The 144,179-nt window shown below is 37.8% G+C and overlaps 4 protein-coding genes across 5 annotated transcripts in view; 2 read left to right on the top strand and 2 right to left on the bottom strand.

The window, feature by feature from the left end:
* The window catches only part of LOC121327506 (uncharacterized protein C13orf42), a 3,433-nt gene extending 2,607 nt beyond the window's left edge, over window positions 1-826 (bottom strand). The window contains exons 1-2 of the mRNA XM_041271576.1: window positions 286-826; window positions 1-48 (exon numbers count right to left, since the gene is read on the bottom strand). The exon at window positions 1-48 is cut by the window's left edge and continues 97 nt beyond it. Coding sequence (XP_041127510.1) covers window positions 1-48; window positions 286-717 — 480 coding nt within the window. The 5' untranslated portion in view covers window positions 718-826. The remainder of the gene's footprint in view (window positions 49-285) is intronic.
* An 11,366-nt stretch (window positions 827-12,192) lies between these two features.
* On the top strand, window positions 12,193-14,696 carry LOC121328119 (TLR adapter interacting with SLC15A4 on the lysosome-like). The gene is made up of 2 exons (XM_041272618.1): window positions 12,193-12,262; window positions 13,301-14,696. The coding sequence occupies exon 2, from the start codon at window positions 13,303-13,305 to the stop codon at window positions 14,209-14,211; it is 909 nt and encodes a 302-aa protein (XP_041128552.1). The 5' UTR covers window positions 12,193-12,262; window positions 13,301-13,302; the 3' UTR covers window positions 14,212-14,696.
* A 26,660-nt stretch (window positions 14,697-41,356) lies between these two features.
* On the top strand, window positions 41,357-47,232 carry LOC121327738 (nuclear receptor subfamily 0 group B member 1-like). The gene is made up of 2 exons (XM_041271921.1): window positions 41,357-41,980; window positions 45,031-47,232. Exons 1-2 carry the CDS (start codon window positions 41,443-41,445, stop codon window positions 45,270-45,272), a joined length of 780 nt encoding a protein of 259 aa, XP_041127855.1. The 5' UTR covers window positions 41,357-41,442; the 3' UTR covers window positions 45,273-47,232.
* A 38,673-nt stretch (window positions 47,233-85,905) lies between these two features.
* On the bottom strand, window positions 85,906-125,069 carry LOC121327680 (interleukin-1 receptor accessory protein-like 1). Of its 2 annotated transcripts, XM_041271824.1 has the most exons (6): window positions 124,942-125,069; window positions 115,334-115,479; window positions 108,971-109,114; window positions 93,188-93,358; window positions 91,874-91,918; window positions 85,906-87,669 (listed from the first exon to the last, which is right to left on the bottom strand). In XM_041271824.1, the coding sequence occupies exons 1-6, from the start codon at window positions 125,001-125,003 to the stop codon at window positions 86,945-86,947; spliced, it is 1,293 nt and encodes a 430-aa protein (XP_041127758.1). In that variant the 5' UTR covers window positions 125,004-125,069; the 3' UTR covers window positions 85,906-86,944. The 2 variants fall into 2 exon arrangements, with proteins under 2 accessions (XP_041127758.1, XP_041127759.1); XM_041271825.1 differs by lacking the exon at window positions 91,874-91,918.
* Window positions 125,070-144,179: the final 19,110 nt, after the last annotated feature.

Raw genomic sequence — 144,179 nt, 5'->3', positions numbered from 1 at the left:
GTTCACTTCGTCTGGAACTGGTGGAGCATTTGCTTTAGTTTTTGCTGCCTGCACATTAAAATACAATAACACAGAAATGAACACTGCAAAGCCAATTCTAAACAAGAACATTCAGTAACATTGAGGTTGGAGTTGATTCTACTACATACAGTACATTAGAATTGCACCCTGTTCTGCTTTTCACTGGGTAAAGGTCAGTAAATGTACTCAAGTCATTAGATTTAGACAAGGACTATATCATGGTTATATTGCTGCAGCAAATGCTCTAAATTTACAAGGACTTACCTTCTCGTGCTGATTTGGAGGCGGGGGAGGTGGCGGTTTCCCTTTGGGTTTGGATGCCTTAGCAGAGTCTGTGGGAAGGTCTGCCTTTTTCCCTGCTGTTTTCAGATTATTGACGCTGTTAACGTATTGTCTTCTCAGTGCCATCAGATCCTCCAGGTACTGTAGGCAGTCCTGAGTCCTGGAATACAGCCATATTCTATCCTCTTGCCTGTAGAAATAAACTGCCGTCGACTGGATACTGATAGAGCTTTTGCTTCTTTTTAAGGAAGACTCGATGTTTTTTTGCCGCGTTTCTCCGACAATGAGCATTGAAGTACTGCGGACTAGTTTCACAGCACAGGCTTTATTCTTATCATTGCCCCCATGGGCCTGCCCATCCCCATTTTTCTGTGAATGATTTGGTCGGAACACGGCATTGATCTTTTTTAACATTCCTCAAGGTCTGTAGATACTAGTACTGTACTGTCATTTGCACAGACTAGCAATACATATCTAACTAAATTGGATGGATTTGCCGACAAGCACTTTCAGAAAGCAAGAAAGCTACATTTTAAAGTTTGAAGGACTTTGTAAAGCAAACTTGAATCGTAACCATTTCTAGAATATTAGTCTATTATTGCAAAAATAATAATATACTTTTAGTAGTTTGTTAATGCATCCACTGCCGTCTTCCTGACTTTTCCTTAGTCTCCATTCTTCCAGTTCTGTCCATGGTTCTGAAACAATACCAGCTTCCCAGCACACAATATTAACTGCACCTTTAAATAAATAATGGCTTGTTAATCACAATAGACACATATATTCAGTTATGTGCAGCATCCCTTTTCTGTCATTGTGGATTTGGATCATTTCAGCATTTCATTCTGTCTTATTTTCTTCTTGATGAAGCTGTATTTCCTACCCAGGTTAAGGTACCGCTGTGAAAGCTGGTATGTTTTGTTCTACTATGGTAACAGAACCCGAAATCCTATCTGGATAATACATCACTGACATTGTAGAACTAGGCTCAAGTGTCCTCTTCCCCCCACCCCTCTGTAGGCAGGTATGATGGATTTGAATTGCCGTGTATAAGTTTAAACTCTACAGGCTTTGTGCTAAAACTATCAGGGTAGTCATTTTACACAAACAAATGAGAACATGCATGTCACTACTTTATTGATCTAGTTCTGACCTAATGCTGGTACAATGAAGTACCTTTATGTATGAACAAAGACAAAGACAAGAAACACAATACTTTAAGCTAATGTGTCAAATACAATCTAAAAAAGGTTATACTTATATTTAAAAAAAAAATGTATTTCATAAATATAAAAATTTACAATGCTAAAGATTTACAATTGCACTACACATGTCCCACTGTAGATGTATCCTGGTTTACAACTGTTTTCTATTTACTCTTTTCTTTATTAAGATTCCCCATGTTTTGTCATACTTCCACAATGCTTTACAGCACTTGTGAACATATTCAGATATTCAGTTAGATATTCAGTATGGAGAACTGCAGCATATTTCAAAAACACCTATTTGTCCAGCTGAGTGGGTTCTAATATGCCACCATCGTTCATCTTATGGAAGGTTTATGAGAAATGATTAGGATAGGAAATCACTGTTTAAATGACCAGTTCAAGTTCGATATTTAAATATATATATATATATATATATCTATATATATAATATATTATATCTATATATTATATATATATCATGTTTATGTGATCGATATATAGTACTGGTTTCAAACTGACCACTAGTACAAATGAAAACACAATGGTAGTGTTGAAAGAACATGCTTTGTTGTCCTATTTCCCGTTGAACATTTAACAGAAGAACATCTAGTACTATACTAGTTCTTTGCTGGAATAATTTGAACTCCTCAGTTTGAAGACATGCTTCTGTTGTTACATCTTTATAGCTGTACAGGAGTATGACATGAATTGCTTAGGACCCATTTACAGCCCTTTTGTGCAGGAAGATGCCTGGTTTGGAAATAAAGAAGGTTTCACTGAGATAGTTGACGAAGTGTAGTCTATTCTCTACCACTGTCATTTGTGAAGCGTTACCTTTATTGCCTCAATGGAAACAAGCAGTGTGCTACTGTTCCTCCATACTGAACACATTTATTTATTTACTTAAAATCTTTACATTTGGCTAGTGTCTACTGAGATGTAAAAGCTTGTTTGCAATGATGCTCTGGGAGGAAGCAGAGCATTTAACCTGCAGTGCACGCGTATATTACACCAGTTACAGTATTAGACATTCACATTGCACTTTGTGATTTTGAATAAAAAACTTTAACAAATTATAGATTTGGAGTATAAAGTATTTAACCCACATATAGATTGGCTGGTCAGATGAAGCAGCTTGCACAATTCTAATTCTTGTACAGGTCAGATGGGTATAATGGGTATAATGCACAGATATTCGGGGGCTTTGAATAACCCTCCTACACACACACTTTGAAATTAAAGTTCAGTTCAACTGTGATGCAGCCAAGAGCTTTAAAAAATGTTGCAACCAAACCTGTACTATACCTGTTTCCATGTACAACTCAAGCATTTAAACACTGGGCATATGGGAGTCTTAAAATGCTGAAATTGAGACTACATTTTCATTGCAAAGGTAGCTTGCTTCTGCCAGGCTGTGGTTAGGCCAAGGATCTCCTATCCATTTTGATGAAAGCACAGTTAAACAGAGGATGGACAAAACTGGGCCCACTGTGCTCTGAATAGTCACTGTTACATGTTCTGCATATTTGTTGTTTCTAAGTATTTGTTTCAGTCAGTTTAGTTGCTGTTGTATTTGACAGGTACATATACAGTATCTTGCAAGTTTAGTTACAGTTACACTTTCTGTGAGCACATAACTTTGTTTTTTGGAAACCCTAATACAAGGATTGTTCAACAGCAAGAGCATGGGCATCAGTGGAACCCAGAAATGTCTTTGCCCATATAAGTCCCGATGTGCGACTTTGGGTGGGCATTCCTTTAGTTGCCTGGCTCCAAAATTATGGAATGACCTTCCTGTTAATATCAGCGGAACTGACAGCTTAAATAAATTTAAAGGACTCTTATGGATGTAGCCCCTGTTCCCTGAAAGAGAAGACGACCAACAACAGCACTTTTGAGATATGCCTGTCACAGGTCAGGTATTTTCTGAGCATTTTATGTCAAAGCTGCCGATAGGGTCCTCCGTGGAGTGATGTCCTCGGTCCCCCCTACCGAGGGATTAAGTAGTCACTCAGCAGAGACTATGTTTTCTTTTGCATCGAACCCACGAATGTGAGTAACGTGACCTCGCAAGGTTTGTTGGTCGGCTTCTCTTTCAGGGAACCGGGGTTACATCCGTAACCTATCGTTCCCTTTCAATTCAAAGACGACCAGCAACAATGCTTTTGGGAAAGTATGTCAAAGCCGTCGTGAGGGAGCGTGAGTGAAAAGCAGATGAAGAACATCTCGCTACTACCAAACTAATCTTGGTGGTGTGAGAGTACAACCCCAAGGACCCTTGTGCCTAATGAAGGCATAGATGGATCTACCACATTGAGTCGGTAGAACCTGGTGAATGTATGCAGAGTAGCCCAGCTACCCGCAGTACAGGTTTCAGTCAATAAGGCACCTCTAAAAAGAGCCCATTACATAGCCATCCCTCTAGTCGAATGCACGGCCACTCTCCTAGGTGGGGGTAGGCCGGCAGCAGTATATGCAGTCGCAACTGTGTCCACAATCCATTGTGATAGCCGTTGTTTCAAGAGGGCTTGACCCAGGGTCCTTTCACCATGACAGACGAAGAGCTGGTCAGACTGACGCATCGCTCTCGTCCTATCCACATAGCTTCTCAATGAATGCACCGGGCAGAGAAAATTTAATTTCCGATCCTCCTCTGAAGCATCTATTGGTTCAAGTGGAAAGCCGTAACCACCTTAGAGAGGAAAGCAGGGTTTGTGCGCAATGATACCCTGTTTCCATCATTCCAAATATGCATACCGGCCCTGTGCACTGACAGAGCCTGTAGCTCACTAACCTGCTTAGAGGAGGTGATGGTTAACAGAAAGGCTATCTTCATAGAGAGATATTTAAACTCTATGGAATGTATAGGCTGAACGGGACCTTAGTGAGAGCCTCCAATACCACATCCAGACTCCTCTCGGGGAGGGTGTCCTTTCTAGGAGGACGTAACCACCAAGCACCTTTTAGAAGATGGTTTGCCAGAATATGAGCGCCTGGGGAAACATGAAAAGCAGACATAGCTGTCAGGTACACTTTCAGCCTAGAAGGGGACATGCCCTCCTCTAACAGGTCTTGCAGAAACTAAATGATAGTTGCTATAGGGCAATAAATGGGGTCATGACCTCTGGTCCTACACCAGTTTTGAAAATATCTCCACTTGTAGGCAGACAGTGCCCTCGTGGAGGAGGCCACCAAAGGCGGTGAAGCACCAAGGCATTGAGGCTCTGGAGCATCGATTGGTGTCGAAGCACTGATGCGCCAAGGCTCTGCAGCACGAAGCACCGAATGCGCCCTGCGCACCGATGCGCCAAGGCTCTAAGCACCGAGGCTGTTGAAACACAGATGCACCAGCGTGCACTTGCGCAGTGTTTGCTCAGTCCTCAGAAGCCGAGTTTCTGATTCAGGGAAGTGGCAAGCTGACTTCCAGCAATTATTGGTGTGGAATTAGCAGAAAAATTCGAAGTGAGAGCCCTTTTTTAAAAGCAAACAAATCACACAACTGGAGAGATTAGTGTATATCCACTTTACCTACCTGATTGTGAGAAGCAAAAGAGAACGTTATCTCCGCGGAGTGACTAGTTAATACCTCGGCAGGTGGGCACGAGGACGTCACTCCACGGATGGGTTTATCGGCAGCTTTGACATAAAATGTTCAGTAATTACCTGACCTGTGGCAGGCATATCCCAAAAGTATTGTTGTTGGCTGTCTTCGAATTGAAAGGGAACCCATCTATTTAGAAGTGGTATTGTAGGTTGTGGCTGCATAGGATGAACTTGGTGTTTGCTGTTGCCATGATGTCATACTGCTGTCTGAGTGAAAGAATTTTAATTATCCAAATGCAAATTGTATCACTTTTATATTTATTTACCTAGGATATATTGTATTGCTATTCTAAATGATATGTTTTTGTATCTTTGTATTTTATTTATTGTATCTACTTTAAAAAGTTGTTTCATATCTACGAATGTTTTTCTTATGTATGTTGTGTAAAGCTCAGTGAGACGCCTTTGTTGGTGTGAAGGGCATTATATAAATAAAGTCTGATTTGATTGATGACATGTTTTTAAACACAACAATTCTCTTGGTTCAGCTTTTTGAGGTAACAAAATCGGGTTTCTATGCTTCAGTTTGTTACACTGAAAGGCACCTTTAAAGAAGTATCACTTCCACTAAGTGGCTTTGTGACTTTGGAGTTTGTTCTGTGTTCTCTGTAAATACTTCTTCTCCTTTATTGTACTTTTGCATTTTTATTTTCCCAGTTAATGTATTGTATTACCTTGTGGCAAAGTGGTTGGTAAGGGGAACAGGTGTAGCGGTGATGCGATGCAGGAGTGATGAACAGACAACAGTGATTCAGTGAACAAGTGTTTATTTGTGCTGTTTCCAGGTCTGGCAACCGTCAAATAATAAATCCCCGGCAGTACACAATAATGTGTAAAGCGCGGGGATGGTGAACACAGTACAGTCTCACACACAAACAAAGGCATGGTCACCAGTCCTGGGTGATATTCAAACATGCAGGTGCTCTGTGCAGTGGTGCTCCGGATAGTGCTTTACGTGGTGACAGCTCCGGAGGTGTGCGTTAACTGTCTAGTGGTGCGAAAAAGACAGACAATTATAAACAAACAAAGACAACACACAACACGTAATACACTCTGAGAGCTCCTCTCTCAGTCCTTCTCTCCTCACGTTACCCAAACGAAGGAAAAGATCAGCGTTATCCTGGCCCCTATATGTAATCCTGCATGATATCTAGGTAAACGGTTGCAGCTGTCTTATTACTTGCAGCTGCCTCTCGTTTACCTTTCAAATCAATACGGTCTTACAACAGAGTCTCGCTTCTTTCCAGGCTGACCCACTTCCCTGACCCGGAAACGAACTGTCAGGCCAGCCCTTCCAGATACTTCTCCTCTCGTTCTTTAGCGCCCTCACATGTCGGGAGGAAGATTCATCACCAGAACTCATGTTTCCGTCACATATCCCACCGCTCAGAGTGGAGCCGAAGGAACACTCGGCTAAATCTACCTTCCCCATTACTCCCCCCTCCCGGGAAAAATAATCCGCATTTTGGTGGTCTTTCCCCGCACGGTGTACCATGTGGTACATGAAGGGCTGCAATGCCAGATACCACTGAGTTATCCGGGCATTGCTGTCCTTCATTGTGCTTAACCACTTGAGTGGGGCGTGGTCTGTGACCAGATCAAATGAGTGTCCCAGCAGGTAGTATCGTAAAGAGTGAGTAGCCCATTTAATGGCCAAACACTCTTTTTCGACTACGGAGTAGTTACGTTCCCGAGGTAACATTTTTTTACTGAGGTATAATATCGGGTGTTCTACTCCAGCTACTTTTTGGGACAAGACTGCACCCAAACCTACATCCGATGCGTCGGTGTGGAGGATGAATCTCTTGGTGAAATCTGGAGTAATAAGAGTGGGGGCCTGGCAAAGTGTACGCTTAATAGTATCAAATGCCCCCTGACACTCAGCTGACCATTTAATTAAATTTGGAGCACTCTTTTTTGTGAGGTCGACTAACGGGTTAACCACTGTGGCATACTCGGGGATGAAGCGGCGGTAATAACCGGCTAAGCCCAGTAGTGACCTCACCTGTGTCTTGGTTTTGGGGATCGCTGCATCAACCAAAGCCTGGATTTTGGTGACTACAGGTCTCACCCTTCCATTCCCCATTAAAAATCCCAAATATTGAGTCTCTGTTTTGGCAAACGCACATTTCCTCAAGTTAGCTGTCAGCCGGGCTGCAGTTAGAGACTGAAGAACGGCTGCAACCCTAGCCAAATGCTCTCGCCAGGTGGAGCTGTATATCACCACATCATCAATATACGCTGCTGCATATTCATGATGTGGGTGTAAAACCTGATCCATCAGTCTCTGAAAGGCAGCGGGCGCACCATGTAGCCCAAACGGCATGGTTTTAAAGTGGAACAGCCCTTCTGGTGTTGAAAATGCGGTTTTCTCTCTGGAGCTGCGGGTTAAAGGGATTTGCCAATATCCTTTCGTCAGGTCCAGAGTGGAAATAAACCTCGCTTTTCCCAGTCTGTCTAAAAGTTCGTCGACCCGAGGCATGGGATATGCATCGAACTTAGCAATAGCGTTCACCTTTCTGAAATCCACGCAGAAGCGGTTGGTGCCGTCTTTCTTAGCCACTATGACAATCGGACTGCACCACTCGCTCCTGAAAGGTTCAATCACCCCAAGCTCGAGCATATCCCGTACCTCTTTGCGAACGCCACTTCGTCGACTTTCCGGGATCCAGTACGGTCTCTCTCGCACTGTGGCACCTGGTGGAGAGATATTGTCCTGCCGGGCACATCAGAAAAAACATCGCTGAACTCCTCAACAAGTTTCCGTAGCTCTCTTTGCTGATCCGGAGCCAATTGTTCCCCCATTGCAATCGCTCTGGCGCTCAGGGTCTCTGGACAGGGACCTAAATCATCCTCCATATTGCCTGGGGCGATAAATAAGACCTCCCTTGCCTGCCAGGGCTTTAACAAATTAACATGGTAAATTTCACGTTCATTCAGGCGATCGGGCTGTCTAATTTTATAATTTACTTTCCCTATAGCCCGAATCACCTCATACGGCCCCTGCCATTTAGCACACAGTTTTGATTCAGATGAGGGAAGTAGCAGCATTACCTTGTCCCCTGGTCGAAAGGTTTGAATCCGTGCATTTTTGTGGTAATGCTGCTGTTGTCGGTGCTGAGCCGATCTGAAGTTGTCTTGAGCCAAATGACCGACCAAATCCAGGCGATCTCGTAGTAGGAGTACATACTTCAGTACATTTTTAGACGAGCCTTTGTGCTCCTCCCACCCCTCTCTCAGCAGGTCGAGAATGCCGCAAGGCTGCCGGCTGTACAGGAGCTCAAAGGGGGAGAACCCCGTTGAACTCTGTGGCACTTTTCTTACCGCAAAAAGTAGGTAGGGAAGAAGCGATGCCCAATGTTTCTGCTCCTGTGTTACAAATCGCCTCAGCATCGACTTTAAAGTCTGATTAAAGCGTTCAACCAAACAGTCCGATTGTGGATGATAAACGGACGTCCTGATGGGACGTATTTTCAATATTTTGTACACCTGCTGTAATGTATTGGACAAAAAATTGGTTCCGTGATCAGCCAAAATCTCCTTGGGGATCCCTACTCTAGCCATAATCTGTGCTAACTCGGTGGCTATTGCAGCTGCACTAGTGGACCTCAATGGAACTGCCTCCGGGTATCGCGTTGTGTAATCCACCACTACTAATATATGCGTGTACCCGGAGTCAGAAGGTAGCAAAGGGCCCATTATGTCCATTGCAATGCGCTCAAAAGGAGTGGAAATAATGGGCAGTGGGACCAAAGGGGCGGGGCGCACTCGACCCGGCGCTACTCGCTGGCAGTCTGGGCATGTGGCTACATATCTCGACACATCAGTATGAAGACCGAGCCAATAGAATCGAGCCAATATCCGTTCCCTCGTCTTCTCAGCTCCGAGGTGCCCCGCAAAACAGATATCATGCGCCAGCCTCATGACCTCGGTCCGACAAGACGGGGGAACCAATAATTGTGTTACAGGCTGTCCTGTGCCCGCGGCTAGGTTTACCCTATACAGTAATCGCCCCCTGATACTGAAATGTGGATATACTAGCGCCCCAGCGCCATCAACATCCTTACCATCAGTGGACCGGATCTGCCCCCAAGCGTGCACTAGTGACGGGTCTTTATGTTGGCCCCACACTATGTCCGCGCTTGAGTACCACAGGTCCGGTACATCGAGAGGGGCTGGACTAGCCTCTGCCCTAGTCGGTCCAGTAACCTCGCTCTCTCGGTCACACTGCGTTCCCACTCCCTTTGACTGGCGTTTGTTACCATTACAGCACTCTCCCACCAGACCGCAGCCGTGTCTCAAAGACGCTCCCTCCGATCCGTCCGTCTCCTTATTTGTTCTTCTAGGACGGAAAAGAGGGAAAAACATTTCAGCATGAAAAGGGAACACATCATCAATTCGTTCTCTTTTTTTTTTTTCTGCCACGTTTACGTGTGTAGCTGAGACTGCCATTATTTGCATTAATTGTTTAAAGTTTGGCCAGTCTCGGCCCAGAATAACTGGGTGTGGCAACCTTTCCGCCACCCCGACTACGAGGTGAAGTTTTATCGGTCCTACTGATAAGTATACTTTTAATGTGGGGTATGTCGCCATGTCTCCTTGGACACAGGAGATGGCCACCTGACCTTGTGGCCGCCACGACACACCGCCCAAGAGAGCTGTCCTAATCAAGATTTGCTCACACCCTGTGTCCACTAACGCGTAGGTTTTCACATTTCCCAAAACAACGTCAATCAGACAGGGCCCCTCCCAACCATTTTCCCCGTGCTTACCCGTTTCAAATGCCCAATTGCACGCTGCCACGTCACACTCCATGACAACGGGGCAGGACCTGGCACGGTGTCACGGTGGGTTGCATCTGAAACAGAGAGGGGGGACAGAGTGCGCATAGGTTACATATCTGTCCCGCTGCTGGTAGGGCAACGGGGCAGGGGCAACACCTCTACCCCAGCTGGGGGCAAACCTCGGTCTCCATGGGGGGGAGGCAAGGGGGCCCAATGGGGTCAGCGGTCTGGGAGGTCTGGGTGCCGGGAACGAGGGTGGTGGTGGTGTTGGAGGAGAGGGAGGGAGAGGTTGGTGACTGTGAAGGGCAGGGTCTGACAATATCCCGATCTGGGCCGACATCAGGGAGTCCTCAAAGTTTTCTGCCAGTTCGACCGCCTCCTCCAGGCTGTCGGGGTTGTGGCGCCGGATCTACGCCTGCGTTTCGGCGCCGACCACATGGCAGAATTGTTCTACCACAATGGCTTCCCCCATCTGCTGGGCGGTCTTTTTGTTGGGGGTCAGCCAATGGACCATGTGGTCGCACAACCGCTCTGCGACCACCCTGGGGCATGTCCCGGGGCTCTCCGGAATTCCCGGAACCGCGTCCGATGAGTCTCCGCTGTAATGTTGAGGCGGCGGAGAATAGCCTGCTTGACCAGGTCATAATCGGTGGCGTACTGGTTGCTCAGGGCTTGGTAAGCTGCCTGAGCCTCCTCAATCATGCAGGGTCCCACCTGGCTCACCCAGAACTCCCAGTACACAACAATGTGGCCAGTCGCTCAAACGCCACCAAAAATGCCTCCGGGTCATCCTCCGCTGTCATTTTCATTGCCCTAGCCTTCGGGGACGACATCGGTGATGTTACGGTAGGGGTTGTGCCTGAGCCTCCCCAATCAGGCAGGGTCCCACCTGGCTCGCCCAGAACGCCCAGTGCACAACAATGTGGCCAGTCACTCAAACACCACCAAGAATGCCTCCGGGTCATCCTCCGCTGTCATTTTCATCGCCCTAGCCTTCGGGGGCGACATCGGTGATGTTACGGTAGGGGTTGTTACTGCCTCCATGGCCAGCCCTACCCGTTCAATGAGCGTCGTGTAGCGCTCCTCCCTCCTTCTCTCTTCTGCATCCCGTCTACTCTCCAGCTCCTGCAGCAGCTCCGCCAGTGCGTTGCGATCCATAATCCCGGATCTGACACCACGTGTGGCAAAGTGGTTGGTAAGGGGAACAGGTGTAGCGGTGATGCGATGCAGGAGTGATGAACAGACAACAGTGATTCAGTGAACAAGTGTTTATTTGTGCTGTTTCCAGGTCTGGCGATCGTCAAATAATAAATCCCCGGCAGTACACAACAATGTGTAAAACGCGGGGATGGTGAACACAGTACAGTCTCACACACAAACAAAGGCACGGTCACCAGTTCTGGGTGATATTCAAACGTGCAGGTGCTCTGTGCAGTGATGCTCCGGATAGTGCTTTACATTTTTCCGTCACATACCTGCAATAGGATATGAGGGACATTCTTAAAAGCCAATTAGTGACTTCAACAAAAGCCTAAGGAGATCATCGTCGTATATACACATACACAACACATTTGCTGTTATACTGTGCAAATACTATACCTACTTTCTAAAGGAGCTGTATCTGCTGGCAGTCACTTGCTGAATTTGGTGCCCCAGTGGATCGCATTTTGAAGCATCCAGGAAACATCATTCTTCTTGAGCATTCCTGTGGTATGTGATGAATCTCTGATTCCTCTTCCACTGATGTTGTGGGACATCCAATCTTTCAAGTACAAGCAACTCCTGTGAAACCTCTGCATTAGACAGCAAAGTTTTGATAGTCCACCTGTGTGCTACCATTTTCATAGAAGTGTTCCACTGGACAACACACTGTTTCTGATGGGTTTTTTAAACAGCTTCTCTTGTACTTACTGTACCCCGCAAGTGCTACATTCACATAATCAACACATTTGCTGCTGTGCCTTGGAAGCACTCTACCTGCTTTTTAACCAACCTGCGTATTATGAAGATTGGGGTACCGCTGTTCCATAAGGAAAGACTATAAAAGCAAATCAGTAAGGACATCTGTACTTTTAAAACAAGATTTGAATTAGGGAATACAAGCACTTGACAACAGGCACCACAGAATTTTAACTTAATGGTTCTGGCTCTTGGCCTCTCTGCTAGAGACTCTCCGTGCTGCTTGGAAACTCAAAGAGGAAATACAATGTTGTGGTTTTGAACTTTCCAACCCGTTTTTTGACAGTTTGACCATTGGAATCTATTAACGTCATCTTTCACTTCCTATTTTAACAAACCTGTTAAAAGACCTGAAACTTCTCTGCTGAGCACAGTTATCACTGCAAAACAGTTATTAAGTTTAAGGTAAGAAATTTATTTTGACATTTTGCTGAATTGACATGTTGAAAAAGCTAATTACACCACTGCTGTGCAAATTAAAGCAGTGACTTCATTATTAACACTAGTACAGTATGTAATGGTTTTCCAGTAATAACTGTGAATAATGAGAAAGTAATGGTTAAGATTGGTTATTGGGTAATTTTTGCCATGCTTTATCCATGTATACTGTGCATTTACCATAGTTTTTCCATTGTTTGCCATGCTTTTTAAAATGCTATACTGTACCCCTCTGATTTAAAATGCCTACTTGTGCTTTAACATGCTTTTAATATGCTCAAATACACTTAACTATGCTTTTACCATAGTACACTTCTATAAGGGACTTGTGTAAAAATAGAGCAATTGCTCACTATTTACACAATAGTGTTTTATATGGACATGACCTTATATCACAATATTGTACAATGCCTGTTTTTAATGCAATTGTTATAATGTAGTATTGCCTTCAAACAAAATACAAATGAAAATACTGGGTAACCTCTCAAAAACTGACATGCTGTACTGCCCAAAATCTTGAAAACATTTGAACTCCTTAACTTAAAAAAAGTACCTTGAATATAAACTGAAACTGTTGCTATTTATTTTCCTCTTCATGACATGTCTTGCAGAACCTGGGTGCTAATGCACAAAAATAATAGATTTTATATGAAGACTTACTCATTATGAAAAATGTTTTACCTCTGAATGATTCATATATGTAGAAAAGGTCTAAGTATGTTTGCTTAAATGGAAGTGTTGTAAAATGTGCACCAATTAGTTCCACATCAAAGATCAGGTTAATTAAGTTTCACCCACCTCTTCAACCTGATACAGGAATACTCAATGTCATTCAATACAGAAGAAACAATTATTTGTATTTCATACTGAGTGTGATATAAGTGTAATGAACAGAGCAAATAAGAAACAGTCTTCCTTTGCTAAGTTTACCCCATGAATATGACTCAAAATTACATTTACCAGTTTACCTGCAGAATTCTAAAATCTTATTTTTTCATGTCACAGGGATGCTATGTGAGTGTGTTCTTTGGGCTATCCCTTACAGGGATAACTTTGAAAAAGATGGCCTGCAGTTTCCAAAGAGTCCAGTACCAGATGAGGAAGACATCAGACGGGAGATGACGTCTGTCTGTAACTTTACAGCTGGGGAGTTTCAAAGCAAGACCCTTCTTGAAAGATGCAGAAGCGTAGGCCACTTTATTCAGTCTGTACGGTCCAGGGACAAGCGACAATCCAGGACAAGTGCTTCCACAGATGCCAATGAGGCCAAACAATGCACTAGGCAGATCACCCCAGTTGTTGATATACCTGGCATTGCAGGGGGCACTAGCAAAGAGACATACCTGGTTCCTTCTTCGTGCCAGAGCATTTGCAAAGACTATAATGATCTACACATCGCAGGGGATCAGGTGATGCCTATTAGCTCGGCCACCACTGACTTGACTATTGACAGTGGCTTTGTGTATGCAGAGGGTCCCTTCCTGCAGTCTTGTCAGATCCCTCCAGATATGGAGACCCCCAGACCTTCCCTTGAGTACACACAGAGGCCTCCACGGGGAGACTCCTCCTGCTGGCGGGTGGGCAGCATCAAGGACAAGAGCATCCTCCAGCACTGCCGCCCGCTTTCCAACTCCATGCTGAACAACTACCTGGAGCAGAAGATCATGGAGCTCTACAAGCAGTACATGGTGGACAGCATGCTCAACAGCAACTCCCCAGCCAAGATCATGGCCTCGGAGCTCATCCTCACCAATGTGGACCAGATCACCCAGCAGATCTCACGGGAGCAGAACATGGAAACCACCAAAGCCAAAGACATGGTCATCAGTTGCTTGCTCAAGGTGGCCAGCGGGATGCAATCGAGTGAACTCAGCACCCCTCTGTTACAGATTTCCAGTGACCACAGCATGAAGTGAAATGGGATTTGTGTGCACACTACATCCAGATCATTAATGTGCTTAGAGGTCAAGTGGACTTAAAGGCATCTCAATAACAATCCATCAAACCACTCCATTTTTTTTTTTTTAAAACCCAAAATGATTGCAAAATTATATTAAAGATATGTAACATAAGTAACAATATTAATTTAGGTTTTTGTTGTAGTAATCACCATATATTCATTTAAAAATAAAAACAAAACAAGTAATCTGTCAAGATACTGTACTCCATATCTAAAGATAAAAAGCACACCAAAACCATCACCGAATTCTTCTGTACTCGCAACACTCTCTGTTTACATTTTTTGACAGGTTCTCATGTACCAAATACTGCATATTTGTTTGAAACAGGAATTGTGGTAGTACATTAGGGCACATACTGAATAGTAAGTGAACATTAAGTACATAGAATTACTTGGTAATAATAAATAACTATCAGCATTCTTATCTTATTATACAGTGTTAACGTGCCCTATTTACAAAACATTATTTAAAAAAATGTTACACAAACATACTTAAAAAAAATAAAAATTTATTAAAAAATAATTTGAGCAAATATATATATATATATATAACTATACTATCTATATATATAGATATATAATATATATATATATATATATTATATCTTCAAACCAATACGGTCCCAGTTTTCAAATTATATTCTTAAAGAATGAACATTGACTTCTGAAGTGTGGCTACAGGCTGTCAATGTAACATATCATAGTGAGCCTGCAACGTTAAAAAAATTAAATTATTACCCCCTTACATCTTGGTGGAATTATAAGGTCAGTAATATGTGTATTACATATATATATATATATATATATATATATTATATATTTATATATACTATATATATATTATATATATATGTAAAACCATGTCTAGCTTTATTTTCACACATGTCATGAAAGCATGTTGAATAACTAAATAAACATCAATTATATATTAATCACTAGGAAAGATCATCTGTATTACTATTGTATTAACATGTATCTGTAAGAGCTATATACAAGCTCTTTGCATATAACTATATGCAATATTGGTAATAACAAAAGTAGTATCTGGTTGACCTAAAACCTCTAAACCACCTGCCTTCAGAACCTAGGTATAGTAATAACAGTATGTTTGCCGCCTCCTATAATGTGTGATATTTATATTAATAAGCATCCCAGAGGTTAAACTCACATGGCTTTATAATGATTAATGTAACAGTAATTAAAATTACCACAGTAATTGTATTAATAGGTTAGTAACACCTTGAGGCAGTAATAGCCACAATCAGCTGTTAAAAGGGAGAATTTTATGAGTTATCCCTCTGTCTCAATCATATAATTACTCCATGATCTATTGCCTGGGGAGTTTCTCTATCAAGGCTCCAAATTCAGCAGTCATCGGTTATTAATTCTAAACCTTAAGTGCTGAGTTTCTGAGATAACCCATAAGACAAATGAACAGTACCATAGATCATAGAGAAACCAGCAAGTACCAATGCAGCATCCCGTCCCTATTCTCACTTCCTCAAATTGCTTTCAGCTACTTTTTATAGAGAACCGGAATGTACCAGAGAAGTTACAGGTCTGTTGGGTTTGCGGTTACATTTCAGAGGCAGTTAATAAGTTAACTTACCTTCTGGACTTATATTTAACAGATGTTGCATCTATTTTAAGAAAAAGGAAGTAGAATGTAATCATGGTTTTCTGTTGTATCTGCAATGTACAGTAAAAACGTTATAAATGTGTCTGTCTTGCTGGTCCTCTCGGGTGCTTTTGTTCAGCTCTTGTGTGTTAGACAGTAAACAAATAAAGTACACTTTTTAATGTATTGAGCAAATCGACAACACACAGACAGGCAGTTTCTTCCTTAGGTCACTTGATCAGTGACCGGCCTGCCAATATATGTAAAACCTTGGTTATTGTCTAGTTTAATGTGCCTCTATTGACAATGATGCCTCTGCTTCTACAATCCTTAAGAATATGTTCTGTAGTCATAAAGTCCAGCTGCTCTGGCAGACAAGGTTCATAATAATGTTTTTTATACAGCAAATACAAATGTACACATTTCTTTGATTTATTCGTTTTTGTAAATTCATAGAAAGGAGAGAATAAACCTGACCCACAGTAATTTGAAACCTCCAACTGCACATATATTTTCTGTGAATAAGACTGCTTAATTATTTTACCCCCCATTTCCATGGTTTTTCCTCACACGGGAGCATCAGATCCAGTGAAGCGACCGGCGACTTCAAACAGACAGGATGCAAACTTGCCCTCCTCTGATTGTATGACTCCCTCGACATACCGTGCAGTCACGCCTTTACCAGGGGAGCCTTGGGGACATCATTTTGATATATGATTGACGGAGTGCATATGTTAAATTGATATGCAGTGAATCAGAATTCTAATAGAAAGATAGGTAGAAAGGCAACGCTTGTAGATGGGGTTCTGTAGATAATACACTCATTGAAGCTATGGTCATTCTCTTTTATTTTCTTTATTGAAGACAATTGTTTGAAAGTAGATACCCCAATATCCTTCCTAAACTAATATATGATCTGTATAATGTGGGCAGGTAATAGTCTCAATTGCAATCTTTCTGGTCATTCACGCTATTACTATTTTAGACAACCTTGGGGAGTTGTCATTTATTTTACGCATTTGGGTGTCATGTCCACTGATACATTTTACAGATTCAGGTGACCTTGGGTGGGAGGGGGGTTCGTTTATTTTTATGAGTATAGATTGGCTTGGCTGATGCTCATTAGAGCTCTAGTGCACAATATATAATGCTTTGTGTTCACTGTAGCCTTGGGAGTCTCTGAATTGATATTAATGAATCCACTCCATAAGACAGTGGTCAGATATGACAATAATTGTTCACTTGGTTTTTTTCAGTGCTAAAATTGCTGGCCACACTTTATATTAACTTTATATTAACTATAAAATAAAAATAGTTAGTTAGTTTATACTTTAAAATAAAAATGAAATAAATAGTACGATGAGTGAATCCTCCAGCTGGAGGTAAGTTTAGAGCAATAAGAATCTGAAGTTCTTAGAGCAGTAAGAATCTGAAGTTTGAACCTGTAATATTAGAGCAGTAAGACTCTGAAGTTCTTAGAGCAGTAAGAATCTGAAATTTAAACCTGTAATATTAGAGCAGTAAGAATATGAAGTATAAACCTGTAATATTAGAACAGTAAGAATCTGAAGTTTAAACCTGTAATATTAGAGCAGTAAGAATCTGTACAATGTATTTGACTGGGGTTCTTCACTGAAACATCATGTGTTGCAATGCTTTTTACTATAGTGAAAGACAGCGATGAACTTGTTTATTTTTTACTTTTAGGAAGACTTTACTTACATGTTACCAATTAAGAAAATATACATTTTCATTTTTTTTTTTAAATTTAAAAATACAGTACTAATATGAATTACATACAACATTTGTTTGTTTGCATATAAACGTTTAACATCTTTTGTTAAATAGACTCACAATTAAAACAATGTATGTGATATTTTTGGTATAGACTAAAGCATCCTAAATTTGTATGTGAATTTAAAAAAAAAAAAAAAAAAAAAAAAAAAAAAAGTTTGTTTTACGAAGCATCAGTAACTGTAGATTTTTTGTTCCTGTGGTATCAATTTCAGCAACATACAGCTGAACGGTTAAGCTAAGAGACTGTACTAGGACTGCAAAAATGAGCACAGCTCTAACAACATGTTACGGTACATGCATAACAATTCCTCTTCAGTTTTCCTAGTAGCCTAACATTACATTTAGATGGAGGCAGTTTTCATTATGTGCATTTAAATATGTTATAAACTGATAGTTTTGTAATTTTATATTGAAGTTCAGAAAGATAATTCATGTTGCTGAATGGATTCTGTTAATGGTAAAGTCATATTTTATGTAAGGACTGGAAATCACAGATGTTCTTAAAATATTTCCATTGCATGAGAGTAGATGTAAGATAAGCACCAACTAAGACGTAGCTTTACAGTAAACTAATGTGATCCATCTGCATGTCCATCCATGTGCATTTCTTTCCATCTGTTGATGTAGATATCCTTCTGCCTGGTGTTGATGGCTGAAGTGTAATGCTGGCTCCAGGGATCAGCTTATTTTGCCTCCCCAGTGCATCAGCACACACAACGGCTGCGATGCTGGCTCCAGGGATCAACCACAGTGTGGTCTCCCCAGCGCATCAACATGACAACTATCTGGATTGAGCTAAGTAGGGTACATCTCTGGGGTCTTCAAGTGGACACCTTCTGTCCTCGGTGTTTCATCAACTAGCTCACGATAGAGTCTATGTAATTATATTTAAAAGCAGCAAGGCTTCTCTCTACCTTTCTAAAATGAGTAGACAGAGTATTATCTACTTAAAAATTCTGTTTTCGGGAACGACCTAAAGCTATAGATTTAAATCTGATTTCTAAGAGGCAGTGGACAATGACAGTAGACAAAGGCATATAAGCAATAGACATATGGTAAAATAATATAATATAAAGGACTTAATAAATAAATAGAGCACAGTAGTACATACATGCATTTCAAATGCAATAATAAACATTGATGGATAAAAAAGAAGCATTCCTTATAAGCATATCAGACATGTATATCCTTTGACAGGAAATTAAATGATTCAAAGTAGGGGATATACTGTAGATATATAAACACATATTAAAAAAAAAATGTTCGAAGAATACAAAAGCTGAAGTTATAATATATAATACCTAAAATGTTTGGTTATCACACACAAATGCTCCTCTAAAAACATTTTTCTGATAATAAAAAAATCCCATACCATTTAGTTGCAAGGACACCATATTCACTGCTGAGATTTGCAGTCGTTATGACCTTGAACAAGACAGTAGTTTGTAATTATATTAGTAAAAGACACAGTATTCTGCAAAGTGAATCTGTGCTGTACAGTCTCTCTCTCTGTGATTGACAATGAGAGTTATAACGCACACACTTTCTCATTCAATGAAACCCTCAAGGTCCCTCTGCAGCCAATTGATTGACCTTGCATCAAAAAGCTTACAGATGTAAACCTTGAAACTCGGATCAACGAGAGTCAGTAAAAGAGGGTACATAATATACAGAATTTTTTTCAAGAAAAACTGTCTGCATTTTCAAGAGGCAAAAATAAATGACTAAAATTTTATTGCTAGTATTTGAAACCCTTTTTTCTCAGCAATGCTTTTTGTACAGCAACAATTCAAAGACAACAGTATGTGGAGCTCTGAAAATGAACAGTAGATCTAGCCATTGGAGGAGCTAATTTTACATACTGGTTCAAAACAGTCCAAGCAAAAATTCCCCCAGTGCTTATACCATCTGTTAGATTTGGCCTGGTAAATAAAGATAACTAAACTGTGATTGAACTGGGTCAGAGAGCGTGACATTTATTTATTTTTAACTATGTTAAAATAGTGTTTTCTTTTCAATAAACTATATTATATATATATTATATATATATTATATATATATATATACAGTTACAGGTGCGCTCTGGGAAAAAAAAAATTAAGAGACCACTGCAAAATTATCAGTTTCTTTGGTTTTACTATTTATAGGTATGTGTTTGGGTAAAATGAACATTTTTGTTTTATTTTATAAACTACTGACAACATTTCTCCAAAATTCCAAATAAAAATATTGTCATTTAGAGCATTTATTTGCAGAAAATGACAACTGGTCAAAATAACAAAAAAGATGCGGTGTTGTCAGACCTCGAACAATGCAAAGAAAATAAGTTCAGATTCATTTTTAAACAACACAATACTAATGTTTTAGAAGAGTTCAGAAATCAATATTTGGTGGAATAACCCTGATTTTCAAACATGGCTTTCATGCATCTTGGCATGCTCTCCACCAGTCTTTCACATTGATGTTGAGTGACTTTATGCCACTCCTGGAGCAAAAATTCAAGCAGCTCGGCTTTGTTTGATGGCTTGTGACCATCCATCTTCCTCTTGATCCCATTCCAGAGGTTTTCAATGGGGTTCAGGTCTGGAGATTGGGCTGGCCATGACAGGGTCTTGATCTGGTGGTCTTCCATCCACACCTTGATTGACCTGGCTGTGTGGCATGGAGAATTGTCCTGCTGGAAAAACCAATCCTCAGAGTTGGGGAACATTGTCAGAGCAGAAGGAAGCAAGTTTTCTTCCAGGACAACCTTGTACTTGACTTGATTCATGCGCCCTTCACAAAGACAAAACTGCCCGATTCCAGCCTTGCTGAAGCACCCCCAGATGAGTCCAATTTTCAGCTTTGCCCAACACCTGGTCATCTAATGTTTAGACGGAGACTTGGAGAGGCCTACAAGCCACAGTGTCTCGCACCCACTGTGAAATATGGTGGAGGATCGGTGATGATCTGGGGGTGCTTCAGCAAGGCTGGAATCGGGCAGCTTTGGCATGAATCAAGCCAAAACACTATTTTAACATAGTTAAAAATAAATAAATGTCACGCTCTCTGACCCAGTTCAATCACAGTTTAGTTACCTTTATTTACTCTGTTTTAGAAGCAGTGTTAGCTCATTCAATCCATCCTCTTTGATCACTTTTTACACTTACATGCAGCACATTTCATGTTGGCATCATAGCAGGATTTCTGAGAACTGCCTGCTGTAGGGGTGTTTTTTTTCCAATGTGTCTTTTTTTGCATATGCTGTATATGATTGCTCGTGGTGATTACTTCAACTTCCTCTGCTGGCACATGTGTGAACGAGGAAGTTTTTCTGAATGGAATGAGTTTTAAACAGAAATTTGGAAGCAAACTTTCCTTTCACTCTGGGTGTTGACATTTTCTTCACACGTGCTGTCAAAAGTGCCATAAATGATACAAAACATGACGCAAAACATGTGCAGATTAGCAAAATGATAATGATTCATCACGCACTCATGACCGTTCCTTAGCCATACCTTAAGTAATTTATCTAACACCATATTTTATGAACAACATATCAGTTTTTTCCCAATTATTCTCTTATAAAAGGCATATTCTGAACAAGCTGCAAGCAGGATACCACACGTTTTGGGACACCAGAAAAAAAGTGCATTATAGCAATCAATTCTAGATGAAACAAAGGCATGCATTAGTCTCTCGGCATCAGATGCAGAAATAATTGGTCTAAGTTTGGCTATATTTCTCAAATGGTAAAAAGATACTTTAGTAAGTTCCCTAATATGAACCCAAATTCTTAATTTCTAGTTTTAGTTTTTATGAGAGACTGCAATGGTCGAGCTCAGCTTTTAGTTGGTTCTGTGAGCACAAAAGCATATCTTTGTTTTATCTGAATTCAATGTTAGAAAATTCTGTGATATCCCATGCTTGATGTATGTAAGGCAAGTAGCTAATAACACCCAGGCAGAAGAAATTCCTGGCTTTAGTGACAAATATAGCTGCGTATCATCAGCATAGCAATGGAAGTTCACTATATGTGCAGATAATGTCACCTAACGATAGTATATATATAATGAAAACAACAACGGACCTAGAATAACTTTGTAAATACAGTATAATCGTAAATCTCGAAAAACTACTCACTTCTAAATCTTTTGTAGTCATTTTTGTATTACTTTAGTATAAATACATGGTAATTTGGATTAATATGTTGTTTTTTTCTGACTTTATGTGAATGAAAAGACACACATTTGCCCATTTTCCCATTGGAAATAGTGATATTTTGAAATATCACTGTCCTGGTCACAAAAGCAAAGTTTGTGGGGAATAATAGCCATTTTCTATACTTTTGAGGCATAAGCACTTAGGAAATAACATTTACTACCCAGGAACAAAACAAACAAAAAAATTGTTACACGGTGTTATCAAAGGATTTTACATTTATCATTTAAAACTCCTATTCCATATAACTTTAGTTACATTCATTAGAGAAGCATATCAATTTCAGTTTCATTCTATATACAAAATTACAAATACAAGCATATAAAATACATCATAATACAATCAAAGGATATTATTCAAAAATAGTTATTAGTTTATGATATTCATTTAAAACACAATAAACACTTACGTAGAGTTATGTAACTCTAATTACAAGTTCTGTAATTAAAAATGATTCTTAAAGCATTTTATCTAACTTATAATGCACACAATAATGGTACAACTGTACAGTCACTGTAGCTTCCCTTGATAAGTTTTATGACACCTTAATAGGCCAGACAATCAGATAGCCTTTTGGAAGATGAACTTCAAAGAGTTAACACAGTTTATGGCCTGTGCCTTGGTCAAATCAACAAGCTTTGAAGTAGATCTGGTTAAGAATGTTCTGGAATTGATGTTAACAACCCAATCACCACAGCATGTCACACAGACAACAGACTGAATTAATTATCTGGGAAATGCTTATTAAAATGAATTTAACCTTGAATTTCCTTGACATGGTGTATTGTTCAAATAATAAATGCATTTTTTAAAGCTGGCAACTCTGGCTTCTAATACGTGGGTCTGATTTAAATGTTGAAAAGAAACGACAGAGCCCTATTGCGTTATATTGAAACCACTGATAGTATATGCAAATGCTTTCTTTCCTTTATTTACACAGTTGCTTTCTGCCCCTATTCAGTGACCTGACACAATAAAAGGAACATTGTGTGTGACATTTTCATCCTCTTCTTATCCGACTGCTCTGGCTCTTTGTAGACATTGATAGAAAGGTAATTATAAGCCTCCATTTCCACCAGCAGTTGAAAGTTAAAGGTATGTTTCTGTAATAATGTGGTATTTCAATGTCTTTTTTCCTGCCTCTCCTTTCCAAATCTACTGGTAAGTTTTTGTTCTGTCAAAATATTTCAGCTGCTCTGTGGTATTGATTAAACTACTGTGCTCAGAAATGGCAATAAATATTGGGAAATACTGAAAAGAAAAACACTCGAGCCAATGATAAGGTTAGGGAGTGCAGCAGCATTGATTAATCTTCAATGCCTTCTACCTGTGCAGTAACATTACAAGTGCAATTATTTCACAACTTAGTCCCCAGTCCATATTACAAAACCACCACATGACTGAACACTATCAGCAGTGCCTGTTGAGAGAGGCCCTGGTGCTATCTTTGGGTTAATCTCTTTCAGAAGTCTGTCACAAATGATGAAGCAAAATCTGCTTGCTATTTAATAATATATGGACAACATGTAAATAACTTATTGACCAATACTGTTATTTCTTTAGGCAGTAATGAGCTGCAAAGATATGACAGAAGAAATGTGTTTTTCAATGGGGTTAGCAAACCAACACTGCTCAAGAATCACAGTTTTTTTATAGTTTTTCTTTTTTAACATACCATTTTCACTTTCGTTCTCAACTGCCTTATCTCCCTCTAGTAGCAACTGATAATCTCAGCTACATTCTTCTGGAACTCTGACATTGTATTTCATACCCTTTGATTCTTCTTTTGCTTACAATATAGAAAACTTCCATGCATTTTTATATTGTATTTTTCAGCAGCAGACAAGTGCACCCTCCATATCAATCTCCAGTTCATGTAAAAAAAAAAAAAAATTCTTCCAGTCACTCAACTGACCTGGTGCTTTCAAAGGCTTATGATACGTACCTTGAATACTTTAAATTATGATGCATTTTAAGATAAAAAAGCAGTAACAGTTTTAATTGGAAGTATATATATATATATATATATATATATATATATATATATATATATATATATATATATATATATATATATATGTGTGTGTGTGTGTGTGTGTGTGTGTGTGTGTGTGTGTGAGGGTAAAAAGCGATTGTGTATTCCAAGGTGGGACTAAATCAGGGTAATTCTAATAATTGGGTGACACTACATGCTTTAAGTTAATGATATAAAGATGATTTTAAAAATTATCACTAGCTGACAGTTGCATCGAATTAAACATTTAATTTGTATTTCTTAAAACTGCAAATGTAGGCTTGTGTGTGTGTGTGTGTGTGTGTGTGTGTGTGTGTGTATATATATATATATATATATATATATATATATATATATATATATATATATACACACACACAGGTAGTGGACAAAAAAATAGTAAACATCAAAGTAAAGTCACTTAATAGGGCGTTGGGCGACCACGTGTGGCCAGTACAACCTGTATGCGCTGTGACATAGTCTACCAGCCAATTCTGCAGGAGGGATGCGGCACCATTCTTCCACGAGAAAGTCAATCAACTCTCGCCTGGTTGATGGAGGTGAAAAGCGCTGTCTCAGGCGTCGTTCCAGAATATCTCAATAATGCTCAATTGGGTTGAGATTTGGTGACTGAGAAGGCCATGACATATGGATAACATCAATGTCATGCTCATCAAACCATTGAGCAACCACACGTGTTCTGTGGATGGGGGCATGATCATCAATTTTTGATTAAACTGACTCCTTGCACCCCAGGTTGAAATTTGCAGTCAGTTGTTCTGCAGCTGCTCGCTTGTTTTGCCTTGCACATCGAATTAATGCACGGATATCACAATCCTGGAGTATGCGCTTTTGCCCGCTGTTGCCCTTTGCTGATGATGTCTTTCCCTCATAGTTTCCATGCCGACATCACCTTAGACACTGTTGTTCGTAAAACATCAGCAAGTTGAGCTGTTTTGGTCACTGAAGCTCCTGACAGACGCGCCCCAACAATCACCCCTCTTTCAAAGTCACTAAGGTATCCTCTTGCAGCCATGCTAGCCATAACTATAGGTGACCAGGCCTGTCCACCATTTTTATATATGTGTGGAAGCCCTTGCTTTCTATATACTTGGTGTCCCTCATTTACCCAGGTGTTTACATTTTTTTGTCCACTACCTATATATATACAGCTCTGGAAAAAATTAAGAGACCACTGCAAAATGATCAGTTTCTCTGGTTTTACTATTTATAGGTATGTGTTTGGGTAAAATGAACATTTTTGTTTTATTCTATAAACTACTGACAACATTTCTCCAAAATTCCAAATAAAAATATTGTCATTTAGAGCATTTATTTGCAGAAAATGACAACTGGTCAAAATAACAAAAAAGATGCAGTTTTGTCAGACCTCGAATAATGCAAAGAAAATAAGTTCAGATTCATTTTTAAACAACACCATACTAATGTTTTAACTTAGGAAGAGTTCAGAAATCAATATTTGGTGGAATAACCCTGATTTTCAATTACAGCTTTCATGCGTCTTGGCATGCTCTCCACCAGTCTTTCACATTGATGTTGAGTGACTTTATGCCACTCCCGGCACAAAAATTCAAGCAGCTCAGCTTTGTTTGATGGCTTGTGACCATCCATCTTCCTCTTGATCACATTCCAGAGGTTTTCAATGGGGTTCAGGTCTGGAGATTGGGCTGGCCATGACAGGGTCTTGGTCTGGTGGTCCTCCATCCACACCTTGATTGACCTGGCTGTGTGGCATGGAGAATTGTCCTGCTGGAAAAACCAATCCTCAGAGTTGGGGAACATTGTCAGAGCAGAAGGAAGCAAGTTTTCTTCCAGGACAACCTTGTACTTGGCTTGATTCATGCCAAAGCTGCCCGATTCCAGCCTTGCTGAAGCACCCCCAGATCATCACCGATCCTCCACCATATTTCACAGTGGGTGCGAGACACTCTGGCTTGTAGGCCTCTCCAGGTCTCCGTCTAACCATTAGACGATGAGGTGTTGGGCAAAGCTGAAAATTGGACTCATCTGGGGGTGCTTCAGCAAGGCTGGAATCGGGCAGATTTGTCTTTGTGAAGGGCGCATGAATCAAGTCAAGTACAAGGTTGTCCTGGAAGAAAACTTGCTTCCTTCTGCTCTGACAATTTTACATACTGGTTCAAGACAGTCCAAGCAAAAATTCCCCCAGTGCTTATACCATCTGTTACCGTTCCTTAGCCATACCTTAAGTAACTCTGAGGAACACAGTCATAGAGAACATTTTTCAATTCCTAAAAACTGGTTTCTTGTAGGAAATTGATGTGCTGACTGCCCCTTACTGACAAGTGCTTTTTGCTGCATATAATTCATTACACCTTAATATTTTTTTCCAGAAAGAAGGCATTTTTTTGTTTCATTTCAAAGAACAGATGTATAGGTTTTAACCCTCACAAGGACACGTTGGAAAATTGACTTTCCTGGTAACCTGGGGTCCAATTGCAATAAAACAACATATAACTAACAAATGGAGTAAATTAATGAATGAAAATGTGTATGTGAACGCTTTATTTTGCTTTTCCTTTATTTTTAGCCATTGTTTGATATAATGTGTTGTTTATGCTATGCAAAATGGATAAGACACCCAATGCACACAGCTGTCTCCTAGCAAGTGAAGGCACCACTATATTCTGAATGCTGTAGTTTATTCTAGGAACATGTCATGGGCACATCAGATATCACTGGAAAGCCCTTTCCATTTTCGAGTTACAGGCACTTGAATACACCTACCAACAGCACTGGAGCATTGAATGGGGGGTGGTAGAATGTACGCATTCAAGCATGCCTGATGTGTCATGCTGACTGTAAATACAATAAAGAGCAGTTTACTTTAGGGTTACAACTGGTAAAGGGAAGCTATATCTAATTTACTACAATATTATACAATTAATATACATACTGATATTTTCTACTTGTATCTGAATATTAAATAGAAAGGAAAAATCTGAATATCTCTGTGGTCTTGTAACAGGATTGACTTGAGGGTGATGTCAGACCAGGAAATTCAGATACAGAGTATTGGGGTATGATGCACTGATGCACATGTTTTATTTCAAATAAAGTGATTTAACACAAAACTAAACACAATACAAAAAAAAAAAAACAGCTGTGATTTAACATCGTATATGGTTTGGCCATTGAAATGAATAACACCTTTTGCCTAATTTTGATTCCATTTTTTCTGCTTTCATTTTAGATATTTTTGGTTTGTTACTGGAATGTGCTTACCAAGGTGCACACAAATCTCTGTTTGCATGATTATATTTATATTTCACACAATCACTTCTGAGTAGCCTATTAATCAACAAAACAATACCACTAGTTTGAAGATTTACTGTAAATTAACTGAAATATTGACAGGGCAGAATAACACACTGTTCCAAGGCTGTTCCAGCATCTGTTCTTCTATAGGCTCTGTATGACCTTGCATTTGTACTCCTGTTTAATAACCTTGATGTTTTTCTTTTAATCTGTTATAAAAGAAAGCACATAAAAGCATCCTATTCTTTGGAAAACTGAAAGTGCATGAGAAGTTTGATAAACATTTGTTTATGACACACGTTTAACAAATCTTTTTTTTTTTTTTTCACAGTCCCTATAAAGCCTTTTCTTTTGTGTTTCTTACCCAATAAATCTGACAAGGTTATTTGATTATGTGTCACTGTCTCATAAGAGCTTTGCCGTGTTCATGTTGCAAACAGTGCTCATGGGAAATTTTGTTGGAGCTGCAGTAAAAGGTCATGGGACTGTCAAGGCTTCTGCTATCCTTAGTCAACACTCCTCAGACTCCTTATCAAAACTGTGCCTTGCTGTGAGAGGCACCATTCAGTTATAGCTCCAGAATCTCAGACATTAGGAGTGGTTCGGCTGGGATTCCATATGCTGGGTATGATATATATTTGCAAATCCAAAGTCAAAGCAAACATTCACTTATTATTGTTCAAGGCAGACAAGGGACAAGCCAATTCATTTAATGTTTTATGAGCTTCCTGGCAGCATAGCTAACTGAATTATGCAAAGGAACTGTATCAGGAAGAAAAAGGGTACTATCAAGGTTTAATCTTCTTTTGCTTTCAGCGAACAAAACCAAAAACAATTTGTTAATGATTTTTGACAACAATAAATACCTGTAATTAGCCTAGGTTTTAAAAGTTACCATAAAAAAATACTATATGGTGAATATTAAGGTTGCCTTCAGATAAAATATATATATTTTTTATATTTAGTGATATTTGGAATTTGCTCACATAACTTTTCAATTAAATGTCACATTATCCTTCAAATAATTTAGGTTTCATTTGAAGTACGGATGCAGTTGACAATAAAGTTTGGTACCAAGTCATTGAGGCCCTATTTGCCAGACATCTGTTTGTTTCAAATTCCAGAATATGATCACTGCATAGGCAATGGCAAAGGTATAACTAACTATTTATTTAATAAACTACCTTGTGCTTTATCACTCTTAGCTTTACAAGCTTAATGTTATTATTATTTGATATTAATTTTGTATCTGAGGTGCTCTAAAAACAAGAAATAAGTTATGTTCTCAAGTATAACACATATTTAACAAAATCTGCATACTAATTATGCATACTGGTTTATACTCGATTTTTGGGACACTCCTACTTTGCAAATTCAATACAAAAAAATCCATACAAATCTTAGTAGGCCATTCTTTAGCATAAGTTGTTGAGAGCATCATAATCTGTGGATTTTAGAAGATGTTTGTTGCACTTGCATGTTTACTTAAATCCTGTCTGTCTGTCCGACCACATATACACATGTCAGTCTATTTTTTTATATGTAAATACAGTATGGTGGATGTAAGTCTTGATGTAAGTTTACTGCTAATTCAAAATTTGGAAACAGATGGAAGCTTAAATATACATTTTTATATCTTTAAGGACCCAATGTTGGTATAATGCCATAAAAATTGTTTAAATAATTCAAAATCTATCTTTCATGGGGGCAGCTTAATAAAATAAGTGTTTTGACATTCTATAACTGTTTTTACATTCTATAATAACCCTATAACAACCAAACAAATAAAGAAAGCTAAGCAACGTTATCTAAAACAACACTCCCCATCTCCTCTCTCCACCCTGGCACCCTTCCACAGGCTACATCCCGAAACTGAACTGATTTCCTGAATATGACTCCCAAGGATGTTGAAATGATTTGGCTCAGGCTATTTGTTTATTAGGCCTGTGTCAGGATGGCTCAATGGTGACGTCCCCAGACTAGGAAGCTGACACAGAGGCACACAGGCAGGTACTTGAGAGTTAAAGCGCTGGGGTGCATTTTTATTCAAAGTCAAAATAAAAGACTAAACAAAACAGATCTCATAACACAAACAACATTGACACTCAAACAAGCACTGTGTTTCCTGCACGCGTAGCAACTGTTTTACTTTCTGTTTCGTTTTCCCCCTGTCTCTCTCTCGCTTGCTTCCATTCCACCTTCCGGAACACCCACCCTGACCAGCATGAGCTGCAGGTTTTTATACATGTGACCATCTCCGGATTAGCAATAAATGAATCAATCTGGAGATGGCCACACCCTACATGCGTTTAGAGGGATGGGGCTATAACCCCATCCACACTGCCAAACAATAACAAACAAAGCATTGTGTTTTAAATACAGGACTTTGCCCTGCCCCAGTAATGCAGGGCTCTTCTCTGCCCAATTCAGTATGTGACTAAAAACAATTGAAATCATTGCTTTGATGGTATTGTGGTAAATGATACACAAACAATAGCCTTTTTTTTTTTATTTTTAGAATGCACTGGGGTCTAATGCCTTTCTGATAAATCTGTATGTATGTTTTTTTTTTTTTTTTTTTTTTTTTTTTTTTTTTTTTTTTTTTACTCAGAACCCTATCTAATGGCCTTTGAAGACTTTATTTAAAGGATGTGATGCAATAAATATAAAACATGGAAGCAGCAATAGTCAATGACTCTACTGACTCTTACTTTGTTTATTTTTTTTACTCTGTGTGCACTACACACGTTTTTACCCTTGGCAACATGTTGAACTAATAGAACATAGATTCTAAGTAAGTACAAATTAATGGCAAAAGTATGTGTGCGGTTACAGTGTAATAACACACACAATGTCAGAACATCCACCTGAGGGAGAGGATTAAACTGTGACTACCTCAACCAAAGGCAACAAGTCTACAACATAGCTAAGGGAATCATAACACTGTACAAAACCACACAGTTTCTCAGATTTAAAAGAATTGTAATATACTCTTAAGCCACTTATTTCTGAGCTCTAATATATTGTTTGCAGCAGTACTTCAATTCACCTGTGTGTAAACATTCAGTTTCCAGAGCCAATAGAAGAAGTTCTTTGTCATAGGAGTGGTTCTGATTTTTGGGCTACCAGGATTCAGGTTAGTGAGTTTCAAATCTGGACATAGATATCCACTTTGATTTATTTCAGAATGAGTTCTGAAAAATTACGAAATGGAACAATGACTCATAGTACCTTAACATTTTATAATTCTATGGCAGTGGTGAAACTCTTAACAGGTTCAATAAACTAATTTAGGACCTGCTTGGTGTAAAAATAAATCATTTTTTGGGGTCTTAGTGTCTTTGCTTATATTGCAAGCTGTAAACAGTACACTGTACTGCACATAGGCAATGCCAGCAATCACTGTCTTCAGACTATAACTTTGAGGCACCAAATTCTGGTTCCCTTGTTTCTTGCTTATTGCCAGTTTTAAAATCACTACTATGATCCAGTATTAGCACTAAACTTTCGTTGAATTAATTTAATCTTCATTTATTCAACTTGTTTTTCATAATCCATTTAGGATGCCATGGAGATGACCAAGATATGCAGTTGTTATTTATACCACAAAAGAACAACAAAAACAAAACAAATCTGTGATCTGAGTAATACACTGCTTAAAGAATGTGACGGTATGATGTATGTTTACAAGCAGGCTGAAAAACGCATGGTTAACCACTGTTAAACTTTATTTTGTTTTGATGCCATCCTCTGTGTATAACAAGGGCAAAGTGCTTAAGTTATGATTTAATGATCCTGTTGTAAAATATAGTTATAAAAATAATGGCCTTACTTGATGCAGTACATGTATTAAATATGAAATCGAAATTATATTATTATTATTATTATTATTATTATTATTATTATTATTATTGTTATTATTATTATATATGTGTAATATGTGACCTTCATATGTTTATTAGCGTCTACGGGCCCTTTGCAAAAAGTATCCTGATAATGTTATTTTTCTCTTCCTATCGATTCAACCAAAGTCCTCACAGAATAAAAAGAAAAGCACAGAGCATACAGGATGCATTTATCTACTGGGGTCTATTATTCACTGTCCTCAAGCACACCTGTTTTATTTATTAACCTTAAAGTATATGGCTACACATTGCTTGTGTGCTTGTCTGTGTGGCAGGATGCCCAGCTTATTATAATGGAGGTACATGCTTGGCACTGACTCATAATCCTTTCCCACATTTTAACACCATGTCCACAGTTATGGCTGCTTGTCATCACGCTGTCCACAGGGTACACTTGCCATGAGAACTAACTAACTCTAATTCTCAGTAAGGGGTGGGCAGAGTTGGGTTTCACATTAAAGCCAAAACCTGGGGCTGGATTTATTGATTTTGTTAAGCTTTTGAACCATGTGCAAAGTTCTAAAGGTATGAAAACTTAGAACGGTAACTCCAAGATTGAGGCACAGTTCTGAGGGATTCAATGGAATATTTAGTGTAGAATGAGTAGATAGTTTTGGCCTGATCTTGACTGAAGCCGTCTTCAACCGACATTGATTAAGGCCAGGTGATGAAAGTCTGAAGATGATTTTGTTAAAAAGAAGGGGGGACTTTTTGGAAAGGTGTTCTCAGACTTCATGAGATTGATTAGCCAACAGGATTTAACAAAAGGTGCCCAGCCTCACCTCTAGAATTACCTCCAAACTTTTATCTGCATCCAATAAACCTAGTTTAGCATTTTTAAAATTTCATTTTGGAAAAAGAAAATGAAGCTAACTTAGCTCCTGATCCAAAACTCTAGTATATACTAGTAAAATCCTCCAGTATAAATCCTTTAGTATATATTAGTAGTATCAGCACACATTGGCAATATGGAAGGGCCTCTATTGTAAATAAAAAAAGGAAAGTTTTGAAAAACATTCTACAATAACACTGTACCATGGAATTGTGCTATAATTCATATCTTTAACTAATTGAACATTTCCCTAGTCTCCCTGAAGCCACAGGTGATTTTTTTTCACATTTAATTTGTAATTCTCATAAAGTAAGTAAAAAAAAAACATGATCTTAACTCTCTATGTTTAAATGTTTAAATGTTTCATTTAAACACCCTCTCAGGACAAGATATTGAAGGTGAAACATTTCCTTGGCTTATATTCACCCTAACGGGAAGGACATTGGGTGAGAATTTGCCTGACAGGGTGAAGACTAGTCTCAGACAATTCTCTCCTTGGGCAAGTTTTAGCTGGGTTGATGTCTATGTTGTAACACCAGCTTGTGTATTGCCATAAACCCAGCCACTTGGCAGCCTTTAAAATGCCAACCAGATTCTTTAAGAATCCCATTGGAAAGACTAGACTCACAGCAGCACAATGTTCACAGCAGCACAATGTTCTTTATTTAGTTGTTGTTAATCATGAATGAGAATCTCATCCCAGGCTGCATTTGTGTGCATCATTCAAGGCCACAAGATTTTATTTGTGCAAAACATAAATTTGTGTCTATGGTCATAACAACCTGAATAGCTGTCATGCTTATATGGCACATTTACCATTTCTCAGAAGCATTTGGGATGGTTTGAAAAAGATTCAGCATTTAGCAAAATAAAGAAGGTTTATTACCATAAATATTGGATAGAAAATGCAGGTTTCGTGTGTGTGTGCTTGTTTTCACTTCATCAATTGTATTTATTGAAAATAAATAAAGGAAGGTATATGTTTACTTTCTGCCTTATGGCAGATGCTAACTCTAACCCCAAAACAAGGGGTGTTATTAAACATAAATAAATTAAGTTGCACACAAATTCAATTACACACCAGCTAGATAATGAATACTAATTCTACCCAATGAGTCACTTTTTACAGTATAACTGTTATATTCATATGGTTGTTGAATGACTTTTTTTATTTGCTTACCATTTGTACATAAAGATGTATGTAGACATATAGAGCACATTAGGAGAATAAAAAGGAGGGTATCCCTTTGTTTCTCCCTAAGGTTTAAGCCCACTGCTTGCTGTGAGAATATCTTGTTTAATGTAACAATTTTATATATTTTTATTCTGGCCAAACAATACAAAATAAAAAACCTAAGCTATGCTTTATCAATCACTGCAGTTCTCATTGAATCACCAAAACACTGATGTTAAAATTTGGGGTTAGGTTATCAACTAGAAAAAAACTATGTAAGGCACTTTGTAATTGTAATATTAGTTGCAGATTGAGTGGTGAACAACCATTGTCAGCACTTTGATTCAGGGGACACAGTGACAAGAGAGAGATAAAAAAAAAAAAAAACACAACAGCAGAGTATTATTTCTGCATCTGATCTTCCTCAAAGCCATATCATCTTTCACAAGACGTCCTTGTGCGTTAAGTAACAATTAGTTACAGTATCTATGCTTTCAAAACACAGACTTTCAGCCGTTCTCTTGGAAGAGTCTGATCATCAGTTTTTGTTCCATCAAGATCCCTTCAACTCACACTGATGGTGGAAATTACCTAATAAGCAGATTTAAAAACCTCTGACATTTTAAAATAGCTATTATTCAAAAATGTGATGCATACAGGTGATCTTTGACTTTTGTGAAATAATTGGATTGTAGATTGTAGACTGCAGATGGAACCGACAGCTGCCCCAGTTTGACAATGGAACAAGATCTGATAGAGTTGAAGAATGAATTCAGGATATACATAGGGATTTAGAAAATTCTGAACTTTCCTCCATCAGTCAGGAAGTCCCATAACTGACACTACCTCATGGTATATGAGCGCAGAACATTCAAAGAGCATATATTCAAAACCAAACAGTGGAGAGTTAAATACTGAAAATCTGAAATGTAAGGGTTTAAAAGAGGTTCCTAATCACAGTGAAACATGCCTAGAAGGCAGTAAATTGGTAGCTGACTGTAGAAGTTATAAGCTACCAGATGGCACTGCCCTTTAATCGGGGTATTATTGCTTAGTTTTATCATTGCAGCTTTATCAGGGACGACAGTGATTTAACTAATGCTGAAACAGTGCAGGGACTTTTTGTTTTTAGAAATTTATTTGTTTTGCTTTGTTTTTGCTGAAGCATATTGTGCAGCAGCTCTTATTGAATGATAACACAAGCTGAATTGCTGAACTTCATAATGAAATGCCAACTTGCACAATTAAACTACTTTATTTTGAGTGATGGATCTAAGATTAGTGCTAATCGGGTCATGTGGTTAGGGAGTGAGGTGGTGGTGGTTAGGGAGGAGGTGGTGTGATTGGATAGTGAGGTGGTGGTTGGGGAGTGAGGTGGTGGTGGTTAGGGAGTGAGGTGGTGGTTAGGGAGTGAGGTGGTGGTGGTTAGGGAGGAGGTGGTGGTGTGGTTGGGGAGTGAGGTGGTGGTTGGAGAGTAAGGTGGTGGTGGTTGGGGAGTGAGGTGGTGGTGGTTGGGGGGAGTGAAGTAGTAGTAGTTGGTGAGGAGGTGATCATTTGAAGCATGGCAGGACTGCGTTTGTGATGTAGGTTTATATATCTAATATGTTAATGGGAACTTGCCAGCAAGTGGCTTGTAGTTTGACCAATGAATAAATGTGATGCACTAGGATCTATATTAATGATACTATAGATGTCCTGCCTGAAAACCTCGCAATTAATTTTTTTCTGATCCCATTGCATTTTTCTGTGTAAACACTGGGCAACTCACCCTTTGACATCGCCTCTCTAGCATAAGGATGGGCCCTCTCAGAACAACCTTGTAAAGTGCATTTTAAATTGTTATGTTTTGGGTGCTTTGAGCTGAAATGATCCAGCCTGCTGTCTACATGCTGGTGATTTGTAAAACCTAGTTGCACTCTCCTCACAGTCAGATAGCCGGCCTGCTCTGCCTTGGCAAGTGTCCATGCTGCTTGTTTACGGTGCTGTGAAGAAACCATGGGAAGAGAGTGACCTGGGCTGTCTCTAGCAGTTAATCACCAGGCCTGGAGCTGAAGAGAAGGCTGGTGCAGCACTTTGGAAGGAACCGCACCAACAGAGAGCAATGAATGTGCAGGCTTGATTAGATAGTTAGAAAACCCTTTAGATGGTCTCTGATTACACTGTATATTTCACTGGGAAAAAAAGCCTGAAGATTTATTGTGGGTTATTTATAACACACACACACACATCCTCAAAAGTATTTTTCTATTATTAGCATCATCAACCAGCTTTAAAATGTTAATGTATGACAAGGCCATATGAAAAAAAAAAAAAAAAAAAAAAAAAAAACTCTATACAATGAATGTGTACATAACAATAATCTTCTGTTTTTTTCCATTTAGGTTTTAGGACTACCACCACACACTATAGATGAGGCAGATAGGTATTGTTGCTACCTAAAATCACTAAATCATCAAAATAACTTCAACATTTTAAAAAAATACAGACTTTTCCCACTTTTATGGTGGTTGACTATTTTTGCTTAAATGGCTAATTCAAGTCTCTTCAAGGGGACATGCAAATTATCCAGTACAGCAAGGAGTTGTGACCTCAAGGACATTGAGGAGAAATAATATGACCTACAATACATTGCTGTCTAGTCGTTCATTGCAATTTATGCTGGGTCTTATGTCAACCTTACCCATCAAATGATAATCACCACCCTGACCCAGAGCCACTGTCTCCTGGCAACAAAACTGGATATCACTAGAGTCGGGATGAAACTGTCTGCATTATCTTTATTATACTTCTTTGAATATAACACCTCATTGTTCTAATGACACCCCTATATCAATGCATTTTAATAAACTCAAACCAGCAATGGTAACACAACAGATGACCATGAATATGGATTAACAACATGTATTGGATCACGCTATTGAAATACCATTGGTATATCACAGAGTATCTCTAAAGTCATGATTAATTTCAATTAAAAGTGTTTTTAGTCCCAGCAGTCCCTGTGGTGACTCATCTAGTAAAGACACTGCCATCTGGAGTGAGCAGTGAGTCATCTGATCATGAGCTTGCAAGTTCAAATCCTGTGTGTGCTGTTGGCAATCTTGGCTAATGGCATTGCATCGGCCATTGCACTCCCACAGGCTTGGGAAGGTCTGGCACTCTAAAAGAAATACAATAAAGGTGTTATGTACATTAATTTTTATACAGTACTTGACTATTGCTAGAAAGAAAAACAATCAACAAATTAAAGCAGGATCAATATACAGTACCATATATGATTATTACATTTGATGGTGCTATATGATCTGCCCTTGATGCAATGCTAAGAAAATTTATCAACAAAACAGCCAATTTATTTTCACCTGAATTAACTGGTAAAATCAATTGCTATAAATAGTAATAATTTGCCCTCCTATTTCTTTCACAAAGAGAAACAAAACAACAGACTTGTAGCCTACGCAATTGTTATTTCTGCTTACAGTATGAAGACAAAAGCTAGATTGATTTTTAGGAAGATTGTATTCAGGATCCTGACATGTTTCTAAGATGCTGACCAATAAATAGGAAGATTGAACAATAATGTAGTGTCATGGTGATCATAATTATGTGGTAAAACATAATGAGACCTTATGGAATATTACTACCCCTGCACCAGCATGGCAAAAAGCAATAAAGAGAAACAAGCTGTCCACAATAAAGGAAAATGATAAACTGCACGCCTGTCTGTTGTGAAATACCAAGGCTTTTCCATCGTGTTATTCATTAATGTATCCATCAACTTTACAACTGTTAATTTCACCAGTTAAAGAAACAACCTAATAGTATATGGACAAGGATACATCTCTTTATTGTTTGCCCACTGAGAGAAAGTCAATACCCAAGCACACTTGATGTCAACATTCATTCCAAGTGTTGTATTTAACAATGATACAATGTGGATTTGATTTACACATATCTTTTACTCAAACCTTTTTTGGGAAATTAATAATTAATTGTTACAATAATAGTAACAAACTACATCAGAGTTTTATTTGATGCCTCAAATGTCTGCCTAAGGCATTTGCTACCAGTTTTAGATTTAAATTTAATTTTCCTTTTACAAAAAAATGTGATTGTTTTATTTTGGCGTAAACATCTTGATAGATCTGACCCACATTGTCATTGTGACCTACTTTTGGATGTCTTGGTAGAGCCGATAAAGGCTCTCCTTAGAGCTGACCAACTGGCTAAAACTTGAAACTTGTGACAACCAACAATGCAAACATCACATAAGTTCTATTCACTCAGTTCTAAGCATGAAGATCTACTATAGTCCCATGTGTTCACTTAAAAATCAACGCTGAAATATTATGTTGCATTAGTTGATGCAATGAATTTTTTCACTTACAGACTTGTTCCTGCCTTTCTTCAAGTTAACTAACTAAACTGGTGCCCTCCACAGTACAGGTCTGTATTTGCATTATAATAGTGAAGCAGTTTACTGCTAGCTCTTTCTCAGTCATCTTGAGGCAGAGGAAGTTAATCTGTTCCTCGTGTCTTAAAGAGGTAATAACAGATATCTTCCTTTGGCTGCTCAAGAGTAGCGTGCCTTGGTAGCACTTTACAATTACACATGTGGTAACAGCATTTGTAAAGTTGGTAATTGGGATGTGATGTGCACTTTGATAATGCAAATATCTGCCAGAATTAAAAAATACAAATAAATGAACTATTGTTTGTTAATTATAGCACATTCTGTGTTCAATAATTTTGAAAAAAATGCATTTAATCAATTCATGGTGGCAATTGGACTGTCAATCTTAAAACTAAAGCCATTCCATGCAAGAAGGAGAAGGGACTAGAACTCTAAACACTGTAGAATGCATAATGAAGAAGTTCAAGTTTTTAAGTAGTTGTATTTGACTTGAAAAAGGAGTTTATGTTGACTCAGAAATGTCTTCATCTAGACAATGTGGTGAAGCTATAAAAAGGTCAATAAAATGCTTGGCTATATAGTGAAAAGTGTTGCATTTAAATCAAGGGAAGTAATGTTAAAACTTTACAATGCATAGCAAGGCCTCATCTAGAATATTGTGTTCAGTTCTGGACACTACACTGCAAAAAGGATATTGCTGCTCTAGAAAGACTGCAAAGAAGAGCGACCTGAATTATTCCTGGTTTAAAAGGATGTCATGTGCAGACAGAATAAGAGAATTGAATCTATTCAGTATTTGTTTTAATTTATTTATTTATTTTTTTATAAATGTAGTCACTGACAATTTTTTAGCCCAGTTTTCTCCCCAATTTAGTATGCTCAATTATTATCTGTATCCTCGGCGCACCACTCGAAATCCCCCCCCCCCCTCGTCGACTCGGGAAACAGCGGCTGGAGCGCGCGTCCTCCGAAGTGTGCTCCTGCCAATCCGTCATTTTTCGCACTGCGGCTCCACAGCGATGCCACCAGACCTATAGCGCCAGAGGACAACACAGATCTGGAGGCTCCACCTGCAGAACCACAGGCACCCTATCGGCCACAGGGGTCGCTGATGTGTGGTGAGCCATGGATTCCCCTGCCGACCTAAGCCCTCCCTACCTGGGCACCGCCCCCTAAGATCTCCTAGTCGCAGTGAGCTGTGACATAGCCTGGATTCGAACTTGCGATCTCCAGACTATAGGGCACATCTTGCACTCTGTGCGGAGCGCCTTTACTGGATGCGCTACTCGGCAGCCGAATCTATTCAATCTTGAACAAAGAAGACTACACTGTGATCTGATTCAAGCATAAAAAATTATAAAAATGATGACAATGTCGACCCAGGGGACTTTTTTGACCTGAAAAAAGAAACAAGAACCAGCGGTCACAGAGAACTGTGGGAGTCTGGAACCAAATCCCCAGTAATGTTGTTGAAGCTGACACCCTGGGATCCTTCAGGAAGCTGCTTGATGAGTTTCTAGGATTAATAAGCTACTAACAACCAAACAAGCAAGGTGGGCCGAAAGGCTTCCTCTCGTTTGTAACCTTTCTTATGTTTTTCTTCTTATAACTGTCTGTGGTGATTTAATACACCCCATTGAAAAACTACAGATTACAGAGGAGCCTGAATTGGAATTAAATGACAACATATACTCCACAACACAATTTTAACCTAGTTGTTAAAAAATAAAAGTATTAATCTAAAACAAAACTAAAAAAACACTTCCATTCTAGTGTTGATCCTCATGCTTGGTTTTTACATAGATGACTGCTACAATTATTTTACCTAACAAGAGGTCTTCAACAGGTAAAAAGGATTCCTTTAAGAAGGCAAAACTTTTAAGAAAAAAATTCCACAGAAACCATTGTAAACAGTTCAATCAATATATCTATTATAATGTTTGGAATATGATTGATTTGATCTTTTACAGAAATTTTAGGTCAATGTTTTATTCTAAAATGTTTGGGTATGTTAATACATACAATACTTATTAATACATTTGATCATAGCTACCACAAATGTCACCTTCTAATTGGCTCTTGGCTTCACATTAGAAAACAATTGAGGATAGTTTGTCTGAGAATTGCAGTCGGGTATTGAAAGACTTCCAAGCTTGTCTCTTAAGACACCAGCATATTCTGAATTTGTTGCTAGCGTACTTGCAGACGCAGATTATTATTTTAATGGCTGCTACTGTAAAGATTTACTGCTTTTGGCCTTAGTCAATGACATAGAGCGGTGTGCTGCTGTTATGGGTGTCTGTAATTTACTGGTGAAAGAGTGGAGCAGACTGCTTCAGAGATGCTACTCATTGAAAACTACAGCTCTTTTCTTATATGTCTGACTACAAGCAACTTTCCTTGCTGTAAAACTCAAACACAATGCATTTGCATACTCTGAGATACTACTCATCAATGTGTGTTGGCCCCAAAAATGTCTTATTAATGGACGTTTTATGGCTGGGTTTATTTATGTGTCTTTTCTATGTTTACTGCTGGTACATTTCTGAAATGTTTATTAATTTTATTTTATACTGTTTAAAACAAACTCTATGAATTAACCAGTTATTTCTCCTGTTACCAAAAATTATTGATCTGGAGTTTGGATGTGCTGAGGCATCCTTTAAACTGCTCAAATGAAATTAAAGGACCGATGGGAATCACAGTATGCACTGTTTCTCTATTGCAATAAAATACAGTAATCACTTTTTTTGGTTTCTACAAGCTATGTGAACATTGTATTAAATCTTTTTTTTTTTATCTACTTCAATGTTGTTTTAAAAAACAAGAAATTATTGGATACATGGTTCTTTCTGGAACGTTTTGCACATCTGAATATATTGTATACTCACGCAAACACAACCCTTGCCTGTCTGTTCTATATCATGACAAAGCATAGGGATATTGCTGTTGAGCACACAAACATTTTTTATTTTGAAGGTTGTAAATTGTATGGTTTATCTTCAAGCGTAGCCCTGAGGCAGTTTGTTATAAAACACGGTTGTCTCTATGAATTCAATTTTTTCACCAGGCAATGTTAGCTCTTGACAAATGGAATGAGGTTATTGAGTCATAACTTAATTATTCATTGACTCTGGTTTTCTTTGTTAAGTCATTAATATAATAAAGATATCAAGGTTAAAGTGAGACGTTGGAGAATTTTTTTTAAAAATACAAAATATAATAATATGAAAACCAGAAAAAAGTGAATTATACATTTTTATTGAAATCCTGCATCTTTTTCAGAGGCTAAATGTTTAAATGTGTTATTTGACAAATATAATATTGTGTACAATCCACAATGTTTACCTGCTAATGTTGTTTTGTGCTGTCTCTGCAGGGTTTATTATTATTATTATTTAGCAGCGACATTTGTTAAAGTGTATTGTGAATTTGAATGTTTTTTTTTTTTTTTTTTTTTAATGGTGTACAACCCAAAACGTTTTGCTATCATGATAGGATAATTCCTAAATAACATTTTTGTAATGTAAGTTTTCAGTTACGCCAGGTTTTGTTTAAAATGGTGTGGGTTCCAGCAGTTTTCTACTCATTTTCTGACTGAAAAAAAACTTAACAAGAACAACAAAAACAACTCAGCAATTATAAAGATAATGACTCATTTTCATTTATTAAAATGTATTGTGTAATATATAAGAGCTGTAGTTCTTTTATTGTGTCAAAGTTTCTTTTATTTAGCAGTTCGTTGGCTCCCTCTAGGTGAGTCCTTGCGCAGGACTCGAGGGTGTGTGTCTGAAAATAATAATAATAAAATACTCCTACCCTAGTTCTTATATAGATGGGAGGACCGAAGTATAAATATCTTCTGCTTGTCAGACTCACACAACTAAGAAACACCAGCATCAAAACACTGTCAAAACGGGAGCTTGTAACAAGACGATGGATTGCTATGACGGCTGTCGGTGCAGCAATGACAAAAAACAAAGCAGTATCCTCTACAACATTTTAAAAAACGACAAACCCGCGCAACTACACAGACATCAGGGGACCATCCAGCGAGGTTGTGCCTGTGGATCGATGAAGAAAGTAGCCCTGAGATTCCCGCAGGTTACCTGCAAAACTGCCTCTGCTGTTTTAGTAAAGACGCTGAAGTTTATGAAGAACTTGCCTTGTTTTCAGGAACTACCAGTGCATGATCAGCTGGCTTTAGTCAGAAGTTGCTGGGCACCACTTTTACTGCTTGGTCTGGCACAGGACAGAGTTGACTTTGAGACCACAGAGACCCCAAAGCCCAGTATGTTACAGAGGATTTTAACTAGCGGGCAGGATAAGCCAGGAGACACGCACCGGCAAAATGATGAACAGCTTTCAACAACAGAGATCCAAGGCATTAAAGCCTTTCTAGAAAAGTGTTGGGCACTGGATATAAGTACCAAGGAATATGCTTACCTGAAAGGAGCCGTTCTTTTTAATCCAGGTTGGTGTTTTAGAACATAGATAGCACAACGCACCTGGGAAACACGCCCGTGTGAAGTGCTTTCAAGCTGCAAACAATTATTATTATTATTATTATTATTATTATTATTATTATTATTATTATTATTATTATTATTATTATTTAACAAAATACAATTAAATTGCAAACTTGTCTTTTTGCACCGTTGGTACATTTGTTTACGGTAATGGTGTGTGTGAAAAAAATAAAAAAAAAAAAAAAAAAAACAAACAAACAAACAAACAAAAAAAAAACACAAAAACTTGTAGTCACCACTTACTGTTTAATTATTGTCATAGTTATAATTAGAATTACAATACTATTACTAATACTACTATGATGATTATGACTGACTAATACGACCTAACAGAATAATAATAATGTAATAATAATAATAATAATAATAATAATAATAATAATAATAATAATAATAATTTCCACTTGCTTATCCTGTATTCTATACATGCCACACTTCAGGATAACTGATATGATCAAATTGCAATTACCAAAATAGAATAAATGGAATCAATTATAACATTATGGATCAGCGGGCCCTGTTTCCCTTTGTTCAGTAATAATAGTAAGGATACACATGCTATTATCACTCTTTCTGTAAATACACCAGTTTCATATTTTTAACACATAAGGAAGGGAAGTGGAAAAATTCAGAATAAGATCTCCTGTGGATTAAAATGTAATCTTGTAATAAAAATACATATTTATTCATTTATTTACTATCACATGTGTTTATCATTATATTAAACTTTAGATAAAAATGAAAAAGCTACTTTAACTTATACAAACATACAGTGCAACATAAAATCATTTTAGTGATGTCTGTGTTTCTACTGAACGTTAGTTTACCTATCCTAAACCTGGTTCCCTGAAAGAGAAGATGGCCACCAAACATTGATTACACTATGTAACACAATTTTTGTTCCTGGATAGTAAGTGTTATTTCCTAATTACTTATGCCTCAAAAGTATAGAAAATGGCTATTATTCCCCACAAACTTTGTATATCACTATTTCCAATGGGAAAATGGGCAAATGTGTGTGTTTTCGTTCACATAACGTCAGAAAAAAAACAACATATGAATCCAAATTAACATGTATTTATACTAAAGTAATACAAAGATGACTACAAAAGATTTAGAAATGAGTAGTTTTTCGAGATTTACAATTATACTGTAAATGCAGTATAATCATAAATCTCGAAAAACTACTCACTTCTAAATCTTTTGTAGTTACACAGTGTTATGAGATACAATCCTGCCTATTGGTAGGTGTCACTGACCTCTTTCTATCAAAGCTGCCGATAGGCCCTCTCCCCTCAGTGACTCCCTCTGTCCCACCTCCCGAGGGTACTTAACCGTCACGCTGGGGAGACTCACTCTCTTTTCGCAATGAAACCGTGATGTCGACTGATGCGACCTCGCGGTATGTGGCTATCTTCCCTTTCAGGGAACAAGGTTTGCGGTAGGTAAACTAACATTCCCTTTCAATCCGAATATGACCAGCAAAACATTGTTATGGGAAACGTGTACCAGAGCCGTCACAAGGGAGAAAAGAACGGCAGCATATGAGGGACGCTAAGTCCTGCCTGACCAAGGTCAGCGGTGTGAGCGTGCAACCTCGAGGACCTTAGTGCCCACAGAGGGCAATGAGGGATCTATCACATTCAGGCGATAGAACCTGGAAAAAGTATGCGGGGTAACCCGGGTAGCCGCATCACAAATCTCAGCTATGGAGGCACTTCGAAAGTGGGCCCATGACGTAGCCACACATCTCATGGTATGTGCGGCTACCTGCCCAGGTGGGGGTAAGCCAGCACCATCATGCGCAGTCAAGACTGTGTCTACAATCCAATGCCACAGTCGCTGCTTCAAAAGGGGCTGTCCCAGGGTCCGTGTTCCATGGCAGACAAACAGCTGGTCAGATTGACGCAGCGCTCTCGTCCTATCCACATAACATCTCAATGCCCGTACCGGGCAGAGAAGGTTCAACTTTTTATCCTCCTCTGTAGCACATAGTGGAGAATGAAAGGACTCCAGTTCCACAGACTGATTCATGTGGAAGGCTGTAACCACCTTGGAGAGAAAAGCAGGGCTTGCACGCAGTGACACTCTACTACTATCATCCCAAATACGCATGCAAGAGCTATGCACAGACAGTGCCTGTAGCTCACTAACCCTCTTTGCAGAGGTGAGAGCCAAGAGGAAGGCTGTCTTCATGGACAGGTGCTTCAACTCGATGGAGTATATAGGCTCAAATGGGGCCTGCGTGAGAGCCTCCAGTACAATCTCAAGGCTCCATTCGGGGAGAGTAACCCTCCTAGGAGGGTGTAATCGCCTAGCGCCTCGAAGAAACCGGGTAGCCAGAAAATGCGCGCCCGGGGACACTGAGTCAACGGAGGGCATGACAAGCAGAAATAGCTGCTAGGTAAACCTTCAGTTTGGAAGATGATCTACCAGCCTCAAGCAGATCTTGCAGAAACTGCAAGATGACAGGCATTGGACAGGCCCAGCCCTGTGGCGTAACAGCGCTCTCCGAAGCAAAAATGGGTGAAAACACACAATTCTTAACAATAATACTTACTGTACTAACATGGACAGACAGAGAGAAGCAGCCTGACATGCAGAGCGAGCAGGTGCTGCTAGTTAGAGACAGAATAAAAAGCTACAAATGTAAAACTACTGTTTTCGGGAAAAGTGGTGAAGGCCAGCTTTCAGCATGAAGTGCAGGGGAACTAGTAGAAGAAAAAGGCTCAATGCAACACAGAGAGGTCTTACCGTACCAATCTTGAGAAGCGAAAAGAGAGCGAGTCTCCCCTGCGTGACGGTTAAGTACCCTCAGGAGGCGGGACTGAGGGGAGAGGGCTTATCGGCAGCTTTGATAGAAAGAGCTCAGTTACACCTACCAATAGGCAGGAGTGTATCCCATAACAATGTTTTGGTGGCCATCTTCGAATTGAAAGGGAACCATGTTGACCAAATTGGACTTAAGTTAATGGTGCTAATCTTGTATTTGCAGATGTACCAGGGCTGCGCCGTCTACATTATATCCACTGTCTACAAAGTGAAGCACAGCAAGCACTAAATGAATATGTAAAGATTATTCACAGAGAAGACCATACAAGATCTGCCAAAGTGATGACTGCACTTTCCATGCTGAGACTCATTAATGGTAATGTCATTGCAGAACTGTTCTTTAGACCCATCATTGGTGAAGTCAACATGGATGACCTGTTGCTGGAGGTGTTCTATGCCAAATAATAGTATTATTACTGAACAGTAACGAAGTACACTTAAAAACAACTGCAACCTTAAAACAAACATAGCAATGTTTTGATGAAGTTATACAGAAAAACTGTTTGTGTTGGTAGTACAGTTTGTGCCACAATATAACATAATCAATGCTGTCCTTAATCAATAATTTGTAACAAACGGTGTGTATTTCTTAATCCAAATATTTCTGGATCAGATCTGTTAAGAACTTTAAGTTCAATTTGCACAGAGTTTTTTTGTGAAAAAAAGTTACAGACCAGTGACCGAATTAGCTTTTTTGAAGTAAAATAATTCTGTGTTCATTTTCATAGGTTTTTACATTGAAATGGGGGTATAATAACTGCACATTGCTTAACTTATTTGTTTTTAAACATACATTATTTTTGTATAAGTTATGTAATAGTAAAAAAAGAAAACTATTTTCAATTTTTAGTCCTTTGCAGTGTATTTGTAAAACACCAATCTCTAAATATTTGGTCTGTATGGAAAAACAAATTGATAATTTTAGAAATCATGCAGCCGTCACTATGTAGTCAAGCAGCTCTCATGCCTACATTTAGTTGATATCAATTCAAAGATACTTATTTAATTAAAAAAAAAAAGAACTTTACTGTATATATACATTTTAATTACATTCAATATTAAGCTTCATACAGTACCTGGCAATACTCCCTCCTCGAAGGTAAAGATTGAATTAATTAGATTGAGTGGCTGCATGAAGAGACCATTTTTTATTATTGCTATTAAGAGTTGTTGTTTTTGAAATGTTCAAATCCACAAGTTTCTTTTATTAATGCTTGTGTCCAAAAATCTGGGTTACTCTGGAATCCTGTGTGTAAGTTATATAAGTTACCAGCATCACATTCTGAAGAACAAAGGTTTTATATAACTACTTCAGTATAATACCAAAGGGTTCAAAAACAATCCACACTGTGGCTACCCCAATCATTATTTTGCAAAATTTATGTTTGAATAAGCAAATTTCAAGTTTTAGTTTAATAGCTAACGTACTGTGTTAACTCCTTTGTTCTCATTAAAAACCCTCTTAGCCAATGAAAGTCTACAATTCACAAACATTTCATATCTTAGTGTCAGCTGACACGTTTCGATTCTTCTGTTCATCACCCAAAGTGTGAATCCAATTTTTCTCACCCCCTACCTCACCTAATCACACCCCTTACAATGCCGAACCAGGGCCGACAACAGACCTAGTCCTGTACAATGGGTGAGTTTACCAAAAAATGACTCAGCGATGTATTTTTAGTAATGTTACTACCGTATTCCTGAAGCAGAAATGGGGCTGCCACAGGGTTTGATTTAATCCAGGCCACAGTAAACTGTATTTACCCTATTTTGAATCAAGTGCCAGGGTCTATTTTCTGAAAGGACTGACCTAATTGTAGCAGTAAATAAAATAACACGAGCTGTTACATCATTGTTATGAGTAGTTTTTTTTTACAGTTTTATACAACTGAAATTATGGTAACACTTTATTTCAATAGAACAACATGTAACACCTTCATCAGGCTACATAACATTATATAACTATATGCATAATTCTTCATCACCACTTTGAAACCTGACATAATGTGCATATAAGTATTTATAACATGTTGTCATAAGAAACCAAAAGCACAGTACAGTAATTGAACAGTCACAATATCTGTGACTAATTGGGCTTAGCATTTTTTAGATATTGATTATTAAATAATGAAATTATTTTTGCGGTGTTATAGTAACAAAAGGTTATTCTTCTCGGCATCAATGCTTTCTGACACATATTGCCGACGCTGATTCATAGAGGCATTGCAGTTCCTTTTCCAAATCTGTTTTTTAAACCCTATTCCATTTAACCTGACTTGCTGCAACATTCAACAAGGAAGTCGTTCTGTGTTCATTGTTATATGTTGTTACATTGAAATGGAGGTATATTCACTTCAAAGGAGTCTGCATTTGGTTTTAAAATACATTTTTTTGTACAAGTTAAATAATAATAAAGAAAACTATTCTTGATCTTTAGTCAGTTGTGTTTTTAATGTTTTGATCTCTTTTTTGTTGTTGGTTACACACTATTGCAAACTATAATTTTAACAACGTATTTTGACAAGACCTCTTGTCACTGGCACTGAAAAGCCTTGATTGTCACTTCTGTGTCTTTAATTATTTTACCATTTTCTTCTAGTTCTTCAACACAAGGGTATTACATGTTGATTTAAAAATGTGTATTATATCACCAGTTCTCAATATCATCTTCAATTTGAAACTGATTTATTTATTTTTTTTTAGTTTTTTGTTTTTTACTTTTCTTAACCTACTTTGGCAGGAGGTTACAATAAGCCTGTATAATATGCTGGTAAGACCGCACTTAGAGTACCGTGTCCAGTTATGGTCACCACAGTACCAAAGGGAGAATGTGGTCCTGAAGAGAGTCCAATGAAGAGCAACCAGGTTCATCCCAAGGCTTAAAGGATGCGCTATAAAGAACTTAATATATTTAGCCTATAACAAGGAATAATTAGGGGGGGAGGGGGGGATTACTGAAGTCTTAACTCTTAAAAGAAGATGACGTAGTTAACCCTAACCAGTACTTTATGCGCAGTACAGAAACGAGGACCAGAGTACATCACCATGGCAACCTACAGTAGACTGTGTTATACTTATAATATGGCACATCCCTTAAAAAACATGCCTACGCTGGCCACCTACAGTAGTCCGTCTCACACTTCACATGAATCCCACCTATTATTTTACATTCTGTATATAATCACACAATGAAAACATGAGTGATGCTCCAAGTTTTTTTGCTGACATCAAGACAATAACAATCCTTCAGAAGAGTACAAGAAAGAGCATCATCCATTCACTTTCATGTTGACAAAAAGTTACCAGTGCTGGCAAAGACATCCAATAGCCAAGAATACTATTCATCCTATAGCTAGAGGCATTTTGATTTATGAGGTCAAAACTTCCCATGTAGTTATTTTCAGTCAAGTAGATAAATGTTTTGGCTAAGGCCTTCATCAATTTAATGAGATGTACACCTTTGCATTTATGGAGTGACTGATGGTATGGATAAATAAGCTTATGCTTATTGTGTATATTCCCTTTATTTAAGATATTGTTTACTGTAATTATGTGGCTAGGACCAAGATGACATTACACAAGTTTGCTGGTAAATTGTTAAAGAGAACTAACAACTTGTTCTAGTTATGTAGCGTGTTCTATTTAAACACAATCCCCTTTCCTCCACTTCTGCAATGCAGCAGAGAAGGTCACAGGCTACTCTGAAAGAAGAACACATGGTGCAGGCATGCTCAATTTGCATTGACAATCTGCACAGTGTATACTGGGTATCAGATATCAGTACTGATCCTTTTAAAATGGAAATGCTTACTCATTTAACAGCACTGATCAGAAGGTATTCAATGACAGATCAGTGAACTGCTTTGCAAACTGTTGGTCTTTCTTAAACTGCTAGTGTAATAACGATCATGATATTATTATATTAAGGGCAGGGCATACATGACTTTCTAATATGTTCATTTTATCATGTACCTCCAACTGAAAGAAACAACACAAAGCATGCCTGAATATAGTATAAATCACCTTGAAGTTTATGTAACTGAAGCGGGTACATTTATGGTAGAATATAATAATATTTTTTAATTAAAATAAGGAACTACCATTCTGTACGGACAATCGATGGATAAATAAGGATATTTTAAGGGATAATGAATCATAAAAAAATGTTGTAGAAATTATGAAAATGATGTAAGGTATGTATCAAAAAAAAAAAAAAGAAGTAGAAAGATAAATCAAAGCTATTCCTGAAGAGGGCAGTATTTACTTATAAAAAAAGAACTAGATAACAAATGCATGATGCCTAATACAGTACTGACTGACAGCACCCTTCTTTGAAATAAGGAACAACTACATAAAAATTCCTTTAGCTTTAGGGGTGTATGTTATTTTACTTTAAAATCTATCAACCTCAGTACTGCTGACTTGTGTAACAGACTGTGCTCTTGATGGAAGGTATGAAGGTAATTATGTGAATGGCCCGGAATGACGGTGCAAATGGCAACCCAGCAACCCAAGGCAATTAACATTTTCATCCAGTATCGGAATTACACAGCTGAGCTGACAGAGGCCAGCTGGACTCTTCAGGCCCAAGCAGCCTAAGGCTGGGGAGAATGTGGATGGTAAGTGTCTTGGTGAGTGTACAAAGAAGCACATCGATGTAGAAGTGATTACTCTGGAGTACCCTTCACTGGCACAGTGAGGCCCTCACGAAAAGCTGTAAACACAGTACAGTACAGTGCCACTCCACACTCATGAATGTAATACTCTCCCAATCCTTAAGCATTTTATGAAAACAACAAACCTGTAAAAGAATAGGTTGGAACATTAAGGGATTGTAGGAGGACTGTAAATTTTTTTCTTCTCATGTAGCTATTAAAATCTCTAAATCAAGAAGAGATAATATAGGGAAAGAAATAAATCTCCAGACTTGGTGACAAGGGAAGAAATCTGCAACAATAAAAGGCTCTGTACCGAAAGACTAGAAACTTGTGACAACATTTTAAAAGGTAAATAAGACAGACCCAGGTAATACAGACTCATTATAGTAATGAATATAATGCACATCTCATGTATAATAGATGCAGCCTAAGTTACATGCCTAATACGCCATGCACAGCTCTTGTATACAAGTACAATGTACTCAAATACTACAGTATGAAGTGAGTATATAGTACTAACATTTAAAACTTGGCAGACACATGGCAAATGGTATTTAACAGAGAAAAGTGTAAGGTACTGCACACAGGCAATAACAATGTGCATTATAAGTATCATATGGGAGATACTGATATTGAAGAAGGAATCTATGAAAAAAACTTTTCTAGGACCTTACGTTGACTCAGAAATGTCTTCATCTAGGCAATGTAGGGAAGCTATAAAAAAGGCCAACAAGATGCTCGGATATACTGTATTGTGAGAAATGTTGAATTTAAATCAAGGGAAGTAATGTTAAAGCTTTACAATGCATTAGTAAGACCTCATCAAGAATACTGTGTCCAGTTCTAGTCACCTCGCTACAAAAGGGATATTGCTGCTCTAGAAAGAGTGCAAAGAAGAGTGACTAGAATTATTCTTGGTTTAAAAGGCATATGTGACGGGGAACTTCCGTCTATATGAACATGCTTGGAACTGGCAGGGAGGGGGTTAAATTTCTCCCTGCCAGAAAAACATGTGAGAATGTGGCTGGAGCCCTAATTGAATAATTCTTGATTAATTGGGCTCCAGCCACAGGGGATAAAAGCCAGGGGAGAGGCCCTGGCTGGCAGTGGGAGTAGTGTAGTCCTTTGTTTGAGAGTTTGCTTTTATGTTGGAGAGTTTTTATTTAAAATTAAAGGAAGACCTGGAACTGACTATTTATTTTTGTAAGTTCATTTTGATTATTTATTTTTGAACCTCTTTTTGTTGGCCCTTGTGCCTGTTTATTTGATTATTTTCGTTTAATAAAGAACTTTATTTTTGCCTTTAATCTGTCTCTGAGCCTCAATCCACTTGCCAGCCTGTCACAGCATGTCATATGAAGACAGGCGAAAATAATTATCTATTCAGTCTTGAACATAGAAGACTATGCGACGACCTGATTCAAGCATTCTAAATTCTAAAAAGTATTGACAATGTTGACCCAAGGGACTTTTTTGACCTGAAAAAAGAAACAAGCACCAGGGGTCACAAATGGCATTCAGAACAGAAAATAGGAGGCACTTTTTTACACAGAGAATTGTGAGGGTCTGGAACCAACTCCCCAGTAATGTTGTTGAAGCTGACACCTTGGGATCCTTTAAGAAGCTGCTTGATGAGATTCTGGGATTAATAAGCTACTAACAACCAACAAACAAGATGGGCTGAAAGGCTTCCTCTTGTTTGTAACCTTTCTTATGTTTTTCTTCTTATAACTGTCTGTGGTGATTTAATACATCCCATTGAGAAACTGCAGATTACAGAGGAGTCTGAATTTGAGCTTCTAAGCTACTAACAACCAAACGAGCAAGATGGGCCGAATGGCATCCTCTCGTTTGTAAACGTATGTTCTTATATGTAATGTGTATCCTGTAATGTGCTATCGTAAAGCTTTTCTTAATGGGTGCTGCTCTGAACCAGTTCTTTCAGTATTTCACCTCCTAGATTTTCTAGAGTTAATTTTGGAGGCCATAACTTCAAGGCTAGAGCAGCTTTTTATGGAATTTGTTGCCCGTAGAAATTAGAGTCTCCTCTAGCCTCTTGAAATTTAGGAAGCAACTCAAAACCTGGCTATTTAAAAGAGCAGTTGAATAAGCTAAGAGAGAACTATAGCTGCCTTATGACTGGACAATCATGCGTAACAATGAGATATATTTTAATTTCATGTTTTATTTCTATTATGATGTTTTCTTTTTAATTGTATTATTGGTGTAGAGTTTTTAAAGTCTTAATGTTTTGTACAGTGCTTAGATGCCTGGTGGCGAGTGCCACTGTAAGAAATTCCTAAATAAAATAAATAAACCTGTAAACATACAGAAATTTGACTAAAATTTGTCAAAGTGTAAAAAATGTATTGTAATTTAACATCCATAACAAGTAAAATGCTAACATATGTATCTATTTATTTTATTTAGTATAGTACAGTCAATAACACAGCTTATGGTTTAATTTGGAACAAAAAAGATACAAAAATAATACAACATTATATATATATAAGTCTACACCCCCTTGAAATTTTTTAATATTTTGTTGTGTCAGTGCCTGATGCATTTAAATTTGGATTTTTTTCCACTTATCTACACACCATACTCCACACTGTTAAGGGGAAAAAAAATGTTATTGCGAAAAAAATATGTATATTAAAAGTGCAAAACTGAAAGATCATAATTGGATAAGTCTCCACCACCCTGAATTAATACTTGGTGGAAGCACCAATTACAGCTGTGAGTCTGTTGGGATAGGTCTCTTCCAGCTTTGGCAGTATTTGACCGTTCGTCTTTACAAAACTGTTCAAGCTCTGTCAAGTTCCTTGGGGAGCGTTGATGGACAGCAATCTTCAAGTCATGCCACACATTTTCGATTGGATTGAGGTTGAGGTTCTGACTGGGCCACTCAAGGACATTTACTTTTTTTATTCCTTAGCCACTCCAGTGTATCTTTGGCTATGTGCTTTGGGTCATTGTCATGCTGAAAGGTGAACGTCCGTCCCAGTTTCAGCTTTCTTGAAGAGGGCAGGAGGATTTCCTCAAAGACTTCTCTGTACATTGCTCTGTTAATTTTCCCTTCTATCCTGACAAGTGCCCCAGTCCCTGCCGATGAGAAACATCCCCATACCATGATGCTGCCACCACCATGCTTCACAGTAGGGATGGTGTTTTTTGGGTGATGCGCTGTGTTGGGTTTGCGCCAAACATAACGCTTTGCATTTAGGCCAAAAATTTCCCTTTTAATTTCGTCAGACCAAAAAAAATTTTGCCACCTGGCTACAGAATCTCCTGAGTGTTTTTTTGCATACGTCAAACTAGATTCAAGGTGGGCTTTCTTGAGTAATGGCTTCCTTCTTGCCACCCTACCATACAAGCCAGATTTGTGGAGCGCTTGGGATTGTCACATGCACACTTTGACCAGTTTTGGCCATAAAAGGCCGTAGCTCTTGTAAAGTTGCCACTGGCCTCTTGGTAGCCTTTCTGATCAGTTTCCTTCTTGCTCGGTCATCCAGCTTGGAGAGATGGCCCGATCTAGGCAGGGTCTTGGAATTCGAAATTAAACAGCTCACTGAAGAAAAGAACTGGTGGTAGCTTTAATGTCTGCAACGGCATGTAGCATGGCTCTGTGATGCTGCAGCATGAGGGAGGTATACAGATAATGGAACAGGCTGCAGAAATACAGCAGCAGTCTGTGAAACGACATTAAATTCAATGGGCAGTAATGAACTGCTAAAACCCATAAGAACACTGCAGTGATTAATGTGGTGCAGAGGGGGAACGGAATGGAACAATGGGCAGGCCAAAAACAACCAATAATAAAGCAAGCAGTTCATAATTGCCATCAAACAACAGCAGTTCCAGCTGTTACCTGAATGAAACTGGGAGTTGAACCTGAATATGACATTAAAAAACATTTGAAGACAAATCATCTACTAAGACGATTAACCCAGAACAGGAGCTGTAGTGTTTAAGCGATGGCTACATTTCTCTGAAACAGTGACCTGCGAAACCCTTCTTGGATTTGGATATTTGGAAAGCAGCTGAATAATTAATTAGCAGCCTGGGAACTTGAGCGCCTGAAACATGTGAAAAAAAAATAATAATAATTGTCTTACAAATGGTAGCAGTAGAAAAATCTTGGGAGTGCAGAAGATATAAAAGGAATGTATAAATTAACTGAAGCTGAGTGTGCAGAGAGAAAAACTGCAGTATGAAAAAAAAGGTCCAATTAATCAATCTTTCTCTGTTATGCATAACAAGGCTGAAATGAACTTTTTTTTTTTTTTTTTACCTAGGAGAACAGGTACGAAAGGAATCTTGTTTAAGAAATTCAAGTAGGGAAACAAATGGGAATCATATTAGTAGGTTGTATTTACAGTAGTTGTACCCCATTAAATGGCTGTAATCTACAATGACAACAGTCTGTAAACAACTTCAAGTGTCTGTTGAAGATGACTTTCAAATGCCTTTTGTTACACCCATCATCCAGGGCAAAGCATTATTTAAGATGTTTATTACACACAGGTTTTGATGAAGACAACCGCTGCATTATATGCAATTGAGAAGTTACCAGCTTTCAAAGGTATAAAGCTGTAGGTGAGAACAAGAGTTTGTCACAGAGACGGCCGAAGTGGGCGGCGTCAGAACCAGGAAGAGGAATGAAATACACAGATAGGACAGATGAGTTGAAATGATGATGGCGCTTGCTTGCGCCGGTTTATTGTAAATAAAAGGGTTTAAACAAACAGAAAACAACAGGACACGGCACGCCATGCCAAAATAAAAAGACAAACAAAAACGGACTAGTACTAAACAAAAATACGGTGAGCAGATACTTTATGTTGTTGTTATTATTATTATTATTATACTTATTTCCTCCGTCTCCAATCCCGTTCTCCACTCACCGAACACCCAACCGCACGTATGTGACAACGTGCATCTATATATACTGTTGTGCTGGGATTCAATTACCAATTAATTATTCACTTGAATCCCAGCACGTGAATTAATAAAGTGCAATTCCCCATGCTCACATATTACTACATTTTACTTGCACGTGAAGTGCTGTGCAATCCTCGTGCCTAAAAACACATATACATTTTAAACACTCGTGTTACACAGACCCGTTTATATCCAGTGTACCAATGTCTATACACCAACATTTAAACACACCACACGCAACACATAACAGATAATATACATAGGGGTGGGTACTTTGTCACATATACACCCCCCTGTGCAAAGCACACATGGCCTCAATGGCCACCTCCCCCCTTAAAAGCCCAAAAGTCCCGCCCAAAGTCCTTGGCCAGGACCGGAGGCTTCCAGGGGCCCACAGGTCGTAATGCTGTCAGCAGCAATGCTGACAGTGGGGTGGCATTCTCCTGCCAGGGTAGTCCTGGCAGCGAAAAGGCTGCTTGGGGTGTTGTCTCCTGACCTTCCCCCTTCTTCGGCGCCAGCAGCTCCCCTTGGTGGGGCTTCAACCACAGTTCTTCCTGCAGGGAAGAAACTGCAGAGGGAGCAGGTCTCCGGACCTCCCCCACGATCTCCGGCAGCGAAACTGCTGCTGGGGTTGGTGGTCTCCAGACCTCCTCCCCCACAATCTCCAGCAGCGAAACTGCTGCTGGGGTTGGTGGTCTCCAGACCTCTCCCCCCATCCCCCCTTCTCCGGAAGTGAAACTGCTGCTGGAGTTGGTGGTCTCTAGACCTCCTCCCCCTTCTTCGTGGCCGGCAGCTCCTTCGTGGGGTTCTGGCCACAGTACTTCCGGCTGTGATGCAGAGCGGCAGGCAACCCCGGGCGATGCGGAGCGGCGGGCAACCCCGGGCGATGCAAGGCTGGCATCCTTGGGCGCAGCGAGGCTGGCATCCTTGGGTGAAGTGAGGCTGGCAGTCAGGACAAGCTGGGGTGCTGGTGTTGGCCCTCTTTTCGGCCACTGCGGCCGGGAGGTTCTTCCCCATGCTTCCCTCAGCAGCCTATGCAAGGGCTGCTGAGGACGGCCAGCATCTAGTCCTGGTTCTTCCGGTGCAGGGAGAGGCAGCTCCTGCTCCTCTCCCCCTGATGGAGGTGGAGGCAGAGGAAGCTCCAGCTCCTCTCCTTGTGATGGTGGGGGAAGTGATACCAGCAGGCATTCACCCTCTGCTGGTGGAGGAGGCAGAGGCAGCTCCTGCTGCTCTGCTCCTGCCGATGGAGGAGGAGGTGGTGGAGGCAGAGGCAGCTCCTGCTGCTCTGCTCCTGCTGATGGAGGTGGCGGGGGCGTGTAGTCTCCTGCCGGTGGAGGTGGCGTGCAGTCTCCTGGCGACGGAGGTGAGAGTAGCGGGTAGCCTACCCTTGTTACAGGGGACTGGTGCGGTTCTCCCTCACTTGCAGGGGACTGGTGCGGCTCTTCCTCCTTTGTAGGAGACTGGTGAGGCTCTTGAGACAGCGGTAGGACCTCTCCCTCTGGCGCTGGAGATGGCAGCAATGGCTCCTCTCCCTCTGGAAGCAACACCAGCAGGCATTCTTTCCCTGCTTATGAAGACTTGGGCGGTGGACACTCTTTGGTCCTCTTCCCCTTTCTCTGCCTCCTCCTCATCTTCCTCTCCTGCACAAGTTCCTCCTCTCTGTCTTGGTAGGGGCAGCGGAAGGGACAGTTGGCAAAGAGATGGTCCTGGTTGCAGAGGAGGCACCCCGGCAAGGACTGGTTACATCGCTGGGGATGTCTGGCCCTTAGGCAGCACTCCTCATCCCTGTCCCTCACCTCTTTATTCTCTTTCCATCCCATTTTTTTTGTAGTTGTTGTTGTGTGTGTGTTTTTTTTTTTTTTTTTTTTACACACAACAACACCGCTCTGACGAGAACCGCCGCGTTAAATCCAAGTGCGTAGTCTCGACGTTGGAACGAAGTGGGCGGTGTCAGAACCAGGAAGAGGAATGAAATACACAGACAGGACATATGAGTTGAAATGATGATGGCGCTTGCTTGTGCCGGTTTATTGTAAATAAAAGGGTTTAAACAAACAGAAAACAACAGGACACGGCACGCTATGCCAAAATAAAAAGACAAACAAAAACGGACTAGTACTAAACAAAAATAAGGTGAGCAGATACTTTATGTTATTGTGGTTGTTGTTGTTGTTGTTGTTATTATTATTATTATTTTTATTATTATTATTATTATTATTATTTTTTCCTCCGTCTGCACTCACCGAACACCCAACCGCGCGTATGTGACAACGTGCATCTATATATACTGTTGTGCTGGGATTCAATTACCAATTAATTATTCACTTGAATCCCAGCACGTGAATTAATAAAGTGCAATTCCCCGTGCTCACATATTATTACATTTTACTTGCACGTGAAGTGCTGTGCAATCCTCGTGCCTAAATACAAATATACATTTTAAACACTCGTGTTACACAGACCCGTTTATATCCCGTGTACCAGTGTCTATACACCAACATTTAAACACACCACACGCAACACATAACAGGTAATATACACAGGGGCGGGCACTTTGTCACAGAGTTACAGTGCGATTTACTAGACAGTGGTGCAAGGAGAGCTGATGGGAGAGAATGAGATCATCAAATTAAAGCACAGTACATGGGTACTGATCTGCCTGAGGGACAAGATGTTTGAACTTGATAATCTGTCAGAAAACAGAAAATACAATCCCAGAGAAACAAGGGTATGGATAGAATTACTAAAGAAGCTGAAGGTTGATGCTTCAGAGCTGTAAAACATTACAAGTGGTCTAGCTGTAGCTACAATGCTGAAGGGGTGCCTTGAAAATCACAAGGAAACACAGCTATCAACATATCTAGATGCTGAAAATTTGGGCAGCACAGATGTTTTGTTCAAGGCTTGTCCATGTGTGTGTGTGAGAGAGACAGTGAGGATACAAAGGGAAGCTGGATATATTTATTAATCAGGTCCTTATTTTGGACACAATTTATTCATTGTATAATACTGTATCAACAAATGATTGTGTTTTAAAATGACTTAACCCAATACAATTATTTTAAGATTGACAAGAAAAATTGGGTTTTGGTTTACATTTTTACAATTAACCCCTTGACTGCCACCCACGATATATTTAATTTCCTTTGGGGTCTAAAAGTTAATTGTTTTCTTTTACACCAAATATTACATTGATTCAAGCTTAAAGTGTGTGCAATTGTGAAAGTGACTCACCTGTGTAGACCGTTTCCAATGTAATCAAAACAAGACTGGTCAGCATGTTTTTTATCTACATAGTTTACTTTTTAACATGATTTGAATGGCATGAGGAAAGCTGTTCATTCCAGGCACTCAGGATTCTCCAGACAAGCTCAAAGCCAGGTAAAGGTAGATTCAGAGAAACACGATAACTCAGTCTTGGAGCAACAGAATCTAGAACCACTCAGAATGATGGCCACTGCAGAAAAACAGCTTCATTTTATCAACATATTTCGTCACATTTTCTGCACTGGTGAATACCAAGACTGGTACCACTTGAACATCATACTAGTAGTTGCAGTCACCATAAAATAGCACCAAAAATAAATAAAATAATCTCCTGGCCTTACTTTCAGCAGTGGTATCTATAGAGCAACCTTCAAAGGAGGCCTTTTACCTGAGTGATGTAGACTGCTCATGTAATTTGTTCACAGCAGGAAACTTGGTTTTTGACATTTATGTTCTGCCTGTGCTGTGGGAATGTTAGCAACATGCTGTAATGCACGTCAAACACAACTAAAAACAGCACAAGACTAAAATGCATAAGATGTACCAGATTACAGAATACCCTGTAGTCCTTTCAATTAACACAGTATATATTTATCAGCAAAATGCAGATTGTTTTGTTATTTGTATTAAGACATCATCATCACATACTCTATAGGCAAGGGCCATAGTTAAGACACTGCACAATTTGTGTTCTGCTTTACCATGATAATACAAGTGCTTGTGGAATGGCATTATGGGCCAAATAAGAGCTATGAGCATACCACCATATAACCTGTTCCACCATATATTCTTAGAACGAGCAAACACTGTATCAGCTTTTATATTTGCAATGTCAGATATTTTAGCTGGTGACCAAAAACATTTAATCTTTCACTCGGGATGGTCCAACATAGTGCATCCAGATCGCGTCCTTTCCCACAACACTGGTAGTGTCCCTGGCTTCCACTTTGTAAAACTGGGTTAGGGATATACTTTTTTTTTAAGCAACAAGGAGTTGAAGTATGTACACAAGTTTGCAGCAGACATAATGCTTTTTTCTGTTTCCTTTTCAAGGAAAAACTAATTTAAGATCAGTTTTTTTCTCAACATCAGGTCAGAAAAAAAAGGAAATAATATTTCTATTTTATATAGAGAAAAGTAAATGGGTAGTAACATGAACAGTTAAGGTTTTGTTAATTTGGTATTAAATTGGGGCCCATGGGCCTGTATTCAATTGTGTAGGCTTGTGACAAACTGGGTTTAGCTTGCCATGTGCAGGACCGTCTTCACTTGTCTGTGTAAAGGAACAGTATTCCACAAGAACAGGTGGTTTTTAAACAGGGCCGGCTTATATGCTTATTTTAAACACAAAAAAACCTAACTCATTCAGGAGTGCTAACTACATGTTTCAGTTCTAAACTATTCCAGACAGCTAAGCTGTTTACCGGTCACAAAAACCCCAACATTTATTCAAGAATGTGTCAAACACTTACCCCCCTTATTTTAATTTTTTTTTAATTATTATTATTATTATTATTATTATTATTATTATTATTATTATTATTATTATTATTATTATTATTATTATTCTTATTTCTGACGAAGGTCCTGGGACCATCAGAGATAGAATGTACCACTGGGCTCTCCATTTATAGGATGTGACTGCTCCCAATTATCCCCAATTATTCCATTTAGGAGCAGCCACATTCTCACATGTTTTTGGCAGGGACAGGAATTAAGCTCAACCCTGCCAACCACCACAAAAACACATTAACACAAACACTATTTATTAGCAGAGCTCTTGCTCTGCCACAAGGCTGTATTCATTTTATAGAAGCTCTGTTATCATTAATACAACTCTTCAGCTCCCACAATTTAATAAGTCAAAATTTATGAATAGAAAATGCACAAAAAGGATGACTGTGAAAGTGACAGAAGGAGTGGGGGTCATGCCAAAAAGAGTCACTCCCAGGGGAAGCTCAGAGAGGACAATACAAGACGGAGCCTGCTGCTCTGTGTGCTTTTAGCCAATAGGGTGTGCTCATGTGTTCATTTGGGTATTCAAGTGCTGTTTGATGGTCTAGCTGCCTTAATAGGTGTCAATATTCAAGGAAACATTGTTCTTATCAACATGCTTAGGGAGTGGGAGACAATAATTCCTGGTTTTGTATATCAAGAAATATTCCAGAAAGAGAAAAAAATAGGCATACAAGCATAATTTTCATTTTCTATTTTATTTGTAGTGTAAATTAGACATAAGTATTTATTGACCTAAAACAGGTTTATTTTGACAAATTTACTGTGTTCAAGCTGGGATGAAGATAAAGACACTGGATTACAGAAGGACAGCCAGAGCAAAACAAAGCCAGAGGTGTTTGGCAGCAAAATTTCACACCAGTGGATACTAAATTGTCCTCTTTCTTGTTTGATTTACAAAAGTATTACAATATATCTATATATTCTATTAAAGATGCATGAAACTGAATACGAACTCCTGAACTCAACCAGGGATTTAACCTAAGTTCAAACCATGTGGTTTCCAACGTTCATTACTTTTGAGAAAAATATTCTTTCAGCTCAAATGTCGCTCAAACTACACACAATTTGATGTTGTATTCAAATTTATATTATAAGCTCATAAAAAATGCAACCCCGCACATTTTTTCATAAATGAAAGTGGAGAATTAAGGTTGAGGCTATGGTAGACGGTGCGCCAAACTAAAAATTGACTGAAGTCTATGCGACAAATGAAAGAACTCCAGTTAATTTAGTGTGAAGAGGATACAGATCTTGCTGGAGAAGTATACTGGAGATGCTGAAGAAATTGGGTATGTGGCAGACAATGTAAAAGTTTGTATATTGTTATATAAAAACTATACATTTTTAATAAGGTGTCTGTTTGCATTTTGATAATATTAAAAACAACTCTGCAGAGATAAAAGTGGCATTCACAACTACTGTCCATAATGTCATTACACTTCAATTGACATTAGGAGAGTAACCTGAACATGAAAGAAACAGTGAAAGTCAAATCTACTTTTTCTGTACTGTATTTTTACCCTACAGACTTGAAGGAAATGTAGAGTATAGTAAAGCATCCTTAAAAATAATACAAGCTTCTGTCACATGGTTCTATCCAGTCCCATTACTTGTAAGTTTAGACTATATAATTGTGTTACAGAAAGCAGGGGAAGTACATTAAATGTGCTTCAGTAAATAAATAAATAGAATGGAACTTGCATTTTCATATGAGTCTTCATTACAAAAGTAATACTCCAGGAATATGCTATGTTTGTAAAAATGCAACAAAGTTAATTGCGCAGGACATTCATCTTGTTTTTAACAGTTTCTCTCATATCTATCATTATTAGATAAGAACCTGTATTGACCTTTGTGACAGAAATACAATGATTCTTGGTAGTAAATCTCCCTCCCATCCTGTGAGGGCGCTAAGCAGCAAGAAATAAGTACCTTGGACGGGCTGTTCCGACAATTTGTTCAAGGGAAATCGGCCAGCTAGAAAGGGGGCATTAATGCATCTACCCGGAAAGGAAACAATGTGGAAGTCACGGATTGGAGGGGCAGCTGCACTCGTTTACCAAGGGTCATGTGTGACGTAATAAAAGGGGACGGTGAGACGCAATCTGTTCCTTCGCTATGGTTTATGAATTGAGCCCGGAAGGACCCGTGAGAGAACCTGTGATAAAAAGTATTGCGAGTGTTTGTTTTGTATATAATTGTTGTTGTTTGTTATTATTTGACGGATAACACGTCAAGGGCCAACACAAAACCCAGAACAGCTCTGCACTATTGTCACTTGTAAACCCGCATCACCCACCACAAGCACTGCTGCACGCACCCAGGACTGGTGACCGTGTTGGTATATTGTGGGACGGATATTTATGTTTATTATTTGCATTTCTTAGAATGAAAAAGCAGAGTCCATCTTGGTGCAACGCATTTGTTTGTAGATTTTCTGTAACCATCTGTAACCATATAAAAGATTGTTCTTTTATTTTAGCAGCTACACAACACAACCTCTCTGCATTTAATGTGTAATGCATGCACTTCCGATCACTGACGCATTGCTTCAAAATACATAAAACAATGATACAAAAAAAAAATCCATTATTCATACCATTATTTATGTTAACAAGTACAACCACAAAAATATTATTTATAGATCACATGCACTACACATTGTTGTGTATTGCCAGGGATTATTATTTGGTCACCAGACCTGGATTATAAAAATAAACCATTTCCAACTGGATTATAAACCTTTCTGTTTGTTAATTACGCACTGCATCACTCCTGCACCTGTGCACAATAAATCACTTTGCCCCCTTGTTTGACAAAAGACGTAGTTGACGCTCTAAAACGAGTGCCCATAATGGAGTTTCGTGTGAACAGCCAGTTTACCCACAGCAGGCTGTTGTTTCTTGAGATTTCAAGCAAGAGCTGCTTTACTTATGATATGCTAAACAAGTGAACTCATTTGCCACACAGCCTTAGAACAAACCAATTATTTCTTGATCTGTCTAAGTGTAGGGTCAGAAAGGTCCTTGTGTGTAGACTTAACTGTTCATGAAAAAGAGCTGTGGGATTGCTCATTGTACACTAGGATTGATTTATTTTAATTATGTACTGTTCTGATTATGTCAAGTAATTGTTGTGAATGTGTGTTGTAAATTGTCAGTGCTGGATGATGATCCTGTGCCAGAACTACACTGTAAATGAGATATAAATATGAAGGTTTATTAACACCATAGGCAGAGGAACCAGGGGGGCAACTCTGAGGCCCAGATTTATAAGAACATAAGAACATAAGAAAGTTTACAAACGAGAGGAGGCCATTCGGCCCATCTTGCTCGTTTGGTTGTTAGTAGCTTATTGATCCCAAAATCTCATCAAGCAGCTTCTTGAAGGATCCCAGGGTGTCAGCTTCAACAACATTACTGGGGAGTTGATTCCAGACCCTCACAATTCTCTGTGTAAAAAAGTGTCTCCTATTTTCTGTTCTGAATGCCCCTTTTTCTAAACTCCATTTGTGACCCCTGGTCCTTGTTTCTTTTTTCAGGCTGAAAAAGTCCCTTGGGTCGACACTGTCAATACCTTTTAGAATTTTGAATGCTTGAATTAGGTCGCCACGTAGTCTTCTTTGTTCAAGACTGAACAGATTCAATTATTTTAGCCTGTCTGCATATGACATGTCTTTTAAGCCCGGAATAATTCTGGTCGCTCTTCTTTGCACTCTTTCTAGAGCAGCAATATCTTTTTTATAGCGAGGTGACCAGAACTGCACACAATATTCAAGATGAGGTCTTACTAGTGCATTGTACAGTTTTAACATTACTTCCCTTGATTTAAATTCAACACTTTTCACAATGTATCCGAGCATCTTGTTAGCCTTTTTTATAGCTTCCCCACATTGCCTAGATGAAGACATTTCTGAGTCAACAAAAACTCCTAGGTCTTTTTCATAGATTCCTTCTCCAATTTCAATATCTCCCATATGATATTTATAATGTACATTTTTATTTCCTGCGTGCAGTACCTTACACTTTTCTCTATTAAATGTCATTTCTCTATTAAATGTCATAAAAGCATGGCCCATGTTTTACAACCATAAAACAGGCACTGAGGGTTCTGAATTCTTGGATGGGATTTATAAAACACATGCAATGGCGGTAATTGCGGGCCTCGTATTTGCAAGGTTATTTTAAGAACTCTGAAAAGCAGGCGTTCATTTGCCACAGTCAGACAGTAGGCTATATACAAGTCAAGGTGATGTGTGAGACTTGTCTGCAGTAAGAAAGAGACATTATTTTCAAGGACTGTAACAGGGTGATGAGCCCTGTACATGTATTTGTTTATTTATTTTTAGAACGGGGTCTTCCCCTCCGCCCCTGTGTCTCATTTGTGTTATTTTGTATTTGTGTTTTATGATTTATTTATTGTATTTATATGATTCTGTAGCTGCATTGTTTTGTTATTGTTTTATTAGATGTGATGGCGATGAGCTGTATGTTTTGCAGCATGGATGTGAAGCTACATACCACATTAAAAACCTGTGCAGAAGGTGGCCATTTCCCGATTTAATTAAGTGATTCATTTGTTGCTAATCGGGAGATGGTCACCTCCATATAAACCTGCAGTGGTCTCAGTTCCGCGTGGGTGTTCGGAGGAGGAACGAGAGTGAGACCGAAAGTGAAACTAAACGAAAAGAATAGAATAGGAACAGTGACAGCAATTTGCCCAGGCTGACCTATTCAGTTTTGGGTGTAAAAAAGGTTTTATTTTATTTTTGTTTGAATAAATGGTGCTGCTGCACCTTTTTGCCCTGCAGTACCTTGCTTGTGTTTTGTTCCTGCTCCTGGCCTGACATCACCACTCGGCTACCCTGTCACAAGGACAAAGAAACATTTAATAACATTTTGCAAAGAGCTCAATTTTTAACCTTCTATCAAGTCAGTTTGTAAATTACGATTTCTCCAGTATTGTATTGTTTTGCGAACTCCAATTTTCAATACATGTTTCATAGCTTACATGACAAAACAGAAAGTCAGCAGATAGAGAATATAAAATCCATGTAAAAAATTTTCTTAGAAGCACCTAAAAAGGTCTCCCCACCGTGGCAAAGCAAGGATCTAACGAGAGCCTTTACTTCTTATAGTGTAGGCATGATTATAAGAGTGGTGGAAGAGATTAAGAAAAGGTGGAAGTTTTTCGACCTTGTATACCATACAGATATGTTTTAAAATCATACATAGAGTAAAAAATACAGACAAACATAAGACATAGGAGACTTGTAACTGCATAAGACTTTAAGAAGATACAATGCCTATAGGAAGTATTCACCCCCCCCCCCCAGGATGTTTTTACAGTTTGTTGTGCTACAACCTGAAACCTGCTCAACACTTTCAATGTCTTTGTTAGATAAGTATTCACCCCATTTGCTAAGACACTCCTAAATAAGCTCAGGTGCAACCAATTGCCTTCAGAATTCACACAATAAGTTAAATGGAGTCCATCTGTGCGCATGTCACAAGGATGGCCGGAGTGGGTGGCGTCAGACCAGAAGCAGGAATGAACACAAAGACAGATGATGTGAAATGATGATGACGCTTGCTTGCACCGGTTTATTGTAAATAAAAGGTTTAAACACGAAAACAGAAACAGGACACGGCACTGGTAGCCAAAACAAAACAGACAAACAAAAACGGACTAATACTTAACAAAAACGGTGAGCAGCTAGACACACAAACAAACAAGGTAAGTTTTAAATAAACTAGTATTCGCCTACCCTCTCTCTCCAGTTCTCCACTCACCGAACACCCAACCCCGAGTATGTGACAACATGCATCTATATATACTGTTGTGCTGGGATTCAATTACCAATTAATTATTCACTTGAATCCCAGCACGTGAATTAATAAAGTGCAATTCCCCTTGCTCACATATTACTACATTTTACTTGCACGTGAAGTGCTGTGCAGTCCTCGTGCCTAAATACACATATACATTTTTAAACACTCATGTTACACAGACCTGTTTATATCCCGTGTACCAATGTCTATACACCAACATTTAAACACACCACATGCAACACATAACAGATAATATACACAGGGGCGGGCACTTTGTCACAGTGCAATAAAATTGGTTCACATGATTTCAGCTTTAATACACCTGTCTCTGTAAGGTCCCACAGTTGGGACCTTACAGCAAAGATACTACCATGAAGACAAAGAAGCTTTCAAAACAACTCTGGGCTAAAGTTTTGGGAAGGCACACATCAGGGGAGGGGTATAAAAAGATTTCAAAGGCATTGAATATCCCTTGGAGCACAGTCAAGTCGATCATTAAGAAGTGGAAGGTAAACGGCACCACCAAGAATCTGCTTAGAGCAGGTTGTCCTCCAAAACTGAGCAGTCGGGTAAGAAGGGCATTGGTCAGATGAGCCACCAAGAGGCCAATGACACCTGAAAGACCTACAGCGTTCCATGGTTGAGGTACTTCACAAATCTGGCCTTTATGGAAGAGTGGCAAGAAGGAAGCCATTTCAGAAAAAAGTCCATGTAAAATCACCCTTGAAATTTGCATAAAGGCATGTCAGAGACTCTCAAAAGATGTGGCAAAAGATTCTGTGGTCCGATGAAACAAAAATGTAACTATTTAGCCTAAATGCAAAGCGTTATGTCTGGCGCAAACCCAACACAGCACATCACCCAGATAACACCATCCCTACTGTGAAGCACGGTGGTGGCAGAATCATGCTATGGGGATGCTTTTCATCGTCAGGGACTGGGAAGCTTGTCAGGGTAGAGGGAAAAATGGATGGAGCCAAATACAGCTGAATCCTTCAGGAAAACCTGCTTCAGTCTGCAAAAGACCCAAGACTGGGACGGAGATTCACCATTGAGTATGAGCCCAAGCACACAGACAAAGCGACACTGGAGTGGCCTAAAAACAAGAAAGTTAATGTCCTAGAGTGGCAAGCAAAAGCCTGGACTTCAATCCGATTGAGAATCTGTGACAATACTTGAATATTGATGTCCACCAACGATCCCCCTTCAACTTGACAGAGCTTGAACAATTCTGCCAAGAAGAATGGACGAATATTGCACAATCCAGATGTGCAAACCTGGTAGAGGGTTACCCCAAAAGACTCACATCTGTGATTGCTGCCAAAGGTGGTTCTACCAAGTATTGACTCGGGGGTGAATACTTATCTAACCAAGACATTTCAGTGTTTTTTTTCATTAAATGTTGTTTCACAATAAAAATTATCTTGCCTCTTCAAAATGTTGAGTAGGTTGTGTAAATCAAAGGAAAAAAAAAATCCCATTTAAATGCATCAAGATTTCAGGTTGTAACACAACAAACTGTGAAAACGTCCAAGGGGGGTGAATACTTACTATAGTCACTCTATAAGCCGTAGCTAAACTGAAGACTGTTTGTATGAAGCTGTATGGAATTATTGTTGCTGAACATATTGCTGTACAATTGGAAGGATTATACACCCGTTTGACTGCCATGGATGTAAGTAAATAAAATGTATTGTTTCTGAAGTTTGAAAAATCTATAAGCCTGAAATTATTCTATATGAAGTTGAACTAATACGCAAGTCTCTGTCTTTGTGTGTGTGACAGAGATCGAATGACGCTTGATGTTAAGTCTCCCGCCTGACCTGAGAGGGTGCTAGATAAAGGGAGCAGAGTACCCTGGACTAAAAGGCATGACACTTTATTCCTGTTGGTAGGTGGAAGTTGGCTGGCTAGAAACGGGACTGAGCTACGATACCCGAACTCAATGACCCGAACGGGAAATGGCGTGGCATCCGTGGATTGGAGGAGTTGATGCGCTTGTTAACCAAGGGGTCATGAGCGACGGTATAAAATAGGGGCGCAGCAAAGTAATCTGTTCCTTTGTAAATGGTTAGCATACAACCTAAAAGGAGACCCTGCAGCTATAAAGAAGCGTGAGCGTTTTGCTAGACTGTCTTGTAACACTGTCTGTTTGTGTTGTCTATTTCAAGAATACTAACACGATCCGGAGCTGCAGCCGCAGGCCAGCATCAAACACGGACACCAGCGCTTTACTTTTTCACTTTGTCTTTTCACCACAAGCACTTAATTCACACACCGTAGGAACTGTGTCTGTGTTTTGTGTTTTGTGTGGGTGTTTGCCTTAGGGCTCTGGACGTTGTTATTATTATCAATAAACACCCCTGCACCTGAAAGTAATTGTCTGTGTATCTTGTACCTGCACTGCACTGCACTCACCTGTATCCACTCACCACTTTGCCACAGTGTGCCATTCATTTTCTTTTTGGAATGTAGCCTACACATGCAGGGTTGACCAAAACCCGCTATTTATTGTGAGAGGTGTGTAATTCTGCAGCTCTAATTGCGGTGAGGGGTATTTAAATTGGTTGATTGCGGAGTTGCCTGCTTTACCTATTTAGTCATATAAAATAGGTTGTTATTTTGACGCTGAGTGCGGGCATACTGAACACGCACATTCTGTGGCATTTTGCGGCCAGTTTTTCCCCTTTATAAATTTGGGCCTGAGTCTCTTTAAAGCATGTAAGAGGTATATCTGTATATTAGAAAAGGGATGGGAGGTTTCCTTTCACATGAAAAATACATAAACACAGTATTCTTTTATGTATTTTACCTTTTTCTGCTGATGAAATAAAATCTCCATTCGGTACACACCCTCTGAATGTTGTATATCAACCAGCAGCAATCAGTAAGCACAACAGTAATAAAAATTTGTCATCCTTTTCATGATATACAAATCAAACAACTGGCTCCAGACTCATTACTTTGAATACACTTTATGAACACACGTGAACAAGTTACTGAAAAAACAACGTGATCATTAATTAATAAAAATACTTTTCTTTGTGTTTTTTTTACTTTCGCTAATATATTTTACCACCTAAAGGTAACTTAAATGTACACAAGTACACAAACATTCACTCAACTCCTAATTTAAAAAATAAAAAAAAGTTACAGGTGCTTTTATTCTTTTACGTGTTTTCATTTATTTTTTATGAGGTAGATAAAAACAAACCATGTTCACTTTTTTATGTAGGAGGTACCTGAATTGAAGATCAGTTTTCTGGAAAAGCCCTCTTCTTTCGGTTCTATTGCTTAAATGAAACATTTCACAGATTCACTTAAATGTACCAAAATACTGACGGTGCCTGTCATTAACTAAAATAAACATCTTAGCAATATTAGTCTTGTTCAGTTGGTCAACAAGCCTCAAGAGAAGCTTCTATCAGCTGCAGCACTGGGTATTAGCAAGGTGAGGAACAATTGCAAGAGTGAAGGGATTTCGGGGAACAAAAGATCTGATGATGGGGTAGCCTTAAACACATCAATTAAAGTGGTGGCTTTTGTAACAATGATGAAACAACCCTATTATCTGCGTGAATCAAATCTAGCAGGGTTCTCAGCTGGTTTTCTTTATGACTAAAGTCCAAGACTTTTGCATAAGTGACCTTGATTAGTTGTGGAATAACATTTTCGCCGCTGTTCTGCAGCGGACGTTATCCTCTGAGGCGTGTGAAATCCAACTGCCCTTGGAGCAACCAGCAAAACCCAGTTTCAGTCAGCCTGCAGCAATATCCAAAGCTTCAAAATACTACTGTCTAAAGACTGCTTTTGGTGATTCAAATTGATGAGAATGTGGCTCAATTGTGGCCAAAACATGTAAAAAAACATATAAATGTAGTTCTGGAGTCTTATTAATTAAGGTAATTAATAAAGCCATACAAACAGCATTTCCTTTTCTTATTTCATAATAATAACAATCTGAAATGGCAGAAATGTTAAATAACCAGCATTCTTTTTTTAATGGCAATTTTATATAAACATATAAGTAGAAATCACAGCCTATAGAATTGCTTCAAGTAAGAAAGTCCAGTAAATTTTGTAGACTGACCAGTGCATTTACAATATTTCACAGTCATTAAAGTTGGAATACAAAAGCGAGCCTACACATACAGTTGGTTGCATTGAGCTGCATTTTTTGCAGCTCAAGGTTTTCGTCACGATTTAGGCAGGGCGTTAATTATTTTCAATATTAACTCCCGAATTGTGTTTTGGTGAAAACACTAAAATAGCACTGAGCAAGTGTCGCTCCCAATCGCAAAAAGTTTCCTCTGCCTATGAATAACACTACTTTTAAAAAAGTATTTGTGGCAAAGTGCCTGCCCATGTGTATTTTGTGTTATATGTTGTGTGTTAATGTTGGTGTATAGTCATTGGTACACGGTACATAAACGGGTCTGTGTAACACAAGTGTTTAAAATATATATTTGTATTTAGGCACGAGGATTGCACAGCACTTCACGTGCAAGTAAAATGTAATAATATGCGAGCACGGGGAATTGCATTTTATTAATTCACTTGCAGTTGTACCGCAACTCCAATTGAATGATTGATTAGAAATCGAGTCTTGGTACAGCTGCATGTTTTCACTCACTCGGAGTTGTGTGTTCGTTGAGTGGAGAACGGGATTGGAGACGGAGGCAATAACAATAATTGTAATAATAGTAATAGTTCAAATATCTGCTCACCGTGTTTTGTTTAGTGTTAATCCGTTTTGTTTGCCTCTTTTGTTTTGGCTACCAGTGCCATGTCCTGTGTTTTTGTTTGTCTTACAACCGTTTATTTTCTGACTGTCTGTTCATTTATTAAATGCTGAGTGAGACCATTTGCTCAGCTCCACCAAACTCCACATCTCTGTCGTTTATTTCCTGGTTACTGTTTCTGGTCTGACATCCCCCACTCCAGCCGTCTTTGTAATAGTATTATATACTGCGGCTGGAAAATATATATATTGGTATCCATAAATGGATAAGTGCTCCTCTTCAAATGTAAGCACATCTTCTCACAATGCCAAACCAGTACATTTCTGGCCTTCTCAGCATAAACTAGTTGTCTAACCTTACAAGCTTATCGTGTCCTATTCAAAGAGCTTCAACTCATGGGTTCAAGACTGCTTTGAGTAATTAAATGAAGTTTAATGTAATTCATTTTTATATTACGCAATTTCTTTTATACTTTTTTTTTAATACTTGACATACATGTTAAACTGGATTTTTATATATGTGTCACAGGTAGGATGACAGCGGTAACCAAACAGTTAATTATAACAAAATACTGCCGGATACGGCACCTTGTGTTTTAAAACGGCAAGGATCTTCGTGGCCAAATAGCCCTGCGCAGGTAATCCTTGATCCCCAGGGGTCGGTAAACACACAATGGACAGTTTAAATTAATAAAACAAACTTTATTAATTCTCAAAGGGATAAAAATTATTTGTTTTTTAAAAGCATACACGAGGAATACTCCCACACAATAAAAACACTAAAAATAAACAAAGGAGTTCCCTTCCCGTGGGTAAAAGCACACACAAAAAGTATTCCACACCAATACCCAGAAAAAGAAAAAAAAAACAAGTCCAATTAGAAAAATAAAGTCCACAGTTAACTGCCAAAAAGGCAGCAAAAAAAAAAAAAAAAAAGATGGAGAGCATCGAGTCTCTACGGTCACCATCTCCCAGAATAGATGTCCTCCAGGAGGCGCTGGAACCATCAGGTGATGCATCCGACTCCACCATCAAACCTGGAGGGGAGATCCCAAGAAACCTGGGAAAGGACACAGACTGACTTTCAGGGACAAAGAGTACAGCAAGTAAATCACAATTGCTCTAGTACAGCCCAGCTGTTTTACTTCCCTTTGGACTGTCTTTGACCCCTGCATGTCTCCACCTCTCTTTCGTAGCCTAAACGAGTCTGCGTCGCCGCTGTTCCCCTGGATAAAGTAACCGGTAAGTACTTCTAATGCTGGCTGCTCCAGCAGTGCCTTGAAACAATGCACACGGAACAACTCAATGGAAAGTAAGTATTTGTTTGTAAACTTCTGTAGCTAACTAACCAAAAACAGACTTTCAAAAGAATGAAAAAAAAAAAAACCTACTCCCCTTTGTGATCTTCCCAGATTTTGATCATCACTCCCAAACTGGCCTCACCCGGGGCCCGAGCAGCCTCTGCTTAAGGAATGGATTTACTGCACCGCCAGGCAAGTAACTCAAATGTTCAGCCTTCCAACAATAACTGTTTCACTGCCTCTCTTCCTCTCCTTCCAGGTAGCATCCCCCTCAGGCCGACGCACCTCATTCAAGTGCATAGTGAAAAAAAAATCTATACACAGTGAAGCAATATACAAACAAACAAAAAAAAAAAAAAAAAACACACACACACACACACACAGTGAAACAAAATAAACAAGGTCTGTCACCTGTAACATATGGCAGTACTATACAACAGAGTGTATTGAATCTCCTCCTAGCGGTTGATGAGTTAATAATACTGACATTAGCATACGACCCGTACTTACCTCTTGACTACAGAGCTTGCTCTTTAGTTGAATGGTAAGATTTAGTTTGTGGTTTGTGTCCAGTCCTTGCCTTTCCATTCAATTCAATGAGCTCAGATGTCAATTCATTACAGTGGCACCCTTATGGGAAAGAATCCTGACCTGTAGTTGAAACGGGTCCTTTAATGTCCGTATTTTTTGCCATATTATAAGCTATAGCATGCATGCTGGATGGCGAGACGTATGATTCTGTAAAGGTAGGTTCTGGTTCTTAAACTCTATTGGACCATCCTCGGTTCCAAAGGTTGAACAGGGACTCAGACTGTATACATTATAGTGCACTACAGTGCACTGTGAATAAAGTAATGATCCAAGTGTAACTTAAATTCCTGCCCAGTCATCAGGAAGGCTGGTGAAACCCCAGCAGTTGTGTATTTTGTGGTTCTGTAACAGAGCTTTCCTGAAGGAATGTCCCAAGAGAGATAAGCACGCAATCCATTCTTTAATGTTTGATTAAGCCATTCAACAACAGCATTGCTGTTGAAATCAGCTGGAGAAATCAGCTGAAACAAACAGAGACCCATTATCTGTTGTAATTGCACCTGGCAGCCCAGCGTGCATCCAGAATGCGAATCACAGTTTGCAACAGTTTCCGCAGTTAAACTTCCCACACTACACAAACCTGTGTATGTGGATGAGAGCAGGTGGGTCATGTAGTCCAGAACAAATGAGAAACTATCATCATCTATGGTTGCTGAGGAATAAAATTTTACATTATAATAATAATAATAAACATGTCTACTGGCGCCAGAATTGAAAGTACACCGGCACTAGAATCTAGCACCATAGTGCCAGATTTGCACCCCTGATAAATACTGTAACTATAAGGCTGGTTGAGTGTCACTTGAAAAAATGTCTTCTCTCTCCAGTATGAAGAGCGCTCGACAAGGACATGTATCCACTCAGGACTTAGTATTTCTTTGTACACTCAAGCAGGCCAAAAGTTATTGCTCTGGTCATCTAAAATAAATGCATTTTGGAAAGCTTTTGTATCTGAATATCGAACAACAGTGTTATTCATAAAACAGCAAATTGACCATGTCATTGCCAGTCAATTGACCTCCATATTGAACTCTCTTTCTTGAGCAGCAATTTAGCTTGATGTATAGCATTTCATACCTCAGTCCCCTCAGTTCAGGGAAACCCACAAACATAGAGATGTGATTATCAAAGCTCTCTGCCTGTGGCAGTTTAGAGACATGAGTATTATTATCCTAAAGATGGTATTTGTGAAGATTCAGGTGCTTTTTAAAGGGCGAGGGGCAACCATCTCATATTGTCAAAATGGCATTGCAATAAATCTTACAAATGTTAACTCAGTAACATAATTTAAATACTTATCTATATTCAAATTCTGCCAACATAATAAATCATATCGTATTCTTACAATGCAGATGATAAATCAGCTTTATTATTCACCTTGTCATTAAAATGGTTTGATTCATTGCTTTGTTGACCCTTTAGGCAGAAATCAAAACATTTATTTTTAGAATCAAGCAAATCTTACAAGAATGATACTTCATGACTCACTGGGTGATCCTGAGCAAGTCACTTAACCTCCTTGTGCGCTGCCTCTCGGGTTAGACGTTGTTGTAAGTGACTCTGCAGCTGATGCATAGTTCACACACCCTAGTCTCTGTAAACCGCATTGGATAACTGTGTCTGCTACATAAACAAAATAATAATAATAATAATAATAATAATAATAATAATAATAATAATAATAATAATAAAGAAATGCAACATCTAACTCCTGTGCTTTGGAAGAAGTACTTTTAGGTGAATGGCTTTCATCATTCATAGGATGAGGCTGGGCAGAATCACAGTACCACAAAAGGCTACTGGTTTTCCAACCCCCTTGACAAACACATTTTTGCTCAGGACAACAATGTGACAGTTCATTCTCTCGCTGCTAATAAAAGCCCAGCAGTCACAATGTAATAAAGTGAGCTTTCAAAGCTGTAAAAAGTTTCTCCTTTAATGAAACAAAATCATGTTTTATCCTGATGGAAATGATGATAAATAGACCCACCTCGCAGAATGAGCAAAGGGTTAGGGCAGAGTTAAAAAGCAAATGGAACACTCTGACTCCCTCCGTCATCAATCTGCATAAAAACAAACACACACGAGAGCAGCCTCTAAAGAGAAGCAGCAAGTGAGCCCTCCTCATTCTACTGTGTGATATAGAAGGACTAGGCTCATATAGTCTACCTTCACTGGAAAACTTTATCTGCTGTCACACAACATAAATAGTTGTGTCTCATTTTGGCCAATTAGAAGATGACTTAAAAACACTCAAAGAAAAGAAAAAATCTGTCAGTTGCCCAATTTATATGTTAATGCACAACCGCACATAATGAAATGATGCGATGACTACTACATTATTTATCTATTTAATGTTGCCTGCCCATATCAGCAGGCACTGAAACAACAGGATGCAGCATAGCTTACTGTGGAAGGGAAAGTCATTGAGTTCAGTCCTATTTTAGAGCTGACAAAGCCTGGCTACATGTCATGAATATAATGAGTACTTTGGGACCTGTATGAAGAGCAGGATACCTGCCTTTTCTGAAGAGGAACCCTTGTTGCTAACAGTAAAAGCTTACTTCAAAACTTAGTGGGTTACTGCTGATACAAGATGCATTATTGCAGAGTATCAGGGGAAAAAGAAACATTACTCCCGAGAGCTAGACTGCTGCTTCACATGTAGAGATATTTACACAGCATGAGATGGTGTGCCTCGAACATATAACAGACCCCAATTTACATAGCGAGAGGTAAAATAAATAGAAGTAGTGACATATATTACTTGTTAGTGGTGAGATGCCATGTTAAGCTGTGACCTGCTTACATTATTAATAAGTACTGCTGATTAAAGGCAATTGTCGAGGGGGTTCTCTGCCCACAAATAGTTATGACTATTAGATGGCTTGTAAACCCATTCTCCCAGGCTGGGATGACAGAGGACCCTGATACTTAGGTAAAGAGCACAGTACACAGCAGTGTTATTGTATTATTCTCCAGCTTATCAGCCTTTCAGCAGAGGTTAAAGCTCCCAGTATAGTATAAATATCATCTCTCTCTCACACACACACACACACACACACACATATATATATATATATATATATATATATATATATATATATATATATATATATATATATATATATATATTAGATTTCCTAAACTGCTGCCTGTTGAGAGTCATTAACTTTCTCCGTGGTTACATTTTTCTTGTGTCAGCCTGCTTATTTGATGGATACATGATGACCAAACTTATTCCATGTTGTTGACTAAATTGCGCCCTTGATCGAAAAAGTTTTTTGGATTTTGTTGCTGACACATGACGACATTGTAGCCCGCAGCTGAGCAATGTAACTGCAAGTGAGGGATTCTTTACATATACCCACTGGTCAGCCGAAAGTCACACACCTGGCTGGCATTGAAACACTTGGTAGTACCTGTTCACTATGTCCCAAAAATATCGACACATCATTCTGCATCATTGGGGAACTCATATCTGCATGCTGCACAATTAAGATTTATGAACCATCTATATACACTTACATAAGTATTGAAACACAGGTTGTCAAGGTCAAGAGAAAAATATACAGTTAAGAATCTAAAGCGATATATCAGACCCCTGAACAATGCTAGAAAGCTGGGTTTTGATGGACACCCTGGAGCGATTGATATTTCAGACAGGCAGATGTAATTAAGGGATAACCAGTCAGAATTCTTTATAATGTATGTTAGCTGTATCCCATGTTATTCTGCAGCTAATAACATTCCCCCTAAAAAGTAAATATATGCATGAAAACTAAACTGGCCCACAAATCATATATCAAGTTACTGTAAAGCAAAGAAATTCAGATCGAAAATAAATAGAAATAAATAAATAAAATAAGTCCTGATTAATGGAATGTCTGGAATGTTTACGATCATTAGAGACTGAATTTAGGAACTACTGCAGTGACATTAACAAAATGCACTCAGTTTTGACGTTTGGGGAATTATGGATAGTGATCTTTACCGGGTCCTTTCAAAATGTATAATAATGGAAAGAAATTGCCTGAATGGTTTTAAATGTCATATCAGCAGTGCCCTTGCCTACAGTAGAGGCTGAAAGCACAGAAGATGTTGCATTTTTACAGCACCTTGACCTAGCAACTGGATAAACAGAAATCTCCAAAGATTATCAGGCAAATAATAGGCATAAACGTGTGTGCCCAGCTGAACACTTCCCTGTAATTGCCACCATATGAGGAGTTATCCTAACACATATTGATTTACACTCAACAGTGCCAATAACATTCAACAGATGGCACAGTTTTACAAATTATTGAATTGAATAGAATTAAGATAATTTCCAGGTTTCTGACATCCAACAGTATTGTTATTATTGCTAACCAAGTGGGGTGGATAATTAGTGTTAATGGTTTTTTGCAATTTTTCTCTACCGGTTGCTTGGTTAGAGATCACAGATCTCCACAGTAACTATCAAAGTGTTTGTGATAGTAAAGATGTAGAATGGAAGAAGAAGCAAAAGACTCACCCACAGGGAAAGGGGGATCGAAGTCAAGGATCACAGGGAATTCTTTTACATTATATACAAGCGCTTACTGCGTGTGCACGGTGCAATGAGCGTTACTGTAGTTGATGGTTACATGGGGAGAAGATGGGATTTAGATATTTCATTTTTTTTTTTTATTTAGGTCATTCAAAGTGCCTATGAAATAATTGTATAAATGACTGCTGAGCATTTCCATTCTCTGTGTGGGTCTCTAATGTGCTGTTTTGAAATGTATGTGTATATATAATAAAAAAGAAAACAAATTATATTTGGTATCATACAAGGTCAAATAAACCTGTTTGCACCACAAAATGCCTTTTATTACCTTTTTACCTATGCTTTAAAATGAGTTGTATTTAATTATAAACCAGTACACATTGTATTATATAGTTAAGAGACTCAATCCACCACACCCTCCCACACACACTTTACCCGCTATTGCGAGGAATGGGTCCCTGCTTCTACTTTTTTTGCTTCTAGTGACTGAATGAAAATGCATATTAATTTACCGCAGTAACAATATTATGTATTTGTGAAGAATTTTTCAAAAACTATAGCATACTTTGTAGAAAACTCTGCATGTTTTTGTTTTTGTTTTTTTTCAAAAAAACCAGGCATTCCAACTTGCACAAACTGACATTAATGCAAACATTAAGGGAACTGTAATAGAGATAATTCACAGTTTCTCACTGTTCAGCTGCACAATGACATCTTTATCACAGATGAAAAGAATCTCGTAATAATGCAAAACAAATATTTTTCTTTATCTGTGGCTGTGGCAATAATGCCATACAAAATATCTAAACTAATTTTCAAGGCTGCACTCAGAAACATTTATTTGGTTTATAACAATATCATCCTAAAGTGGTGGCCTCCGGCAAGATAATTGACCTCAGACACAATAACTAAATAATAGAGGTTGCAACTAGTCTTGGTGTATTGTACTGATGAGTAAGAATGGTAATATTATCCTGCAGTCATTTTCGGTAAATTTAACTCACTCTTGTCTGTTCAGTGGGATTAACTTTGATGGAAAGCCATCAACCTTAGACTTCCCACTAGAATTAGATGCATTATTGATTTCTTTCTCCTGGTTTTACAGCTAGATTTTTAAATTATTGTGATGTATGGGTCAACGCAGCAGAGGTTGGATGTAGTCAGCAATTTGATGCAAGGCAGTAAAACCATTCCGACAAAGCAATACATTGTTTATTAGAAGACCTGCATAAAGATTGTAATTTTTAAATTTAGATATAAAGGATTTTTAACTTTTTACAGCTATACACCATATATATGTGTAATAAATATGGACTGGAGAGGAGGCGTATAGTGGGAAACTATGGCCCTCAAGGGAAGAACTATAATTACCAGCAGGGTACTATAACACGCAAAGCTGTTATCCGCCATTTTGCTTTGGTGTGCGAAGAGAGGAAGGACGCTCAGCATGATAATGTAATTGAGGGAGTTTGTTAAAAAGTATTGACCATAAGCAGCGTCACAGGGGTAATAGTTGAATCTATTTTCGGTCATGTGATGAGGTTTAAACAAATATATATGTATATATATATATGTGTGTGTGTGTGTGCGCGTGTGACCAGATGGAGAATTTGGTGATTTGTAGTAAGTGTACCGCCCCTTTAAGGAATTCATCTATGCAAACTGGAATTGAAAAAAACAAAAACAAAAAAAAAACAAACACATGCACCTAGAGCAGATGTCCTGTTTATGTACAAATTACAATATCTGAATCCTAAGCCATCCAAGTTGAAGCCGTATCTCTTTGATCGATATAGTTAGAAAAACTTGTTGCTTGTTGCAAGCGTACCTTGTGTGCTGTATTACAGAAAAAGGACAGCTAGGACTTTATTACTTAATTGTTACAAACAAGTAAATTGAAAATATGTTTAACTATAACTGTTTAGTTAAATTTCGGTAATATTTTCTAATACTTTTTAATTTAGTGATTAAAGTGTGCGTGATTGAGACCTATGCAGATAGAAAATATTACCATGTGTGAATCAGAATACTTATCTAGTCTTAAATGGAAATTAGAAAGCAGTACAAGATTTATTTTCTATATTTTGAACACTTGTAGGGTAAATGCTTATTTTTGAGTAAACAATATTTTCTTTGCTTAATACATAACTTAATAAGAATTCACCAGATAGCTATGCTGCAGTACTTCATTACAAGTATTTTATTTCAGTGCAAGACGACTGTAGTAAAACTGTTCTGACTGTAAGTGGCCTTGTTTATTTAACAATGTATGTTGGCTGTCTTGTTGCAGTGGCCACCTGCCGCTTTAGTATTTTAGTATGTTTTGAACGATTACAGAACTCCTGCCAAAATAACAAATTCCAGACAAAACGAACCCAACAAGCTTTGTGTCCAAGTCTTTATTAATCAAACTTAGTTAATCAAACTTATTTAGTGATTAACGTGTGTGTGTGTGTGTGTGTGTGTGTGTGTGTGTGTGTGTATATATATATATATATATATATATATATATATATATATATATATATATATATATATATATATATATATTGCTGGTGTCTAATTGCGTCATCTTTAGAGCTATAAACATTGATCTACACTAGTTAATAGATGTTGATCTAAATGCGTGTTTGCATTATAGACTCGGTTAGAGCATTGCTTTTAAGAGAATGAGAAGTATTTGCTTGATTGAAAAGGAATCATGTGGCTGTGCAATATATGTTATTTTAAAATACAATACATACACACACAGTACATACTGTACATACTGACCACTGACTTCTTCTATAAGTATAGAAAATGTTACATTCATATGGTATGCTGAAAAGTCACATAATACTTGCTATAGTAACACCAAATAACTTTATTAGTAACAAAGTAGGGACACAGTTTCCAGGTTTTTCATGTTCTTGATATATCTGAAATGTGATCCCTACAGTACTATTTGAAAGGCAAGACTGCAGGTATACATCAAGCTGGGGCCACAGTAACAAGGACAGTCATACAGTCATTGGCATGCTGCTCTGATATATCAGACATTGGAATGGGTATCAGCAATGTCAGGGAAAGTGCACACCAGGAGAGACGACAAACAGTTAGTGTCAAACAGAGGGACAAAACTGGTAGGCTTGTCAAGTCTGAAATATTAATGACTGAATGGATTCATTAATATCCCTCGAGACACCTTCCAGTAACGTGTAGAGTCTGCTTTGCATTTTGTCAAGGTTGTGATTAGGACCAAACCCAATGTTAGAAACATCTGCTAATAAAGACAGTGTCTACAAATACCTGAACTGTTATTTCCTATCAAATGTTGCCTCTGTGCTGGAATTATATGGTTTGTTTTTAAATTAATTGACATTGCGGTGGGAAACTGGAATACACTTTTTTTGTTCTTTGCAGAAAGAGGAATATGTGGGTGTATATAATAAGTACATTCTTGACTAAGAACTGAGGTGATCTTTATAAAACCACTTCGAACGAGGCACCATGCTGATAGGTTACATGCATCACATAATTGACACATTAGTAAAATCAGAAAAGCTACCCGGCTAGTGTGCAATCAAAGGGGACAGCAATTTTAACAGAAATCATAAGAAAACTAGATATGTGGCACTATCAAAGCATTACCTGGAGGCCTGGGTTTTGAGACAAGATCAATGTGGGAATCCGTTTCTTTTCTATATCTGTAGTATTATTGTATCTTGTTTATTTACTATACTATCAAAGGTAAACTTACTGTCTTTAATTGTCTTTAAAATAGTTTCCACTTCGCTTTAATGTTATTTGAAAGCATTTAGACATTTGAGGCACAGCAGACTAAGACGCCCAGGACAGAAAGCACTCAGTCACAAAATCATGGAAACAATCTGCAAACAAACCTTTTGACTTTAACAGTCTTCTTTGTGTGACAATGACAGGATGATGGATGTAGAAACGATTATCACACCAGTTTCTTTTCTTTACCTATAGTATTTGGTAAGACTGTATAAAGGCTAATAACACTGTGTAACAATTTATTTATTTATTTATTTATTTTTTTGTTCCTGGGTAGTAAGTGTTATTTCCTAATTGCTTATGTCTCAAAAGTATAGAAAATGGCTATTATTCCCCACAAACTTTGCTTTTGTGACCAGGACAGTGATATTTCAAAATATCACTGAACACGACCTGGAGCTGTCACCAAGGGCCAGTACATATCCATACATCACTGTACTTGTTTCACGATAAACTGTATTTACAATGTGAACACTAAATCACTCACTGTGGACTTGTGTTTGTGTTTTGTGTTACATGTGGGTGTTTAGGAAACGGTACTGTTATTATTTCGGGACCAACCCATGGATTACAACAGTGCAATACCCGCCGCTGTATTGCCTGTTCTCATTGTTATTGTTTACTGCTGTTTGTCATCAGACTTTGGATTGTACAAATAAAATATCATTGCAGCTGGATTATCGTTGTTTGTCTGTTTATTGATCACTGCTGCATTCCTCCACCTGCACACTGTTAACCACTTTGCCACAAGGTATCAAAATCCAAATTGTGGCGGGGGTCTTTGGTCAGGATACTTAATGTCATGGGGGAGCCAAGAAACTTTGGGAACTCCTGGTTCTTCTATTAAGCTAACAATGTAAGCTGCCAAAGTTCTATTTTTGAGCTAATACACCTTTTAAATAATAAAATAGTCGTTCTCCATAAGATAAAAATACAAATATTGGGTGCATACACCTTTTGTTCAGAATTGTTTTTATTATTTTCTATTTTTTTTCCAGTTCACATAAAAAAAGTTATATCTTAAATTGTCATAACTTTGCCTTTAACCAGTGAAAGAGTGTTCTTGAAATAAAACATTTACAAACTGGACACACATACCCTGTTTATTTTCTCTAAAAGTCGCACACCATGAAGCAGGTATTTAAATTTTTTTTTATTTTTTATTTTTATTTTACCTCCTTCAGATAATATTATACAAAAATATTCATATGCAAGTATTAAAGTTGTTTTTTTCTTTTCTTTTCTTTAAACATCCAACATAGTTTACCTAAAGCAAAATCACACCAAATTATTTGTATTTATTATTATTATTATTACTATTTTTTTTATTCTAGACATAGTACACCTTGTGCTTTGACAAACCCAGGGCACTGTGTGCTCTTAAAATGTTTACAAGAAATGTCAATGAATATGTAGTGACATTGTTTATTGAATGAAATCATGAAAAACGTTTCTGGTACAGAACTTGCCTACTTGTTTTTATTTTATTTTTTTTTATTTTTTTTTTTTTACAATTTTTTGTTGAAAAGTCAGGCAAGTACAATAAACATTACAAAAAAATCAATATCTATATTGCTAACATATGCAGCATCCATATTTAGTGAGTGGTGTTTTCCCTGTAACAATAAAATCAATAAAAGTGCTAAATACTAGATGTGGAAAACTTGTAACAAACTGTGTTGGCTTGTGTGTCAAGTACTGTATTTTTAAATATATAACAGCGTAATAGAGATAACAAAATACATGAACAACAAATAGTTCAGACACTCCTCTAATTACCTTTCCTCTACTGAGTTCCCTTACTCTGGTATACAATGTGTAAGTAAAACAGTGTACCTTTTTTGCCTTGCCCTGAATTTAAACAACCACCTCATATCAAGAATAAATGCCTGTCTAACAGTATTTTGTAGTCTGCAGTGCTGCACATATTTACATTAAAATCTACCTTTGCCTTTTTCATATCCCTCGTTAAGAGATGTTGTTTTTTCAAGAGGGCCATTGCTAGCTTTTCATTGTAGAATTTTTGCTACCATGCATAAACTTAGCAGTGCCCAACACTCTTGTGAGTTTGAATTCTAGGAATTTCAATGTCTCCCAGGCCCTTTGCATTCCGTAAATCAAAACAACAGGTAAGGTTCAGTGAAAAATTATAAATACTAACTAATCCTTATTCGCTTTGTCAAATGTAAGGTGTACTTAAAAAAAAAAGGCAATATAAACATAAAATATATTAAGGCTTGTGTCTATGTAATCTGTAAAAACAGTAAGCCTTCTTGCTGTTTTTTTTTTTTTTTAATTTTTTTAAATCTCATCCAAGTAGAAATATAAGCCAAGCCCACTTGATGAGAAGCAATGGCTTGGACTCTACAAAAGTCCCAAGTAAATTCTGATTTCAATAATGAATAGATCCCAACTGTCTGCAGTGAAAACTATTCTGAAGTAACAGGTGGTAATTAGATTATATATGTAAGCTCATGATTACGCTCACTGAACTTGAGAATTAAAGTGTAGTTCCACTTTGCAATTCGGATGTAGCATATGTTTGAAAAAACAGAGGATCTTGAAGTTGTAATTATATTTCTTTTTTGGGGGTGTCAAATGCATTGTGCCTAACACTTGCAGATGGAGCTGTATGACTAATAAAATTAATTGCTCTTTTCTGTCTTTGAGGAAGATACTTCAACAGCAGGTGGTTCCCTCCCACTCATGGAATAATAATTACATATTCACTGGGGGTGAATCCCAGGTCCACCCACGGCAGTCTCAAATATTAACAGCAACAAGGAAAAAGCAAGAGAACACTTTGCCACCAGAGCACTTATTTCACTTATGAAAAGGAGCATAGAACTCATTGTAAATGATGGGACTTTTCATAATCACACCATACTGTGGGTTGGGGAGATTATGTATCACATTTCCTCTCGATCCATAGATTACCTCATGGTCAACTACACAAGCTCTGGGAAAATAATGCACCCGAAATAACTTGGTGTATAAGACATAGCAATGCAAGGTACCGTGTGTTTATTAGTATTTTCCAAATTTCCAAACATACTGGTAATATAAAAGTGCCAGATGAACAGTATCCCTATGCAATTTAACCCTAAATTGTCAAGTTATTTAAACAATGCATTAGCAAGAGTATGATTTTAACTCTTAATCTATCTGAAGTAAGGGAGGCATAATCTAGCATTTAAAATGTTTACCCCCCCCCCCCCCCCCCCCCCACACACACACACACACACACTCAGAAAACAAAATATATTTTAACTGCCGAGGTATCACAAAAGACGGTTCTTTATTAAATAATGTGTTTACTGTTGCTCTTTAAACTTTAACTAGGCATTGGTGTGATACATCTCGTTCTTTCAAATTGCCTTTTTTTAGAAAGACACACAATAGCTTCATGTGATTTAAAACCAGTAGAAAGCATTTCTTCAAATTTTGTCCTAATTGAAGTCTGATTCGTATCTAATGCACACAAGTCAGGCTCCCATTTGTTTTTTGTATATTTAGGAAGTTTATTTTAAAAAGAAAAAAAAAATCTAATCATTGTATTTGGCACGTAATGAACATAGTATTGGATAGAGAAATGAATCTTCTCTGTTTGCTAATAGTATTTCATCTATAACAACAGACACAGCTAGCATCCCTTCCTCACATATGTATGTATATGGATATCTTTGCATTTATGTACATGCATTTATACAATTCAGCTGGGACTGTTAGTACATTAGTTGTAAGCTCCTGCCAGTGGGTACAGTTTTGCAGAAAATGCTACTTTGTCTCATGAGGGATTGCTGTGTACAGTGTGAGTTAGCTTGTTTGAATTTGTTCCAGAGGGATGTTTTATTAGTACAATGGCAGTATTAAAACAGTATAGTATTAGGGGTTAGTTTAAAAATGGAGCAACTACTGCAAGTACTTGATTAGTCATGTTTTTTTCAAACCGAAGGGAAAAAGCCTTTTGAAGTTTCAGAATAGCATTAAAAGTAAACATGCTTTTGCTTTGACTTGATACCATAACTACTTGATACACTGACTCATGTATCGAGCCTCTTTCTTTTATAACTCGTAATGACATTTACTTGCACAGATATCTTCAAATAGAAAATTCTCAGCATGTATGTTGTACAAGTCACAGAAATGTGTAACTATATTTTTATAAGCATCTCCCCAGTGCTTTAGTATAGCATTCTGGACATGATTAAAAACATGTCATTTTTTAAAATATATATACCAGGTATATAGATATATTACGTGTATTAAGTTTAGAAAAATAATTTGTTCATAGAATAGTAAACGGTCCTAACTTAACTAAGTTTCGAAACAAAACCAAAGTTTAGCCCATAAAAAGATTTGGGTGAGCCATCTTCTTAAAGTTGTACTCAGCGACATCATTCCATACATTTAGAAGCAGGTACAGTCTCTTCCCATCCAGACGAGGATGTTTCAGTCACTCATTTTAACCAAGACTACAGCATAGGACACTTTAAAAGGTTTGCTGGAAGAGCAGAAAATGCAATTACATGCAGCAGCCTTCTACAATGGGGGCCATGGCAGGAACCCACCTCCACAGACCTCAAGCAGCAGCAGCAATGATTGGTATACATATCAGCAAAGGTAAACTTCACTTCATAATCAATTAAACCATGGTTGAACCGGAATTAAGTTTATGACAGTGATAATGGTAACTTGGCCATTATCAAAAACATCTGCATTTGTGAATTAGAGGTCTTACCAACAACTAGCCCTTCACACTGATTGGCTGATTTATTTATGAGGCTTTTGCATTTTAAAACTTGCCTTCAGCCATAAGGTCCAAGGGTATAATGAACTTGAATGCATTCCTTAATAAGCACAAAACTGGAGATGTATGTGCATTTATGTTTACTAAAAAGAGGCCACGGTATAATGAGCTGTATTCATAGTGCTAATTTAGCAGTGAATGAACACCCTTGTGTATTGATGCTTAGAAAGGGGTATCTGTTGTGTGACTTAAAAAAAAAAAATCTTGCTTTATTCATTCTTTTGACTCAATTAACATGGCAGGGAAAAGCAAAACACAAGTGAGAGATAAATAGTATCCTATCCCTTAGCCCCTGAATTGTGCAAATCAAAGTGCCTGATGTGGTGCAATGCAGTGTATTACACAAACAGTATATATTAGAGCTCTGGGATTCTGGAATCACAAATAAAAAATCTTGCCACTCACCTAAATAAATGCACATTTTGGATGGTGAATGTTGCTAGATTGTCTAAAAACCTACAGTATATCCATCCACATACTGTAGAGATAATGGGTGGATATGTTTATTGCCCTTCATCTCTGATATATGTATGGGATGAATGTAGATGCAAATCCTTATATTGTCAAAAATCCCCTTCCTACTCAGGCTTCAAAGTTTGGTCATGGAATGGAATTCAATAATCTAACAGAGGGACATGTTTTTTGTTCATTTACAATGGCTGTCACTAAGGCTTGGGTTATATCAGAATTATGGAGCCACGATAATGATTATAAACATTGTATTGGAGGCACAATGGACCTTTAATTTAATTCAGGTTCCGGTTAGTAAGATCCCAATCCCATTCATCCCAGTCGTTCCTGTAAATGTTTAATGAAGAATACTCAGTCCTGAAAGAGAACAGACAGGTACGTGCTCCTATAAGTTTAAACATGTAAACCTCTGCCCTAAAACTTAATCTATTGATGGCAGTTTTTAAAATTTACTTAAAGGAGTCATTTTACTGGAGTAAAAGGGAGGCACTAAGTTGAGGTCAAGGATTTTCATGTGCAGTGAAAGTAGTTAAGGGAAACAAATCATGATTGTGTTGCCATAGAAATCAGCAGAGTTTCTTCAAAAGTGTGAATTGTGTTTTTTTTTAGGTTTTTATAGAATTTACTTACTATGCATAAGAACTGATAAAAACTGCCTTGGTCTTTCAAACACAAGCATATTCTTTTCTCTTAAGTCTTGTTTTTGTTTTTTTTGTTTTTTTCAGCCCGTGAAAAACATTCTTATAAAATCATTTCAAGAACTTAACCAAAGTATCAAAATGCATTTATACTTAAATTATAAAGAGAACATCCACTTTGCTGGCCTAAAAAAGTACACCAATGTAGTGAAATACACAAAACTCTTTTCCATTATGCACGCATGAATTGTTCACGTACTTCTAAACAAATATTTTTGATAGAAAAGTCTAAGAATACCTGTCATGGTCTTTACTGAATTGGTACAGCCGTTGCTGTTAGAACGGGTTTATGTTTGATATGTTCCTGTTTTATCTTCACCTGTTTTTATCTTCACCAACTGGATGAAGCTGGTTCCTAGCACCACTCCCCAATATCTTTGTAAGCTATTTCAAAAAAGGGGAAGAAATGTTACTGTCAAGATTCTCAAACTTTTGCATAATCCATTTAAAAAGTACGCACTCTGAACAAGTTATGTGCTAGATAGGCCAACAAAAAAAAATGTTGCTCCTTCCAGTAAAACAGAGCTCTGTCCAAATAATCCAATTAAATGTTAAAAATAAAATCATTCTAGTCTAAGTCAGGAAAAAAGGAACTGTCCAATCTATATAGCACACGAACCATCTTCTGAGCATCCAATAAAACAAAACTAGAAATATATCATTTTGGATAACATATAAAACAAAGTCATAATGTAGTAGAGGCAACAAACATCAAAAGAACAGGAAGACACCAATGCTACAAAGAAATTGCAAATATATGTACAAGACCCTGTTTTCCATGTGTGTGTGTGTGTGTGTGTGTGTGTGTGTGTCTTCTTGTTTTTTCTATGTGGATTGTGATTCAGGTTTAACAGTAGCAGTCAAGGTTGCAGTTATAACCACCAGACTGCAGGGTTCAGCAAACACTGGAGTGGGCCAACTGTCCACTTTGTTCAACTGTCACCAAATGACGCTTGATATACTGGTCTCTCTGGGCAAGAGGGGCAGCATGGCATTGTTCATGTGAGCCTCCTCTGGGTTTTGTCCCCTGTTTGATTTAGACTGCGGCCTTTGCCCATTGATTAGCGTCATGGGGATGTTACAGTAGGTTTGTTGGTTCCCTAATGAGGTAACGGTGGGCAGGGTGCCGGTGTGAGGTACATCGTACTCGTAACTGCGGTAGTAATGTTTCTGCCGCATTTGGGTGTGGTAGGTGTTGTGAAAGGTGGAGCGCAGGTCTGGATGGGCGGTGGCCAGAGCGGTGGATGTGGCAGCTGCCATAGAGATGGCTGACACTGTCTGCAGTTCTCCAAAGGGTCCTTGCTCGCTCACATCTAAGACCTGCTCGTGCGTAATGATGGGCTCTATCCTCTTAAAGGGCATTTCGTACTGTAAATGTTTCCAGAACTTCGAATTCAGCTGGTTGCTTTTGGGCCCATGCCATTTGATAACAGTCAGCAGCTTGATGGTGTGTTTGAGAGCCTCCACCTCCTGGTAGTTCATGATGCCTCGGAGTTCAGTGCATTCGATCAGTATGACCTTGATCTCTCCAGAGACCAGCATGTTGCGGAGCCGTGTCTCAAGCTCAAAGATGCTCCAGCCTCTTCTGACCACGTAGTTGGGGGTCATCACAATTATTAGTCTTTTGCTCTGATCCACACATCTCGCCACATCTTCAATATAAGCTGCAAAATAAAACAGAAAAGGGTGTAACCTTTCAAAGCAGTGATAAATTGTCTGATTGCTGGTGATTACATGCTTGATCATTTCCTTTTTGAAATAGTTGGACAAACTTTTTGTTGTAACCTCTCAAATTAGAGCATGGGCATGCACACAGGAAGGATTTTTAATATGATAAACTTATTATTTACATGTAGTGCAGTTTATCATAATTTAGTTAGTAAATAGTTTTAAAATAATGCTTGAGTTTGATATATATATATATATATATATATATATATACTCTTAGTATGCTTTTGTAATACTCATCTCAGGTACTAATAGGTTTAATAGGTTTGCCCAGGGACTGGACTTTGCAGATTTTGAGATGACAGTTTTTTCAGGTCCAAGTCTGACAGCAACCATGAGTTATAAAACTAGTCAAGGTGAATTTGGAATGAGTTTATTATAAAAATAAAAACAAAACATTAAAATATAGGTCCTATGCAAAAAACAGACTTGCCTAGCATTGGATAAAAATGGGGATTGTATTTATTTACTTTATTACCAAGTAAGTATATTATTTTCCACCTTTAAACTGATTCAGATACTCCCCCGAGAAATAATAGCTGTTTATACAGTAGTTTATGCAGCCCAGTGCTTACAGAAGCCGGCTTTGTGTGCTAGTTATCAAAAGTCATCAGAAAGTTAGCAAAAGAGGGTTGCAGCATGGGGACATTGGAAGCCACTCATTAGTGTAAAATTATTATTTTAATAGTTCATATAGAGCTCTTTTCAAATAATAAAAAATATGCAGTGTCTATAGAAATTCTACACCCTCTTTCAAAATTTCCACATTTTGTTGCCTTATAGCCTGGAATTAAAATGCATTAAAATAGTTTTTTTTTTTTCATTTATTTACACATCCTACCCCACAACTTCCAAGTGAAAAAAATTCTATAAAATTTGTAGAAAATTAATTAAAAATAAAAACTGAAATACTTGGTTGGATAAGAGTCCACCCCCCTTATAATAGCAATCCTAAATTAGCTCAGGTGTACCCAATCACCTTCAAAATCACACATCAAGTTAAGTGGCCTCCACTTGTCTTAAATTGGAGTGATTCACATGATTTCAGGATGAATTCAGCAGTTCCTGTAGGTTCCCTCTGCTGGGTAGTGAATTTCAAAGCAAAGACTCAACCATGAGCACCAAGGCGCTTTCAAAAGGACTCTGGGTTTTTGAAGGGCACAGATCAGGGGACGTGTATAAAAAAATATCAAAGGCCTTGAATATCCCTTGGAGCACGGTCAAAATGATTATTAAGAAGTGGAAGGTGTATGGCACCACCAAGACCATGCCTAGATCATGCCGTCCGTCCAAAATGGATGGCCGAGCAAGAAGGAAACTGATCAGAGAGGCTACCAAGAGGTCAATGACAACTTTGCAAGAGCTAGGGGCTTTTATGGCCAAGACTGGTCAAAGTGTGCATGTGTCAATGTGATGGGTTATGGGAGGAAGTGATGGGACACGGGAAGCACGTAGTTGTGGTTGGATTCTTTATTTATAATTCCCACAAGAAAAAAATATGCCTCTGTTACCAGCTATGGTAAACAGAGGCTAAAAATGAAAACAAAACCAGAACATAAACACTGTCACAGGGTTTTCCAGTATTCCACACCCCACAGTAGATGGCTCGAGCTCCCTCTTAAAAAAATCCCAGGACACGTAACTCCTACAGCTCCCAAGATTCTCAAGGAAACAGTTTGGACTCGCAGGCAGCCAGTCTGGGAATCCTCAGTCTGAGTGTAAACAAAAAAACAAACAAACCAAACAAAAGAACAAAACTCACAGAGCTCATGCAGCATAACTGTCACCATCCAGGATAGCCACCAAATGTCAGAACCCCACAGCTTAAATAGTGCTGAGCCCTGCCCCTACAATCAGTGCACTGCCCAACCTCAGCCAATCGTCAAACGCAGCACAGCCGATTGCAATAATGGGGCTCAACCATGAGGTTCTGCCCCAAGTTAAGATGGCCACCACCGCTGTGGCTTCTGCCCCAACCATGACTCGGCCATTCTCCTGTGTCTCGGTCCTTCCTGCACAGTGCTGCCAGTAGTCAGGAGGGCAAATTACAAGAGGGACTCCTTTCACTCCTGTCACCGTCAACAATATCCTAAGCACTCTACAAATATGACCTATATGGTAGGGTGGCAAGAAGGAAGCCATTACTCAAGAATGTCCACCTTGAATCATGTTTGAAGTATGCAAAGAAACCACTCTGGAGATTCTGTAGTCATGTGGCAAAAAGTTTTAAATGCAAAGCGTTATGTTTGGCGCAAACCCAACACAGCACATCCCCCAAAGAACACCATCCCTACTGTGAAGCATGGTGGTGGCAGCATCATGGTATGAGGATGTTTCTCATCAGCAGGGACTGGGGCACTTGTCAGGATAAAAGGGAAAATGAATGGAGTAAAGTACAGAGAAGTCCTTGAGGAAAAGCTGCTGCCCTCTGCAAGAAAGCTGAAACCGGGACAACCTTGACAAAGCTTGAACAGTTTTGTAAAGAAGAATGGTCAAATATTGCCAAATCTAGGTGTGCAAAGTTGGTAGAGACCTATCTTAACAGACTCACAGCTGTAATTGCTGCCAAAGGTACTTCCACCAAGTATTAACTCAGGGGTGTGGAGACTTATCCAGTTATGATCTTTCAGTTTTGTATTTTTAACAGATAACTTTTTTCTCAATAAAAACTTTTTTTCCCCTAAGTAGTGTGGAGTATGGTGTGTAGATAAGTGGAAAAAATCCTCCTTTAAATGCATAAAACTGAGTCCCTGACATAACAAAATGTTAAAAAAAAGTTCAAGGGGTTGTAGACTTTCTATAGGCACTGTATATATATATATATATATATATATATATATATATATATATATATATATATATATATATATAATTTATTTTAACTTTTTGAAACTTTCATAGTTGTTTTACCATAAGATGATGTTTCAATTGTCAAAAAAGGGCAGCTTTAAAAAAGAAATTGCCATATAGGCAGTATGGCATTTAACATTAATAAATCTTGTATACAGCAGCTACTGTATTATTTTAATGGGCATTTTTTACTTTTTTTTTTTTTTTTAAAGAATTTCCTTAGAAAGGGTTTACAACAACACAAGCTGCTTTGTCTTTTTTTATGTCACTGACCTGGACCCTAAAACATTTGATACGGTTCCTGCTAGGCCATGTTTCCATCTGTAACAGTCTGTAAAACTCAAATCTGGTCTTGTTCCAGTAACTAACTGGTGCTGCCAGTTCTATCTGCAGTCCACAATCTACTCTCCAACTGGTTGTTCCATAAAGTTAAAAGAATGCCAATATGTATCATATTTTTGCATACTGTAACTTTATAACATTTATAAATGTCTCTATCTACTATCAATATTACCTGATTGTATAATGAATTGACTGTCTGTATGTTTGTCCCCCCCCACCCCAATGAAGTTGAAGGTCAAACACATGCTAGGTACTTCTTCCATTAGATTGATTTGGAGTAACTGGGTTCTTCCTAAGGTTTATATTGGTGGGTCAATCGAGTCTCAAAACATTACAAGGAGTTTGCGCCCACCAACAGCCAATCATTTAATGTCACCAAGGGCTAGAACCTTTATGGCATTACTCCCTAGAGCCTTTGGGAGGAGCTTAATTTCAAACGGTTTTCCCGAGCCTCCGATAGTCTACTAGTGAGGTAAATTGGTACCTGGGGTACATGGAAACATGGCATTGGACTTGAGTAGCTCATATTGTCAAAGCTGTTAAAATGGTAAGATTCCTAGCATTACTATCATATAGTTGTGTGGGTTTCTCTTATTTATTTGTTTTCCCTATTACTGCTCATCAGTTTACGTTTTAATGCAAGCTACTACAGTTAACTATTTCATTTGTACACAGTCTGACCAGTACAACTGATCAATTTAGTATTGAATAATATGACGAAAACAAACACCAATATGCAATAATATAATTATAATATAATTATCCTTGCTTCATTTCATTAGCCCTTATCATGCTTTCAGACAAGTAATTCAGGATTCTGACTCCCGTTTATTGCTGTCAGGGTAACCAAAATCCTAAATGATTTGTTTCTGGGGAAGTCCTTTACAGTACAGCTGCTGATACATGTGAAAATCGCAGAGGCAGTCAGAAGAGCTTGGGATAAAATACCTCTGAGCAGTCTTGTATCATCCTGGTAATGATCATTGGTGATACCTAAACATAAATATTTTAATATTCACACTCTGGTCAGAACTGTTGAAATGCATCAGGGTAAAGAGGGGTGAGGGGACTCAGAAAATGGAGGTAAACATGGTTTCTTTCAAACATACAGGCCTAGTAAATAAATAATGCTATAAAGCACTTTCACTGAATTTCAACTGCATGTTACAAGACAGCACTCTGCTAAGATTACATTTGTCCCAACTTAATATATTTTAACTGTGTTTAAAGTGCAGTAGCTTTTCATTTTGAATGCTACCCAATATTTCTGTACAACTCTGCACAATAACCTAATGGGAATAATTAACACATTATCAATATATAACAACATTATATAGGCAAACAAGCACATTTAAACCCAAAGTACAAATTAACATTTACTGTCAGGAACATGTTTGTTTCCCTTTGAGATACACAATGATAGTTAGTTTCAGGTCTTGACTTGTGTTGCAAAGTTGGCAAAACATATGTGGATGAACAGCATACTTCTTGTTAGAAAGTAGTATATACAGCATTTTACTGGGGCCTCGTTTACCAAGCAGAAGTAATTTGGCCAAAATTGCGGGAGGAAAATTAAGATGTGTCACGTCCTATTTACTAATTAGAAGCAAAAATACCAGTCAGAAAAATTCTAATCAGCATATAAATTGTGGGTGGCAACAGGCTTGATTATTACATGGTAATAATTTAGTTTCAATTTCAATGTACTGTATTGCATGTAGGATTGACAAAAAAAGCTAGGTATTCATTATTTAAGTTGGCTGAATTTTTGGGTCATTTTTGCCTGCACAAAATCCTTGTGAGATGTTCGTGAATAGCTCATGAAAATATGACGGCTCATTATCTGTGTTTTGTATGCTGCTTTGCATATGTAAACATCATTAATTCAATGCAAATGAGGCAGTGCCACTATTCCGTCCCTTTCATTTTGCATCCACTAAATCCACACGGAAATGGGAATAGAATGGGAAAGAACTGCCCATGACAATCACGTTTTGCGTATGGTAAACGCTTCGTAAATGAGGCAGCCTTTATATATAACATGTACATATTTGCACACCTTTTACCAGTCACAACAGTATGGCCTAATATGTGAAATAATCTCTTCGTCCCAATATAGGTCCACTGGTCTGTGAAGCTAGTTATGGTCAAGACCTCAGTGGGTATAAGATTACAAATGTCTTTGAAGTTATCCTGAGTAAATATTGTCTTTAAATCACAACCCCCCCCCCCCACACACACACACACCCCAGATGTACTTACTTCCTGTTGGAATTAAATCCCTGTCGGGTATGAAGAGCTTATAGCCACAGTGCTTCTCCAGCACGTCAGGGAGGATCTCGAGTGCGAATCGCTCCTCTTCTCTGGTCTCCTGACCCCACTGGTCAGGATCCACTTTGGTGTAAGACAAGTACGCATCATAATCTTTGTTTTCTAAGAAGGAGACATAAGCAAAAATGCATTTTCATATTTCTATGAAAAAACTAAAACGTGAAAGGAATAACTAGGTTAACACACGAGCAGGCTAAAAATAATATATTGTGGGCTAAATTCTCAAAGCTATTTACTCCAATTTGTCATTTGCACAATTTTTTTCAGAAACTAGAAACACTCCCAATAGAGTTATGAAACCAAAAAGACTTTTAATTCAGTGCCTTGAATTAAGTATTAAGTATGATGTATTGTTTCTTATTAGTCTTAGATGTTTAATTTGTGATTTTTCCAGTCCTAAAAAAAATTGAACTATAGTTAATCGCTGTGAGAATCTAGCCCTGTGCGTTGTTTGAATAAAATGCACCATGAACTATAAATTACATCATAAAATCATAAGTTTAAACATGCATGCAAAAATAAAGTTTCCATTCAAACAGAAAGTCTCCCTGTAGTGTCCCCTCCCCCCAACATTTGACTCTAAGCATGGTCACTTGGAGGACTAAATACAAGCAGTGTTCTTTCATTTTCAGCAAGAGGACTAGCATGTCAACTACAGTGGAAGTAATGTAGTTATAATGTAGTTTTGTTGTAAAAAAAAATCTATGGCATGAGTAGTGAAACCTCGTGTCTACTCTCGGAGAAGTTCTATTATAGTGTTTAGGGGACACCCATTGGTTTTAAATAGAATCTATTCCACACTGGTGCTCAAACAGGTGATGTGCACTCATGTGTTAAATCAAGTTATCATTTCATACAGTTTGCTAATAACACATATTTTAGCGGCATGATACCCATGATACTGGGTCTGGCCATTTGTTTTTAATTTTCTAGGGTTCTCTGTGTGAAAACCATGGTAAAGCAGGGATGGAAATAAGATTCCTAATGCATAGCAATTTCACCCATTTCGGGTTTTAATATGTGCTTGATTAGTCACAGTGTATCGGGCGTGCCTAAAACCAGGAATTGATTAAACTACTATGTGATGGGAGTTTTTAATCCCTGTAAAATGCAACAAAGTACACTGCACAATTTACCATGGATCATTAATTCAGCAAAATACTGTACATTTCAGATGTGTAAGGACAATGATTCAATTACATTCAATGTGAATTGCTAAACTTTCCCTAAAAGCACAACTACCATTAGAAGGCAGTGATAACAAATACAATACAATTTAACTCCTCAGTACTGTTGTTGAAGCTGACCCTGGGATCCTTCAAGAAGCTGCTTGATGAGATTCAGGGATCAATAAGTTACTAACAGTCAAACGAGCAAGATGGGCCAAATGGCCTCCTCCCATTTGTAAACTTTCTTATGTTCTTATGTTCTAATTAGAAACAATAATAATTTAGGTTAATTTGTACAGGAACATCAAAGTACATTTTCCTAAAAATAGGATTCAATAATTATAGAACAGACATTAAAAACCCTTAAAAGTAGCATTTACAGTTCATGTTATTGACGCCATTAGGAGGCTATTATTAATGAATTCATTTTTGGGTCTCAGACTATTGCAAGAAAATTCAGCCAAGAATAATTATATGAATTAAGGAGAGTGAGCTGTAAATTGTAAGGTGTCCAAATATGAGAGGAAGGCCTGCCATGCAATATAGAATTTAGTGCTAGATCCATTAAGAGTGAATTTAATTTTTTCAAGTTTGAGAAATTGTCCTAATAATGTCTCTAACCCAATGAACATGAGATGTACTCTTGAAACAACAGAATCCCAAATGTCCTCTGTAAAACTAAAGCCAAGGTCCTGCTCCCTGGCAGCCCTTATAGTAGTTATTGAAGGACAGTTTAAAGAGAAAATAGAATTGCAAATTTTAGAAATCATACTGTTACATTGAGGATTAGGTTTAAGTAGAGAATCAATGGAGGATTCAATAAGTGCACTGGGGAAATAAGTCACCTTACTACGCACAAAGTGTCGAATCTGCAAGTACCGAAAGAAATGTTTATTTGGAATATTATATTTTTGAGAGAGTTGATCAAAAGAAGCAAAATTAGCATCACTATACAGATCTTTCACAAATTTCAGGCCCTTATCGTGCCATGCCTGGAAGGAAACATCACTCAAAGAGGGTGCAGAATTATGATTCATAGCAATGGGTGAAAACACTGACTAAGACTGGAAACCAAAATTCTGTTTGAACTGGGCCCATATCCTAAGGGAATGTCTTACTACAGGATTAGAGCTAAACTGTGTGAGAGAAAGAGGCAGAGAGGAACACATCAATGCTGCTAAAGATGTGGGCTGACAAGAGGCAGCTTCAGTCATTAACCAGGCAGACCCTGTCTGCTGTAGATGTTGGTTGAGCCAGTATGTGATAAAACAAATGTTAGCTGACCAATAATAGAATTGAAAATTGGGCAAGGCCAGTCCTCCCAACCTTTTAGGCCGTTGTAAGAGGGACCTGCGAATATGTGGGTTTTTCTTATTCCACGTAAAAGATGAAATTAGTGTATCCAATGTCTTGAAAAAAGATTTAGGAATAAAAATAGGAATGCACTGGAAAAGATATAAGAATTTAGGAAGCACATTAATTTTAACTGAATTAATGCGGCCAGCAAACGAGAGAGGCAAAGTGGACCAGCGGATAAAATTGAATAAGTTCCACTAAGGGGGTAAAATAAGATTTAAAGAGATCTACATAGGACCTTGTCAAAGAAATTCCTAGATAAGTAAATTTATCACAAGTCATTTTAAAAGGTAGATCAGGAAATTGACAACGTATTGTGCAGGATTGATTGGAAATAATTCACTTTTATATAAATTGAGTTTGTATCCAGAAAATTTACCAAATTGATCTAGGGTAGACAAAATATGAGGAAGGGATGTAGAAAGGTCAAATACATAAAGAAGGCGATCATCATCATAAAGGGATACCTTTTACTCCAGACCACCACAGACCACCCCACTAACAAGTTGATTACATCGAAGGGAAGCAGCAAGGGGCTCAATTGCAATGACAAATACTAGAGGAAATAAGGGGCATCCCTGACTGGTTCCACACTGCAGAGAAACGTATCCAGAGTTCATACTATTGGTACAAACTGAGGGAACAGGACAGTTATAGAGAAAATTTATCCAAGAAATAAAGTTCTGATCAAATCCACATTTTTGAAGGGCAGCAAAGAGGTAATCCCATTCCACGCGGGCAAAAGCCTTCTCAGCGTCTAATGAAATAAGTACTTCAGGGTCTGGAAGAGCCGAAGATGTATAGATAGTATTAAAAAAAACGTCTTTAGTTAAAAAAAAGAGTGGCAGTTCTGGATGAAACCTGTCTGATCTAAACAGACAATAGAAGGAATAATTGATTCGAGCCTGCGAGCTAGGCCTTAGCTAAAATCTTGACATCTGCATTAAGTAATGAAACTGGGCGATATGAGCTGCAGCAAAGAGGGTCCTTATTCTTTTTTAATAGTAGGGATATTGAGGCTTGATAAAGTGTAGGGGGGAAGAGATTGCGACTTAAATGAGTGAACATAGACATCAAAAATGGAGAAAGTTGGGATGAAAATCTTTTATAGAATTCGACTGAAAAACCATCAGGTCCAGATTTGCCACTTTTTATTGATTTAAAGGCCTCTATTGCTCATTGATCGCTTTTTGCTCAGTTGCACAGAGCCTGATTGTGTTTGAATTTCAGTAATCAAATATGAAGCACTAGATTGACGCAGTTGATGAGCTAAAAGCTTGCTTGCTTTGTTACCATGTTCATATAAAACATGACATGATCCGAGTATTTGTTTTTCTACACATTGAGAGGCAAGCAAATCAAATTCCGTTTGTAGTCTTAGTCTTAGTAATCAGGGGTGGGTAAAACAGCATACTCTGATCCAGCTGGAGAATAAGATCAATTAGCTCTGACAATCTCTTCTTATAATACTTGTTCTTTTGAGCAGTGAAAGAGATGATCTGACCACGCAGGTAAGCTTTCATTGCCTCCCATACCATTATAATAGGGACTCCTGGGGAGTTATTCATATCAAAAAAATAACTAATCTATTGGGACATAAATTTGACAAAATTTTCAAACTACTAAAGCACCAAGGAGTTCTGGGTATAAACTGATTTGGAAAATTCAGTTATACTATAACAGGGGCATGATCAGATATAACTGTACTGTGATACATACAAGAACAAACAGCCAACAGCAGTTTATTGTCCAGAAAAAAATAATTAATACATAAGAATGTGTGGTGGACAGGAGAAAAAAAAAAAAGAGTACTGTCCACCTGTAGGATCGGATCAGTAACGCAGTTTTAGAAAGTGAGGTAGATTTCGAGGATGAACGATCTAAAGCAGGATTCAAGCAACGGTTAAAATCCCAAACAAAAGCAAGTGATGTGTACTTAAATCAGGAAGTGAGGCTAAAAAATTTGTAATAAAATCCCTGTCATCCCAGTTTGGAGCATAAACATTGGCCAGAATCATAGGCGTACCATAAAGTCTGCCTATAACAACAACATAACGACCATTCTTATCAGCAATAACTTCAGAAACAACAAATGGTATGTTCTTATGCACTAAGATTGCAGCACCTCTGGCCTTAGCATGAAATGGTGAATGATAGAGCTACCCCGTCCATTCCCTACGCATGGGGAAGTGAGCTGACATTCAAAAATGGGTTTCCTGCAACAATGCAATGTCAGCATTTAAATGCTAGAGACGTGCGTAGAAGCTTTTTTCGTTTCACCGGGTGATTTAGCCCTTTAACATTCAAACTTTTACATTCAATTTACAAACTTGACACCAGTACCTCTGTTAGCAGACATCATAATAGCAAAAATACAAGATCAAACTATAGGCTGTAAAAAATAAGATCAGGGAAAAGAGATCTATTGTCAACTTTAAATAGCATTGTATAGTTGTCTGAGACCCAATAAAAAAAAGAGAAAGAAGGCAAAAGAACACATAAAAAAATACGATTTTAAGAAATTAGAAAAGAGTGAATAAATCGAGTAATTACATATAAAAAAAAAAAAAACTGCCACTGACATTCCAACTCGCATATTGTAAAAAAAAAATATATATATATATTTTGACCCTAGCATTACAGGTATCACGACCAGTATAGCAGCCTAACTCAATTCACTTACATTTTTAGGCTTAATTTAACCGAACTAGATTAAAAAAAAAAAAAAAAAAAAAAATGAAAGTCTCTCAAGTCTATACAAATACCTTAATACCCCTTGTATACGTTAGAAAAAGGAAAGCGAAAATATAAAAATGGCCTACATGAACATACATACATATACACAGTATAAACAGACACATAGACACAAAAATAAATAAATAAATACATAAATAAATATCAACACAAAGGAAGGTATTTGGCATCAAAAAACAAAAATGCTAAAATAACTCAAGACAATCAGTATGTGAAGTTAACCAGTAACAGTTTAAAACATCCACAACGGTTCTGATAATGATTTAGAAATAAGTGTATTCCAAGAAGAAAAAATATACAAATTCACCTAAGCAAAAAATACCTGTAGATCTAATTTTCACTGACCAAATAAGTAATTGTATGGTGTATATAAAGACGCTTCAGTAACAAAGCTTGGCAGACCGTACGTTAGCCACTAAAACCAGTGCTTAAGATACTATTGAACAGTTCAGCATAGTGTACAAAACGGTAAGATCAGCGGTAAGGGCTGCGTGGAGCTTTTCTAGCACGGAGACTACGGCTGACATAGAAACGTGCGCCGGCTGGGCCGGGTCAGTGGAATTGGTAGCTTGGTAGCGGAATCCAGAGGTAAAGAGTTTGTTGTCCCTCGTTTAGGTTTATTTGACATTGTATAGTAGGCCAGGTGTACAAATATGTTCCAAAAATCAACATAGTGAAAATATATATTAAAGAATGGGTTTGCTAAGTAAATGTATAATAGTTTGTGGGAGCGAGTCTCACACGTGTCTACTCCATCTAGCGCTCGACCGGAAGTTCCAATGAATGCATTTTTAAACAGTCTCATATGACTTGTCCTGGACCAGATCATTATAGATCAGTGAAGGCAATCAATTACATCTTTAATGGTTAAACAGTGCAGGTGTTTATTGGCTTGAGCTGTTACGATTTTCAAAGTCTTTTGATAAAGTGACGTTTGCTTACACTGCAGTACTGTATTGCAGTTTAATAACATAACAACATCATTTTGTAATGATCCTTTACTAACTGGTCACTGTACCTTTAAGTAATGTCTATAGTTCATTTGCACCACCTCCTTGGGGTACTCTGTGGGATATCTCTCAGCTGTGAAGAGGCTGAAGAGCTGGGTAGATGTGCCTTGAACTGATGGGCTACAACTAGCTGACTCTGTGACATATATTTTGTAGACTGGAAATGTGGAACTAGGATATGTATGGTCTGAAGCACCTGACCACTAAAATAAATGGGCTCTGTGCTTGTACCCACAATCCATGTGTGGATACTGCCTATTGTTACAAGTTCAACAAAAATGTATAATGCAGGCATTCTGAAATAACTATGTAGTGCTTCAAGAATACTCACGCCTTGCTTCTCCTGCATATACTTGTGTCGCCTCATTCGTTTGAAGAGAATGTTGAAAGTCACCCACCCGCCAGCAAAACAGGACAGTGGGTAGTACTCTACTCCTTCCCCACCCCCCAATAACACACACACACACACATATCAAAAAAAGCTTGAGCCCCTGCCATTAAGACAATTATATAAATATGAATATATTATAAAAGAAAGAAAAGGAATAGCAGGGAACCCATCTTCTGGGAACCAAACTAATTAAAAAACACAGAACACTGTGCAGCAACATCAGATTTGTCATCATTTTGACAAATGTAAAATTCTTAAGCGTCCTTTACCTGAAGGAAGGAGTGTTGTGTATGAGTTGAAGAAGAGGCTCTGTCATTATTAAGGAGAATGAACAGTTCAAAACAGTCAAGGGGAGTTTGGACATTTCTATTCTGTATATATATATATATATATATATATATATATATATATATATATATATATATATATATATATATATATATATATATATATATATATATATGGCCCCAAACATTTATAGAGTTGATTAGAAGGTTTTGTTTTTTTTTGTTTTTAGTTTTTTTTAAAGCAGAGAATTGCTCAGAGCAAAATATTCGTAAAGGCATCACTGGTGATAGCCTTGGGTTTAGCTAGATGTCGAGTCCAGTAAGCTTGATAAAGGGTTGTCATCCTCAATAGTGTAGCAGGAGAGTAAAGACACATGTCAGGAGGAAGCTGTTGTGGGAGATAATCCAACATGTAACACACAGATATTCTATATTCTTTTTTTCATTATCCAGGGGTGGTTCACCTAAATCTAAGACAGCACAAATAAGATGTCAGTGTTACCATCGCTAAATTGATACTGACAGATTTCTTAGTACAAAGGAAACAATCTGATGTCTTACCTGTAATGTGCTAGAATTAAATAGACAACTAGTGGAATATCACAAACATGTCTTCTGTTTATGAGTCTGTATTTGTCTTCTTAACTCTGAAGACTGTAGAGTAGTGTCAACTAGACCAGCGGTTCCCAACCCTGGTCCTGGGTGACCCCCTGCTCTCAATTACGTAAAAAGACACTTAATTGAACTGATAATTTGCTTAATTAGATCTTTTTAATTGTTTTCAGCTCTTAAACAGTTGCACATTTCAAGTTAGTGATAGACTACTTTTTAGAGTGAAAAAGGACATAACCAAAGACAACTGGATATGTAATAAAGTTGATGATCTGTTGGTATTGCCAAACAGAAAAAACAAACAAAAAAACACTTTGTTACTACTTTTAAAACATGAATTATGAACATGATAAACTTTGACTGGGCCATTATTGGCTAGATTTAGAATGACTTTTAGCATCCAGAGTAGAATGTTCACTTTGTAGAATTGTGATGTAATCATAGCATCATTGTACTGTAGTTCTCTAGATTTTGGAAATGTGTATTCCAAGCATAGAATGCCTGGAGGGGTTAGGCCAGTGTCAGTTTGGTATGACTGACATCATTCCATGGTTCAAAATGCGTCAAATTCAATGGACAAGTTGAAGTACACTTCCTTATCTCCTGTAATCCCGTTACAAGTATTATGCTAATAAATGCTTATTGCACAACTTCAGAACAAATAAATGCAGAGCCAGTAAAAATCAGTATAAAAATAATAATAATAAATAATAATAATAATAATAATAATAATAATAATAATAATAATAATAATAATAATCAATTATTAAGAATTTCACAACATTCTTCCCGAAATAGTCTCAAAACAGGTTAATCTGTTTTACTGTACATTTTTCACAAATTACAAATAAATTAATAAATAATGAAGTCAAGATATACACACCTCCAGTCACTGATACAACCAATGAACTGTCAACACAGAGCAGAACCCTCTGTGTCAATACAGTAACCTTAGCTTACGGTCATTAAGATTATAGCATTGAATCTCGCTGTTGGAAAGTATTGCAATACGAACATACTTCCTTACTAAAAGTATAATAGTTATAACCTCTCTTTGAAAATTGTATTGATTTGGACATAAGAATCATATATATTTTACCAGACATAGTTTGTTTCAACTTGAAGCTGTGAAAAATGGACTGAGCTTTTATTCTTTATAATGAAGCTATAGATGGTTGCACTGCATGACACAGATTCATTAAAGTTAACCTCAAAGATAAGTAGAACAATCCAGTTACACCTGTTGTTAACCTGGATGGTCACGTTTACTAGGTAAATTTGATAGTTTCTGCAATACCATTCTGTGTCAAACACCCCGTTTAATACGATGCATGTTTCAAGTATTAGCATGACCCCATAATTACCATAAAATGATACCCACTGTTGCGGAAGTCTGTTGTAAACATATATCATAATAAAAAGGACAGGGTCAAGTAGATTATTTTCAGGAAAGATAGCACTAAAACTATTGTCAGGCCACACTAGGTATTTAGCATGATTGTTTCATGGTTACTGAAGTCTGGGGCTGACCCTGCTACAGTAGCCTTTGATGTTGGCAGTGCACTGATGGTTATACTGAGATTGTACAGTTTGAAGTCCTGTGATGGAGGTTTTTTAAACACTGGGAAGAGAATATAAACTGCTGAACTTTGGTTGGACTTAGTTATCTCACAGGCAGGTAGTTGAGATTCTCTTTGAATGTTTTTTTTTTTTTCTATTTAAAAGGCATGTCGATTTGGTTATGAAACAAACCAAAAATAAATACATTTTTTTTGTGCAGCCATCTAAATGAATCATCTAGTTGTTAGATAACAGAAACAAATAAAGGTGAAGGGTTAAACTTGGAGGTGGAATAATCTATTTTAAAATTTCAGTCTCTGTTTCAATAAAGGAAGTCTCACTGAGGAATTTTGTGTGTAAAATAAATCCCAGATATACCCTTTAATTGCTCATAAAATACAGCCTGAAATAACAATTTTATCAACTATGCATAGAATTATTTTTCATACTATACTAGATATTTTTCTTCTAGTTCATCCATAACACTCAATCATAAGATAGGAAGCTATGCTAAAACAATTATTTGACAAACATTTTAACAATGCAATTACACCAGATGACACTGATAAAGACTCGAAACATCTCTGTAGGTTTCCCTATTAGCAAACATACAGTAAACATGTATGGGGGTTACTGGTGTGGCAATGTGGATTTGTAGTCATGATTTACACTCTGCATTCATTTTCACTGGAAACACTGCATATCTTTTCATGTTTCACTAAGGTTGAGTCTCAATATGTTAGAAGCTTGTTATGTTCGGCATGTTTGCTATACATTTTAAATTAGAAAGTAGCTCTGTGGGGTTTAGACAGGGTATATAAATAAAGAGAGTGAGCACTCACTTGATCAATACACTGAATGACAGACCGACATGAATATCCAGTACCATATGTAGCCCTAATGGTAAGTTATATTCTTGCTGCACAGTTTGTTTTTAGTGAAACAATTTGCTGAAATTGCATTTTGCATGTATTGAACTCCTTAAAAATCAATTATGTAACTAGAATTGAATAGGTCCCTTACAGTATTCTATTGGACTTAAATAAAATGAAAAGAAGCCACATCTCAGGTCTGGATAGCTGCACAACAGGAGTACTTCACTGCTGCGTTTGACAGACAGACATTTACAATATCAAGATCTAGGTGCTGAGGATGTTTCTCATTGGATAAGTTCCCAGACCTCGTGGAGATAGCAGTGCAGTCATTATCCAAAGTTGCTGATTCTTCAGAGTTTGCTCAGCTGCAAACCTTGACATGTTCTGTATGAAATCTCTTTGACATGCTGTTTGTATATCATATCTGAAACAAAAACACATTGGAAATGTGAAAAAACGCCAAGTTACCAAAAGTGCCCAGCGATTTATAAATAGAGATATCAGAAACAGAAGCCAAGTTTCAAGAAAACTGGGGCAAACTTGCCAAGCACAAACAAATAGGCACAACTGTAAAACCAGTTGCCACAATTGTTTCTTGAAACTTGGCTTGTGTTTTTGATATCTCTACTTGAAATGGCGGGGCACTTTTGGTAACTTGGCGTTTTTTCATATTTCCAATATGTTTTTGTTTAAGATATCACTTCTTTTTTTTTTTTAGCATAGCAGTTATGTAGCTGGAGTGAAAGTATGACTAGTTAAGGCTCAAATCCTGCCACCTTTGAGCTAATATATATATATATATATTATATATATATATATATATATATATATATATATATATATATATATATATATACTGATGCACAATGAAAACGCAACAGTCTAAGTTTTACACCAATAGCTCATTGGACACATACATAATGTTATTTACATTTTTAATAGTGAGCAGATAGGTTTCTTCGTTGTTTGAGTAGTATTGTTCCTTGGGATAACAAAATACTGAGCTCAATTCATGTGATTTCATAAAAATGCCAGGTGCTCACTGTTTGTTATTTGAGTTGAGCTGAAATTGCCAAATGAGTTGATTCAGAATCTTTATAAATAGCCATTCGAAAAGATATGCTTTAATTAAAGCAAGAAAAGAGAAAGATACGACCATACCCTGCTTGAGTAATGAAGATCGCCTGGTTGCTATCGACATGAATGAAGATGGCCTGTCTGTGAGAGAAGTTGCCTGGAGAAAGAGATGTTCTGCTTCAACAATCAGCAGACTAGTCCAGAGAAACCAGGAAACTGGCTCTGTGAGGGACAGGCCATATCCTGGAAGGCAGAGGATCACCACACCAGCCCAGGCCCAAGACCATTATGCTGACTGTTGTCCGGTGGGGCAACCGCGACCAGCCAACCTTCGTCAGCTGACTGCAGCTGTACAGGAATAGCGGCGGAACATCCCAAAGCAGTCTATCCAGAGGCTGATCAGGTCTTTGTGTCAACACTACCAGGATTGTGTTAATGCTCAAGGAGGTCATACTCGATACTAACTTTTTAATGTTTTCATTTTGACAGTACGTCACGTTTTATACTGAAAATTTATCATGATTCTTTGATCTGTATTTTTGTTCCTATTTCCTTTTTTTTGATCATTTCACTTAAGAGTGCTGGGAACTACAAATTAAATGTGGAATGGTGCTTTTGGCTGATTTACTTTCGCTGCTCTAATACCCTGAAAACAGGTCAACTATCCGTGCTGTATAGATAGTCACTGGCAGTTCTCGCCGCTTCACTGTAACTTGGTGCGAGGAACTACCATTTCTCTCGATAAAAATTTTAATTTGCACAAATGCTCTTCTCTTCTCACTAGTTTGGGAATGTCACGTAGGGAGTGAGGATGATCTCAGTGTAACCTTGACACAGTTTAGAACCTGGAAGACCCTCCTCCGTTATGCCTACTGCAGTTCTTTATTGATTCACATGTAACACTCGCTTGCAGTTGTCACCTAGTTGCCATTGGCATTGTGCTTGTCTGCTCATTATTTTTGCTGGTGTCTGAGCTTTCTTTGCACAGCAGAGCTACAGTATAAGGGTGGGAGTGAGGTGCATGCTTTCTTTCTCCAGTTGGACACAAATAATGATACTGTATTCATTTGAAAGAGAAACATTTTAATGGAATTTTTTTTAAACATGTTGACCCATTATTAAACCCAAAGACCAGTTATGTGTGTGCAGTCCTTATCAAGAAGATATCTTAAATACTTTGAAAGCTCTGACCTCTCAACCATGGACCTCTTTCAGTGCTAGTTTATATATGTCATTGGCACCCCCCTACACCCCCCCCCCCCCACTATAGACCACTTCTTAAAAAAAAAATAATGTGAGTGGTGAGCTAATATTCTTCTTCCCAAACACTTTCAGGTGCATCCATATGTGATATCAAATGAATCTGAGGCATTGAGGAGTGGAAAATCCAAAAATATTGTCCATTTGATGTGCAATGACCCCTCTGGTGAATAGAAACAGACTGAACATGGCCAAGCTTTTGATAAAGTTGAATTTACAGAAGTTTAACCAGTGGTTAAAGTCCAGGGGCTTGTAACCAGAAGGTCACCGGTTCAAATCCCACCTCTGCCACTGATGAGATGTTAAATCAATGTCTAACTGTAAGTGGCTCTGCATATAATGCAAAGTTCACAGCCTACCTCTGTAAAGGACTTTGTGATAGTGGTCCACTATGAAAGGCGCTAAATAAAAATATTATTATTATTATTATTATTATTATTATTATTATTATTATTATTGAGAACTGCTAAGTGGTAAACGGCATAGCCAATGCTCTACCTTCTGAACCTCACCAAGTTTACTATTATATTTTATACAATTGACATAATCTGTTCCCATCTTACACAACACATACAGGTTGCACAATTAAAGGAGACAAAAGTTACTTATCCCTAAACATGAGACACAGATGTTGGCTTTAATATCAAACTATTATTCTCAAGCCTCATTCTCTTGCCTGCCTTTCTGTAACACAGTTGGTAATGACTTTCACAGATATGTCGAATACATATTTTCACAAACCATTGAGTGGAGTTAGCTATTTTATAAACATTTCAGGGCTTAGTTTTGAAAAGATACTGTGTGAATGGAAATTTGATTCTCTGAATATTAAGCAGGCATGATCTTCAGATGCTTATTGAAGTAGGCCAAACTTGGGTTTCAATGGGACTTACATACATCTCAGGTTTCTATCATTTCTTTAGTTTTCCAAATGTTTAATATAGTCTTTTTTTTTTAAATGTGAACATATTCTTTGCATATAGTGGTAAATGCATGAAGATGGGCATGTCGTAGTGAAAACATACTGAAATTTGCATTTTCATTACAACACTCAAAACTTTTATATATATGTAAAGCGAATAAAAGATTGGTTTTAACTGAAACTATTATTATTATTATTATTATTATTATTATTATTATTATTATTATTATTATTATTATTATTATTATTAACTTGGCAGCCTAGACAATTAGCATAAAATAGATCATGGTGCCATGTCGCCAAGTTATGATACTTACAGGAGGACAGTTAATTCTTATTAATATGAATTTCAAGGGTTCAGCAACACATTTTGCATTATACCACTAATTCGTATTATCACGAGTAGCCTATAAGCTAAATGCATACTGTCCATTTTTTAAATTAGTCAATGGTGCAGTGCTAAATTGTGCACAATTACTGACCACCTGCACATTAATAGAATAGGTGTGTTTCCTATTCCTATACAGATGCTCAGCATGAACTGGAGGAGTTAGCAGCATATATGTGCAGTCTATTGCTTCCTGGTTTTAGGAAAAAATAGGTATTTTGCTGTTTGCCTCAAAAATGCACTAAGCACAACTACCAATGCACAAGAAATGGGAAATGCCAGCAACAATGGTCTGTTTAAAACATGCTTTCAAAAGTTCTTAAAAAATTGATGCAATTGTAAGTGTCACAAATTGTCTGCAGCGTTTGTTCATCTCATTATAATATTTGAGAACCCTGATCCACCCCCTTTTTTTGAATTTATGCAGGAACACCCATATTCATCTGAGGCTGAACCGTAAAGAACTGCTGCCGCAAAGCATTCCCCGAAATGTTGTCTGTTTAGTTCATTTCACCCAAGACTTCTGACATGCTTGTGACAGGCACAACACTTTAGTAAATTTACCCCACAGTATATTGCTGAGTTCAGATCTACAGACAATGTTCTATGCGTACTGTAATACCAACTTTATAGTGTAGTGCTACCTGATCGCACCACTTAATGCAAAGTACGGAAAATTTATCTTAAATGGATTCTGAATGACTTTTTTTTTTTTGCACTGTTTTTTGTCTGTGGTTATAAATAAACATGGTTGCACATTTCCTTGGAAAACATTACTGTCTTTCTGAGGCCTTCCACAAATATAAAATAAAGTCACACATTTTCTGAGTTTTACACAATACAATATAAATCTGCAATGCAATACAATTGCATATCAGCTAAGCTTAATTTAGTCAGTTTCAACTGGGACCTGCTTTAGCCAGGACTTACTGGCTAAGATGGTAAATTGAAAACAAATCCTCAGATTTACCCATTATCCATACGATCATGACAACAGAAGTTCTGCTTTATATAAACATAGATCAAGCCCAACAGTAATGCATCATTTCTTTTTTTTAAAGGAACATAAGCACTAATACATTCAGATTGTGTACTAGCAGAACCAGTACTATTCTGTATATTTCTCACATTATAACGGATTTAAAAATTGCCAGATGCATGTAGCTGTTCACACCAAAATGCATTTATAACACAGATTTAAGTCAGTGTAGGTTAACTAACTAATGGTCTGCTTAGGATTTTAATTTGAAAAAATGGTAAAAATTAAATTTAGGTAAAAATAGCTTGAAAATGTGACCCTTGATTGAACTCTGCGGTGAACCACTGTAGCTTGAAATTGGCCAGAACTCAGGTCATCAGTACATGAACGTCTTAGATTCACTGCCTGCAGCACTTTCCTTAAACTGGTCAGGGTTATTTTTAGATGACAAACATAGCCTCTTCACAACGGTATTCATAAATATGTGACTTACAGTATTAATGAAAATAGCAAAGTCCATGCCTGTGAGATCTTGGGTTCAATTCATTTTGATTTACTGAAGATCAATTCTCACTTCTCAGTCCGAGGAACATTCATAACGTACAGAGCCAACAAGTCTAAATTAATATTCTTATAGCCAATAAAACATGTGTCTTTCGTATTCCACTGTTTTTATAACACAGTTAAGAGCAGGATTTTACTGTAAGTAGTGAAAAAGAGTTGAAAGGATTGCACTGACGATTTTTTTGTGAAAACACAATATGTATGGCAGCAGAAATGGAAGCCATTAGTGCACGTCATCGTGAGTTATCTTGCAAGCATGTGAAATAAACTCAAGTTTTATGTGTCAAGGTATCAAATCCCTCTGAGCAGCATTTACAGCATCGAGTCAGAAAGAACGTTTTAAGTTTAATTCCAGTCAGCCTTTCAGAGACACATGCAAAATGTTTATTGCAAACACTTTACATATGGGAAAAGTTTTAAAAAGACTGTGTGAGCCTGAATAACAATAATAATACAAATCTGCATCATCATTTAGTGTTTTCAGGAGAAACAATATAATTAAACCCTTACCTCCATCAGCCTCATCAGCTCCAAAATGGTTGCGATAAAACAGCATGAGCTCAATCTTATAGCACTTGTAGAGTATTACTAAACAGACAAGTAGCAGCAGGATTGCACCAAGCCCACCAGCAAGTTCAACTGTGTACATCAGCTCTGAAATTGAAAAGAAGAACAAAGATAATGCATCCCTGACTATAAATGAGCAAAGCAGCATTCAATTTAATACATGCAAACAAGCATACTCATTCATTATATGGTGCTCAGCTCGAAAATAACAAATGTAATGCAGATAACCTGCAAGCTGATGGTACTTAACATGAAAGTTGCGACCTTGCTCAGCCTGAAACTCATGTGTGGCTGTGAAGATTAAAGGTCCATTAAAGTGATAGTCAGAGGGCTCCCAAGCAGCACATCCAGTAAAGGCGCTCTGCATGGAGTGCAGGATGCACCCTATAGCCTGGAGATCATAGGTTCAAATCCAGGCTATGTCATTGCCAACCATGACCGGGGGTTTCCAGGTGGCAGTGCACAATTGGCCGAGCACAGCCCAGGTAGGGAGGGCTCAGGTCGGCAGGGTACCAGCGACCCCTGTGGCTGATAGTGGAGCCATTCAGATCTGTGTTGTCCTCTGACACTATAGGTCAGGTGGCTTTGCTGTGGATCCACAGTGCAAAAAAATGACAGATTGGCAGGAACACATTTCACAGGATGCATGTTTCAGCCTCCATTTACTGAGTTGCCAGGGGGTTTGTGCAGTGAACCAGGATTAATAACAACACAATTGGTGATTCTAAACTGGGATAAAATCATTGGCTGCTACAAAAAAAAAAAAAGTAGTAGTCAGTAGTTACATAAATATTTGCATAACATATTTTATTCTGAACCATATCATAAACAAAACTGTTCAACCAGAGCCCCAGGACCTTTTATAACAACATATCTACTGTAGCTAAGAGCTAGTTCAGAAAAAAGGACCATGAAATGTCCAAGTTGTTTTCTGTTCTTGATTATAACAGTATCACAGAGGCAGTTTGCATTCATGATTGGCTGCACTAAGAACATGTTAACTATTAAGTAACTGAAATTTAAACCAGAACCACCCTAAGAGCTTTTAAGAAATATTACTAACAGCAACAATTGTTTACAGTGTAGTGCGGTAACAGTCCAGTGAGGCAGCCTTGTTTGGAAATACATTATTTTAAAGGTCATAAGACAGTTTTACAGATAGAGCTCAATACCTTTTATATTCAGTTGTTGGCTACAGTACAGGTGAATAGCCTTGAGATTAATTATTTGAGAGTTATAAAATGACATGGTTGGAAATCAAGTACAATAAGTGTGAAATGAGTTCCCGGTTATAAAAAAGTCAAGATACCAAATCCTGTCATGGAAGAGTAACACTTTTTGTTTTGAGGTGGGTTTGAGTTCTCCAATCCCTCTCTACCATGTATGGACATGTTTAGCTGTTCAGCCACACTTTATGGATTAAGTCAGGTGCAGTAGGGGAGAGACAACAGGCAATAACCTCAGTGTGTTTAAGGCCATTGGCGATATGGGAGGGTGATGTAACAGTTTATCTTCTTGATGCCGCCTGTACGTTTCCAGGATGTAAAGACACACACTGTTTGCATGTTTGAAATTGGTGTCTATAATGATGTTTAGGGAGCGTCCCACAGCGGGACAATTAAAACATTGGTTCAAGCCAGCTGGCAAGCCTAGCTGCTGAGTATTGTTCACCCACTGCACTTCTCACTTCGGCAAAGAAATGCCTTCACACTGAGTCTCAGAAGAAGTTTTCTAGTCAATGTGAACCTTTTTTTTCTGCTGAATTCTGAAGACAGCAAACAAATTTAAATTTACTTGGGGGGAAGCCTAACATTTTTTGTTGCCATGGAGAAACGTGGCTAACAGTTCAAGATTTTAAAATTCAAAATGGTTGGGACAATGTTGGGGATGAGGCTTAGTTGCTGGGTCTTGTTTTTACCCATTGGTTGTACTGTAATATAATGCAATGGCTTAGAACACACAGTAGCTAATCAGAATGCATACATTTCTGGGGCCATGTTATTACAGTGAAGTAATTTGGGCCAACATGGCTAGGATTTGTTGATTTGAGTTTCTAGAACTGAATCTACCTTGGGGCATAATCTGAAGCAAATGGAATCTACCCTGGATAGGCCTGATACCAAGACTGAGGTGTACAGTAAAGAGTCACAGCACAAGCCTACAAAATTAATGACTACCTAATTATTTGCCTGGTGGATTAGACATGCTAAACTGACTATGGGGGGGTTGCATCCTCACTCCAGAAAGATCCTGCCTTGCATCTCTGTCAGTTTAAACATGAAGCAGCACGCAGTCCTGTTTATCCTCAAAGCTTACAGCATACAAAACTCTCCACAATAGATCAGATAAGACTTGTACTCTTAGTGGGTTTCCGTCAGTCTCATATGATTAAACTGAAGAGGACCATTTTTCTTTGCCTGTGTCTAAATAAAAGTACTTGTGGAAGATTATGACAAATTATTTTTAAAGACTAGAAACTGCACCCCACTTATGTGCCAATATATTTGACAAAATTCCTTGCCAATTTGAGATGTATCATCTTTTTAAGCGGGGCTGATTTATGTTTAGATGTGCCACATCATCACAATTTGTCAGCTTTGACATTTTGATTCGAGTGTGTTATGGCTCCGCCATGCATCGCAGGGGAGAATGAAGTGATGGATCGGATTCATTGTCACAAAGTTCAATGCCAGCATACAGGTAATCCAAACAAATGCAGCCAAAACTATCTGCTTGACAACGGCCATCTCCTCAGTGATGTCATTTTATCTCATTGTGGCAGCAGCAGATAAGGCAACTCTGTCTTCTGTCTCTCTCAGGTATTATCATTATTATAAGTGAGAATAGGTAACTGCTTTGTACCTTAGAATTAAAAAAAAAAAACACAGCCATTCCTGATTGCATTGTTTGAACATTTACATCTTAGGCATAAACAATTGGCGAAATCATTTGAATCTGTTGATGCAGGTTAATAGTTTTTACTAGTTTCCTCTAGTGACCAGTACTTCTGGTCAGCTCTCAAAAGTGCCATGGAACCTTTGTATCACTAAAATAGGAACTCCAAAACCACCATACTCTGTTCTGTAAGTCCTGGCTATGTGTACAGGTCCTGCATACCTAGGGACTTGTTGACAGAAATGCAATATTTTAGCCACCATTATAATTTTTTTTTAATACCTTTTAGTAAAGGTTTTGTTTATTGTTTGCAAGACAAACCCGATCGATGTGGTATACATAGTAATACTGACGAACGAGCAAGGCCTGTCACCTTTAGCCATGATTTAAATATTCACCATGTAATTGATTTGTTTGCATATCACATTTAAAGTTGTTGTACCCATTTAACACTTCTACTCCAATCAACCCAAAATGATTTTCTTTCCTTAAAAAAGTCAGACTTAAATTTTTATACCTGTAATTTTCTAACTTATAAGGCACTGTTTAACAAATACATACAACAAATTCCCAAATGCATGTATGAGATTTCTATACCAGTTATCCCCAACCAGCTATATTATTTAGCTAGAAACAGACATAACTACCAAAGAGGCCTTTTCTTATTGATTACATACCTGAAAGCACAAATTTTAATTAAACTTAATTTAAATACCTTGCTTGTTAGATTCCAACACTTTTGCGATTTAAATACACCAAAAGAGAGTTGTTTTTTTCTCTGACATTTGTGTATTCATTACATTGGATCTTCTAAAATAGCATTCCTCCTCAAGACACCCCTGAAAATCTCTACCTTAAAGCAATAAGCAACTGGGGCAGCACACCAGTGTACTGTAGCGTAACCGCACAAGTCATATTTTCACTGTTAATGGTGGGGAAACATTCCCAAGTGCTGTACTCATTTGCCACTGGAACAGGTGATACAGCCAGTTGAGGTGATAACTGTTCCTGCAACGACCTGCAAAAGCAAAAATGGTTTTGGAAGCTGAATGGTCTTTTATACCTGCCTGTCCCTACTCCGTCCAAGCTATAGCAGGTGCAGGAGCTGGTTAACACCAACGACCACCAGGCTGCTAACTGTATATGTGAGTAATTTACATAAAGTGGTGCCTTAGGAACTTGACAAGGATCTTTTGACTTCACCTTGTCAGTTCTAACTATGTGGAGTCGCTACCAACTGTAATAACATAAATTATAATTCAAACAATAATTATATGAGGAATTTCAGAGGTCTCAGAACAACACAGAGAAGTTGCACCCAAGAAAAAAGCATTGCAATTATTTTATTACAGGCCATTAACAGTTATTCTTTTGGTAGCAAAATTACTTCTGTCAGAGAAAACATGCTGATTGCTGCTGCAAAAGCAGAACGGTTTCTTAATAAATTGCTTTAGTTTCAAAACAATGTTATCACCTAGGGTCGAATTTGGTTTCTCCTAATCAGGAAAATGTAACCATTGAGTGCTGTTTCTGTTTGACTAATTAAAACAAAGTGCTTTTTCCTCTTTCAAACTGTGGTGTGGGTGAAGGCAATTTAGACTGCAGTAGTTTTGTGTCTAATCATAATGTAATTATCAGGTAGGCTCCAGGCTTGAATCTAGAATCTGCACCTGGCTATAATAACTCAAGCACATGTCTCAGTGGCACTGTATGTCCAATGTTTTGTAATTATGAATTATAGAATGGATTAAAAAGTAATTTACTAGGTTATTTTATACAGCACCCTGGAAAGGCATCATATTAAATTTGAATCGCATGCCACTTGTCATCTTAACAGCACACCCTTAATTTTGATACAATGGGCTCACACATGGAGAGTCTATTTTCATTATCGTTTAAATATTTCAGTGGGACAATCCGATGCAGAAAATACTGCAGTGCCGGCTGTCCTTAATTCAAACCTCACTAGTTCAAAACTGACCTACAATGCATGCTGATAACAGCTGCAGAAACCAAGATTCAATATGGAATGAGCGTGTGAAGCATTTACAGCCGTCCCTGTATCTTCTAGAATGTAACTTTTTTACTGAACACATTTTGAAAAATCCATTAACAATCAGGAAAGCGTTAAACCACTGCTTAGTGTTGGTTTGATCAATTGCAAGCCTTACATTGAAAACAACTCATCACTTCTGTTATGAAGCAATATGACCCAATTCTTTGCAGTCATTAATATTGCATCATGAATCCATAAAATAAACAACACATCAAAAATATAGGGTGGCCTGCATTGCTTAGCTAGGATGAACTGCTTTTTTAAATGTCTAAATTCCAGAGGCCAGAATAATCTCTTGTTTATTCCAAAATATGCTGCTTGGAGTAAATCCTCCAAAAAAAAAGGAAAAAGGCTGCCTTCAAAGCAGTCTCAAAAGCAGAAAGTTTAAAAGTGGAATAATTTATTATGCAAATGTATGCCAACCCTCAGTGTTTTTCAGAGAACACTCCTTGCTTAAGGTAGCCACAAAAACAATACTTCTGTAATTTGGATAGCGGACTGGGAAAATGTTATATTAGACAGAGTGAGAAGGTAATAAGAATTAAAAACACAAAAATGTTGAAAATGATAGAGACAACCTGAATGAGTATTTGCAGATGTAGCCACAGAGGCAATTCTTTACCTGACAGAATTCTGATGTCATATGTAAAGGGTTTTCAAAAACAGAACAAAGGGTTTTGAGTGCAGTCTTAAACATTAGAAAAAATAATGCATGGCTGCAGAATTCCTGAAAAGGAAACTTTTCTGCCAATAACAGGGGCATGTTATCAGTGTAACTACAGTGGAAAGACTTCATTTAAAGGAATCTGGCAGACACAGGGCATGTGTGCTTAGTTAAAGAAATTTACAGAGACACAGTTGAAAATATAAATAATAATATAAAATAATAAAAAATAATACTAATGAGCAATGCTTGAAACATGATTTATTCTACTGTTTGTCCTGCAGCACTGTATGAATACATGTTAACTCTTTTTATCATTGGTATGCCTGTAGTTGGTGTAGTCGATGTTAAAGCCATGATTGATTTACCTACAGGGGAATCAATTGCATAAGCAAAAGCTTCAGACTAAAAAAAAAAGATTATTAGCTGTATTCTTGGTAATGATTCATTGCAATGACCACTGGGCTACTGGCCATTTTGGCATGTATAACTGTGTAAACATTCATTTTGATGAATGTGTAATTTATATAAAATATATAATATTATATTAGACCAACCATGCCTGCAGGTACAAGATATGTAAAAAAGACTATTTGTATAAGCTATATCAATATTTATATTATATCAATGATTGACTGATCTGGCAAATGTGTAGTATGACTTGTAAACTGGTAAGTAGATTGACATTTACCTCTTTTGTGTAAAAGAATACTGGCCTGCCGCCTTCCATTCCCATTTTCCACATAACATGAGTAATTCCCAAGGTCCCCTTCTTCCACAGAATCGATAATGAGGGAAATGGAAACTTCTTGCTCCCCAAGGTGCTCTCTAAGAACTCTGGGAAGAAAAAAAAAAAAAGGTAGCAGTCTGTTTACATTTCCAAAATATACTTTCAGTTGCAGGGACACATGCCCCTTTGTAAGTTGTTTCTCACTTTGTCATTCTGGAAACAAACAAAATGTGTAAACACAAAATATCAAACAACGATAGAGCAACTAAAAAGAGTAACCAGACAGAATCACACTTCATACTATAACAAATTTATATTGTATAACACAACAGAGGTGTACAAATCATGTTATTGACTTTTGAAAACTTTAAACAAATCTTGTTTGTGTTTAATAGAATTGGCTCACAGTCTTTTTATAGCTGCTACCATGGAAACCAAGTAGCAGTGGAACATTTTTCTCAGTAAATTAATTGAAAATTCACAGCTGGGAATTTCCTGCAGAAATATGAATAGGAACACCAGTTATTTTGAGTATTTGTAGTATTTGTTCTACATTTTTTGTTTTTGTACTGTTGAAAAACCGAATACCGTAGAACTGTAGACACACACACTACAACATTGCCTTTTTCTGTTCATGAATTACATTTGAAGCATTGGACTTCCTATTGTAACCTTGGGTTGCTAAAGAAAACAATATTGCTCGTACGAATCATAGAAACATTATGGCAAAGCTTAACTAATTGAACAGCTGGCACCCTATCCTGGAGGTGATATCTGGGATCAATCTTTAAGTTTGTTCCCATTTACTCCACTGCTGGCTGTGGTCTTGAGAAGTGACTGAGCACATAGGTAAAACTGTTACCTTTCAGAGAGCCAGGTTCACAATAGGTAACCCACAGTCCTCTTACAAGGCCAATTTTCCTTACAGTACTGATCTATTATACTAAAACTGTTGCCAGTTTTTGTTGTTACCAGGTCAGCCCATTAGATTTACCCAAATGGATGGATTTACCACCAAGCATAAAGAAAGCCTAGACTTTGAGAGTTCTTTAATATTCTTGTTAGAACCGTTGTAAACAAGAAGCTCCTCAGTTCTTATAACAAAGCAGTCCAAAGCTTAAATAAATACAGAATGTCCTGGGCTCCTTTGGCTGGTTAAAATTTAATTATGTTCTTTGGCAGGAAAGCAGGATTTAACCTTAAAGTAAATTTTGACGAAGAAGAAAAAGAAAAAGTTTTTCCTTACCGACTGGGCATGACGCTTCCTAACCGTTCTAGCCAAGGTGAAGAAGCAGAGACCAAATATTTAGCAAATTAATCCAGACCTACATTATGTCTTGCATTAGGAAAAGGATTCTTAAATTCATCTTTGTGTGAAAAGTGAAAACCGCAGTAACTATAGCTGGCATGCAGCCTTTGTTCGGAAGATTCTGTAAAAAATCCAGCATCTCTACAATAACAGTCAGAAGAATATAGAGCCTTCTCCAGGCACCAGCCACAAAAAGTGTCTTGCTTCCCCTCTTATGTTGATGATATAGAGGCCCGCCATCAATAGTGGAATATTAATATCATAATTATTTGGGGTCCTGGAGGATAATTTTGGTTTCCCACAACACCAGTCAGGGTGTTAAGGTAAGTCCTTGTAATTAAGTGTATCTAAGTAACTGGATATGTATTTCATAATTACTGTTTCTGGGACATGCTCTTACATAGCAGCGTGCTTTCCAATTACATATTCATATAATATAAAGGTGACAGAACTGATTAAGAAAATTAGAAGCATTATCAGCAAAATTCCTTAGGATGCAATTCAGAGGCATGCTTTTCAGGCTCTTCAGAAAGAAGATATTTCTGAGACAAACTGGACCTTGTACTACATAAGCTGTATTGGCTAATAGCCTTTTTAATAGTTATTTGGGAAATAATTCTTATTAGGTACTAAAAGCTGGATAAGTAACAGGTCTAATGTATATTAGTTTCTATGGCATTTATTTAGCAAGTGCAAGAGCAAAGGATAATTTTCTAAAAGGAATAAAGCAATTTTAACAGATCAAAACTAGGAACAAATTGCTTGTAACAATACAGTACCTGCTCCTAGCTGCAACTAAGTTGTTTAATAGCTAGTTTTATACCATATAGTTCTATTGCTTCAAGAAAATATGTGTTTGTTTTTGCACTTAAATATGGCCCACAGCATTAAAAAATCACATTAATTATATTTCATACTATTTCAGTGGTACTGGAACAATTTTTAAAGTGGGGATGCTGAAAGCCATTGAACAAAACTGTAACCCCTGTATATGATGGAAGCCATGCAAAGCCAAGGGGTGCTGCCGCACCCCCAGCACCCCTAGTTCCAGCACCCTTGTACTATTTCTACTACTTGCCCTACTTTTTAACTTCTACTTTCACTACTAAATTCTGTTCTGTCTAGGTTACATTTCATATAAACTTTATATTGCAAGATGTTTACTTAAAGGTCAATTCCGTTTTGATTCATCTACACTGAACAAAAATATAAACACAACATGTAAAGTGTTGGTCCCATGTTTCATGAGCTGAAATAAAAGATCCCAGAAATTTTCCACATGCACAAAAAACTTATTTCTCTCAATTTTTGTGCACAAATTTGTTTACATCCCTGTTAGTGAGCATTTCTCCTTTGCCAAGATAATCCATCCACCTGACAGGTGTGGCATATCAAGAAGCTGATTAAACAGCATGATCATTACACAGGTGCACCTTGCGCTGGGGACAATAAAAGGCCACTCTAAAATGTGTCACACAACACAATGCCACAGATGTATTAAGTTTTGAGGGAGTGTGCAATTGGCATGCTGACTTCAGGAATGACCACCAGAGCTGTTGCCAGAGAACTGAATGTTCATTTCTCTACCATAAGCTGCCTCCAATGTCGTTGTGGCAGGCTGGTGAGTGGATAGAGGCCCAGAGACAGACTGCAGTTCAAACAAATATACTTTTATTATAAACAAACACAAAATAAACGTGCACAAGGGCAAAATAAAGGGATTTAAACACAAATAAAGCAATACAAAAACAAAACTTGCAAAATTAAGGCTTCCAGGCTGGGCAATGCCTTCACTGGATTCACAAATACAAAAATCCACAAACACCAACCTGCTTCCTCAGCTCCCTCTCCCAAATGAGAAGCAGAGGCCTCCTTTTATGTCAGGTGGCTGGGCGCTGATTGATCGTTAATTAACCTAATCAACTAATCAACCCCAGCCACCTGAATATAATAAACCCAGGCAGGTAGGGGAAATTAACCCCATCCCTGCCAATTTAAAAAGGGCAGGGCTTTGCTCTGCCACAGTCGTTTTAGGGAATTTGGCAGTACGTCCAACTGGCCTCTCAACCGCAGACCACGTGTAACCATGCCAGCCCAGGACCTCCACATCCGGCTTCTTCACCTGCGGGATCATCTGAGACCAGTCACTAGGACAGCTGATGAAACTATGGGTTTGCAGAACAGAAGAATTTCTGCACAAACTGTTACAAACCGTCTCAGGGAAGCTCATCTGCATGCCCGTCGTCCTCACCAGGGTCTTGGCCTGACTGCAGTTCGACGTCGTAACCGACTTCAGTGGGCAAATGCTCACCTTCGATAGCCACTGGCATGCTGGAGAAGTGTGCTCTTCATGGATGAATCCCAGTGATGGCAGACAGCGTGTATGGCATCGTGTGGGTGAGCGGTTTGCTGATGTCAACGTTGTGAACAGAGTGCCCCATGGTGGCGGTGGGGTTATGGCATGGGCAGGCATAAGCTATGGACAATGAACACAATTGCATTTTATCGATGGCAATTTGAATGCACAGAGATACCGTGACGAGATCCTGAGGCCCATTGCCGTGCCATTCATCCATCACCATCACCTCATGTTTCAGCACGGCCCCATGTCGCAAGGATCTGTACACAATTATCTGGAAGCTGAAAATGTACCAGTTTTCCCATGGCCTGCATACTCACCAGACATGTCACCCATTGAGCATGTTTGGGATGCTCTGGAGCAACGTGTACGACAGCGTGTTCCAGTTCCCGCCAATATCCAGCAACTTCACACAGCCATTGAAGAGGAGTGGGACAACATTCCACAGGCCACAATCAACAGCCTGATCAACTCTATGCGAAGGAGATGTGTCGCTCTACATGAGGCAAATGATGATCACACCAGATACTGACTGGTTTTCTGATCCACGCCCCTACCTTTTTTTTTTTTTTTTTTTTAAGGTATCTGTGACCAACAGATGCATATCTGTATTCCCAGTCATGTGAAATCCATAGATTAGGGCCTAATAAATTTATTTCAATTGACTGATTTCCTTATATGAACTGTAACTCAGTAAAATCTTTGAAATTGTTGCATGTTGCATTTATATTTTTGTTCAGTGTACCTTTGTTTTCATGAAAAAGACAGCCAGTGCACTTTTTGAACAGATACCATTCTCTTTAGGTTCACATTATTTTATGAGAGTCATGTCCTTTGATTTCCAGTCTTTAAAATTTTTGTAAAGACCTAGCCACTGTGTGTGTGTGGGCAGGTATTACTATCAATGTAGGGATAAAATTTGAGAAAATGTCCCCACAAAGATAATAACTCCTGAAAAAATGACATTGTTGGGATGTCCCCACTTTGTAAAACACCTTTTTAAGAACTAAATATGCCTTTAAAAAAAAAAAACTAAAAATGCCAAAATATTTAGTTTGTTGTCGACTTTCACCCTGTGTGGAGTTTTGTCTGACTGGAGTTAGAAACAGTAAATAAAACTATAATGAGAGTCAATGAGAAGTCCTTAGAAGTATAGGAATACAAACATCTGTGTGTGTGTGTGTGTATAAAAGAGTGCTGTAGAATGTTTTATAATCAAAAGCTGGGGGAATAAGAAAAGTATTACCGTGTGCCGGCAGACAATGTTTAAATTAAGGGTTTAAATCAAGTTATTTGGTACTGTGGGAATAATGATTGAGAGCTTGGTAAAATAAATAAATAAATAAATAAATAAAAAAGCAGCAGTCCTCCTGAGGCAAACTTTCTCTTTGATATCCCAATCTACATCAAACAGAGCTGATTACCCAAGAATGGTTTTGAATGAGCTTCTTGACATTTACTAGGTACGGGCTTTCAGAATCTTCTTTTCCCCCAATTGTCCTTACTGGTGCAAGGAACAGGCACTATTGTCTCATTTAGCTCACTAAATCACTGCATCTGTGTTTTTAAGAAAGGGTTCAGAAAGTACTTAAACACCTAATGGCATCTGTCCCCTTCTATCAGAGACATAAATCTGAGTTTAAAAGCCATTTGGCAACCTTGTTTTTATTTAGCTCCTTCTGACCCTTGTAAAAGTTCACAACATTATGTTAGGATTGTAGTTTGTTGTAAACAAAAGAGAAAGCACGATAAAGCACATAAGAGATTGACAATTCACTGATAAGACTAGTAAAACATGGAAAAAATGGTTTAGTCTTCTAAATATATTTACATTAAGGCAAAATGCTGAATTCACATCCACCATGAGCCTGTTTCCGTAGAGAAATATGTTAGACATTCACTACTTTATACAGTAAAAGGGAATCTGCATTGATTAGTTGAATTATGTGGTAATAAGGACTTAATGGCTGTACTGGCTCCAGAATGATCCCTTAATACTGTAGTTGATCTTATTCCAAAAGACTTTTGTAGCTTTCCTACTTATTAACCGGGTTACTACAGTAATCACCCAACGTGCACCTGCTTTAGCCAGATAATAGAGTTTGATGGATGATTCTAGATTTTCCAGTCATGATTGCTAGTCTTATAACTACTGATTGCCTGAATCCCTCTGGGGAGCTTTCATGCGTAAGGAAGAAACCTCCCACCTGTACACTTACTTAACTTAGATCAAGCTCTGCATCTGCTTAGCAACAAACTTAATTTGGAGCAGTGCAGTTCACCCAGCAATTCTGCTTTTAATTAGAATGAATGCAAGATAGTTTCCACAAAGTGATCCGATAAACCAAATATTCATGCAGCAGCTTCACAATTAAAAGGTTATTCTATGCTGGATCTCTTGACACATTGGATACATGTTATTTATTTTACTTGTTTGTTAATGGGAATTGTTAACTTTTCATTTTATGTGAAGCTTTTTGATGGCTTCAAGGGCTGTAGCAGACCTCAGTAAGTAAAGACCCATGTTGCTCTTGAAGTAATTAGCTTTCTTAGTGGCTTATCATATAAAGGGATTGTTTCACATAACGTAAGAGGCTGCTTTCTGGTTCAGTCTATCTGGCTCGTGGAATGTAGTTTGACCCAGCTTTCTGGAGCACTTAGGTTCAATGTAAATCTGAAGTGGAAAGAGGCACTTTTGCACCCTTGAAACAGAGCTCCTCATGCTCTTGTGTGAAGCCTTTGATCCTTTAAAGTGCTAGTATCAGCAATTATCCTTAGCTTTTGATTGAGCTGTGTTTTTTTTTTTTTTTTGTGAGCGCCTTCACTGCCAATTGAAAAGGCCGGTCGGTCTCATGTTGCCCTCCCCCATCACACACACACACTATTGTAGAATACAGAGCATCTCTGTGTTGTTCATCCAGTGAAGGCTTTTCAGTTGTTTTTTTTGTTTGTTTGTTTGTTGTTGATTGAGAGCTGCTGCAATATGAATGGTCTAGCCTATGCATGGGTAAGGTTTCATTTTACATTTCAGTAACCCATAAGACACATACATGCATGTATTAAACCACACATCCACACTGATTCACCATATCAAGGTCATTATTATAAATGTTTTAGATGTATCAAAAACTAATGTTTGCTTCTATATATGAATTCCATACAAGTTGCACTGGATACCATTGATTTTAATATTACTATACTCTGTTGTATGTACTGCTGAACAGCCTGTTGGGTAGTAAATTAGATTCACATGCTTGATATTCTTCTATGTGGTCTTATTCAGGTTTTTCCAATACCACCTAAAAATAAAAATAAAAAACAAACCCCCTAAAAACTTGTCTTTGTACATAGGTCTTTTATGGACATTTTTTTGTGGAAGCTTGAAGCAATGATACAAAAAATTAAACAGTAGCTGTCTGCATGTTGGTGATATTTGTAAGTCTCATATGCACAGCACTAATGATTACATTAGTAGCCACCAGTTTCCTAGTAGGAAAGCAAGAAATTTTCCTTTCTTCCTTGTGTGGAATAGACAATCTGCAGCTGTGTGCTACGTGGGTGTCTAAGAAAATTAATCTCACAGATCTTTCAGCAGGGAAAGTCAATATGTGGAACCCACTGATTTTCTGTCAGAATGAAGAGAGTCTGAGGCATCATTGTGCTGGATAGGCCTTCGCTATCCGCTGGTTTCAACAACACTGTTGATATGTTTTGCTGCACATAACTTAAAGAAGCACATATTCATATATGATGGGGGGATATTCTAGTTCTAATTGAAAGACTTAGTCAAAAATTGGAATTTGGTTTTTCATTTAATTTATTAATATATTAATGAATATATAGTACTTTAATAAGGACAACTTCACCTGTGTACACAGTCTCAATTTAGCCTCCGGTAGACAGACCACATACTTTAATTTGGTAGTACTAGCAGTCTCTCTTTGAAGTAGTCTCATGAAGGAAAGGCAGTGGGTGTTTAACTCAGAGAGGTGCGGTGCTATTGTCCCTCATAGATTCGCACAAGAGGTTGCAACACATGACAATGAAATTGCTGTAACAAGGTAAGGAGGACAAGTGACTACTTCCACAGCTGTAGCATTACTAAAAACATGATTTTTGTATAGAACAGCAAATTCCAATTAAAATGCGTAACTAAGTAACATGTATTATAACTTGGGCCCTGCATTTTTCACTTGTTTTTAAACCTGTAATTTAGCTCTCTAGCCACACAATGTCGATATAGTCTCCACAGAAAGCCACGTAATGAGCAATCATTAAACAAGCATCCCATTACTTTAACCATTTGAATTGCTCATCCCATTACCACAGAGTACATATTAGAAGATTAATACACAGCACACTGCAGATGGCTACTGAAATTTATTTAACCCTTAAATCCCTGTGAATACATATAACAGGATTTTAAAACTCTTTTTTTTTCAATATTATTTCATTAAACTCATAAGTATAAATACCAGTATACTTTAACACAAATCATTCGTTAAAAAAACTTAATTACATTTCCTTGGTATCTGGATCTCACTGGCACAAATATATAATTCGTCATCAGAACTGTGTTTTTTTGTATTGATTTTGTTTTGTTCTTTGAATATAATTAGGGCTTCTGTTTTTCAGTTTTTATTAATTGTGAATATTTTTTAGCTATTTTCGAGTTTTATGTAATTTCTTTTCGTTTTTAATATACTGTATGAAATTTGTGTTTTCAGTTACTTTCCAAAATGCTTGAGCGTTTTTTTTTTTTTTTTTTTTGTCAAAATGTGTAGTAGTAACTCAACAGTACTTGCACACTTTAGTTGTACCTTCTTTCCTTTGCTGTCTTCCACAATGGAATCCCTATGGTCACGGGCACATTCTTCTGGGTTTTTTGTGCGTAGGCATTTTTGTATATTTTACCACAAGTCTGTTTTAAACCCTATGTTAACTGTAATGCAGCTTTAAATCCTGCTAACAAGCATCTATTCCTGATTGTAATCTTGTTTTAAAGCTTGCAAGCAGAGTCTCCAATAGAAATGTAGGAATGTGCTGTCACTCAGTAGTTGAGCGGGTTTAAAGTATTAAGAAGTCAGGAAGGCGGGACATTGCCAAGCAGCACTGGGAAATGTATTTATTATTATTTTTGTAGTAGGTTTTATTTTTTAATGGGATAGGGTAAAGTCAATGTGAATTGATTAACCATTTCCACAGTTTTTCCAATGTTTATTGGCTGTCCACCGATTTCTTTTTTTTTTTTTTTTTTTTGTATCGGGGGTGTTTTATCAGTTAAAACCAAAAATCAGAAGCCCTAAATATAATGCAAAAAAAAAAAGCTGTCCATAAGGAGCCCATAACTGTTTCTTATGTTTAGATTAAAGACAAAAAAAAATCCAGTCTCAGTTCTTGTGCGTTATATTTTTGTTAAACTTAAGCATCATCAGTTGGTTGAGCCAGTCTTTGTGGATTGACATTTCTCTGTGAAAATGTGTCGATATGAAGAAACACTTTCAGCATTCACAAAATTGGTAAAAATTGACAAATATCTTTTAGCTAAATTGGGAAATACTTTAAATATCTTGCTAAATTGGGAAATACTTATTCTGCATTTCTACAAAATTTGGTCAAAGAAATTCCACTACCGTTTCCTTTTGCATATAGCCAATATCCTTCCATTTCTGATTTACAGTAAGTATCAAACCCTGGAATAGAATCTAACGGGAAGGTTTCTTTATCCAAACTACAAACTTATTGTGGGTCGAAAATCCTTACTGCATTCAGAAAATTGTGAGCTTGTTGAATAAAACATGGTTTTAGTCTGCAATGAAAAAGGTTGTAGTAGTGCGTACATTTTGCCTCTTTCATTTAACTATGGGTATCACACTTCTTTTATTTACTTATTTATTTTACCTGATGTCGCTTTCTCGAACCCGGCTTTCATCCAGATCTTCAATAAACTTTTCCCCTTTCATCCAGTAAATTAAAGGGCTCACGTCTCCACTGTATCCAAAAAAGGCCCGACAGGTCAGATTAGCAGGACTTCCTGCAAGAGAAAATGGGAAAAAATAGAGGATTTTATTTTTTAAAAGCACTGAAAATGTTAATGTTAACAGCAGCTGCAGCCTCACCCTGTCCTGTAAGCTCAGAGAATAAATCAGCCTTGCACTGCCATTGCCCAATTTAATTCACTGGCAGTGAAATGATTTCAACATGAAGCATCTATCTATGCTTGACAACATAATGCATCTGAGCAGCCTATTTAGAATCTATCTATGTTTCATTCGACTTTTCATTAGATACTTAAAATATAGCACACCTGTTTTAAACATCTGCTCATCCCAAACCTTAACCATAAGCTATTATAGGACATATTTAATAATAAATAATATATTCAATGTGAAAGACTGGTGGAGAGCATGCCAATATGCATGAAAGCTGTGCTTGAAAATCAGGGTTAGTCCACCAAATATTGATTTCTGAACTCTTCCTAAGTTAAAACATTAGTATTGTGTTGTTTAAAAATGAATCTGGACTTATTTTCTTTGCATTATTCGAGGTCTGACAACACTGCATCTTTTTTGTTATTTTAACCAGTTGTCATTTTCTGCAAATAAATGCTCTAAATGACAATATTTTTATTTGGAATTTGGGAGGAATGTTGTCAGTAGTTTATAGAAATAAACAAAAATGTTCATTTTACCCAAACACATACCTATAAATAGTAAAACCATAGAAACTGATAATTTTGCAGTGGTCTCTTAATTTTTTCCAGAGCTTTGTGTGTGTGTGTATATATATATATATATATATATATATATATATATATATATATATATATATATATATATATATATATATATATATATATATATATATATATGTATATATAATATGCCATTTTCGGTATAATATATATTTTACATTAAATTTAAAAAGCATACATGTACATGTACGTATACGTTACGTTTTGTATAATGCTAAGTACTTCTCCATATGCAATGCAAAACATACGACATGAAGATATTAAAAATGATTCCAGGTAAACCCAAATAGAGCTCCCAGACAGGGAGTTTGTACCAATTTCTCAATCTTAACTAGAAATTTGAGTTTTTGGGAACAAAATCAATGCATCAAATGGTATGAATCAAAATGGAAATTGTATTTGATTTTATTTACTGTTTACTTATTTGTTTTGTTATTTAGTAGTTATTTAAAACTAATTTAAGAAATGGTAACACCATTGCCCAAAACTAATATAAAAATATATACATGTGCTTTATGTTTTACAAAGCTTGTGTACAATTCACTCCAAAACTGTCTTCTTCATCCTAACTCTTATTCAACAATACTGATAGATTTATAACGCTGTCTCATCTGGCCTCTGTAATATGTACACATCATATTAGGTACTGCTCACTGAGTAATTTTACATTATATGCCACAGCCTACTCTCTGAACCTAACAAAGAAATCCATAATGTAACAGCTGCATTCCCTGTCTGACAGAAAATGATGTGCGGCTTACGGTAATGAAACTGCTAGTAAAGTAATGTGAAAATTAATAGCAGTGAGGGACATCTAATGTGGTAGATGGTCAACCATAAACAAATCTATAATTTCCTCTGAGGGATGGCACAGCTATGACTGCAGTGACTTCATTCACGTCAGGGAAGAGTCAGCAGCAATATTTTTTTAGACCAGTCTTCTAATCATGCAGTTCACCGTTGTTTCAAATACCCTCTGCATGTCCCAGTGTCCTCATTTCCACAAATAAACAATTATGAGCTAATACCTTTTTCTTCTTCTTTTTTTTTTTTTTTAAGTAGACTTTACCCTGCCCCAAAATAGGTATCTTAAAGGCTTAGTCGGGGTCAAGAAAAATAATTAAATGATAATTAGAAAAAAAGAGAAAAAGTTACAGTGCCACTATTGCAACTCCCTTGCAAGCAAATACAGTTGAGCAGTAACACAGGCACAAACTATGCACCTTACCTTAAACGTACTAACAATGCCCACTGTAAAGAATGTTGAAACCACACCTTCTCAGCTGATGTAAAACATGCTAACAAAATGGCGAAAGGGCCCTGGTTTAAAAACTCAATAACAAAAAATACATAGAAGTTCTATAGTAAGAACTATAGTAAGACAAGTGCTTCAACAAGGTGTCTTTACATGTGTTAATTATAACGTTTAATAATTACAGCACATTACAACATTAATAAAGACTTCCAGCCAAAATAATTATCTAAATGTACTACTGATTATTATTATTATTATTATTATTATTATTATTATTATTATTATTATTGGTACTATTGTGTTCTCAACATGTCAGTGTTACATGCATTACCATTTTAAATATCCATTTGTAAACCGCATTTGCTTCATACAGTATTGCAGTCACAGCTGCCATTTGCAATGTTTTATCTCTCACACAATGGAACTGCACCAAAAGCTCTGTTATCTTAAAGGTCACTTGCAAAACCTGAATGCTGTACATACAGCAGTGTCTACTCAGAGTATTATTCACAACACACATATAACAGAGCTGCACTGCATGCACCTAAAGCAGACTGTAAGCGGCATCATGAAGCTGTTCAGGAAAAGGTTATGATTATGATCAGTTATTAGGCTGCAAAGATTCCATGGAAACAAGATGTGTACACATCAAGGGTGGGCGTCGGAGATAACAGGTCTCTATAGACCAGGGGTCTCCAACCCTGGTCCTGGAGAGCTACTGTGGTTGCTGGTTTTCGTTTCAAACAATCTCTCAGTTACTTAATCGAACCAGTTATTGGCTTAATTAGTCAAGATTAACAAGTGTTCCATATCTTTAGCTAACGAATGATGTAAAGACACCTATAATACCTGCTGGGTAGGGGCTGTCCAGGACCAGGGTTGGACCCCTGATATAGACTAACTTCACAAGCGTGTGCAGTTCAGCAAGTATTGAACTGGAAAGTTTAACCAAAGGAAGAGTGTCCCAATTTGTGCCTCCAACAACCATGACTGTACAGGAAAGATCAAATTCTGAAACAAACCAATTCCTCTAAATAAAGCAGACAGCTGATAAACAAATAATATACGCCTTCCAACCTTTCACAAAGCAGAGATGATAAAATGATACGAAGCTGTGTGATAAATAGTGTGAGTAGAATGATAAAGTACTACAGATAGGGATGAGTAATCTGATCTACTGCAGATTGGACACTGGCAAAATGGGACTGCTCTTTCAAAGCACTATCAATGTAGCTTTGATTTGGTATTGGCAAGGCTTTCTGCAAGTTGAGCAACACTGTGATCACTGTGGAACTGTGGTTGTGATCTGGATTGCTCTTTGGTTTGACTTTGGTTTGTTGGGCTTGAGGAGGGTTGCCACCTGTCCCTGTTTTCCCTGGATCTTCCCAGTTTTGCAGAATATGCCTCCCCCAGGACACTAAATTCCAACTTGGCACATTGAGCACAAGTTAGATAAATCAGGATACAATATGACTGCAATAAGACACACAATCTTAATTAGTTGTCAATACTATAGTAGTAATATTAATAAAATATGTTTTAAGAATATAAGTTTTCAAGAAAATAATTTTGCATGTTTTCTTACATTGAAACTTTTTTTTCAGACAGTCAAAAATGCAACATTGTGTCCATTCATCTAATGAACAAATCACCTGTTTCTACAGCATTTTCTCTGGAGCAGTAAAGTGCAAGTAAAGTAAGATTTTCACTTGAACACCATTTATAGGGTTGTTTCCCCCCCCCCCCCATTTCCTTTATATTATGCGAATACTATGTAGTAAAAGGGCACTTTCAGTAATGTTTACTTAGCATGTAATTATATAAATACAGCGTGCTGTCAGTGTGAGGGCTTGTACTCCATTTTTCTAAATGAATTTGAAACCAAACGCAGGCTTTATTATTATATCCAGTTTTTGAAAAAAAGATATGGTTGTAAAACGTATTACCCTGCTGTGTCAGGTTAAAGTTACGATTGGCAGCTTGCATGTAAAGTATTGATCAAACAAAGAGAGCATTTACAGTACAAGACGAGAACCATACAAATCAGTACCTGGTACCTCCACCAGGGGGCACTAATGAGCTTTAAACTTTTACCAAATAACAGAAAGCAAAAATATATGCACATCGGCTGTGAAATTTGTTGTTTTGAATATCTGTCTCCTAATGGGTTGTTTGGGGGCAAGATTGAAATGTTATAAGTTCTCTCCCTTAAAATGTACTCTTATTTTGGCTTTAATTTATTATAAACAAAACAAACACAAATCAACATTACAAGACACAGTCTATAGCAAATTAATCAGTTAAAAAATTCTATATGTACATAAATAAATAAAATACAATAAAATAGATAAACATAGAGATAAAACTGATCACCATAAATGTACAATATATTACAGTGCAGGCTGCAGTAGAGTCAAACAGTTAAAAAAATATTGCGGAGAATAAGTGAGTTAAGGTTATTTTTAAATTTGGCTACTAATAAAAGTTGGTAGAGAGTTCCAAAGAAAAGGAGCAACACAGCTAAAAATGACACCCTCCGAGCGCAACACGTTTTGGAAGCATACATTTTAACAATCCAGAGTTAGAAGATCTAAACTGCCTCCCAGGGGTGTAAGGGCTAAGAAAGTCCATTATATAACCAGGACGTGGACCATGCAAAGCCTTGTAGGTCAACAATAATATTTTACAGGAAACATGGGACTGTATAGGAAGCCAATGCAAATGCTTAAGGACCGGAGTAATTTGTTCTGTCCGCTTGGTACCGGTAAGAACCCTTTTTGCTGCTGCAAAGAGCGAACAGGAAGATTAACAAAAAGAGCATTACAATAATCCAACCAAGATGTAACAAATGCATGAACGAGAATCTCAGCATCCCCAGGGGGCAGAAAATGACACACTGGTAATTTTCTTTAAATAATAAAACCCTGTCTTTACCATTGAAGAGATATATTTTTCAAATAAAAGCTTTTGAGTCAAGTCAACACCTAAGCTGTATACTAACAAAGAGGCATCTACAAAACAGTCACCAAAATGGCATGAACACCCAGTAACTGAGCAAAACTGAGTGTTCAATCCAGTAACCAAGAGCTCAGTTTTACTAGCATTCACTTTCAAGGTTTGACTATCTGACAAACAAGCGGATAGGACTGTATCTGTGTTAGAAATTATTTTTAAATAGATCTGTGTGTCATCTGCATAAGAAAGGAACTGAAGCCCATGCTTTCCAATAATATCACCCATTATTTACATCTTTGTGTTAACCAGTGGTGTAGTCCTAAATCTGAAATTACTGGAACGTCAATTAAAATATAGATTTTTCTTAAACAAGTGATACAAATCCGCATTTTATGTGTACATTGAACTCGAGGTAACATTTAATAGGTAATGTAGGTGTCTTGCATGTGACTTTTAGGCTACTTTTGATTGGTGCTGCCAGATTGTGATTTTTTTGAGTCACATTTGAAAGCATCTAAAGAGGGTAATGATGTGTTTGTTGGTTTGGTTATTTTTATCATAAATGTTTTTTTCTATTCCTTTCGATTAAGGGTTCATCACTAGGTCAAGAGTATAAGTATATCACGTCAATCCCCCCCCCCCACCCCCCCATAAAAGTATGAATTGAACAAACGCTCAGTTATTTTTTTGTATTAGTCACCAATTTAAGAACTGTATCAGTACAATTAGAGTTGCTTTTAAATTTATTTTAAAGACCCCCCAGGACCTTCCACATTTGATCTCATCAGATAAAAAAACAGTGTACTGTACTGTAAATTGTGAGAAAAAAACAAGCAAAGCAGAATATAAATTAAAAAAAAAAAAAAAAAAAAAGTTTGTAACATTATTACTTACCTGTTTTTTCTTTTTAATTTGAATTAAATGTGTAGCTCTTATTTATGCTTTTGCAATATACATTACATTTAAGTGTGGTTTTTGGCTGGTTTAAAAAATACAGTTTGCCTACTTTTTGGCTGATTACTTCCAAAATTTGGTGGGTTGCGGGACACAGATTGCATGAACTGCATGGACGCACATTCCAACACGCTGGCGTCTCATTCCTACCCCACCAAATCGTAGCTTATACACCTTGTTTCCATGCACATTTACGTTGTTGCCCCAGGGTACAAAGTGCCACACTTTTGCTGTTTTCTTTGTCAGCATTTTTACAAGATAAAGTGTTAGGCTTCTTAAACTAGTACTGTAGTTTTCAATAGAAGCTCCTAATGTTCTCTTCATTGTATCACAAGGATGACTGAATCAGATAATTGTGTGTGACTCTTGACTCTGCAAGCATTTAAAATACGCGTCAGTTATCAGAGACTGATTCGGAGTGTACCATCAAAACTAGTATGCAAGGAACAGGACACTGATTTTTTTTGTTCCAAGTGGCAAGACGCAAAAAGACTAATTTCATTTCCCCATGGAAAAGATATCGCTTCACTGGTGCCATGACACCGAAAATAGAGAGGTCGGGCACCATGTAAGATTTTCATAACAAATTGGTAAAGATTCTTAAGTTAATCCTATAGAAAAAAGTACTGGAACAACGTTAACCATGAGACTTTCTGTACCTATATTTAGTGGTATATTAATTCACAGCAAACATTATGTGCCATGGAAGGGAGGAGGAGTGTCATTCAAATACATTTTTCCTATGGAATATAAACCCATTCTCATGCTGCACATGGACTCCCAAACTGGTGTAATTAAAACCCAGTATATGTACAACTCACTGCATTATGACAAAGGGAGTATAATGAAGAGCTAGTTAGGAGGGAGTGTATATATTATTATTATTATTATTATTATTATTATTATTATTATTATTATTATTATTATTATTAAATAAACAGCTCTATCTGTGTGATGTAAGGCCAGACTAAATCTAAAAAATTTAGGCACTCTCGAATGTTGCCAGTGTTAAAAATAAATAAATAAATAAATAAATAAAGGCAGGTAGGGTCGCTAACATTTCCTTCAAATCACAGTATAATGGTTGTTCAAAGTCGGGGCTTACTGTACCTCAAGCCCCACACAATAAAGATCTTGTAACTAGAGTAACGTGTATGCCTGCGGAGGAAAGCCTAGATCTTAAACTGACCCTTTCAGACCTGCTCAAGCAGAACTTGAAAGTGTATTTTCTTTAACAGTACTATTGTGAGTAGGGGTACACAGCCCACAAACCCCGTAGGGTATAATAACCTCTGTACTTCTTGATGGAATGCAGCATGAGAAAGCCCTGCTGAGGTTTCAAACAGATTCAGTTTTATTTATATTTTAGGCATATATACAAACCGCCAAACAAAAAATGCAGCAAGCAGTTCTGTAGGATGTTGCTAACTATTCAAACTAACAATTCACACAACCTGGGTGAGTATGAGAAATGCATGACTGGGGGTTAGCATGGGTTACAGTAATCATCTGATTAGTGTGCATACCCTTTTACAAATGTTAGAACAATCGGTGTGTGCTAATAGTTAACCAATAACATGCATATATTCTCCTAAAATGTGTAAAGGAGTGCACATAATTAGATAATTACGGTAACAGAAACTCTGCTTAACATTTTCAGGTTACAGATTATAGGGTTATCGAATGCCAATATCTACGTATGTGGGTAATGTCGGCCCAAGCATCCTACAAAGGGTATTCATTATACAAGGAGCGAGTGTTATACAAGAAATGCATGTTATATAAGAGATGCAGCCTGTTATACACAGCGGTGTGTTATACAGCAATTGAAAAAAATAGGCGTGCATCGTGGACTCCATCAAATCGGAGATAATGTGGAATTCAACTGATTATTCAAGCAGTGTTATACAGTGATGACTCTCTGTTTAATGATGGCAGTTCAGCAAGTGAGACATAGTTGGACTGGCTTAGTTAGAAGTCAAGGCTTTACATGGCAGTAATCCCTAAATGGCACAGGAGACACTGTACAGCTCTGACAGCAATGCATCATTTTTTTCCTGGTGGGTTTAGAACAACCCAAATGTCAATGTTGCTCTCCATCGACTTAAAAGGGCTCAGGGACTGGTATGTGGAGCCAATCCATTATTTATTCAAAAGATTAGTACCTGACAGTGCAGCTAATACGATATTAATAACCTAAGTCAGCACCACGTAAAAAGTGCTTTCACCTCTATAAAAAAGAGCAGGTGGAAACTTCCTCAAGGGGTCAATAATTACTTTTTTTTGTGCTCTTGTTCACGAAACATTGGAGTTTCTTTAAAACTGTGGGAAGCTCCCTGTGCAGGATTTTCTGCTCAACTGATCTACTGTGTTGTATTTGGGGAGGTGTTTTACATTCAGACTCCCCCTGCCCTTTTGTTTTTAAACCACTACCTGTTGGATTGTTATGTACACATTTGGTTCAGCATACATGTCAAGGTTTAAAGCAGATCCTACAGAATTCATATGAAATAAGTGTGGTTCTGTGCTCTGCTGGCACTCCAGCATTAGGAGCTGTACCAACAGTGCAATGGCACGTTGGAGTCTAGCTGTCTGAATGGAAGGTGTTATAAAATGCACCTGGCATCCTGCAATATGTAACGACTGAACAGCTGATTGCACTGGTTCGGCGTCATACGTTGTTTCGGTTCAAGTACAGTAACACATCATTCAGTCTCGGTTTGCAATTTAGAAATCTGCCTAAACATGAAAACTGATCAACTTTATGTAAAATTGTATTGGAATTGTGACCCTCTCGTTCATGTCAGTTCCCCAAATAAAACGCAGAGCTTAAATCACATCCCAGCAAGTATTTTGATCAAAAATACCAAACACTAGTAAAATTACAGTGACTAATCCATTCAGCTACTGATCTATAAGAAAATTTATTTTGTTACATATGTTTTGGGTAGACAACTATGTTAAAAAACAGTTTGTTACATGCTGCAGAAAATGCTGCCTTGGTTTTGTTACCCTGTCTCTTCATTTCACATGATCTATCACTGGTTCTTTTTCCTGTCACCAGGGGACAGTGGAAAGGGTAGAGTTATGTCTAACTGTGTGGCCTGAGAGGCTTCCTTTATTAAAACTGAAGTCCCCACACTACTGTACCTTCTATCATGGTTTCTCTGTATACCACTCTATTCTAGAATATAAAGCTAATATAAAACTCATTTTGCTTCATAAAATCGATTGAAACCTGCTGAATAATGTTACGTTAACATACTGAATTATATACCACTTTGTAGTTTTCCATATATATATATATATATATATATATATATATATATATATAATATATATTTATATATATATATATATATATATATATATATTACAATAATTTTTTATTTTGTGAATTACTTGATGATCAGCACCGTTTGTACTATGGAAGTACTGATGAAAGTAGAAGTGTCAGCTGGGACAGACTTAACATGCCGTTGATTTCAAATTAGCCAAACATTTTCCCAAATGTGTACACCCCCCCTCCAAAAAAGCAATTTGTATAAATAACTTGTTGTTATGTATACCTTACTAGTAAATGTAAAGTACTGCTTAATCCCAGATTATTATTTTAAAAATTGAATATATATGTTTTTGCTTGTGCTGTTTGAACACTGTTGTCTACAGCAGGTGGTTTAAACTTTTTTTTTTAATGTGGCAGCCTTACTTCATACATATAATTTAAAACAGATCAATTATAAATTAAAGAAGTGCGGGGAAGTACAGTGGGACTTCAAAATCAATTTATACTTTCTGGGCCTTTAAAAAAAAAAACAAAAAAAAAAAACGTGCCGGTAAATGCCTTGGACTGCATATGACCCAACATAAAAAGAGCTGCCATAAGCTGTATTTGAAAAATCCAGATCCAATTTTAGTTTCTAAGATATGGTAATTAATGTTTGCTGCATGGAAATATGAGTATGACTGCAAAGGCACCAACTTTAGCTCAATACAGTGCTAAATGGTGGTCTCATGAAGCTGCTGTAGTTATTAATTATTATTATTAATTAGTCAATTAGCAGACACTTTTATCCAAAGTGACTTACAGAGACCAGGGAGTGAACTATGCTGCTGCAGAGTCACTTACAATAAGACCTTGGTTGTACGTAAGACGAAGCACAAGAAGGTTAAATGACTTGCTTAGGGTCACACACAGTGTCAGTGGCTGAGCCGGAATTTGAAACGGGGACCTCCTTGTAGCAAATCCTTTTCTTTAACCACTGGACCTCCAAACCTCCTAACTCCTCCTAATAGTTAACAATCTAATCAAGATGGGCACTCAAGGTGAATGAATAGGACTGGATGTCAACACTTAATCTTTATGCATGAAAATATAAAAAACAATAAAACGGGTTAGTGAGAGTTTACAGTATCTTGTGAATGCAATATTTTTCTCTACAGGTAATTTATTCTGGCATTGTGTATTGACAGCTGGCACCTTCCTCAATCATCTGCAGGTGCACAATTAATGACTGTCACAACCCATCAGTACCAGGATGTCGTACTGTCATGAGCGTCATGAGTTATCTGAAGGTCTCAGGTCACATAAGATGGAGACTATAAAATTCTTGCAATTCGCCTGTCAGAAAATGCCAATTTCAGGACTTACAATTAATTGAACTAAATGCATGTCTTTACTTATTGCCACACTTAACTAAATTGGCTTTGCATCATTTAAATCACATTTCGAAACTGGAAGAACATTATATAAATTGTGCTTGTTGAGCATAAGCTGGTCAAGAGCAGGGGCAATGCTATATATAAGGAATGGAGTAATGGTGCACCAGTCAACCGTATCAAGAGCTCTGCATAACACTGGTCTGTATGGGAGGGTGGCAAGAAAAAAGCCGTTACTCAAAAAGTACCATCTGAAAGCACGTCTGGAGTTTACCAGAAAGCATGAGAGTGACCCAGCTGCGATGTGGGAAAAGGTTTTGTGATCAGTTGAGACCTAGATAGAGCTTTCTGGCTAAAACTCAAAGCACTATGTGTGGCGCAAACCTAACACTGCCCATGCCTCAAGACACACCATCCCTACAAGTATGGTGGTGGCAGCATCATGCTGTGGGGATGCTTCTCATCAGCAGGGACTGGGCATCTTGTTACAATTGAAGGAAGAATGGATGGAGCAAAATACAGGAAAATACTGCAAGAGAATCTGCTTCAGTCTGCTAAAAAACTGAAGCTTGGGAGGAAATTCACCTTTCAGCAGGACAATGATCCCAAGCACAAGGCCAAAGCAACATTGGAGTGGCTCAAGAACACAAAGTTGAATGTCCTACAGTGGCCCAGTCAAAGTCCTGATCTCAATCCCATTGAGAATCTGTGGCACTTTTTGAAAATTGCGGTCTACAAGCATCGTCCAACCAACTTGTACAACCTGGAGCAAATCTGCCAATCACTCCGACACTGTGTGCAAATGTGGTACATACCCAAAAGACTTAAAGGTGTTATTGCAGCGAAAGTTGGCTCTACCAAATATTAATGTGTGGGGGTTGAATACTTATGTAAGCAAAATATTTCATTTTATTTTTCTTAAAAATATTTCCCAACATAAAATCAATGTCACCTTACAATAATTGATTTTGAGTTTAAGTGTTTTAAAATAAAATATCGAATAGAACAAAATTTCAATAATTCAGTAATATGAGAGAATTGGTCAGGGGTCTGGATATTTTTGCAAGGCACTGTATATATATATATATATATATATATATATATATATATATATATATATATATATATATATATATACACACACACACAGTATTGTGCAAAAGTTTTAGGCAGGTGTGAAAAAATGCTGTAAAGTAAGAATGCTTTCAAAAATAGATATGGCAATAGATTATATTTATCAATTAACTAAATGCAAAGTGAGTGAACAGAAGAAAAATCTACATCAAATCAATATTTGATGTGACCACCCTTTGCCTTCAAAACAGCATCAATTCTTCTAGGTGCACTTGCACACAGTTTTTGAAGGAACTCGGCAGGTAGGTTGGCACAAACTTCCTCACATATTTAGCGTTGTACAAATGTCTCCCCAAAACTATATATTTTAAGCCTCTTAAAATAACTAGCCTTAATGTCTTTGAACAGAAGGTGTTAATTTTGACTCACTGCTAAAATTTGTTCTATGTACTCCATGCAGTGAAGCCAGACATGCCTTGGCAGCTGCATCCCAGTGTGTGAGCATGCCTGACTAATGGATGAGTGCCAGTCATTTGTGAATATTTTGAATGGAAACCAGTTAATCATATCTCCCCAGCTGCATAGGCAATTCAGATCAGCTTGACTGTTGTACAAATGCTGTTTGGAATAATGTCAGTTCTCACCAATAGGCTTCCCAGCTTTTTTTGTTCCCATGTTGCCTCTTAGAGAATATACAAATACAACTCTCCTGGGAGAGGTTGCCTTAAATATAGGTACATACTATAAAAACCGATTAAACACAATTTTTTTCTTCCCCCCTCATAAGAGAGCAAACTACAAGTTCAACTTTTATAATGACTATTTAAACGGGCTTATTTGATGTTGCTAAGTAACCACTTTGCAACAGAAACAGTTATTGGAGCGCTCTATGCTAAAGGCTGAGCAGAGGCTGCCATCCACAATGCAAACTGAAATATTTTTGCCTTTAATGTTTACAATGGTGAAGGACATATCAACCAAGCCATATAAAAACTGCCCTTTAGCAAACATTAGCAAGCTTGTCAAATTTGCAGATAACACAAAGCCTGGAGGCTTTCAGCCACCCAGGAAATCCAAAAAGATTTAGACGTCCTACAGAAATGGGCAGAAACGTGGCAAATGAAATTGAATGTCAACACATGTAAAATGTTACATGCCAGTCACAAAAATCCCAAAATGAGGGATACAGTATTAGAACAGGCCCATCAAGCGTGGTTTTGTAATAGACCCATCACTGTCAGCAAACAGACACTACCGGAAATCAATCAATAAGGAAAACAGAATGCTTGGGCAGCTATTCAAAGAAGTGTAGAGCACAAATCCAATGAGGTCATAATGAGGTTGTATAATGCACTGGTGAGACCACACTTAGAGTCTGTATCCAATTGTGGTCACCAAAGAACCAAGGAGAATCCAACGAAGAGCCACCAGAACAAAGAAGCATTATGGGGCCTTCACTGAAGACTATAAAATCTTAAAAGGAGTTAACTCTAGCCAATACTTTAAGAGAAGTACAATACAACCATGGTCAGAGGACACAGTTGGAAATTAAGTGGAGACCTAGGACAGAGGTAAGGACACTAGTTAAGCTGTCCTTGCATGAGTCTAATCTAATTCATCATTTGTGCTTTTTAGTACCTGTTTTTGTCTGCAGAATGAAATGATTTAGCTAAAAGTGCAAATGACTTTCCCCTTTAACATCTTGGCTTTGATACACTATATTGTATCCAAAGTGTTGCTGAAGCTGACATTCTGATCAGATTTCACCAGGTTTCAACTGAAAACAGAATTTAAACAGTGTTGTTGAGGTTCTGCAAAATATACATGTCATGAAAAGAATTATACTGTGACATTTCTTGGGCTTCTTTTTCAATTAAGCAACCCAACTACCAAGACACTTTTTTTTACTGCACTGTGCATTTGCCTGAATTGTTTTCTGAAACTTCAACACAATTTATAAGGCAGGGAGCAGTGATACAATACCACAGTACTGTATACAGTTTAATCCTTGAACAGCTAGACTATTAATATACCCTCTATTTAACATAATTGTATCTCTCCCTGGTCTATGTCCTGCTCTAGTACTATATTTCTACTATGCTACTGTAATATCAAACCCCTATGTAACACTAGCTTGACCAACAATCCTAAACCACACCAGCACCCTGAACATTCAAAGCGACTGACCCTAACCAACCTACACCAAACCTTTGTAAAATGGAAACTGTTGTTCAAAAGTAACGCAGCAGTATTTTTCCAAATTTTTTGGTGTTGTTTTTGTAAAATGTATGGTATAAAACTCGTAAAAGCTCAAATGTGAGCAAGCTTAATTGAGAGTTAATTAATCATACCCAATTTAATCTAATCTAATTTTGTATTATGCACACACACACACACAAACATATATATATATATATATACACACACACACACACACATATATATATATATATATATATATATATATATATATATACACACACACACACACACACACACACACACACACACACACACACACACACAGGTAGTGGACAAAAAAATAGAAACATCAATGTAAGGTCACCTAATAGGGTGTTGGGCCATTATGCGCTGTGGCAGAGTCTACCAGCCTCTGGAATTCTGCAGGAGGGATGCGGTACCATTCTTCCACGAAAAAGTAAATCAACTCATACCTGGTTGATGTCTCAGGCATCGTTCAGGAATATCCCATAAATGCTCGATTAGATTCAGATCTGGTGACTGAGAAGGTCATGACATATGGATAACATTAGTGTCGTGCTGCAACATGGGGTGAAGTTGATCATTCAGTACCATTAAGTAGCGATTAGCATTGACTTTGCCTTCTAAGGGAATGAGTGCACCCAAACCATCCCAGGAAAATGTGCCACACAACATTACAGAACCACCAGAACCCTTCACTGTTGGAACCAAGCACTCAGGGTTGTAGAATTCTTTAGGTTGGCGCCAGACGTGCATTCGTCCATTTGTCGAGAACATGGTGAAGGATGATTCATCTGACCATATTACATTTCTCCACTCCTCGGTAGTCCACTGCCTGTGCTCTTTGTACCACTGGACTAGCAAACGTGCATTGCCAGATGTGATGAACGGTTTGTGCAGTGCAACCCGACTATGGTATCCCGCTCTGTGGAGTTCTCGGCGGATCATTTTTGATGAAACTGGCTGCTCATGTCCCAGGTTGAAATATGCAGTCAATTGATCTGCAGTTGCTCGCCTGTTTTGCTTTGCACTTCGAATTAATGCACGGATATCACGATCCTGGAGTGTGCGCTTCCGCCCACTGTTGCCGTTTGCTGATGATGTCTTTCTCTCGGAGTTCCAAGCCGACATCACTTTAGACACCATTGCTCGTGAAACATCAACAAGTTGAGCTGTCTTGGTCACTGAAGCTCCTGCCAAACACGCCCCAACAATCATCCCTCTTTCAAAGTCACTGAGGTCTCCTCTTGCAGTCATGCTAGCCATAATTATAAGCAACCAGGTCTATCCAGCATTTTTATACAGTACACGACCTTAAGCATGCTGGGATGTTATTTGCTTAATTAACACCTGAGCCACACCTGTGTGGAAGCCCTTGCTTTCAATATACTTGGTGTCCCTCATTTACCCAGTTGTTTCCCAATTTTTTGTCCACTACCTGTATGTATTGTAAGCTTGCTTAAGTGTTATTCACCATAAGCAATGTGCATATTTCAACAATAATGTTAAGTAGGTACAATGCAAATTTCAATCCTGGCATTATACTTACTAGAAATGATGTTAATTACCATCTGAGTGTATTAAAAACATTGAGGTAAAGCTGCTACTGTTAATCTCAATGCCCATGAAGTATCTGGTCCAGAGTAGCTGCAATAATAGTCAGTCAACATACATCTTTTAATTAGAAAAGGCAAACGCTTTGTTTTATCTTTATGAGGTTTTAGACCTGGTGTATACATCCCAGATGTATATCGTATCCTTGATAACAGTAGCTTACTTCCCATAGATCAACATGGTTAAAACCCAAATGTAGTGACTAATTACAACAAGTATTTGTATCTCATTATTGACATACAAATTCCCGCATCTGGACATGTTGAAAAAAAAAAAAAAAAAACTCCAGCCTTCATGCAGCCTCACTCTCTTAAAACAGTTAAGCTATTCCCAGTATGAAAAGATGAGCAAACAGGGGGAGGGGCAGGTCTCAGTCAGAGGGTGTTCAAGCCAAGACTCTGATACAGAATTCTGTTAAACAGCCCCGTGATTGGCTGAGTCCCAAGCTTCCAGCATTATGTATGAGATGCTACTATGTAAACTATTAATTATGAGAATTAACACAAAATCTTCTTTGATTTCCAAAAGAAAAATGGGGAGGAGAGTTTGTTTATTTGAGTGATACTGATACAGCAAGTATCTATTGGCTCTAATGGCATGCTTCAATAGAGGCCATGTCCTCACAACAGGACAGGAAAGTAAAGCTTCTGTGGAGAATTTGTTCAGGGCAGGGACCAATGCTCCCGCTCTCCTCGGACAGATGCTAAGGAGACAGGACGGCAATTTGATGTCTTACCTGAAAGTAAGCCTCTCCAAACACATAGAAACTTCACACACCGTGCTAGGGTGTTGGTAGCTGGAGTAGGCCCAGATTATCCCCAGGCATTTGAGATTGCTATGCTACCTAAAGTAAAAATCCACCTAAACACCCTCATTTCTGGTAATTTTACAGCAAGAGGCGCATATATAATAACACACTGCTAACTGAGATTTGCAACACTCACTGCCAGACAGAAATAATCACGTAAGGATTTAGCAAGTTCTTTCTTTTATTACTAAATTCCATTCTAAAATCACAAACCCTGCTTTTACCTCTCAAATTCATCAAAACAGACTTTTTGGATCTGCTTGTTTCATTGCTAGGCACCATATGTATTTTTCAATTACCCTTATGGCTTTTACTGAGTTGCCTGTGCCATTGCACATTGATTCCCAGTAGTTTAGGTGGCTGACTATGCCTACATGTAAAAATAAAGGAAAGAAAAAAACATCTAGCCACCAGCTCCCATTCCATTAGAACACTCTTTTGATAATGTTTACTTTCTGACATTGTAACTGATCATGCTGTCCTTATTCTTTGAAGGTCTTTGTATTTTTTTTTTTTTGCATTGAGATTTAATACCTCTGCTGACCATGGTCAGTGCCTAATAAATAAAAAAAAGCAAACAAGTCCACACATAACCCACAAAGCTGAAGCTCTATGCCACATGGATTAGCTAATAAATAACAAAGGAGCAATTTATCAATCCAACTGTCTTAACCGCTGCTATTTTGTGTGCTTCTATTTCCAAAAGTTGGTGGCTCTTGTTGAGTTAGTTTGTGTTAAAAGGTCTAGTTCAGTGGGTAAGGTAGGCCCTCGAGACAGGACCTGCTCAAGCAGAACTTTAACAGACAAAGTTCACTCCCCCGAAGCAGTCATTTTGAAACCTGGTGGGAATCTGTTAGCCTTGGGTAACTACAAGTTATCAACAGCCTGTGGTTGAAATGGCACCTCTATATAACACTTTATTTCATGACCAATGTCTTTACCTGTCTTTTGATTGAAAGCACTTGGGCTGGATCCCTACATGGAGTAATTTTCCCCTGCCAACTCATATACACTGATTAACAAACTAGTCATTTTCCACTAGTATATGTTTTTACCTTGTTAAATGATGGTGTGATAGGAGGCTGCAGTGGAAATGCAAGATGCAGCCCTCTACCATTGGTTAGAGACTGGAAAGGAAGAGCCCTTGACATCCATACTCTGTTTTCTGCAATGCGAATGAACAGCATTCCCAGATATATTTGCATATTACAGTGTAGATTACTGCCCCTTTTTCAATAATGTACATTTCCTCTATTCAAAGACAGAGCAGAACAAGGCAATCTACCAAGCAAGGAATGATCTGCCAAGCAGGCCTAATACTAAACATGCCATTACAAACGTAATGACAGTGTCATTTACTTCTTACCTTGCCAGATATGCTGCTCTGGTTTACTACTTGCCATCCAGCTAAACCGATCAGATTTAACTCACTGGTTGCATTTTGCATGTTTTTGCAGATTTTCATTTAGTGTAATACTTTTCTGTTAGTCTCAATAAAGGGGACAGAATGCATTAACCTTCAGCAATACAAAGCCTCATTAAAAAAATTCAATTACATTTTTTTTAAAAGCACTAGTCACCTGTTTCTCACATACTTTGTCTAATTCAAAACACAATTTTCTCAAATGATGTAATTTTGTAAATATAACTTATTAGAAAATGTAAAATGACCACACTTCCATGCTACTAAGGGTCTGATGTAGAGATACATCCAAAGTGATCTGCAACTTCAAAACACCCATACTGCAGTGAAAATCAGTGTTTTGGGCACGCAAACCGCATTTAACAGCCATAAAGTGGGATTTAGCGGTCACAAAAAATGCGATGTATGTAAATAATGTTTTTCACCTGGCGTTACCAAATTACCACTTTGACATCATTAAGAGTATTGCTCTTAAGCTCACATATGCCGCAGTGCAAAACAATTGCCTGGCCACTAGGCAATTTGGAATTTGCAGCTGCAATTGTCAGCACTGTGCCTATCCTTACATCATCCCCTACTGTGAGCTATGACAGGATGGGGTTGGCAATGATTTCCATTACATGATAGTAGATGTTAAAACTTCATGCTGATTTGAACTTGGCTCTCTCCAAGATAAGCACCAACTAAGACGTACTTTACAGTAAACTAATGTGATCTGTGTTTCCTTCCATCTGATTATACAGATAGCCTTCTGCCTGGTGTTGATGGGTGAAGTGTATAAATCACGTGTGCATGCAAGTTTGGTAGGAAAAATTGTAAAGGTGTTTATTGTTAGTTATCACCTGCACCTGGAAAATTGTAAATTAGATGCGGGTGCAGGCTCTTTAAAGAAGGCAGTCGATTCACTAGGGGCTCACTTGTATATGTGTGTGTGTGTATATATATATACACACACACATACATACATACATACAGTCAACCTCAATTAATTTGACACCACACAGGGATGCCATTTAGTGTTGAATTATCCAAGGTGTTGAGCTAACCACGGGTACACATTAGCCATGGCATTAACATGCATATAAGTAACAGAACTCACACGTTTATACTTATTACAGATTTATTTTTAGTAAAATGTCCTTGTGAAAACAACTGAAAGAACTGCAGTGAATTAATCAATTGCAGTACACAGTACTGTACAAACTTGGTACAACTCATATAGTTCGATTGAAATAAGAATATAAAATAATCATAAAATAACTACAGCATTATTTTTGCAAAAACAATCCAACCACAAACTGTGCACAAACTGTTGACTATACTTTTAGGTATTGGCTGGTATTTGTGAAGGAAATTCATGGTTCAATTCATTTTAATATAAGCATTTTCCAGATATTTAATTCAGACTCTTGTCTGTATG

The sequence above is a fragment of the Polyodon spathula genome, chromosome 15 (genome assembly GCF_017654505.1).
Source record: "Polyodon spathula isolate WHYD16114869_AA chromosome 15, ASM1765450v1, whole genome shotgun sequence".
NCBI classification, from domain to species: domain Eukaryota; kingdom Metazoa; phylum Chordata; class Actinopteri; order Acipenseriformes; family Polyodontidae; genus Polyodon; species Polyodon spathula.
The sequence above is the reverse complement of the archived record's forward strand: the minus strand, read 5'-3'. Positions and strand labels throughout refer to the sequence as shown.

Coding starts and splice junctions, on each gene's coding strand:
- LOC121328119 (XM_041272618.1), top strand. CDS start 13,303: ATGCTATGTGAGTGTGTTCTTTGGGCTATCCCTTACAGGGATAACTTT.
- LOC121327738 (XM_041271921.1), top strand. CDS start 41,443: ATGGATTGCTATGACGGCTGTCGGTGCAGCAATGACAAAAAACAAAGC. Junction 41,981..45,030: donor AGCCGTTCTTTTTAATCCAG/GTTGGTGTTTTA, acceptor TTGTATTTGCAG/ATGTACCAGGGCTGCGCCGT.
- LOC121327680 (XM_041271824.1), bottom strand. CDS start 125,003: ATGAAAGGGGAAAAGTTTATTGAAGATCTGGATGAAAGCCGGGTTCGA. Junction 115,480..124,941: donor GTTCGAGAAAGCGACATCAG/GTAAAATAAATA, acceptor TTTTCTTCCCAG/AGTTCTTAGAGAGCACCTTG. Junction 109,115..115,333: donor TATTCTTTTACACAAAAGAG/GTAAATGTCAAT, acceptor TTTCAATTTCAG/AGCTGATGTACACAGTTGAA.